The sequence below is a fragment of the Pituophis catenifer genome, unplaced genomic scaffold, assembly GCF_029215685.1.
Source record: "Pituophis catenifer annectens isolate HBS135680 unplaced genomic scaffold, rPitCat1.0.hap2 SCAF_4, whole genome shotgun sequence".
Taxonomy (NCBI): Eukaryota; Metazoa; Chordata; class Lepidosauria; order Squamata; family Colubridae; genus Pituophis; species Pituophis catenifer.
In genome coordinates, this window is record NW_027256884.1 from 121,742,961 (window position 1) to 121,887,139 (window position 144,179).

At 42.7% G+C, this 144,179-nt stretch overlaps 1 protein-coding gene across 2 annotated transcripts; it reads right to left on the bottom strand.

Moving 5' to 3' along the window:
- Positions 1–14,825: 14,825 nt before the first annotated feature.
- On the bottom strand, positions 14,826–53,514 carry LOC139317087 (glutamate carboxypeptidase 2-like). Of its 2 annotated transcripts, XM_070944013.1 has the most exons (19): positions 53,393–53,514; positions 50,672–50,783; positions 49,339–49,525; positions 46,682–46,783; positions 45,270–45,395; positions 44,264–44,450; positions 41,462–41,555; positions 40,441–40,539; positions 38,141–38,226; positions 35,423–35,542; positions 33,458–33,540; positions 32,067–32,130; positions 30,485–30,552; positions 26,220–26,311; positions 23,896–23,986; positions 19,736–20,000; positions 17,457–17,538; positions 16,647–16,739; positions 14,826–15,237 (listed from the first exon to the last, which is right to left on the bottom strand). In XM_070944013.1, exons 2-19 carry the CDS (start codon positions 50,725–50,727, stop codon positions 15,048–15,050), a joined length of 2,085 nt encoding a protein of 694 aa, XP_070800114.1. In that variant the 5' UTR covers positions 50,728–50,783; positions 53,393–53,514; the 3' UTR covers positions 14,826–15,047. The 2 variants fall into 2 exon arrangements, with proteins under 2 accessions (XP_070800114.1, XP_070800115.1); XM_070944014.1 differs by lacking the exons at positions 40,441–40,539; positions 53,393–53,514 and having other exon boundaries at positions 50,672–50,738.
- Between the last annotated feature and the right edge of the window lie 90,665 nt (positions 53,515–144,179).

The window sequence follows — 144,179 nt, forward strand, 5'->3', positions numbered from 1 at the left end:
ATAAGGTAGGGTAGGGTAGGGTAGGGTAGGGTAGGGTAGGGTAGGGTAGGGTAGAGTAGAGTAGAGTAGAGTAGAGTAGAGTAGAGTAGAGTAGAGTAGAGTAGAGTAGAGTAGAATTCTTTATTGGCCAAGTGTGACTGGACACACACAAGGAATTTGTCTCCAATGCATAAGCTCTCAGGTATACATGCAAGCAACAAGTTGATGTGATGATCATACTCACAAAATACAATCATCGTAAATCATAAGATACAGCACTCAGCGACAGTCATAAGATTAGTATGTTCCTTTAACAGAGAATTTGGGGAAAAGCCACTTTGTTCTAGTGGTTGAAGCATCAGGCTAGAAAGAGGGTGAATTCTAGTCCCACCTTAACCATGAAAGCCAGGTGGGTGACTTTGCACCTGTCACCAGGAGATAGTGAGTTCTAGTCCTACCATAGGCATGAAAGCTGCCTTTGACCCAGTCTCTCTCTCTCTCTCAGCCCAACCCACCTCCCAGGGTTGTTGTTGTGGAGAAAATAGGAGGAGGAAGGAGTATTAGGTATGTTCCATGCCTTGGGTTATTTCCAATGGTGGGCTGCTGCCGGTTCGGACCAGTTCAGGCGAACTGGTAGTTTCAACAATCAGCTGGCCCCGCCTACCTCCACCCACCCTATCCTGTCCTATATTTCCTTCTTTCTGGCTCAGCTGATTCGCGCAGCACAGCTGATTTCTGCGCCTCTACTGTTCTACTTCCCGGGCCTGCCTTACAAGGTAAGCAGCTGAGCTTCAAATTGCTATATTTTGAACGCATGCTCACAAGTGCATTAGGTGCGAGCGCGCACAAAGCCAGCACTCACAGAACTGGTTGTTAAACCGTTTGCAGCCCACCACTTGTTATTTGTCACAACAATAAGGACAGGATACAAACAAATAAACAAATTTTATGAGAAGAATCCTCCATTCCTCTAACCGCAATAAAATACCTTATGCCACCAGACTTCAAATTTTGGGCTTAGACAAGTTAGAACTACACCGACTTCAGTCTGTCCCAAGCATAGTACATAAAATTATCTGCCACAATGTCCTTCCTGTCAATGACTACTTCAGCTTCAACCACGACAATACACGAACAAATAATAGATACAAACTCAAGGTAAACCGCTCCAAACTCGATTGCAGAAAATATGACTTCAGCAACAGAGTGGTCAATGCCTGGAATGAACTACCTGACTCTGTGGTTTCTTCCCCAAACCCCCAAAACTTTAACCTTAAGACTGTCTACTGTTGATCTCACCCCCTTCCTAAGAGGTCTGTAAGGAGCGTGCATAAGTGCACCAGCGTGCCTACCGTCCCTGTCCTAATATTCCTTTTTTACTTACTCTTTTCATGTATTCAAATTATGTTTATACTTTTACCTGTTAATCTTATATATGCTTGACAAATAAACTTATGATTATGAAAAAAATAACACGCAAATGCAAATTGCATTGCATTTCTATCATCAGGATGGCAACAGATCTTTTTCCATTTCTGTCCTGTCAGGACTGCAAAAGATATTATTCCACTCACGTGCCTACCTGGGCAAAATTGCATCAAAGAAATAATTGCATAGCTGCTCCTTTGTTTTGCTACTGGAGTCTAGCCAGGGCGAAGTGAGTAACAGCATTGTAGGGCAGTTTTTTTTTTAATGAAGGAGTAAAGTTTCTCTTGATTAGATTGCAACATCTGGAGAATTTATTAGTTGGGGAAGAAGGACAAGGAAGTGGCACCTCCAAGAATTATTGCAGGAGGGAAAGGAAACCGGTTAAGACTTAATCTTGACGTTTGTTTTGGCTTATTTCGGTCAGCGAGTTCAGGGGGGATTAAAAAGGGCAACGAAAGTTTACACTGGCAGGAAAGAACACCCTTTGCAAACTCGTTGGAGAAACTGCATTGTTTACTCTTTGCCCATCTCAGCTCTAACTCAAGCAGATTATTTGTTGACAGCTTTTTCTCTTTCCCTCCTTTCCTTGTTTATACAGCAAGGAAGCGATAGGGACCTGCAAAAAAAGCCCTACTTTACGTCAAGAAGATTGCTGCTGACCCCTTTAAATGGGGCTGGGAAAATCCCTGCCGGAATCTTTTTGAGAAAAAGGATCAAACCTTTAATACAGCTAATCCTCGATTTATGGCTGTTTGCTTAGTGACTTAGTTCAAAATTATATGGACCTCCTCCGGGATACTTACAACCTGTTTCTGCAGTTCTGACAGTTGCCCTCCCCCATGGTCATGTGACCACATTTATGGCTGTTTGAAGTTACCCACAGTCATGTGATGGCATTTTGCTTCCAGTTTTCAGAAAAACTGCCCCATAGTGAACCTTTGGTTCATTTAACGACCGTGGTGTTTCCTTAACAACCACAGCATTTGCTTAATAACCATCAGACAGAAAGGTCATAACATTGGGTCAATCTTGTGGGTTGACTTACAAATGCGACTGTAAAATTACAGTCATATGTCAATACTTTAAGTATTAAGTTTGCCTCATGTTTTACTGTTAGATAATGATATTCAACATGGCCTCAGAAACAAAACCAATTTCTTTTTTTCTTTATTATTCTTTAAGAATAAAACATCTGAACTACTTTGGTCAATAATAACTGGGCTATTAGAAATAATTCCAGTGGTCCCATTACAAGGAGACTTAAAACCTCACTAAAAGAGGAAAGAGTAGGATCAAATGTTCCTGAGGCAGTGAGTTCCACCGTGCAGACTAGTGTTTTCAAAATTGGCAACTTTAAGCTGTCTGGACTTCAACTCCCAGAATGCTGTCTGGGCGCGGCTTGGTGGGCATGGCAGGGAAAGGATACTGCAAAATCTCCATTCCCACCCCACTCCTGGAGGAAGGATATTGCAAAATCTCCATTCCCACCCCACTCCTGGAGGAAGGATACTGCAAAATCCCCTTTTCCTCCCCACTCCTGGGGGGAGGATATTGCAAAATCTCCATTCCCACCCCACTCCAGGGGAAGGATACTGCAAAATCCCCTTTTTCTCCCCACTCCTGGGGGGAGGATATTGCGAAATCTCCATTCCCACCCCACTCCTGGGGGAAGGATATTGCAAAATCTCCATTCCCACCCACTCCTGGGGGAAGGATATTGCAAAATCCCCATTCCCTCCCCACTCCTGGGGGAAGGATATTGCAATATCTCCATTCCCACCCCACTCCTGGGGGAAGGATATTGCAAAATCTCCATTCCCACCCCACTCTGGGGTCAGCCAGAGGTGGTATTTGCCGGTTCGCCAAACTACTCAAAATTTCCGCTACCGGTGGTCCAGAACCTGTCAGAACCTGCTGAATTTCACTCCTAAATCAAACCAACATATTTTAGCTGTGCAAAATTTGCCTGATTTGGTTAGTTTATTATTCAGCATATCATAGGAACACCCAACACGATATTGAAAACGGAATTGACGATGTTGATAATTTGTGCACAGAAGGAAAAAACAAGTGGTTCCATCCAGCTTTGATTCCATCATTATGACTGCCAATTTGATTTTTTTTACCATAACCTGCAGAACAAGCCCTTCAGAAAATGCCAGTCAGGCATCATTTGTCTTCAGTGAAGAGGTTGTAAAAAAATGGTTTCAAAAGGCTCTGACGGTCCCAGCTGAGTGGCCTGATCGGCAGAGGCTTTTTTAAAAAGCCTCTGCCATCAGGCAACTCAGCTCGGATTGTCAGAGGCATTTAAAAGGAAAAAAGAGTTTTTTTCTTTTAAAAGCCTTTGATGATCCCAGCTGAGCCGCACGATCATCAGAGGCTTTTTTTTTTACTTTTAAAAGCATTTTTTTGACCGAAGAGGTTGTAGAAAAAATGTTTTTAAAAGTAAAATAAAAGCCTCTGATGATTGTGCAGCTCAGCTGGGCATGGGAGGGGGGGGCAGGTATTTTTGCTACCAGTTCTCCGAACCACCTGCCTCCATCGCTACCGGATCTAGCGATCCGGTCCAAACTGGGAGCATTTCACCCCTGGAATGGAGATTTTACAGTATTCTTCCCCTAGAGTGGGGTGGGAATGGAGATTTTATAGTATCCTTCCCCTGCCATGCCCACCAAGCCACGCCCACCAAGCCATGCCATTCCCACCAAGCCACGGCCACAGAACCGATAGTAAAAAAAAATATTTTTTGCACCACTGATGTGCAGTAAAAAAATGGCAATAAAGTTATATCTTATCTTATCTATATCTTTTCAGATAAATGGTGTTTTTGTTTTGTTTTGTTTTTTAATTTGATTTATATGCCGCCCTTCTCCGGAGACTCAGGGCGGCTTACAGTGCGTTAAGCAATAGCCTTCATACTTTTGTCTATTTATAAAAAGTCAGCTTATTGCCCCCACAAACTGGGTCCTCAATTTACCTACCTTAGAAAGGATGGAAGGCTGAGTCAACCTTGAGCCTGGTGAGAATTGAACTCGCAGTAATTGCAGACAGCTGGTGTTAATCACAATGCTATTAGTCTGCTGAGCCACCAGGCCCTTATTGAGAGTGGTTGTCCACTCTCATCTTAAAAACCTCCAGTGATGAAGCACCCACAACTTGTTCCACTGAATAATTGTTCTAACAGTCCAGAAATTTCTCCTTAGTTCTAAGTTGCTTCTCTCCTTGATTAGCTTCCATCCATTGCTTCGTGCCCTGCCTTCAGGTGCTTTGGAGAATAGGTTGACCCCCTCTTCCTTGTTGAACCCCTCAAATATTGGAACACTGCTTTCATGTCACCTTCCTAGTCCTTCTTTTCGTTACAGTAGATATACCCAGTTCCTTCAGTTGTGTTCCTTCAGAAATTGAGCGTGACCAACTGGACCTCAACTCCTCACCATCTCACCAATCACAAGCTCTAGGAGACTGGTGGTCCGTGGGCCATTGGTGGTCCGTGAGAAAATTTGGGTGGTCCGCAGAAAAATTATTTGCATTTTTTATATTGCACTAAATACTGTTAATCTTTATTTAAAAAAATTCATACTAGTGGTCCGCGGGATTTAAAATGATGAATTTAGTGGTCCCTGAGGTCCGAAAGGTTGGTGACCTCTGCTCTAGGATGCAGTTTCTCAAACTTGGCAACTTTCAAATCTTGCGACAGAATCTAGTAAGGAGCTGGACACCCAGGAGGGATGGGGTGCACGCCAGAGGAGTAAAAGGCAGCTCAGTTTGGATATGACGTTTGAGAGGCAAAACGTCCCAGCCAGCTCCTGACAAGCAAAGTCAATGGGGGAAGCTGGATTCACTTAACAACTAGTGATTCACTTAACAACCATGTCAAAAAAGGTTGTAAAAATCACATGTGACTCACTTAGCAACAGAAATTCTAGTCTCAGTTACCATCATATTTGTTGGAAGAAATATCCATCTGGTCCAGTTCCAAGCCAGGAGATAAGCACTGGAGACAAAATGGAGGTCGGAGGCTGATTGGAAAGAGGGTCCATTTATTGACGAAGCAGAACCACATGGGTTTGAGGTCCTGGGCAGAAGACCACATGGAGTTGAGAGTGAGGGGTATTTATACCTGCTCTTGGGCTTTGAACTTGAGTTTCCTGTTCCTGTGCCAGAACATGTATTCTATTGGCTCTTGTAGGGATCATAGCTGGTTCTGTAGGTTGTCTGAGCCACGCTGGGTTGAAGCTTGGTCTGCTGATGCAATGAAGGGGCTTGTTGGGCAATTCCTATTGTGGCTGAGGGCTAACCCTACCTTTGTTCAGACCTTTCTGCAGGGAATTTGCTTATGAATAGAGCTAGCTATCTCTTTATCTCTTAAGTGCTGACATCTGCTGAGAGCTATTAAGAAAAGCGGGGGCTGCTTTCCAAGAGTATGTTTCTCCATTTGTCATCCAGGGAAATATAATATTCTGCCTTTTTAATATTTCTCAAAATATTTCATTCTTCTAAGAGAGGGGTGGGTGCTAACTTTCTACATAAGTTTGTTGGTCATAAATTTGTCCTGCAAAAAGGGGATATGAGAAAAACCCCTAACAGTTACATGGATAGCTCATCAGATATACACACAGTATTAGGACATCCTCAGGGATGGGTTCTAAATTTTTTTACTACCGGTTCTGTGGGTGTGGCTTATTTTGTGGGCATGGCTCGATGGTCATGTGACAGTGGGCGTGGCTTGATGGTCATGTGAATGGGTGGGCGTGGCCAACTCAATGTCACTCACATCAAGGGGTGCCTCCCCTGGCCCCTCCCCTCCCAGCTATTCCTTGTCACACCCAGCCTCAACGTATCTATAGTTCTGTAAAAATGTTGTTTACTTTTTTTCAACTTTATTATCTACATACTATAGATTTATTTATTTATTTATTTATTTATTGAATTTCTATACTGCCCTTCTCCCGAAGGACTCAGGGGGTGAACAGATTAAGATTTCATATAAATATAATATTTTTTTATATATAAACAGTAAATAATAAATTGAGTCAACTTGGTGTATCTGCTAAGACCTTGGCATAGAATTTAGATGTTTATGCTAGCCCTGCTTGTTGAAACAGAAAGATGCACTTTCATGGATCACGGAAAGGAGGAAATGGCTCACGTGCTTTGCCCAAGAGTGTGATAGGCAACAGGCTTTTAAGGAGCTGCCAGAAAGAAGGGGGGAGGGCAAATCCTGCTACTTGGGTCCTCCCACCCCAATTTGTACAGCATCTGCAGTCCCCAAACTCCTTGGGACAGCCGTTCTACAGCACTGCTATGTGAATGAACAGAAAGTTACACAAAACCTTGAAAAAGAGCCAGAGCAATTTAAATTGTGCCTGGAAAGAAAAATAAAAAAATAAGGATGATTGATTCAGAGAACTGGCATAACAGGATGTCTCTGTCCCACTTGCTAAAGGAATAAAAGTTGCCATCTTTTATTGCCTCACTTACACAGTGTGCAAGCATTCTTTGTGCTCTGAAATTCATTGTTATTTTGGGTGCCCCAGAAGGGTTACATAACATTCAGCCTAAGCAAAGCTTGTAAGTCCCTGCTACATTTTTCCACATCCCACCCCGTCCCCCCACATGGGTGGGTGGGTGAGAAGGAGGAGGAAAGGAATCATGGAGTTCATCAAGGTTATCATGCCCTCAACAGGAGCAAGTATAGGAAATTTTAAATTTGATTACGTTCCCTTTTGGAAGGATTAACAGGCTTTGCAAACCCTGGCTTGTTTGAGTTGACGGCAGCTGGGAAAGAAAAATGGGAAATCAGAATAAAAACCGAACGTTCTGCTTGGATTGAAAAGTTAGTTTGTTATCGTTCTAGGAAGAAATTCAGATTAATTACACTGAAACATTTTGGTCATGAGGGAAAGGCATACATTTTTTTTAAAAAAAAAACAAAACCCAACAACAACAGCTCTTTCTCTGAGTTTTTCTTCACGGTAACCAACTCTTAAAAAGAACATTCCGGCGCAAAATCTCGGAACCAAGCCACGGGTGTGGATTACAAGAAGCCATCCAGATTTGAGTTAAGTTAAGAGCGGATCATCAGATAAAAAACCATTAGCCTTACATGACAGGAAACTGGGAGAGCTGAAACAATGAAGAGATCTTGTTACATATTGTTCAACAAGTTTGCCCAGAATTTATCATATGGAACTCATTGATGCCATAATTTCATGAAGGGGAAGAGGAAGAAGTTCTGGGCGGGAGGGGGGGCGGGGAAATAGCTGTAAAATTCCTGTGTTGTGCGGATTTGCATTTGAAGACTATGTAATATCTGCCAGAAGTTGAAGCAAGACCCAGAATCTGTTCAAGATGCCTGGCCTGAGCTTTAGGGAAAGTGCGCAAGCGAGCATGTGAAAAGGGCCTCTGAGCTTATAGACTTCCTTCTTAAAACTTGGAGGCTCAAATTGTGCTGCCATCCTGCCTTGTAAGGACACTTAATGGCTGTGGGAGATAACAGAATCACAAAAGTGGGAAGGGACCTTAGAGGTCATTTAGTCCAACCCCCTGCTCAAGCAGGAGACCCCCCCTACACTATTTAGTTGTCCAATTTAATTGTTTGTCCAATTTCTTCTTCAAATCCTTCAGCATCAACTCTGGTGATGGACGATTCTGGGGAATAAATTAGGCTGAAGAAAAGCAACCTAGTTCTTCTGGTAGAGTGGGGACTTTGAACCTAAAACATACGATGAACGGTTGCAGGAACTGGGCATGGCTAGTCTAGTGAAGAGAAGGACCAGGGGAGACATGAGAGCAGTCTTCCAATATTTGAGGGGCTGCCACAGAGAGGAAGGGGGTCAAGCTATTCCTCAAAGCACCTTTGGCCAGACAAGGAATAAAGGATGGAAACTGATCAAGGAAGATATTCAACATAAAAATAAGGAGAAATTTTCTGACAGTGAGAGCAATCCACCAATGGAACAGAAGTTGCCTTCGGAAGTTGTGGGAGCTTCAAGAATATCTTCAAGAACAGACTGGACTGCATAGAAATGGTGTAGGGTCTCCTGCGGGGGGTTGGACTAGATGACCTACAAGGTCCCTTCCAACTCTGTCAATCTGTAGCATCTGTAGGTTACATACCCGCTGACATACTTCAAAGCAGAAAAGAGATGAGCGTTTTTGTTACTAAAGATGCTACTGGTTAAGATGCATTAGGCTTTGGTTTAAAACACACACACTCTATTTCTTCTTAGCCAGTTTGTGAGTTTTCCTAGTGTTAATACTACTACTGTGGCATGAGAAATACAGAATATACTATTAACACTAAATAGAGACATAGGAGCAAAATATGGTATTATCCCTAGGATTGTTTATTTATTTATTAGTCCAATTTATATGCTGCCCTTCTCTGTAGACTTAGGGCGGCTTACAATGCATTATAGCAATAGCCTGCATACTTTTTTGTATATACCTGCTTAGTAGGGCTTTCCCTCCCCCCCCCAAAGTGGTGTTGTTCTATACAAAGTCGGCTTATTGCCCCCACAATCCGGGTCCTCAATTTACCTACCTCGAAAGGATGGAAGGCTGAGTCAACCTTCGTATTCAACTGGAATACGTATAATCCCAGATCTTCGCACTTTCTGACATGCCCTGAAGACCTTTCTGTTTCAACAAGCAGGGCTAGCATAAACATCTAAATTCTATGCCAAGGTCTTAGCATATACACCGAATTGTTCACAGCCCTGAGTCCTTCGGGAGAAGGGCGGTATAGAAATTCAATAAATAGATAGATAGATAGATAGATAGATAGATAGATAGATAGATAGATAGATAGATAGATAGATAGATAGATGGATAAATAAATAAATAAATAAATAAATAAATAAATAAATAAATAAATAAATAAATAAATAAATAAACCTTGAGCCTGGTGAGATTCCGACTTGCACTAATTGCAGGCAGCTGGCAACTAAGTGCTAGCACTTAACAGCACTTTAGTCCGCTGCACCACCGAGACTCTTTTGGTGGGTAATGTGGTGGTGGGGGGGGAGGGTTAGACTAGATGACCTAAAAGGTCCCTTCCAACTCTCGTTACAGAATTCAAATCTGTAAAAACCTGGGTTTCTGCAAGAAACACCAACGCACGCACCCCCCCACTCCACCCCCATCACCCCCGATCCTATTCTTTTCCACCAAGCTGGACAGCCCGTTGGGGGGGGGAAGGGGGGTGTCAGCCGGGCAAAGGGCCGGTGGAAATCCACCCTAGGTAGGGTGACGCCTCCACGCCGAAGTCAGAGCTCCTATACGGTGCGCGAAGCGTCCGGGATCGCTCCGATCCAAGACCCTGCGCTCCCGCCGGTCCTCGCCACCCGCGTCCCCAAAGCGCCGGTGGAAGCAAAAGTTCGCGCTTACCCGCTAAGAACCCCAGCAGGAACAGCGCCACGAGCGCCGCGATGCCCAGCCAGCTGCAAAGCACCACTTTCCACCTGCCCATCTTTCGCTTTCCCAGACCAAGGACGGCTGGCGCGGGACGAGGGACGGGAAAAGTTCCCGTCCCGGCTGGGAAGCCCCCACCCATCTCTCCGCCCACTGGCAATTTTCTTTCCCCCGCGCACACTCCGAAAGCCAGCTGGGACGATGAACTGGGATTGCGGGTGGGGCGGAGTGGGGGAAAAGAGTCCCACTCGGGACATAGGTCACCTACTTCCAGCAGCTCCCTCTAAAACACGCATAGTACACGGCATAACACAACACACTGCGCCCCCCCCCCCTCTATGAATAAAGTGCCGGGAAGCTGGAAAGGAAGAAACACCACGCGGTAAAGCAAAATGACAGGAGAGTTGGAAAGGGACCTTTGGAGGTCTTCTAGTCTAACCCCCTGCTCAGGCAGGAAAGCCTATGCCATTTCAGACAAATGGCTGTCCGGATCTCTTCTTCTTCTTCTTCTTCTTCTTTTTTTTAATTTGATTTATATGCCACCCTTCTCCGAAGACTCAGGGCGGCTTACAGTGCGTTAAGCAATAGCCTTCATCCTTTTGTATATTTATACAAAGTCAGCTTATTGCCTCCACAAACTGGGTCCTCAATTTACCTACCTTAGAAAGGATGGAAGGCTGAGTCAACCTTGAGCCTTGGCGAGATTCGAACCCTGCAGTAATTGCAGGCAGCTGGTCTTAATAACCAGCTTAATAACAGGGTGCCTTAAACCCCTGTACTACCAAGGCTCTCAAGATATTTTTTAATATCTTTATTAAATATTTACAGTAAAATTAACACACAATAATGATTGGAAAGCAATATAAGAAGTGAAATATAGAAACACATAAACACAAGACTAAAACGAAACAACAAACATGACTAACCGAGAGTTAAGCTCACTCTCCAATTAATATCTCTCTTCTTGAAAACGTCCCACTGTTGGGAGTTTTCACAACTTCTGAATCTGGAGGCAAGCCGTCCCACTGCTGAATTTGTTCTCCCTGTCTTTGGTCTAGGACTGTAATAAATCGAATTGATTGATTGTTCTCACCGTCAGGCAATTTCTCCTTTAGTTCTCGGTTGCTTCTCTCCTTGATTTGTTTCCGTCCATTGCTTCTTGTCCTGCCCTTCAGGTGCTTTGGAGAATAGGTTTGACTCCCTCTTCTTTATGGCAACCCCCTAAATATTGGAATGCTGCTATCATGTCAAGATTGCGTTCATTCCACATCCTGAACTCTTTGAAGTTCATCCTGAACTCTTTGAACCAAAACCCTGTTTGGGGTTTTGCCTGGTGGTGAATCAATCAGCACTCAGGAAGCACCATGACCGAGAACTAAGTTTAACACTCATCAGAATTTTATTTTATTTTATTTTATTTTATTTTATTTTATTTTATTTTATTTTATTTTATTTTATTTTATTATTTTATTGCAGGTAAACATGTGCAACTGATTCCTACACAGAGCTGGTGGCTTTTTCCGGAGGTCAAGGCTTACCTGTCCGAAAAGATGGACTTTGGGAAGAGCTGCCTTACCTGTGTTGCAATTCACTAATCAACCAGTAGAGGCAGCAAAACTAGTTCTCTGTAACCTTTTTGCTATAGTACCCTCAAACGACCCTCTAGAACAGGGGTCTCCAACCAGAGATGGGTTTCAGCAAGTTCTGACCAGTTCTGGAGAACCGGTAGTGGAAATTTTGAGTAGGTCGTAGGTAGTAAAAATTCTGACTGGCCCCGCCCCCATCTATTCTCTGCCTCCCAAGTCCCAGCTGATTGGAAGGAAATGGGGATTTTGCAGTAACCTTCCCCTGAGTGGGGTAGGAATGGAGATTTTACAGTATCCTTCCCCTGCCACACCCACCAAGCCACGCCCACCAAGCCATGCCATGCCCACAGAACCGGTAGTAAAAAAATTTGAAACCCACCACTGTCTCCAACCTTGGCAACTCTAAGACTTGTGGACTTTAACTCCCAGAGTCCCTCAGTCAGCAGAATTCTGGGAGTTGAAGTCCACAAGTCTTAAAGTTGCCAAGGTTGGAGACCCTTGTTCTAGACAGATACCCCCAAAACTCTGAATTCCAAGAATTTAAAAAAAAAAAAAAACCACACACACAACATCAACTGCTCACTCCACCTCGTGAGTTCACTTTTCCACAGAGAAGGAACAATGAACCTTGCTCCATGGACCTTGTACATATTCTCCCTGCCATTCCAAAACATCCAGAACCATTATGCTTAACTAGAAATTCATTGGTTTGTTTTACAAGGCTGTTTACCATTACAGTTAGTGCCCTATCTCCTTGATTAGATTATTGGTTAGCAATCTAATGAGGGCCAGTTAATATTTCATTAAGGAAAAACTAATTCTTGATTCCTGATGAGTTGTGCGTTTGGATGAGATTGAAATATCCTTATCTGAGTAGTCACATACCTAACCTTGGACACCTCATCTTTTAGATCTATTGACCCATCTGGAAAAAGGACATGTCTGTATATATATTCATTTATTAATCTCGTTATCCAGCAACTCTTAAATTCTTTAATAAGAATTGTTCAATTTCTGTAATTTTAAAATTGCTTTACTATTTAAAGTAGAAATTTTGTTACATTTTTATTGTATTGTAAGCTGCCCAAAGTCACTTTGGATAAGAATAGAAGGGAAGGGAAGGGAAGGGAAGGGAAGAGATGTTGCAGACAACATCTAACATGTGTGAATTCTGTCTTTCTTTTTTCCCAACTGATGTTTTTCCCAACAGCTGAAGAACCAGCTCTCTTCTCAGCCTGAAGCAATAAGGTGATTCAAAGCCAGGCAGAGTTGAAGGGTGAGGCAGTTTGTTCGTACAGCCTGATAAGAGTAGCCCAAATGTAAATTTCTGGGCCTTGTTTGTCTTTTTGCCAATTGCCGGAGTCTGTTCTGATGTAGGCTTCACAAAAGCACGAAGCAGACTCCTTGTCCCCTCATTTTTATTAAGCTAATGTAAATTCCTCTCATTCACATCCAGCAAACTCCCAGCAAACAGTCTTTCAAGGGTGAATTTACAACCACAGACCTTATCAGGCTTGGAGAGTTGCCAGGCTGATATCTTCCAAACACAATGCTGTACAAGCAAATATTTGGCAAGGAGTCTCTGAGAGTCACGAACAGATCTTCACACTAATGAACTGAACTAATTGTCTCCTGCAAACTCCACTCCCCTTTCGCTCCTCTTTATTCCTATGGGAGGGGCCATTCACCATCCACTTGTGCCTTTACTCCTGAGTCGACCCTTGTTCCTTAGCTGTTCCCTTCTCCTGGCAGCTCTGCGCATACACACATCGGGAACAGGCTTCACCTGTTCATCAGCCCCACTTATCTCCGACTCCGAAGGTAGCTGATAACTGTTGGATGGCCCTGGCCCCATCTCTGCCTCTGATGCAGAGCACTCATCAGAGCCTTCCCCAGACGCCAGGACTGGTCCATGTTCCCCTCCAACCTCCTCAGTGTCTGAGTCTGCCACCAGCTCCGCTGGCCGTTGGGGAGGCCACAACAACTCTGCCCACACCCTGGAGTTTGAACCTGATGAGGCTCCAGGTTGACTCAGCTTTCTATCCTTCCAAGGTCGGCAAAATGAGGACCCAGATTGTTGGGGGCCATATGCAAATAATGCTACTACATTGTAAATCACCCAGAGAGTTCTGGAAAGTGTTTTGGGGCAGTATATAAGTCTAAATGCTATTGCTCATATGAAGAGAGCATTGCTTTCTTGCTCTGGCCCCAACTGAGATAGTAAGTCAAGGTCTATCTCTATAGGCATTGATTGAATTCATGCAAGGGTCATCTTGTATTTAATTGATACATTATAGAACAGGTCCCCTCTGTGGTTGGGTTGGGAAAAAAAAATCCAGATGGCAGCTGTGATCATGCAATTGAAGTCCCACTCCTTTTTTTGCATGCATTGTGCATGCAACTTATGCAACCATAAGCACGAGTCAAAAAGAGGGCTGTGAAAATATCTACAGACCCTTCACATCCTGGACATAAACTGTTTCAACTGCTACCCTCAAAACGACGCTATAGAGCACTGCACACCAGAACAACTAGACACAAGGACAGTTTTCCCCAAATGCCATCACTCTGCTAAACCACTAATTCCTACAACACTGTCAAATAATTTACTAAGACTGTATTACTATTATTCTTCTCTTCCTTACTAGTAACTATCTCTTTCCACTTATGACTATAACCATGTTGCTTGTATCTTTCAATTATATTGTTTTTACTTGTTTCCTAGTATGATTTGATAGCTTATTAGTAAACTTGACTATCACTAAGTGTTGTATCTTTTTATTCTTGATGAATTTATTTTATTCTCCTTATGTACACTGAGAGCATATGCACCGAAGACAAATTCCTTGTGTGTCCAATCACACTTGGGCAATAAACAATTCTATCTATCTATCTATCTATCTATCTATCTATCTATCTATCTATCTATCTATCTACCATGGGATGTTACATGTTCAATGCATTAAAAAAAGATAATGGAGCTTCAACCCCATAGACACTCTCATTCCACCATATGTCAATTAAATCCAGGAAGACTCCAGCATGGTACAAAATAAAGTGATGAAAAATAAAATAATATAGGGTTTTAATTGGGTGTTAAAGGGGAGTTATTAGGTTTGTTATTGAACTCTATATTTTGTTTCCTGGTTGTATTTTACTTATATGGATCTTTTAGCCAGAATATACTAATGTCCTTTAATATTTCATCCACTAGAAGACAACATATACCAAGTTAATCATGATCTCACAAAACTGCATCCAGTTTTGGTCACCACCACACTATAAAAAAGACGTTGAGACTCTAGAAAAAGTGCAGAGGAGAGCAACCAGGATGATTAGGGGACTGGAGGCTAAAACATATGATGAATGGCTGCAGGAACTGGGCATGGCTAGTCTAGTGAAGAGAAGGACCAGGGGAGACATAATAACAGTGTTCCAGTATTTGAGGGGCTGCCACAGAGAAGAAGGGCTCAAGCTATTTTCCAAAGCACCTGAAGACTGGTGTAGAGTCTCCTGCTTGGGCAGTGGGTTGGACTACATGACCTATAAGGTCCCTTTCAACTCTGTTAATGTAATCTAATTTAATCCAATTGAAGTAGCGTTGACCAGAGAACTATTCAATCATGGTGTCTTAGCAAATCATGGTGTTTCTTTGAGAGTCCCAGCTGCAGCTGTCACGGTGAAAGCCGCAACGAAGATCTGCTTCTTGACTTTTTCCCAGGCTTTCTCTTGGTCTTCTTTGTGGTCAATGTCAAACAGGGCATCATAGATCCCAGGGAAGGACACTCCAGCGTACTTGTTGTGACTGTTCGGAGCGAAGACGATGTGTCTAGAAAAAGGTAGTAAGGTCAGTTGGCCACTGGAATCACGTTATTTAGAACAGAAGTTCTCGAGGCTTGAAACAAATCCTCATCCTCTAACCTTACTGCCTTCAAAAACATTAAGAAGAACTTCACTGAATCAGCCCTGGTCTACATTCAATGTCACATTATCAACAATCGGATGCATTCTGGAAGCCAACAAGATTAGACTGGTAGGCGAAAGATCTCTTTTGAAGAAGATCTTAAGATTTGGTTTTAAGAAGCAGTTGAAAGATTAGGAGACCTTAAGCCCTCTCCTCCATTGTCTCATCTCCGTATTGTTAGGGTTCTGATGGATGCCCTAATTAAATCATGAGCCTCAAGCCAAGCTTCAAAAGAAATCCAGTTAGTTATTAGGAGCTTCATGTCAGCATGTTCCCAAGTGAAGCCAGCTCTAACCCCACGTAACTTACACCCCAATCATGACCCTGTTTCCCCCAGGGTGTGTCATCAATCGCATTCACCAACTGAGCAATTTTGTGGGTTGTAGAGACTACTCCCCTCTGGCCGCTGTGGGTAACTCTGGGAGACAACCTTGAGAGAGATAAGTCTGGAATGTGCATCTGACCTTGGCTGCCATGCTGTTTCATCGGTTTCCCATCTCCCCTTGCCTATGGCAACTCAAGAGCAGGCCAGGGATGCTTTACGAGTTGACACATATCTTAACTGACCATCTTTATACCTGATAGAATGACCTCCATGGTTTATTTAGACTTCATTACCTTTCCGGCAAATATCTGGAAGTTTTTTCCAAACAAACCCATCATGACATGATGGACAAGGCAATTTATTGTTAAAAACTTTCACCTGGGAGACCAGTGGGCTGCTTTAAGCCATTGGTTGGTCACTATGAGAACACATTATGAACTAGATGGGCCAGAAGTCTAGTCCAAAAGGTGACTGCTTATGTTCTTATAATATATGTGTCAACTTGCAAAGCTTTCAAGTTGCCATGAGCAGGAGGGAGGGAGAACTGATAGAGCTGATTGATTTCCCTAACTGAAGTGCATTCCATACATTCTTCCTGACCGCAATCAGAAGGAGGGTGTTGGATTTCACAGCCAGCCAAAGTGGGTAATTGGAGAATGTGATTTATGACATGGCCAGGGAGGAGGGGAGAGACAGGGTCATAGGGGAACGTAAATCTACGTGGGATTAGTTCTAACTGCATCCGAATATTGCCGAAATGGTGCTCCTAATAAATGACTGTATTTCTTTTGAAGTTCGGCTCATGGCTCATGAATTAATTAGGGCATCTTTCGGAAACTTCACAATATGATTTTTAAGACTGGGAGAATGGAAAGATGATTGACAAACTCACTGGGTTGAGTTTGGTGGTTATAGAAATAGAAGAAATATATATATATATTCTCCTTACCTATAAAATGGTCTGCCGGGCAATCCAAGAGGATCGATAAATGCTCTTTCCAAGAACATCAATTGATCATTCCAAGATCTTACTTCAATTGGGCTGGAAATTTAGACAATTGAAATAACAATGTTAAAGGAAACATGACTTCTGATCAGGATGCACAAACTTTTGACAACCAAGCAAAGTTGAGAGAGGAATATCTTAACTGGACTTTCTAAGGCTAGAGTTTGCAAGGATCCCTTAAAATTCAATTACCATACTTTTCGGAGTATAAGACACACTTTCCCCACCCCCCAAAAGAGGGTGAAAATTTGGGTACATCTTATACACTGAATGTAGCCCTGCCCACCCACTGGCCCCCATCCTTTGGCCATTTTTGGCCTCCATGCATCGCGTTTTCAGCCTCCGAACACTCCATTTTAGACCTGTTTCAGATCGCCACAGCATATCGCCTGGAATGGGTCTAAAATGGAGCATTCAGAGGCCAAAAATGCGAGGCATGGAGGTAGCAATGGTCTATGGCAATCCCTGAAGCCTGGAACAGCTGATTGGGGGTATTCCAGGAGGCTGCCCGCCAATCAGCTGCTCGTGCTGAATTAGGCTGAGATAATGTGCTGAAGCTGACCAGGCTGTTTGCTGTTTGCTGCAAGGAGGCTAGCCAGATGAATACCGATGGATGCTGGGAGGCAGAGGCAGATTTTTTTTTCTTGTTTTCCTCCCCAAAAACTAATGTGCATCTTATACTCCGAAAAATACAGTAATATCAGAAGAATGGAAGATATCTTATCTGAACAGCCAGAAAATTAGGAGACTTACTTATGGATGTCCACTAATTCAAGTCTGTGGTGAAAGTCACTAGCAGCGTCTGAAAATGCCTTTACGGAATCCCGAAGCAAAACTGGAATAATGCAGAAGAGAAAATGCTAAATTATGAGACTCTTACTGTTTGCATAAAATTAGCTCAAGTGTAGAGAACCTGTGACTCTCCAGAGGTTGAATGACAGCTCTCACATCCCTTATTACCCACTCAGTTTAGAGATATGAGAATTGCAATTCAGAATTTTCCATCATGGCCCAGCGAGCTGGAATTCTGAGACAGTGCCGGAACTGAGGAAGTAATTGTATTATGGCAGGAAGCCTATTTAAACAAATAGTAGGAAGAGGTCAACAATGATTTACTCTAAGGTAGTCTTTGTTCACAGCAGTTAACTGAAAAAACAAAGGATTATCTGCTTTGACAAACCAAGGTGACAAGATCAGCAGATGCTGATGAGATAGAAAAAGACGAAAACTGCATGACACGATCTTTTCAGGACCTGTTAGTTAATCTCCTGAAGGCCAGACAAGGAATAATGGATGGAAATTGAACAAGGAGAGAGATTCAACCTGGAAATAAGGAGAAATTTTCTGACAGTGAGAACAATCAACCCATGGAACAGAAGTTGCCTTCGGAAGTTGTGGGACCTTCATCACTGGAGGCTTTCAAGAAGAGACTGGACTGCCATCTGTCAGAAATGGTGAAGAGTCTCCTGCTGGGGGGGGGAATGGACTAGATGACCTACAAGGTCCCTTCCAACTCCGTTAATCTGTTAAATCTCTTTCCTTTGGGTGCAGTGGCTGCACTTGAAATATGAGTTATCTGCAGCTTTGTTCATATTTATATACCCTGTTTCCCCTAAAATAAGACATCCCCTGATAATAAGCCCAATCGGGCTTTTGAGTGCATGTGCTAAAATAAGCCCCCCCCAAAAAATAAGCCCTCCCCGAAAATATTTAAATGCATGCGCAGCTCGTCCCCGCCATTTCCTCTGGTTAGGGTTAGGGAGACAGAGTTGGAAATCAGGTAAGACGGCAAGAGGAACCCCATCTGGCTCCATGCGCCCCAAAGTAATAAGACATCCCCGAAAATAAGGCCAAGTGCTTATTTCGGGGTTCAAAAAATATAAAACAGGGTCTTATTTTGAGGAAAACATAATACATGGAATTGGAAAGAGAGATGGAGGTACCATTTTGTTAGAAGCAGCACATATGGCTGTCTATGTTTGTAAGGATAATACAGGTAGTCCTCGACTTATGACCGCAACTGAGCCCAAAATTTTTCTTGTTAAGTGAAATGTTTGTTAAGTGAGTTTTACCCTATTTTACGACCTTTCATGCCACAGTCGCTAAATGAATCACTGCAGCCAATAAGTTAGTCTTCACGGTTGTTAAGTTAATCTGGCTTCCCCATTGACTTCGCTTGTCAGAAGGTCGCAAAAGGAGATCACAGGACCTTGGGACACAGCAATGGTCATAAGTACGAGTCCTTTGCCAAGCCTCTGAATTTTGATCAGGTGACCATGGGGATGCTACAAAGGTTGTAAGTGTGAGAAAGGGTCATAAGTCACTTTTTCCAGTGCAGCTGTAGTTTTGAATGGTCACTAAATGAACTGTTGTACGTTGAGGACTACCTTCACTCCTGGTGATGATATATCCCCATGATGGCGAACCTATGGCACGCGTGCCACAGGTGGCACACGGAGCCATGTCGCCTGGCACACCAGCTCAGCTCTCAGCCTCTCCAAGAGTCTCTGGAGGCTGGGGACAGCAAAAAAGTCACTTCCTGTCCAACCGAAACTTGGAAAATGGGCCGTTTTGGGCTTCTGGAGGGCTTCTGAGGGGTGGGGAAGGCTGTTTTTGCCCTCCCCACATGCATAGAAAGGATCTGGAGCCAGGTGAGATAGAAAAATGGACCTACTGGGCCACCGCGTGCCAGGAATGGGGAGAGGGGGGGTCGCATGCACAGAGCGCATAGAATTATGGGTGCAGGCACGCGTACACGCGAACCTCCCCCACCCCCCCTTTCCTGGCACGCGATGGCAAAAAGGTTAGCCATCACTGATATATCCTATGTATTAGCCATTTATAGTTGCAATCTTGTTGTGGCCTTCACATCTTGTGGGATTCGTTTCATGAAATAAATTCATTTGTGGGTTTTTTGTTTTTTACTGGCTGCCTGAGAACTCACTTTCACAACAAGTAGATCAAAGGAATCGGGGAGGAATGCTGGGTGTTATTGAAGATCCTACCTTGATGTTGGAGATTTGTCCGCTTACCTAATGATACGTTGTGTGCTTCCATTGCCGCCTGATGTTTCATGGTTGTGTTGTAAATGATATCAACATAGCTATTAAGCGCCTTGGCATAATCTCTGCAGTCGAATGGGAGGAGGGCTGCATCAACCAGCTCAAACACCAGCCCGCCTCGCACTTGGGCTACAGCCAGGTGATTCTTGAAAGTTGGGTCATAAAACTTTTCCACAATCTCGTACGTCTCATAGACACTGTGATAAACAGGATAGCTGCTGAACTTGTCCACTTTCTGAAGAAAAAAAGGTATCCGCCTATGTGGGCTTCATTTTGGTTAATTGAACAACATTCGTACACAAAATAGTGAGGTTTGCACAACATATCCAACACTTAGCAAAATAGAATTGCTATGTTCACAGATCTGTCCTAAGAGTTAATAATACATTGTAGCTGAACTTGATGGTCCGGATTGCAAATGCACTAAAATGGACGATCAGAGGTGTTATCAGATGCACTATAATTTCAATTTATATTTCACTTGCATTGCATTAATTATTTCCCAGGGTTTTCCCCACAGGTGTTTATTTTTCAGGGGGCAACTGGACTTTCTTGTTTTTTCTTTTGAAGACGTTTCGCTTCTCATCCAAGAAGCTTCTTCAGCTCTGACAGAATAGTGGGGAATGAAAGGATTTATATTCCTTGCAGACAGCTGGTCATTTGCATCCTTTTAGAGGGTCGCTGAAGCACTTGGGAGGTTAATCTGTGTCCTCAGGGGCACCTTTGCTGTGCTCCTATTTCTTTCTTTATTTTATTTATTTGTTGAGTACGTATTAGATAATATATATAAGTATAAGCGTGAATTTTTAAATTTTTAATCGTTAAATTTTTAATTAGATAATATATATCTTTATTTAGATAATTTTTAATTATATTTTTATTTAGATAATTTTTAATTAGATAATATATATAAGTATAAGCATGAATTTTTAAATTTTTAATCGTTAACTTTTAACTTTTAAATGTCCAAAACGGGTAGTTTTATTTTAATTAGATATGGGCCAAATTATTTAATATTTCTTAAATTGTTTTTTAAATTTTATATCTGTGTGTTTTATTTTGGCTGTACACTGCCCTGAGTCCTTCTGGGAGAAGGGCGGTATATAAATTAAATAAATAAATAAATAAATAAATAAATAAATAAATAAATAAATAAATAAATAAATAAATACATACATACATACATACATACATACATACATACATACATAAATACATAAATACATAAATACATAAATACATAAATACATAAATACATAAATTAAATACATAAAATGAATATAATTAAAAGAAACATTAGGACAGGGACGGTAGGCACGCTGGTGTGCTTATACACACCCCTTACAGACCTCTTAGGAATGGGGTGAGGTCAACAGTAGACAGTCTTAGGTTAAAATTTTGGGGGTTTTGGGATGAAACCACGGAGTGAGGTAGTGCATTCCATGCATTGACCACTCTGTTGCTGAAGTCGTATTTTCTGCAATCGAGTTTGGAGCGGTTCACTTTAAATTTGTATCTATTGTGTGCTGGTGTATTGTTGTGGTTGAAGCTGAAATAGTCATTGACAGGTAGGACATTGTAGCAGATGATTTTATGAGCTATGCTTAGGTCATACCGAAGGCGGCGTAGTTCTAAATTTTCTAAGCCCAGAATTTCAAGTCTGGTGGCATAGGGTATTTTGTTGCGAGCAGAGGAGTGGAGGACTCTTCTTGTGAAATATTTCTGGACAGGCTCAATTGTATTAATGTCCGATATGCAGTGCGGGTTCCAGACAGATGAGCTGTTTTCGAGAATTGGTCTAGCAAATGTTTTGTATGCTCTGGTTAGTAGTGTGATATTACCAAAGAAGAAGCTACGCAAGATTAGGTTTATAACCCTTAATGCCTTTTAGGTGATATTGTTACAGTGGGCTTTGGCACTTAGATCATTTGAAATGAGTACTCCAAGGTCCTTGACAGAGTGAGGGTCATCTACGAGGTCGTGTCCACTCAGCTTGTACTTAATGTTCTGATTCTTTTTGCCAATGTGTAAAAATCCTGGTTCCTGGGGCTTTCAATTTTTTCCTCAGGAAATCCATTCCTACTCCCACACCATTCAAAGGGTGTTCATCCCAAATTGTAAAGCTAAAAGTCCTACAGAGCTGAAGAAGCTTCTTGGATGATAAGCAAAACATCTTCAAAAGGAAAAAAACAAGGAAGTCCAGTTCCCTCCTGAAAAAAAAGCACCTGGATGACTGACAATCTCTACCGACTTTCCCAGAGTTTGATCATTTGCTCCTTGCAAATGATAAATGGCTGCTGATTTGAATACGAGTCCTTTTTTAAATATTTTTTTTAACCCCGTCTTTATTATTTTTATAAGTAACTCAAGGCGGTGAACCAAACGAATGCTCCTTCTTGCTCTATTTTTCTCGCAACAAGATCCTTCTGAGGTAAGTTGGACTGACAGGGAGTGACTGGCCCAAAGTCACCCAACTGGCTTTCATGGCTAAGGCAGGACTCGAACTTACAGCCTTGCCACCAGGGGTATTCTGGGAGTTGAAGTCCACACATCTCAAAGCTGCCAAATTTGAGAAACACTAGGGCTATATCAGGAGAGGGCTGCTGGGGGTTCGCAGGGTTCGGGAGAACCTCTAGCTAAGATTCTGTGCAGTTCGGAGAACCCCCAAATCCATTCCTGGCTGGCCCTGCCCCCCCTGCCCCTCCCCTCCCAGGAGTCCCCACACAGCCCGTTTTGGATGCAGGTGAGTGCAGGGCTTGCGTGGAGGCTTGGGAAGGGCAAAAACTGGGCCCATTGGAAGTTCAGGAAGGCTGGAAATGGGCTCGTTTCCTGCCTCCAGAGGGCCTCCGGAGCCTGGGGAGGCCACTTTCGCCCTCCCGGAAGCTCGAGGAAAGCCTACAGAGCCCAGGGAGGGCAAACACACACACACACACACACACACACACACACACACACACACACACACACGGTGCAGGAGACCGACTAGGCCACCCCCACCATGGACACACTCACCCAGCAGCACACTCACCCAAGGGGCAGAGAACCCCTTGCTAAAATTTTTGAAGCCCACTCTTGTGTTATATAAGCTAGGTCATTTTCTCCAATCTTCCTTTCTTATGTTGCTTCTTTTACTCTGTATTATATTGTCACGTTCAAGTATTTAATTTATTTTGTTTGTTATTTCTTTCCTTATTGTTGGGCCTTTGACTGCAAAACAATAAAGTAAACAAGAAAAGTGATTTAATAAGCAGCTTTGAAGATCTTTAATATCTCCTGTTATAGCTAGATGGCATAAGGTGAGGCCCAAATTATATTTACTTAGTACGGTATTGCCTTGGGCTTTTCAGTCAGATTCGTGCAATTGTACAACTCGACACGGGAAAGGCCATCTGTTTCCACTGGAATTAAATTCTTAGATAATTTACATCTTCTGAACTATTGGGAAATACTTGAGATTAGAAAAATGGACGTTCACAGGTAATTCTTATCTTTGAAGTGGAAAGATTTCAGATTCTCCAGATGGAACGCTTGCAGCTTTTTCTGTTTGGGCATTTTACAGATGTTATGTTTGTTATGTTTATTATATTTGTATTCTGCCCTTCTCCCGAAGGACTCGGGGCGGTGAACAGCCAACAGATAAAATACAAAAAATACAAAATTTAAAACAATATTAAAATCCAATTAAATTAATTTGGCCCACAGTTAAAACACCCGTATATTAAAACCCATAATTTAACAATTTAAAATTAAAACAATTTTAAAAAGTTAGGTCCTTTTTGTCCTGAACTGCAGTTCCTACAATCCACAGCCAACATCTGGAAAGTTTTAAGTTGCAGAAGGCAGTTTCAATTAGATTTCTTCACGCTATTCTTGGAAGAGAGAGCAGGATTTGGTGGTTAAGGAACCAGACTAGAAATCAGGAGGCCATTAATTCTAGTCCTGTTTTGCGTACAAAGCCAGCAGGGAAACCTTGAGCCAGTCGCTCTTTGTCATCCCTAAGAAGGAGGCAATGGCAAACCACTTCCAAAATCTTCCCAAGAAATCTGCAGGGATTGGTCCAGGCAGGCACCAGGTGTCAACAGTGACATGAAGGCACCACCCTCCCCAAAACATTATTTGAACAGACTTACAAAGTTTTTAGTGTAACGGGCTCTACCAGAAGCAATTCCCAACCTTTGGAAAAAGACTTCAAAATCATTGCCAGAACCCAGCTTGTTTATCCTGTTGGAAAGAAAATAGGTAAGGGAAGGAGAACAAGTGATGTAAGAAATTATAAATTATTTTAATGTGGGGTACTAGAGATCTCAAAAAGTTTCTGAACAATGCAGAAACTCTTCTGTACCTCTTTCCTTCTTTCTTTATAAAGCTGATTTTATTATTTACAGAAGAAAGAGGGGAAGAAACTGGGTAGATCAGAGAGAAAGGGGAAGTTAGATGCATATCTGCGTATGTTCTGAAACTTAGATGTGGAGGGAGAGTTATTCCCCAGCCAAATTGAGTAACTTGACCTGAGCAATGGATCTACACAATTTTTCTATTATGAGCATCATATAGGACAGTGATGGCTAACCTTCTTGTTGTCGCGGAGCCATAATGCAATGCGCAAGCAATCCCCACTGCATGCCCCCTGCGCATGTGCGCGTGCCCCCCCGTGCTCCCCTGTGCCCCGTTTTGGGCCTAGTAGGCCTCCCTGCAGCCTTCTTGGAGCAAAAATGGGCCGCAGGGGATCCGCGCCGCACCTTCCCGTGCCCCGTTTTGGGCCTAGTACGCCTCCCTGCACTTATAACCCATAATGCAATGCGTGCATGCTCCCCATGCACCCCGCCGATCTGTGTATGTGCACGCAACCCCCCCCCGTGCTCCCCCACCAACCCCCACATATGCGTGCGCATCTTCAGCATGTGCCCCGCCCCCCCGCGCATGCGTGGCAGAGACCCAAAAATCAGCTGGCCATCCGGAGGTGCGCGCGCATGCACAGTGGAGCTGAGCTGGGGTGACGGCTTGTGTGCCCGCAGAGAGGGTTCTGAGTGCCACCTGTGGCAGGTGTGCCATAGGTTCGCCATCACGGATATAGGAGAATATTCACTTCACTTATTTTATGTATTTATTAGATTTTTATCCTGCCTGTCAGGTTTCGATGTCATCTCAAATAAAATAAATTGCATTTCCAAACAAATAGTCTTTGACGAAATCTTTCATTTTATTAAGCATGACAATCTGTCCCCAATCGTGGCGTAGCCAACACTGACTTCCTGACCCCAAACCTTCCCTTTCCGTTCCCCAATTCTCTGCGTCTCATTGGCCATCTTCCAAATCACTCTCCCCATATCTACTATTTCAGCTCCCAGGAATGTCCCCCCTCCCATCTCATCTCCTAGGGGATATTATCTTCAGGGAAAATAAGTAGGTGAGAAGTCAAGCGTCCTCTTGCCAGCTGCCCTCCCTTCTCCTTCTTATGTCAGCACTAGAGTAAATGCAGGTTGAACTGCTGACACTGCCTTTATTACTTTATAAGTATAACTCAAGGCAGCAAACATACATAATAGTTCTTCTTCCTCCTCCTGCTGTTTCTCCCACAGCAACCCTATGAGGTGGGATGGTCTAATAGAGGGTGATTGGGCCAAAGTCACCCAGTCAGCTTTTTTGTCTAAGGTAAAATTAGAACTCACAGGCTTCTGGTAATTGGCTGGCTTTAATGCCTAAGGCCCGGGTGTCAAACTCGATCGCGTCATGTGACGTATTGTGATGTATCACAATGTTTTTTTTTGCCTTTGTGGAGCCGGGGTGGGCATGTGATGCATCCAGCCCATGGGCCGCCAGTTTGACAGGCCTGGCCTAAGGTGAAACTAGATGTCAGCGTTCCAAGTAATACACCCATAGCAAACAGAAGTCCGAGGCAGGTAGATTCCTCAAAGAACAGTTTTATTTGGAGATATCATATTGGCACAGACCGGTGAAAACCAACTCTGAGAGTTCCCGCAGTTTTCATCTAATTAAAAACTGAAAGTTTCCCTTTCCCCCAAACAATAAGTTACATTGTCCAATCTAGGTGCTAGCCGGTTGCCTGGTTACTTCTCTCCTCCTCCTCTCTCCAACCAGCTGTTGGAATGACCTTGGTTCCCAGGAGAAACCATTTCGTTTTGGCTACAAAAGCCCAGCTATCTCTACTCCCCCCTCCCTATCCCTCAGCTGCCGTGTGGCAACACTGAAGCTTGAAAAATAGCCTCGGTGAGACCAGCTTCAGGGTTGACACTAGAACTCACGGTCTCCTGGTTTCTAGGCCAGCACCTTAACCATTACACCAAACTGGCTGCTTTCTGTCTTCCAGAATAGACTCCCAGTTTATTTGGGCTTTCACTTTTGTATTTGCATCTCAGCTGCTACCAAAAATCCGCTCCATTCTCTGCAAGGCAACTCCGCCTCTGATTTCTACCTTTCCCATTTTGGCATTTACCTTGGGAAGCCTTTCTGTTCCCTTGATGGGTTTTTCTCATACCAGCTTTCAAAAAGAGATCTGCCTTCAAATCCGTCGTCAGGGCTTGGTATCTACGAAGACAGGTGTTGTGTTAATGGAACGATAAAAGAAAGGGAAGACATACCATTATTATCACAGAGTGGTTAAAATGCGGTATTGCAGGCTAACTCTGCTGACTGATAGCAGTTCGATCCTGACCGGCTCATGGTTGATTCAGCCTTCTATCCTTCCGAGGTCGGTAAAATGAGGACCCAGATTGTTGGGGGAAATATGCAATATGCTGATTCTGTAAACCACTTAGAGAGGGCTGTAAAGCACTGTGAAAAGGTATATAAGTCAGGGGCTGCTGGGGATTCACAGGGGTTCAGGAGAACCTCTAGCTAAGATTCTGTGCAGTTTGGAGAACCCCCAAATCCCATTCCTGGCTGGCCCTGCCCCGCCCCTCCCAGTAGTCCCCACACAGCCCATTTTGGATGCAGGTAAGTGCAGGGCACACATGGCTCGGGGAGGGTGAAATATGGGCCTACCGGAAGTTCGGGAAGGCCAGAAACGGGCCTGTTTCTGGCCTCCAGAGGGCCTCCAGAGCCTGAGGAGGCAGTTTTTGTCCTCCCGGCGGCTCAAGGTAAGCCTCTAGAACTCAGGGAGGGCAAAAACGTCCCCCTGCCGTGGTGCAGGAGGTCGACTAGGCCATGCCCTCCATGGCCATACCCACCCAGCAACCGGGCAGAGAACCCCTTGCTAAAAATTTTGAAGCCCACCCTTGATATAAATCTAAGTGCTATTGCTATTGCTAATAGAATAGAATAGAATAGAATAGAATAGAATAGAATAGAATAGAATAGAATAGAATAGAATAGAATAGAATAGAATAGAATAGAATAGAATAGAATTTTTATTGGCCAAGTGTGATTGGACACACAAGGAATTTGTCTTCGGTGCATACAGTCTCAGTGTACATAAAAGACAAGATACGTTCATCAAGAATCATAAGGTACAACACTTAATGATAGTCATAGGTCACAAATAAGCAATCAGGAAACAATATCAACATAAATCGTAAGGATACCAGCAACAAGGTTACAGTCATACAGTCATAAGTGGGAGGAGATGGGTAATCTTTTTCAAGAGGAAAATTCACAGCTTCATGTCAATATATACAATATAGCACCTGTCTGGAACCATGTGATCCCGGGAAAAAGTGCTGTTGCTTTAAGAGGTTACAAAAACAGGTGCTCTGTTTGCATTTCTGTGTGCTCCAAACAACCTTTGGAGATAGAATCTGAAGTGCTGTGTGTATTCAATGTTGCAATGGTGTAAATGGGAAATATGTAATATAACCTTTCTCAACTGCTTTTCTCCAGTTATATTATACAACTCTCACAATGCCCGGGTGTGTTATTTTGGAATTTGACACATCTGGACAACACCACACTGAAAGAGGCTGGCGTCTGACACAACCTGCTTTTGTAAAATCATAGATTGTGGGTTACAAGCTATCTTACCTACTTAATCATGAGGGCAACCTTATACGAAATTAGACTTGCTGATACTGGCAATCCTAAACTAAGCTTCGGTGCACTGTCATTATTCAAACCACATGATCCTTATTTTTTCAAGGTACCGTACTATTTACATACCTAATAGAAAAGTGGCTGGTTTTAATTATTGTTATTCTGGAAGGCCTTCGTTTCTCAGACAAAGTATGAGCTCAATGGAAAATCACACTCAACCGCACAATATTGTCCAGTCGAGAAGGACATTCTGTCCAGTCCAGTGTTTTTCAACCTCAGCAAGTTTTAAGAAGTGTGGACTTCCGCTGCCAGAATTTCCCAGTCAGCATGTTGAAGTCCATGCGTCTTACATTTGCTGAGGTTGAAATACTCTGTTCTAGACCAACCAAGCTGCAGATATCAATTTTGCCCTTTGAGTCTTTAATCTTCCCAGATTGATCCAAAGCAATGGTGAAATGTAAAATTTGTTACTACCGGTTCTGTAGGCGTGGCTTGGTGGGGGGGTAATGTGAGTGGGTGGGCGTGGCCAACTTTTTTTTTTACTTTTAAAACTATTTTTGCTTTTCAGCAGAAGAGGTTGTCAAAAAAATGCTTTCAAAAGCCTCTGACGATCCCAGCTGAGTTGCCTGATCGTCAGAGGCTTTCTTTTCTTTTAAAAACATTTTTTCTACAACCTCTTCGGCCGAAGATGTTGTAGAAAAAAATGCTTTTAAAAGCCTCTGATGATCCCAGCTGAGCCGCATGATCATCAGAGGCTTTTTTTTTTTTTACTTTTAAAAGCATTTTTTCGGCCAAAGAGGTTGTATAAAAATGCTTTTAAAAAAATAAAAAAAAAGCCTCTGATGATCACACGACTCAGCTGGGCATTGGGGGGGACAGGGATTTTTGCTACCAGTTCTCCGAACCACCCACCGCCATCGCTACCGGATCAGGTGATCTGGTCCGAACCAGAAGCATTTCACCCCTGATCCAAAGGTGCTTTTTTTCAAGAGGCAACTGGGCTTTCTCTGTTTTTCCTGGAAGACAGTTCACTTCTCATCCAAGAACTGAAGAAGCTTCTTGGATGAGAAGCGAAACGTCTTCAAGGAAAAACAAAGAACGTCTGTTGGCCTTTCGGAAAAAAAAGCACATTTGGGACAACCATGATGTGGAGGACTGAGAATCTCCATAGATTTTGAGATTTCAAGATTAAAATTGTACAGAGAAGGCAAATAGATCCTCACAATTCAAAACTCAGTGCCTTCAACACGGCAAGTTCCAGGACTGAAATGGCAGGACAGTATCTCATGTCCTGCGTTGGACCAGGTATAGCCTCTGAACTTGATCACCCTCAAACAGTGATAGAGTGGATGTCTTGCATTCATAGAATTTATGGTTGTTTAATTTGCTAGATTTCTAGCCTGAATTCTCTAAGATGACTTCCAAGGGGAAGTCCCTTTGTTTTTATCTCTCAACAGTAACAATCTGTGAGGTGCATTGAGCTGAAAGAGAGAGTGACTAGATTTCTGGCCCTAAATAAGTGGTGGGCTGCTGCCGGTTCAGACTAGTTCAGGCGAACCAGTAGTTCCGATGATCAGCTGGCCCCGCCTACCCACCCTTGCTCTATCCTGTCCTATATTTCCTTCTTTCTGGCTCAGCTGATTCACGCGGCACAGCTGATTTCCGTGCCTCCGCTGTTCTACTTACCAGGGCTGCCTTAGAAGGTAAGCAGCTGAGCTTCAAATTGCTGTATTTTGAATGCTGCGTGCAAGCGCATTAACCATACATGTGTGCGAAGCGGTGCGAAGTGGTGCGAAGCGGTGCGAAGCGGTGCGAAGCGGTGCGAAGCGGTGCGAAGCGGTGCGAAGCGGTGCTCACAGAACCAGTTGTTAAACTGGTTGCAGCCCACCACTGAGTAAACCATTTCCATAGATGGTGATCTTTTCCAAGATGAAAATATTTGAGAGCTGTATGCAATGTAATTTCATTTTAATGTATGCCGATTAGTGTTCAATCAAAGTGACAATAAAGTTATTCTAAGTTCTAACAGATGCTCGAATACCATGCTAGATTGTACTGAAAAGGGAAATAACAAGAGAGAGGAAGGGAGAAGAGAGGAGAAGAGAGGGAGAGGAAGAAGAAAGGGAAAAGGAGAGTAAGAAAAGGGAAGGGAAAGAGAAGGAGTAGAGAAGGTTAGAAGGGGGGGAAGAAGAGACAAGTGGGGGAAAGGAAGGGGAAGTAGGAAAGAGAGGGAGAGGAAGAATGAAGAAAGTAGGAGGAGATAGAGGGAGGAAGAGAAGGGGAGGAGAAGAAGAAAGGTGGCAAAATAAAGAAAGGTAAATAGTAAAAGAGCAGCCCCGAATAAGTAAAAATTAAAAATGAAAGTTAAAAGATAAGATGAATGAAAAATGGCGAATAAATGACTGTACATGTAAATATGTTTATGAGAAATAAAAATAAAAACTTTTTTGAAAAAAAAAAGTTTTTAAGCCCCATCCTCTGGATATCTCTAGTTGTAGTGATTATGGCATTATCTAGGGCAGTGGTGGGCTGCAGCCGGTTTAACCAGTTCTGTGAGCACGTGCTTCGCGCATTTCCGTAGGCTTCGTGCGCATATGCCTAACGCGCTTGCACACAGCATTCAAAATACAGGAATTTGAAGCTCAGCTGCTTACCTTCTAAGGCAGCCCAAGTAAGTAGAATAGTGGAGGCGTGGAAATAAGCTGTATACAAATACATCTGTTCATATTTTACCTCTTTAGTTAGATTGTATACCAGGCTATGCATCGACGGGGTACAGTCGACTCGAAGAGTGTAGTTACCTGAAAGAAAAGGATAGTATCTTTACTATAGTTAGGAGGAATCTTTTTAGATAAATAAATTTTATTTGGGGGAAACCCCACCAACATACTTTAAATGTGGATTTCTAATGTTCTTATGCTTCTGATTTTTTAAAAATGTTTTTTTTTTATTTTAACAGAATAATAAGAGTTGGAAGGGACCTTGGGGGTCTTCTAGTCCAACCCCCTTCCCAAGCAGGAGATCCTATAGCATTTCAGAGAAATGACTGTATAATTTCTTCTTAAAACACTCAAGTGTTGCAGTACCCACAATTTCTGGAGGCAAGCTGTTCTAGTTATTAATGGTTCTCACTGTCAGGAAGTTTCTCCTTAGCTCCAAGTTGCTTCTCTCTTTGTTCAATTTTCATCCCGGTTCGGCCGAGCCGGTAGCGGTGATGATATGACGTCACCGAACTGGTTCTCTTTGTTCAGGAGCTGGGGCCTACTGCCCCCTCCCCGCATTATTCTTACCTTTTATTTGGCCCCGCCCCCAATCTATTGCTGCCTCCCGAGTCCCAGCTGATCGGCTGGAAGGAAAAAAACTGTTTAAACTCTTGCCGCGGGGCTTCAAAGGGCCGTCCTACAGCTGATCAGTGTTTAAAGGCAGTGTGGTGGTAGAGCAGTGCCTCCAAACACAAATGGGTAGACTGGTGCCTCCAAAAACAAATGAGTAAACTGGTGCCTCCAAGAACAAATGGGTAGATTGGTATAGCTCTGCAAACAGTTAAAAGCCTGGTAGATCAGTACCTCTGCTAAATCCTAAAGAATTGTCACATGACCATCAAGCCATGCCCACAAAATAAGCCACGCCCACAGAACCGGTAGTAAAAAAATTTAGAACCCACCCCTGATCCACTGCTTCTTGTTTTCCCTTCTAATGCTTTGGAGAATAGGTTGACCCCCCTCTTCTTTGTGGCAGCCCCTCAAAATATTGGAAGACTTCTATCATGTAACGCTTCTCAATCCTTAATCCTTCTTAATCCTTCTCTTTATTAGACTAGGTATACCTAGTTCCTGAAACTCAAATACTTTGGCCACCTAATGAGAAGGAAGGACTCACTGGAGAAGAGCCTAATGCTGGGAACGATGGAGGGCAAAAGAAGAAGGGGACGGCAGAGAATGAGGTGACTGGATGGAGTCACTGAAGCAGTTGGCGTGAGCTTAAATGGACTCCAGAGGATGGTAGAGGACAGGAAGGCCTGGAGGAACATTGTCCATGGGGTCACAATGGGTTGGACACAATTTTGCAACTAACAACAACCCAGTTCTCACAACCATTCATCGTATGGTTCTAACTGTTCTAATGGGAAATTTCTTCTTGGACAACCATTTGTCTGAAATTGTACTGTTTCCTACTGGAGCAAGGAATTGGACTAGAAAATCTCTAAAGTCCCTTCTATCTTTGTTATTTAGTTATTCAAGTTAGTTTACAGAGTTAGTTTATCAATTGTTTATCCAATGCAGTTCAGAAATGACCAAGCACAAGTGTGTTTTACCTTCTATAGAGGAATCAGCATTGATGTAGGCCACAGCCCTCTCTTGTAGTATTTTGACGTTTTCCTACAATGGAAAGGAGGAATTGAAAACTAGTTCAGATTAGGGACACAAATATTTCTTTATGGACTACCGTGCTTTTCACATACAGGTTATCCTTAACTAACAACAGTTCTTTTAGTAAAATTACGATGGCACTGAAAAAGTGATCGATAACCATTTTTCACACTTACAACCATTGCATCATCCCCATGGTCGTGTGATCAAAATTCAGCCGCTTGGCAACTGGCTCGTATTTATGACGGTTGCAGTGTCATATGTTCACCTTTTGCAACCTTCTGACAAGCAAAAGCAATAGGGAAGCCAGATTCACTTCACAACCATGTTACTAAATTAACAACTGCAGATTCACTTAACAACGGTGGCAAGAAAAGTCGAACAGCAGGGCAAAACTCACTTAACAACAGTTCCACTTAGCAACAGAAATTTTGGGCTCGATTGTAAATTGAATGACTATCTGTATAGCTTTGCTATTTTTTTATTTTTTTATTTTTAAACAAACATACATAAAAACATAAAAATATCTTCAATTACACACAGTGTGTCGGTTGGTTACAAGTATTTTGTGCATCTTCACCATATTCATAGCTTACAGTTTACCTAAATTCTTAGATTATCGATCTAATATATATCTATGTATTATTGTCCTCATTGATCATTTATTTGACTATAGCTATTCTTCCCTCTTTTTGTACAAAATATTCTAAGATTTGAGTTAACTTATATTATAACATTCATTTCATCACTAAATCGATCCAATAATAATGCATCTTTATGTTATATTTTATATAATTCTACAATTCTTGTATTATAAAAATCTCTATCTTCTTTCATTTCCATACTTTTTTATCTAACCATTGTTAAAATAAGTCCCATATCTTATAATATTGTTTATCTTCTTGTTCTCTAATTTCAAATGTCAATTTGCTCATTTCAGCACATTCCATTATCTTCTTCATAACTTCATCTTGCGTTGGTATTTTCTCAATTTTCCAATTTTTAGCAAACACAATTCTAGCTGTTTAGCTTTGCTATTTTAAATGATCCATCACAAACCTAACTCCACAGGTGACACTCAATTTATACTAGCCTCCATTATTATCCTGAATCTTAAAGTTTGATTCCCCCCCTCATTTTTATTAATTATAAATCATTTTTATAATTTTTATTAGTTACAACACTCTCAGGGGTCCTCAAAATCAAAATTACTTGCAAGATATTGAAGATATTTGCCAAAATTTAAAGCAACGACACTAGTTTAAAAGAAAGTACAGGATTTTTTTCCATTAAAAATAATTAATGTTAATGTACATAATCAACTTTGTTGACTTACCTCTGCCCATTCTGTTGACCCTATTAAGCCAAACTCCTCAGCATCCCAACTAGCAAAAATTACCGTCCTCCTGGGTCGCCAACCTATATTTATAATATTTAGAATGTTGGTTTAATAGTGAAAGTGAAACCAACCCAAATAACAATATCTGTACCCTGCTTCCTCGGTTTTAAATTCTCATTTAAATTCTTTAAATTGTTTTTCAGCAGTTTATGAACAAGAAGCAGGCACTTAGAAGTGGGATATAAAGGGGTAGTTCCAGTTGACACCATGCTAAAACAAAATTAAAAAAAAAATCAAATCTATTAACTGTGCCCAAGAAACTAACCTCATGACCCCACCAATACCAGCAGGGCAAGCTACTGTATGTAAACAGGGAGCAAAACAGAGATGGGGTTCAGCAGGTTCTGACCAGTTCTGGAGAACCGGTAGCGGAAATTTTGAGTAGTTCGGAGAACCGGTAGTAAAAATTCTGACTGGCCCCGTCCCCATCTATTCTCTGCCTCCTAAATCCCAGCTGATCGGGAGGAAATGGGGATTTTGCAGTAACCTTCCCTGGAGTAGGGTGGGAATGGAGACTTTACAGTATCCTTCCCCTGCCATGCCCCCCAAGCCACGCCCCCCAAGCCATGCCTTGCCCACCAATCCACACCCACAGAACCGGTAGTAAAAAATTTTGAAACCCACCACTGGAGCAAACCCCACACTCACTAGCACTGATGATGTTATCTAACTGGGTAATGCAATGTCTGCCAATAAACAACCAAGCTCACACAGCACAAAAGACTCCATAGTTCAATCCTGAGTAGAGCTACATAGAATCTCTTCCATTGGAACCAGGAAAGTATGCTATAAAACTCAATGGGACTAATTTTTACATTGATGTTTATAGGATTGATTTCATTTCCGCCCCCCCCCCCCTTTTTTGTCTTTGCTTTCTTAGGTTACTGTTTCTGCATAATGCATTCTAGAACAGTTATTCTGCATGTGTCTCTTGGTATAGAATTTTTGCTTCCAGAAGCTGTGAAGGTATATTTTGACCAACTACATATGGCAATGAAGGCAGTTGAGAAACTTTGCATCGGACTGATAATAGTAATGTTGATGATACAAACCATTCTAATATCTTATATTTTCTGTACCGGAGTTGCACCCCCAAAAAACTACTCTTAGCTTTGTTTAGATTCCTGTTTTAAATTGTTGCATAGTTGCATTATTTAGCAATAGCACTTAGACCAGGGGTGGGTTCTAAAATTTTTTACTACCGGTTTTGTGGGCGTGGCTTATTTTGTGGGCGTGGCTTGGTGGGGTGGGTAATGTGACTGGGTAGGCGTAGCCAACTCTTTTTTTTTTACTTTTAAAAGCATTATTTCTACAACCTTAAGAGGTTGCAGGAAAAAATGCTTTTAGAAGCTTCTGACGATCAGGCAAATCTGCTGGGATCACCAGAAGCTTTTAAAGGGATTTTTTTTCCTATAATCTCTTCGGCTGAAGAGGTTGCAGAAAAAATGTTTTCAGAAGCCTCTGAAGATCCCAGCTGAGCCATGTGATCATCAGAAGCTTTTTTTTTTTTACTTTTAAAAACATTTTTTCAGCCGAAGAGGTTGTAGAAAAAATGCTTTTAAAAGTTAAAAAAAAAAGCCTCTGATGAGGTGAGTGGGGTAAGCAAGCGGCGACCGGGCTGGGGACCTAAATTTTTTTACTACCGGTTCTTGTGAACCGGTGCGAACCGGGAGCAACCCACCACTGACTTAGACTTATATAAGGAGCGGCCTAGAGGTAGAGTTCTTGCCTCACAATCAGGAGGCTGTGGGTTCGATCCTAGGTAGAGGTAGATATTTCTCTCTCTGGGCACAATGAGAATATATCTGCTGAACAAAACTCCACATTGTGCGACACACAAAGCCTTCCCGCTTTTCTCTCGGTATTTCTCAATTTCAGCAGCTTCAAGTTGTTTGGCCTTACCTTCCTGTTTCAGCTTCCCAAAACTTCGGATGATCTCATGAACAACGGCAGCCCCACTCTGCGGATCAATCCCGCCAAACACCCATGAATCACGATGGCCACCCAGAATGACGTATCTATCTGGATCAAAAGGGATGAAAAAGCTTTACGTTATGATAATGAAGTTGGTAAAAGTTCACCAAAAGTGGCCTGGAAAAAGATGAATCCTGTCTTTTATTATTTTAAAAATTAGACTTAAATGAGAAATTGATACCCCTGAGTAGGATTGTCTTAATTTACACGAACACTTCTGGAGTCCAGTTCTGTTCCCATGCATGTCCTGAAGGCATCCATCAGCAGGGACTAAGCTATGAATGATATCCATGCTAAGGAAGAGTTGAGGGTGCCCTACAGATGATCTTAGAACACAGAACATAGAATAATAGGACTGGAAGAGAATTTAGCGTCTTCTAGTCCAATCCTCTGCTCAAGCAGGAAACCCTATATCCGTGATGGCGAACCTGTGGCACGCATGCCAGAGGTGGCATGCAGAGCCCTCTCTGTGGGCACATGCATTGGCCATCTGCTCTTCATGGGCGCCAGAAAACAGCCAAAAAAACCAGCCAAAAAACAGGCATATGCACGCCAGTCAGCTGGTCTTTGGGTTTCCGGTGCTCCAGCGTGTGCGAAGACCAGCTGGCCAGTACACATGCGCATGCTGGAAACCTGAAACTAGCTGACTGGCACACACATGCACACCGTCCAGCTGGTCTTCAGATTTCCGGCGCTCCGGTGCACGCATATGCACCAGGGGTGGGTTCTAAATTGTTTTACTACCGGTTCTGTGGGTGTGGCTTACTTTGTGGGTGTGGCTTGGAGGTCATGTGACTAGGTGGGCGTGGCTAGCTGGTCAGAGTCATTTCTGGAAGGTCCTCGCACTTACAACCAGTCCTCGCACTTACGACCTGACTCATTTGTTTGCTTTTAACACTGATCAGCTGTAGGACGGCCCTTTGAAGCCCCACGGCAAGAGTTTAAACAGTTTTTTTCCAACTAGTCATCAGCTGGGACTCAGGAGGCAGCAATAGATTGGGGGTGGGACCAAATAAAAGGTAAGAATAACGTGGGGGGTGGGGGGGTGGGAGGGCGGGGGGGAGAACCGGTTCGGTGACGTCATATCGTCACCGCTACCAGCTTGGCCAAACCGGACCGAACCGGGAGGAACCCACCACTGATATGCACACACATGCATGCGTATTCCAGTTTGGGCACTCAGTGCCGAAAAGGTTTGCCATCACTGCCCTATATCATTCCAGATAAGGATAAGGATAAGGATAAGGATAAGGATAAGGATAAGGATAAGGATAAGGATAAGGATAAGGATAAGGATAAGGATAAGGATAAGGATAATTTTATTTCTATACCGCCCCTCTCCCGAGGGACTCGGGAGGTAGGTAAAACACAATACAAATATCACAAATATCACAATTTAAATTTAAAAATTCTCAAAGGTATTACATTTAAGGCCAAAATTAGCTTAAAAATCCCAAAAAATTTAAGAACTCTGAATTTAAAACTCAATTATGAAGCTAGCCCTGCCTGTCGGAAGAGCAGGGTCTTAAGAGCACAGCGGAAAACTCGGAGGTCAGAGATCTTGCGTATGTCCGGGGGCAGTTCATTCCAAAGAGCAGAGGCTCCCACAGAGAAGGCTCTCCCCCTGGGTGTCACCAGTCGACATAATTTGGCCGACGGCACCCTGAGGAGTCCCTCTCTGTGGGAGCGAACTGGTCGGTGGGAGGCTATCGGTGGCAGAAGGCGGTCTCGTAAGTACCCAGGTCCTGAGCCATGGAGCGCTTTAAAGATGGTAACCAACCCCTTGAATCGCACCCGAAAGACCACTGGGAGCCAGTGGTGTTATATGGGCGCAACGAGTTGCACCCATAATTACCCGCGCGGCCGCATCCTGGACCAGTTGGAGCCTCTGAGTGCTCTTCAAGGGGAGTCCCATGTAGAGAGCATTACAGTAGTCCAGCTGTATGGCTTGTCCAGTCTCTTCTTGAAACCCTCCAGTCATGGAGCAGCCACAACTTCCGGAGGTAAGCTGTTCCACTGACTAATTGTTCTCATTAAGAAATTTCTCCTTAGTTCTAGGTTGGTTCTTTCCTTGATTAGTTTCCATCTATTGCTTCTTGTCCTGCCCTCAGGTCAGGGGTGAAATCCAGGAGGTTCTGACAGGTTCTGGAGAACCGGTAGCGGAAATTTTGAGTAGTTCGGAAAACCGACAAATGCCACTTCTGGCTGGGCCCACAGTGGGGTGGGAATGGAGATTTTGCAATATGCTTCCCCCAGGAGTGGGGAGGGAATGAGGATTTTGCAATTCCTTCCCCCAGGAGTGGGGATGGAATGGGGATTTTGCAATATCCTTCCTCCAGGAGTGGGGTGGGAATGGAGATTTTGCAGTATCCTTTCCCTGCCACGCCCACCAAGCCACGCCCACCAAGCCACACCACGCCCACCAAGCCACGCCCACAGAACTGGTAGTAAAAAAAAATTGGATTTCACCACTGCCTCAGGTGCTGTGGAGAATAGGTTGACCTCCTCTTCTCCCTGACAGCTTCTCAAATACTGGAAGACCACTATCATGTCGCCCCTTAGGTCCTTCTCTTTATTTGATTAGACAAATCCGTTCCTGGAAACCATTCTTTGAAAATGTGTTATAACGCAAAACAAAACCTTTACCTGGCTCTGTTGCTCCTCGGAGAATTCCAATCACATTGTAAATCCGTCTCACTTGCTTGAAGCTGTAGATGTGCATTCTCACTTTTCTAGTGCAATTAAAAGGGAAAAAATCAGTGTTATCCTCAGGCTAAACATCCTTAAAAGTGAAACAGCTGGATTCCGAAAAAGAGCAGGGCTTGTATTCTACACTACACTCGGTGGTGGGATTCAAATAATTTAACAACCAGTTCTCTGCCCTAATGACTGGCTGGGTGGGTGTGGCCAGGGTGTGTGACAGGCAGCACGAGGCTTCCTGCAACCCCCTAGGAGCAAAAATGGACCACGGGGGGGGGGCACCACCCCCGTGCCCCATTTTGGGCCTAGTAGGCCTCCCTGCAGCCTCCTGGGAGCAAAAACGGGCCACAGCGGGACCATGCCACATACACCCCACACCCCGTTTTGGGTGTAGTAGGCCTCCCTGCACTTATTTGGGAGCCAAAACGGGGTGCGTGGGGACTCCCCCAGGAGGAGAGCCTTCTCTGTGGGGGCACCTACTATCTGGAACGAGCTCCCCCTGGAGATACGGAGGATCCCGGATCTGCGTACCTTCCGTTGCGCGCTCAAGACCTTCCTATTTCATCAAGCCGGCCTGACCTAAGTCTTTCCCCTTTTTATATGGAAATTTTAAATCTGGTTTTAAAACTATTGGGTTTTAAATTTGTTCAGCCAAATTATTTAATTTGTTTTAATCTATTTTAAATTTTGTATTTATATGTTTTATTCCATGGCTGTTCACCGCCCTGAGTCCTTCGGGAGTAGGGCAGTATACAAATTAAAATAAATTTTTCCTTGTGCTAATCAAGCTATGCTGAAAACAAAAATGAAAGTAAAGCAGGCTGTTTGCTGTTTGCTGCAACAAGACAAAATTGCTCAGAGGCAGAGGCAGAGGAAGATTTCTTTTTCTTCTTTTCCTCACCAAAAAAGGTAGGTGCATCTTATACTCCAAAAAATACAGTACTTCTCTTATCATTTTTTTCTGGTATCATCCCTAATAAAAATAGTTACAGCTGCTGGTTTTTGGGGGTTTTTTCTGAGAGAGGAAGATTGCCAGTAAAAACCAGGCCATTCAGTGTCAGAGTTTTTTGCAGAAATCACATCCAGAAAGCACACACAGATAAGTGATTCAGCAGGATTCATTAACTTCTCTTTATATACATAATAACACATACAATACCAACAGCAGATTCTTCCAGGGGGTAGAGAGTTACAGGCAAAAAACACAGGCAGGAGGAGACAACAGTAGAGATGAGTTTCAGTTTCAATTCAGCAGACAGACTACGGTATTTTTCAGAGTATAAGACGCACCTTAGTTTTTGGGGAGGAAAATAAGAAAAAAGCTGATTGGCAGGTGGATCGGCCTCCCGGAATACCCACAATCAGCTGTTCCCAGAGGTGAATTTTAGCAACAGGTTCCTTGGTTGTGAGCTCTGTGCCTTGCCTTTTTTTTTTTTTTTGCTTTTTTTTCTGTCTCTGAAACTTCTGAAACTCCATTTCAGAAAAAAAACTTTTTTTCCTGCCTCTGAAAGCCTCTGAATCAGAGCTTCAGAAAAAAAGCCTCCGAAGCTCTGTTTGGGCTTCTTTTCTGAAGCTCTGTTTGGGGGCTTTTTTTTTTTTAAGTTCTGTTTGAGGGCTTCTTTTCTGAAGCGTCTTTTCTGATGCTTTTTTCAACCTCTGAAACCTCCGTTTGAGAAGCTGGGTGGGGCTACATTCGGAGTATAAGACGCACCCAGATTTTCACCCTCTTTTTTGGGGGAAAAAGGTGCATCTTATACTTTGAAAAATACGGTAGTTTGCAGCTCAGAGCTTAATACAGACAAAGAGAACCTCCTCTATATAGGGCAGTTAAACTAAGCCTAAGCCACGCCCAGGCTCCTAGCTGTCTCCAGCAAATACTGTTTCAGTTTCCAAACAGTCCCCATTGGCTGTCCCAGTTGCTATGCCTATTCATTGGCTGACCTTGTTACCATGTCTCTGCCAGTCATGAATTCTCTGACATAAACTTTCATTTCATACAAAATTTTGGGGCTGGGGGAGGTCATAATTCAAATGGACACTAAGCAAGGATTACCTGAATTACTCCATTAGCTGCTTCACTTCATTTCATGAGAGAGAGGGTTTGTCAACTAGCAGTCATCAGTTATCTCTTGACCTATCCCATTCTAAAAGAGAATGTGTGTTTTTTTCTCCTCACCCTTTTGTTTTATTTATTATTTATTTCTTAAAACAGGTTTTACCAAAGTTTCCGTGAAATTTGTCCTCACCTTTTTGAAGAAGTTCCTGTAAAGCCAGGTCCCACGTTATAAGGCACAGAAAGCTGCCCCTTCCAACTGTCATCGGGTGCAGGAGCCCCTCCCATTTCTCTGTTGGAAGTAAGAAAAGTTACAACCCTCTTACTTCAGGAAATAGGTTGACTTGGAATTTAAAAGAAAAAGTATTCTTCCATTTTCCAAGAAAAGAAAATATATTCTTGCTGACACTGAATGGGGAGGGGATTTTGAAATCCCCTTAATGCTTCAGATAGATAGATAGATAGATAGATAGATAGATAGATAGATAGATAGATAGATAGATAGATAGATAGATAGGCAGGCAGGCAGGCAGGCAGGCAGGCAGATAGAGAGACAGAGACAGAGACAGAGACAGAGACAGAGACAGAGACAGAGACAGAGACAGAGACAGAGACAGAGATAGACAGACAGACAGACAGACAGACAGACAGATGATAGATAGATATTGTAGATATAGATTGATTGAAAGATAGATAGATAGATAGATAGATAGATAGATAGATAGAAAGATAGACAGATAGATAGAAGTGTAACATTGCTTAGAAGAATTGCAATAATAAGGTAGGAGAATGAATGAATGAATGAATGAATGAATGAATGAATGAATGAATGAACGAATGAATGAACCAGTCAATCAATCAGTCAGTCAATCAGTCAGTGAATCAATCAATCAATATATTCATTTATATACTGCCGACATATATAAACAAGGATAAGGGATAAAGCTGAAGAAAACCAACTCCTCGTACAGCGTGTTCTTCTGAATATTCATTTCTCTCTTTTATAAGCAGGTGTTGCAAAATTAAGGTTCAGTACAATGCAGAGAGTTTTCTTCAAAAAACGATCTACTACTGCCTTCCATCCTCTTCTCTCTACATCCTACATCCTACAGCAGTTCAAGTCGCACCCCGACTGATGGCTGGTTGCATCGTGACAGTTTGAATTGATAACCGACTTCCCCAGCCCACTGACCAAGAGTGATATAAGGACTTACTTTAGCAGCTTCTCAGCATCATGATAACCAATGGGGTGGACAGGAATATTTAAGTTTGCTGCACTTTGAGCTTCCTTCAAACGATAGGCATATTCTAGAGTAAGAAAGGCACCAATTACTGTAGTGTATACTGAGGACAATTCAGGAGGCTGATTGTCCCCTTTGAAACCGTACTTGGTTGAAGGCCTGGAAAACTGCAAGGTCATCTTTTGTCTGTCTCCCAATAGGTTGCAGTGGGGTGGACTTGCCCCATATCTCGTGGTGGTAGACCGGTGCCTCCAAAAACAAATGAGTAGACTGTGCCTCCAAAAATGAATGAGTAGACCGGTGCCTCCAGAAACAAATGAGTAGACCAGTGCCTCCAAAAATGAATGAGTAGACCGGTGCCTCCAGAAACAAATGGGTAGACCGGTGCCTCCAAAAACAAATGAGTAGACCGGTGCCTCCAAAAACAAATGAGTAGACTGTGCCTCCAAAAATGAATGAGTAGACCGATGCCTCCAGAAACAAATGGGTAGACCGGTGCCTCCAAAAACAAATGAGTAGACCAGTACAGCTCTGCAAGCAGTTAAAACCCTGGTAGACTAGTACCTCTGCTAAATCCTAAAGAATTGTCACATGACCATCAAGCCACGCCCACAAAATAAGCCATGCCCACAGAACCGGTAGTAAAAAAATTTAGAACCCACCCCACGGGTGGGACCAGTCAGAATTTTTACTACCAGTTCTCTGAAGTACTCAAAATTTCCGCTACCGGTTCTCCATAACTGGTCGGAACCTGCTGAAACCCACCTCTGGACTGAGGTATGCAGGAACTTCAGAAACATAACTTAAAAGAGCAGTTCAGATCAGTGGTGAAATCCAAATTTTTTTACTACTAGTTCTGTGGCCGTGGCTTGGTGGGTGTGACAGGAAAAGGATACTGCAAAATCTCCATTTCCATCCCACTCTGGGGCCAGCCAGAGGTGGTATTTGCCGGTTCTTTGAACTACTAAAAATTTCCACTACCGGTTCTCCAGAACTTGTCAGAACCTGCTGAATTTCACCCCTGGTTCAGATGCTTAAGACCTCTACCAACAATGGAACTGAAAAGCCACATTTCTGAAGTTTCTGAAGCAAAATGGCAATCTTTGAGACAGGGGATTTGGCGACAGTGACTACATGGACAAATCCACATGGTGTTCTGAACAACACAACATGACACAATTTGCCCTTATCTTCCTCTAGGAGAGAGTTCCCCAATCTTTTTGGGTTGGCAGCCCGGAGCTGGGGGAGGGGAAAAGAGGAAATGATTTTGTGGTGGGGCAGGCACATGTGGGACTGTAAGCAGCCACAACAAGGCTCGTGTGAGTGGGACCACAATTGCCCATGATGACACTTGTGCAAATGGAGCCGCAAGCACTGCAACAATGATCTCATGAGTGGGGCTGCGACCATCCAGCATAACCTAAATATGTGAATTGGTTCATGCACACACTCTTATCCTTAACCATTACTCTTCATATTAAAGGTAACGGTAAAGGTTCCTCTCGCACATATGTGCTAATCATTCCTGACTCTAGGGGGCGGTGCTCATCTCCGTTTCAAAGCCAAAGAGAACCAGCACTGTCCGAAGACGTCTCCGTGGTCATGTGGCTGGCATGACTAAATGCCAAAGGTGCACGGAACGCTGTTACCTTCCTACCAAAGGTGGTCCCTATTTTTCTACTTGCAGTTTTTACGTGCTTTCGAACTGCTAGGTTGGCAGAAGCTGGGACAAGTAACCGGAGCTTACTCTGTTATGCAGCACTAGGGATTCGAACCACTGAACTGCCGACCTTTTGATCGACAAGCTCAGTGTCTTACTGCCTCAGCCATCTCACCACAGCCATCTCTCCACAGTCAACCCGTCATGGCCATCCTGCCACAGTCAACTCATCATGGGACAGCTCGCCATGGCCCACGTGGTGGGGGACAACTCACCATGGGACAATTCCATGTGGGATAATGCTACACAATAAATGTTATCCATCACTGTTTTGGTAACATTATTTCTGTTTTGGCAATGGAAATAATGTCGAAGAAACAGAGGTGGATAACATTTATTGGTTGACTTATCCCAACTCAACGCAATAAATATGGCATTGTCCAACAGCTAGTTGGCCCCGGCAAGATGTCTGCAGCTAGTTGTCCAATTCCTGTCTCAATTATATCTATTCAACAAATAAAAAACACAATCAAATGCTATTTTCTTAGGACACTGTTCTCACAAGTATCTGAACCTCAAGTTGTGCCTCTTTTAGAATGCATCCAGTGGTGGGATTCATCCGGTTCGGACCGGTTCGGGTGAACCACTAGTTAAATTGTTTGCTGGCCCCATCCCTTCCCATCCCACCCCTTCCAGCATCCCCACACACCCCATTTTGGCTCCCAGGTAACTGCAGGGAGGCCTCCTAGGCCCAAAATGGGGCGCAGGAAGGCAGTGTGTCCCCCTGCAGCTCGGTTTTGCTCTCAGAAGGCTTCAGGGAGGTTTCCTAGGCCCATTTTCGTTACCAGGAGGCTTCAGGGAGGCTTCCTAGGCCCATTTTTGCTCCCAGGGGGCTGCTGGGAGGCCTATTAAGCCCAAAACGGGGCACAGGGGGGCGCGTTCCACCCATGGCCCATTTTCGCTCCTAGGGGGGTGCAGGAGGCTTAGTGCTGCCTGTCATACCCCCTGGCCATGCCCACCATGGCCATGCCCACCATAAGGGCAGAGAACCGGTTGTTAAATTATTTGAATCCCACCACTGGATGCATCCCCTAGAAGGTCTCTTCTCTGGTCACCTTTAGCTGGATATCCTGGAGTGAGAGGATCCCCAGCACCATCCAGAAGGAGGATGTTGCCACGTTGGGCTCCACCTCCTGGCAGATTCCAGCCATCTGGGTAAGACTGAACTCCAGGAGCACAAGAATCAGCAGGGTCCGAGTATAAAATGATGCCTTTGGCTCCAGCCAGGTAAGCATTCTTAACCTAGAGATAAACAGGATTGTTGAACTATATAATTTTATTCACATAGCTTAAAAAAAAAAAATCCATGGTTTGACTAGTAGAATAGCAATAGCATTAGCACTTAGACTTACAGTATATACTGCTTTACAGTGCTTTTACAGCCCTCTCTAAGCGTTTTACAAACTCAGCCTATTTCCCCTAACAATCTGGGTCCTCATTTTATCCACCTCGGAAGGATGGAAGGTTGAATCAACCTTGAGCCTGGTGAGATTCGAACTGCCAAACTGCAGGCAGCCAGCAGGCAGCAGAAGTAGCCTGCAGTACTGCACTCTCACCACTGCGCTATTGTGGCTCTGATGTCATACAATAGAACAGAATAAAAGAGTTGGAAGGGACCTTGGAGGTCTTCTAGTCCAACCCCCTGCTCAGGCAGGAGACCATATACCATTCCAGACAGATGGTTGTCCAATCTCTTTTTAAAAACTTCCAGTGTTGGAGCATTCACAACTTCTGGAGGCAAGCTGTTCCATTGATTAATTGTTCTAACTGTCAGGAAATTTCTCCTTAGTTCTAAGTTGCTTCTCTTTTTGATTAGTTTCCACCCATTGCTTCTTGTCCTGCCCTCAGGTGCTTTGGAGAATAGCTTGACTCCCTCTTCTTTGTGGCAGCCCCTGAGATATCGGAACACTGCTATCATGTCTCCCCTAGTCCTTCTTTTTATCAAATTAGATTTAACTAATTCTTGCAACCGTTTTTCATATGTTTTAGCCTCCCACCCCCTCATCGTTTTTCGGTTTCTCATAAGCATCCCCCTGAAAAGCAAACCTCATAACCTCTTACCTTATTTCCTCTGAAGATCTTCCCATATCTTACAATGACAATTTTCCCGGAACAATTCATTCCCATCTCTCGCTCTAATCTGTGGAAATCCTCTATCCTGCCATAGTTCACATACACCAAATCTCCCTGGAATACAAAAGGTATGTTAACAACACATAAAGATGGAAGTGGGGAAGTTCCAAAGTGCACTCACTCAGCCATGCTTTCCTTCATTTGTTTGTCCGTTTCAAATTTCAGTAAAAAATGTATACGTTTTAGCCATTACGCATTCATCATTTGAACACAATTCCATTTCAAAATTTGGTCTTGCAATGTTCAAAACCACAAACCCCTTTTATCTGCTTTAAAACTTTCTAATAACTGCAAATAAGAAAATCATTGTTAACTCTATCCATTTGCCACTCAGAAGCTAAGTAGTGCTGAGTTTGGTTAATTTCGAATTAGAGACCACTTACTGTCTCAGTGCTGAACCTGGTTAATACTTGGATGAGACATTATTAGTCCATGATGGCAAACCTATGGCATACATGCCAGAGGTGGCACCCAGCACTCTCTCCGATGGCACACGAGTCATCGCCCCAATTCAGCTCCATCCCAAGCCTGGGTTTTACTTACCTTTACCACCAATTTGCCCCCAGCGTGCACGCTTCCTTCACACATGCACATACGCTGTCTGCAGATGCACCCAGCCTCAAAAATGTGCCTAAATAGCTCGACATGGAGCCGAGGTGGGCGGGGTGGGGGCAGGCCCACCCACGATCACCGCTACCAATTCGCCCAAACCGGTCCGAACCAGCTGAATACTACCTCTCGTCTGGATCAGTGGTGAAATGTAAAATTTGTTACTACCGGTTCTGTGGACGTGGCTTGGTGGTGGTGGTGGTGGGATAATGTGCCTGGGTGGGCGTGGCCAACTTTTTTTTTTTTTACCTTTTAAAACCATTTTTTCTACAACCTCTTCGGCCGAAGAGACTGTAAAAAAAATGCTTTTAAAAGTCTCTGACGATCAGGCAACTCAACTGGGATCGTCAGAGGCTTTTAAAAGCATTTTTTCTACAACCTATGCTTTTAAAAGCCTCTGACGATCCCAGCTGAGCCGCGCGATCATCAGAGGCTTTTTTTTTTTACTTTTAAAAGCATTTTTTCGGCTGAAGAGGTTGCAGAAAAAATGCTTTTAAAAATATAAAAAAAGCTTCTGATGATTGCGTGGCTCAGCTGGGCATGGGGGTGGGGTGGGCAGTGATTTTTGCTACTGGTTCTCCGAACCACCCGCTGCCATCGCTACCGGATCGGGTGATCCAGTCCGAACCGGGAGCATTTCACCCCTGGTCTGGATAATTGAGAATCTCCACAGACATATAACTTAAAACTTTGCAGATCTAAATGCAGCCCCAATGCCTTTTAATCCTTACCTCTGGCTCACCCTGGGCTGAGAAAGCACTATAGGGTGGAACAATGTCTTCAACAGTCTCATATCCTGCAGGAACGGGCTCAGATAGAGATGTGTTGAAAATCTAGATAGTAAAGAAGTCACAAGAGGGGGGAAAATGGCACATAAAAGCAACATCTGATTTATCCAACTTGGGTGTGGGTTGAGGGAGGGGATGGAAATTCATTTAAGAAACAAAGCGGGCATTTGCCAAGGGTCCACCAAATTGAAGCCAATTTAACTAAACTCTAAAAACAATGGCTGTGTTTGTCTAGCATACAATGCTCAAATAATCTCTGTGTGATGGCTTCATGTAATGATTAAGGCAAAAGTCTCCAAACATCGCCATTTTAAGACTTGTGGACTTCAACTCCCAGAATTCTTCAGCCAGCACGGCTGCATTACCCTGCATTAAGGCAATGGAATGATTTGCACAACATAATTAATTTTGAACTACAGGTAGTTCTCAACTTATGACCATTCATTGAAGATCAGAGTTACCATGGTGCTGAAAAAAATTTACTTACAACCCGTCTTTGCATTTATAATTGTCACAACACCCCTACAGTCACCTGATTGTAATTTGGGCACTTAGCAACTGGCTCCCATTTACAATATTTGCAGCATCCTTAAGTCACATGATCATAAGTTGAGACCTTCCCAGCCATCTTCTGATGAGCAAAGTGGAGGAAGACAAATTGATTTAAGGAGCACATGATTTACTTAGAAACTGCATGACTCGCTTAATGTCTGTGGTGATTTGCTCAACGGCCATGATAAAAACAGTTGCAAAGTTGGGTCCGGTCACGTGATCACTTATTTAATGTCCACATCACTTAGCAATGGAATTCCTAGTCCCAATTATGGTCAAAGAATTGTGCTATACCAGTGACCCTCAACCTTTCGGGCATCAGGGACTGATTCTGTGGAGAAAGGGTTTTATTCTGCCCCACTATGGACCCCAAAAGAACGCAGCACACACAAAGTCCGTTCAAACCTTAGTTTACTAAATAAACCAGTCTTTTACAACAATGGCTGTTAATTACTTGCATTAACAGCCACCAAGAATTCAAAGAATAATAACTGAAAGCTTACTATGGTTGGCAGAATGCCCAGAAGCAATTTGCAAGAAGCTGATAAGATAAGCAAGACAAGACACGAAGGTATGTGAACGAAGTTGTTCCCTGCAAATTGCTTCAGTCGGCGTTCCTCCTTAAATAGGCTAAGGGAGTGGCCAATTAGCCCCAAGCCTTACTCTCGAAGAGACCTCCTCCTGAGGAGCCACTCCTGCCTTTTGGCAGCTCTGCGCGCCCATGCATCGAGAAGAGGCTCTGCCTCTTCGTCCTCTTCACTTAAGGGAGCTTCTGGAGGTTCTGAAGGCCCTGGCTGAATCCCCGCCTCTGGCACCACATCTTCTCCAGCCTCCTCATTGTCCAACTCAAGTGCCAGCTGCACAGGCTGCTGGCGCAGCACCACACCAGCCTCCTCGCTATCTGAATCAGCTACTAGCTGCACAGGCCGCGTACGGGCCACAACAGGTTTTCTGTGGACCGGAGGGGGCGTGGCTTCATGTGCTGCCTGCTTCCTGCAAATGGGGCTTCACTTGTTTGCACAGCCTGGTTTCTGGCATGCCGTGGCCCAGTACTGGTCCACCTATCGGGGGTTGGGGACCTCTGCTCTCTACAACTCCATGTTAGCTTAGCGCAGGGGTATCAAACACAAGACCCACAGGCCAGATACAGCCTGCGATGTGGTTGGATCTGACCCGCAGGGCTGTCCTGGAAAGTGTAAGGGGCTAGCCCATGTCGCTTCAGTCTGGTCTACCGAGTGCAAAGAGGAAACATCAGGCCCGCATGGCTTCAGCCCGGTCTACCCAACACAAAGAGGAAACATGCCCGCAGTTTGGGGAGTGGCACTCAGTTGGCCATGCCCATCCAGTCGATCACACCTGCCCCCCCCGATCAACCACAACTCTGATGCGGCCATCAATGAAATTGAGTTTGACACTCCTGGCCTAGTGTATCAGGTTGTGAAATCTACTCTGTTGTTGTGGCCCGCCGGTGGCCGGCAGATCCAGCAGCAGAGTCAGACAGTGAAGAGGTTGGGGAGGAACTTGGATCAGTCCTGGGGGCTGGGGAAAGCTTAGACAAGGGCTCTGTGTCGGAGGCAGAGAGGGAGCTAGACAGCAGCAAGGCAGAGGAAGAGCTGGAGCCCATTCCCGGTGTGCTTATGCACAGAGCTGCCAGAAGACAAGAACAATTAAGAAAGCAGGGTTGACTCGGGAGTAAAACCACAACATAGAGATAATTGGCCCATCCTATAAGAAATAAAAGAGGAGCAAACAGGGAGTGGGCTTTTGCAGGAAACCATTCATTCATTCCGTGACTCAGAGAGACTCTGTTCCAAGTTTGGCCTTGTACTGCGGTTGGAAACAAATTACGTGGCAGCTTGCCAAACGAGATAAGATATGTTGAGAAATATTCCTTTGAAAAACTGTTTGGACAAACCTTGTTGACTGTGAATGAATGTAATTCACAGTCGTGTAAATAAAAGAGGTTTTGCCAGTTATTTCTGCCTCCTGCTTGTTAAGGGAGCCTAAATCAGAACATCTGTATACATAATCCACCCCTTCTCCTTTACCTCTTGGCCACGCTCATCAATGAGTGAGATATAATTAGGACTCGTCTCATTGGGGTAGGAAAGCAGAACATCATAAGGAACCAGTTGGACCGAGTCTAGGCCAAATGCCTTCCAATTCGCTTGTATCTGTTCAGCTAGGTGCAGATTCTCCTGTGTGCCTGCCAAGTGAGGCTGCTGGGTGAAATTGCTAGAAGAAAGGAGATGGCATTATTGACTTGATAGTAGAAAACAAACTTTTCTTTATATTTGCATAGACCAGTGATGGCTAACCTTTTCCGGACTGAGTGCCCAAAGTGCACATGTGCATGTGTGAATGCGTGTGTGCCCAAACCCCCAAAATGCAATGTGCACACAGCCCTTGTGCATGCATCCTGCCCCCGTGCATGCAGGCTGCCCCCTGCGCCCACCCCCCACGCATGCGTGTGTGGACCCCGCAGGCGCCCCTATGCATGCATGCATGCCCCACCCCCACACATGCATGCGTGGCCCCCTGCACACACCCCACCGGGGCAGAGACCCAATGACCAGCTGGTTGGCGAAAGGTGCACACATGTGTGGCTGAGCTGAACTGGGGCAACAGCTTGCATGCCCACAGAGAAAGCACTGCATGCCACCTGCTTTTTTTGGTCTGATTTTGAGGCTTTTTTCAGCCCGTATTTGAGACTTTTTGTGGCCCATCTTGGGGGCTTTTTCAGTCCATTTTTGAGGATTTTTAAATCCCATTTTCAAGGCTTTTTTGGCCCATTTTTGGGGCTTTTTGGCCAGTTTTTGAGGCTTTTTTTAGCCCATTTTTTCTGAAAAAATGAAGGAAGGGAGGGAGGGAGGGAGGGAGGGAGGGAGGAAGGAAGGAAGGAAGGAAGGAAGGAAGGAAGGAAGGAAGGAAGGAAGGAAGGAAGGAAGGAAGGAGGGCTTGGGATGGAGCAATTTGCACAATCAAATTCTGAATTTGGGAAATTAAGTCTCATACATTGGTTTCCAGCTTGCTCCCTTCCAGATGTGTTTTCAAATCTAGAGCCTCCTATCATCCCAGTACAAAGCTGAGGAAGATGTGTGCTACTGTGTGTGTTTGTGTGTGTGTGTTTGTTTGTGTACGTTAAGAGCCTGAGTGGCGTAGGAGGCTAATGCCTCCTACTAAGGCAGCATTTAACATCCGGTTTGTGGGGGCAATAAGCTGACTTTGTATAAAATATACAAAAATATGAAGGCTATTGCTTAACGCATTGTAAGCCGCCCTGAGTCTCTCTTATATATAAAAATCGCTATTTCTCTATCTCATTGCTATCTATTTCCAAAACCTTTGCAAAGGCTGCCATATGGTCCCCATTTAGCTTACTAAAGAAATTGCTTGATGCTTTCTGCTTTCATTTCCTTCATGAAGGCCTCCATCATCTTCTCGTGGACATCTGTCCTCGGCAACTGATGGGCATGTTTATTCGCCAGCCAACCTGAAAAGTAAGATCAAACCGATTTCTTATGACATGAAGAGCCAAGAGATAAATTTTCACATGCCCCAAACTTTGCAATTCTTCAGACAAGGGTCACCTCCTCACTTGCAAAGGTACCCCAGTTGCGTTAACGCAATTAATCTGGGTGTAGAATTAGCTCACACCCTTCACTTTTTTCATGAACCATAAACTGCAGTACAGCTAGTCCTCAACTTAGGACCACCATTGAGCCTCAAATTTCTGTTGCTAAGTGACACGGTTAAATGAGCGTTGCCTTATTTTATGACTTTTCTTGCTACAGTTGTTTGGTGAATCCGTGCAGTTCTTAAGTTAATAACACGGATCTTAAGTGAATCTGTTTTCTCCGTTGACTTTGCTTGCCAGAAGGCCGCCAAAAGTGATGGCATGACCCCGAGACACTGCAACCATCATAAATATGAGTCAGTTGCCAAGCGTCTGAATTTGGATCATGCGACTGTTGTTGCTGCAAGGATTGTAAATGTGAAAAATGGTCAAAAGTTACATTTTTTTCAGTGCCGCTGTAACTTTGAGGGCTAAAACAAAATGTTGTAAGTCAAGGACTACCTATAATCAATTGGTATGATTGTACACAACAGACTAAGCCAGCGGTGTCAAACTAGATTTCATTGCATGGCCGGGCGGGGGTGGTATGTGGCCAGGGAGCGTGGCCAGCTTGACGTCATTCATGTTGGGGGCATCTGTGTTGTTGTTTTTTTTTAATTTGATTGATATGCTGCCCTTCTCCGGAGACTCAGGGCAGCTTACAGTGCGTTAAGCAATAGCCTTCATACTTTCGTATATTTATACAAAGTCAGCTTATTGCCCCACAAACTGGGTCCTCATTTCACCTACCTTAGAAAGGATGGAAGGCTGAGTCAACCTTGAGCCTGGTGAGAATTGAACTCGCAGTAATTGCAGGCAGCTGGATGTTAAATGCTGCCTTAGGAGGCATTAGCCTCCTACACCACTCAGGCTCGAATTTGTGTTGGCCAAGTGCTAACACAAATTCCCTCAGACCCTCCCTCACTCTCATTATAATCTCCTTCCTTCCTTCCTTCCTTCCTTCCTTCCTTCCTTCCTTCCTTCCTTCCTTCCACCCTTCTTTCCTTCCTTCCTTCCTTCCACCCTTCCTTCCTTCCTTTTCTTCTTTTTCTCTCCCTCTTCATTCTTCTTTCTTCTTCCTTTCCCTCTCCTTCTTTTTCCATCCTTGCTCTCTTCCCATTTTCCCTTCTTTTTCTTTGTCTTTCCTCTTTCCTTTTCCCCTTTCCTGGCCCTTCTTGCCTGCTCAAATGCAAAACGGGAAACATTTCTCCTTTTGTTTTGTTTTTAGTTTCTTTTGCTAGCCCTCTGCCAGCAAAACTGAGCTCCATTTTCTCTGGCAGAGAACTGTGGGCCGGGTCCTTTGCTATTTCCAGGGCACTCTGGGTGACTAACGATTAAAAAAAAAAAATTACAAATAAGACATTTTAAAACAGTAAAAAAAACAATACAAACAGCCAAAATAAATATAGATAGCAGCCTAGACACTGTATAATTTTTGGTAATTCTTTGTCTAGTTCCTATATATTTCTGCATTAATTGTTCTTTCTTTCTTTCTTTCTTTCTTTCTTTCTTTCTTTCTTTCTTTCTTTCTTTCTCCTTCTTTCTCTCTCTCTTTCTCTTTCTTTTCTTCCTTCCTTCCTTCTTTCCATTCATTAATTTGTATTTATTAAATTTCTATGCTGCCCATGTCCCCTAAAGATAATACAGTCTTTTTGATTTTGGGTTATTATACTGGCTGCAAACTAGTTTGAAAGAGTTTCATTTATTTAATTGCAGAATGCAGGTCATCCTCAATTTACAACCCTTCATTTAGTGACCCTACAAAGTTATAACAGCACTTTAAAAGCTGACTTATAAATGTCCCTCCCACTTATGACCGTGGCAGCATCCAAAGAGTAACTCTATCAAAATTTAAGCATTTGGCAACCGCTTTACGATGTTTGCTGCACAATGGAGTTGTGTGACTGTCATTATAACAATTCCCAGGGCTGTTTCAGACAAGCAAAGTCAAGGGAGAAGCTGGATTCGCATAACGACTGCATGATTCACTTAACAACTACAGCCGAAGCCCCCCAAAAAAATGGTCATAAAAACCAGGCGTGACTCATTTAACAACTGACATCCTTAGCGTCAAGAATTCTGCTCCCAGTTCTGATCTTAAGTCGAAGTCTACCTATAATGCTTCAGCAGCCTGATCTATGATCTTTCTTTCTTTCCTTCTTTCTCCCCTCCCCCACCCTCTCTCTTTCTTTCTTAAAATGTTATCCAGCGGGATCATTAATGATTGCACAAAGGATTCCCAAACTTTCCCAAATACTGTCACTTCCTAAACACGAATACTTCTGTTTTTCAGAGAAACTGAAAGTAATTTGGATCCTTTCCAACCCACTCCTAACAAGCTGTGGAAACATTTGCAATTTCCCTTTCCGTAATGAGTGACAGATAAGAGAGAGAGAGGGAGGGAGGGAGAGAGAGAATGGTTTTTCTACAAGTCCTTTTCTCATCTGGAGCAGGAGAACGACAATATTGTGCAGCCTCAGTCCTACCGATTAAAAATCCCAGAAGAAACAAGATGACAGCTATTCCCACTGCCAGCACCCAGAATCGGATCCGGGGCCCACAGCCTCTGTCCCTTCGGTAGGTGGGTTCGATGCTTGTTCTCAGACTGGTCCACATTCTTTCCAGAGCTGTCGATTTGGCTAATGTTTTCCAGGCTTCTTGCAAACAGCCACACAGGCTCACAGGCTATTATGGAAGGGCCGAGGACAAAGTCTACTCTGCTTTCTTTCCCCAGATCTTGGCTCCTCCTGCAGGCTCCTTTAAAGAGAAATCAACCTCCAGAAGGAAAAAAAGTTCCAGGCTGGACACCAGTCTTGATCCGCAGCCAAAGTTGTCGGCCTGACTCCGTCACTGCTTCATTTCAGAAGAGCTTCTTTTAGAGCGATGCAAAGAGTGACTCTTTGGGTCTCCGTATTTTACCACTTGCAACTCCCCAAAATGGCTTTTTTTCCCCTAAAGCACATTATTTTTCAAGTAATCCAATACTTCCCTCAGTAGTAAAATAATGTTTCTCAAGGAGGAATTGGGGGGGGGCATGGCAAAAAAAGACAGACACACAGACAGACGGACCGAGGGAGGGAGGAAGGGAGGGAAGGAAGGAAAAGGAGGAGGAGGAAGGGAGGGAGGGAGGGAGGGAGGGGAGGGAGGGAGGGAGAAAGAAAGAAAGAGAAAGAAAGAAAGAAAGAAAGAAAGAAAGAAGAAGAAAGAAAGAAAGAAAGAAAGAAAGAAAGAGGGAGGGAGGGAGGGAAGGAAGGAAGGAAGGAAGGAAGGAAGGAAAAGGAGCAGGAAGAGGAAGGAAGCAAGGGAGAGAGAGAGAGAAAGAAAGAGAAAGAAAGAAAGAAAGAAAGAAAGAAAGAAAGAAAGAAAGAAAGAAAGAAAGAAAGAAAGAAAGAAAGGAAGGAAGGGAGGGAGGGAGGTAAGAAAGGAAGGAAAGAAAGAAAGAAGGAAGGAAGGACAGAAGGAAAAGGAGCAGGAAGAGGAAGGAAGGAAGGAAGGGAGAGAGAGAGAAAGAAAGAAAGAGAAAAAAGAAAGAGGGAGGGAGGGAGGGAAGCAAGGAAGGAAGGAACTGGGTATTCTATTCTATTCTATTCTATTCTATTCTATTCTATTCTATTCTATTCTATTCTATTCTATTCTATTCTATTCTATTCCCATTCCCTTCTTATAGTAAACAGCAATATTTTCACTTTTGTACAATATCGCAATTTACCAGTAGATGGCAGGGATGTACCATATAAACAGCATAGCAGGAGATCCCTTAATCTGATAAATTTAAGGAGTCTGGCAGTGCATTTTCTGACAAATTTTAATTAAATAATAATTAGAAATATATTAAAATGGCATTGGAATTTGTTAATGGAAAAAGGTGAGATCAGACCCCTTTTGATTTTGCTACCATAAATGGCAGGAGCAACAGGGTAGCTTCAAAAACAAATTGCTGTGGTACATCTGTGTGACACATCTCCAAACAGAAGAACGAGACTTTCCCCAAATCTTGCTAAAAATTCTGATCCAGATTGCACTATTCTCCTGTCTGAATATTTTTCAAAGAAGGGAGATGTACAGTGGAAAATCGCCCCTCCTTAAATGTTTCATCGAGTTTTCTTTTCAGGTGCTATTTCTCTGCTTGCCTGCTTGCTTGCTTCTCGCAGTTAAGATTTGTGGTTCAGATCTACTTGTAAATCAGCTAGCGATGTGAACATGTGAGTTGAGAATAAAAATGCAGACCTGTTTGTACTTGATAGGGAATAGCCAACAAGCCAGTCTAGACGAGAGGAATGTTTCATATTTTGTATTCTGCCGTGTTTCCCCCAAAATAAGTTTGAATCTTGGAGTGCCTTAAAGGTGGTAACCAAAACCTTGAAGCGCACCTGGAAGACCACCGGGAGCCAGTGCAGCTCGCGCAGGACGGGGGTCACATGGGAGCGCCCCGTCCCTCCCATAACCACCTGCGCGGCTGCATTCTGGACCAGCTGGAGCCTCCGGGTGCTCCTCAAGGGGAGCCCCATGTAGAGAGTATTGCAGTAGTCCAGGCGGGAAGTGACGAGGGCATGAGTGACTGTATTTAACGAATCCCGATCCAGAAAGGGACGCAACTGGCGAAATCAGGCGAACCTGATAAAACGCCCTCCCTTCACTAACGAGGCCTTGTGCCAGAGAATATTTGTACATTCTGAGATGATATCATGACATATCTAAAGCATGAGATGCTGGGAAAGAGCTAGCATGAAAAAGTAACTCCTAAGGCCGTGATGGCGAACCTATGGCATGGGTGCCACAGGTGGCACACCAAGCCATATCAGTGGGCACACAAGCATTGCTGTAGCTCAGCTCCAGCATGCATGCATGCGCTGGCCAGCTGATTTCTGGGCCTTCTGGTCCCACCAGAAGTTGGGAAATGGGCTGTTTCCGGCCTTCGGAGGGCCTCGGGAGGGGGGGCAGAGAAGGCCGTTTTTGCCCTCCCCAGGCTCCTAGAAAGCCTCTGGAGCCTGGGGAGGGTAAAAAACAGACCTACTGGGCCCACCGTGCCATCACGTGCTAAAAATGGGGGGGCATGCGCGTTGGTGGGGCGCATTGAATTATGGGTGTGGGTATGCACATGGGCGACCTCCCTGTGCTCCCCCCACTTTTGGCACACGATGGCAAAAAGGTTAGCCATCACTGTCCTAAGGGATTTCATGGACAACTCATGGAGGTCCTTCACAGACAACCTCAAGGAGGTCCTTCACAGACAACCTCAAGGAGGTTCTTCACAGACAACCTCAAGGAGGTCCTTCACAGACAACTTCATGGAAGTCCATTACAGACAATCTCATGGAGGTCCATTACAGACAACCTCATGGATGTCCTTCACGGACAAACTCATGGAGGTCCTTCAGGGACAACCTCATGGGTGTCCTTCGCAGACAACTTTGTGGCTCTCTATCCATCATACTCTCTTTGGGTGAGTCCCAACCACGTCTTCCTTCCTTTAGAATGAACATCAACCACTGTGTGACAGGTGTCTCATGAAGTCATATCCAGAGAATATTAGCCAAGTTTTGAGAGAATCTTTCTCTACACGCATGCTTTTATATGCTTGAATTCGGTTCCACTCATCTTTGCAGGTCTTTCCATGGGGCAGAAACGAGTGAAATTTGGGTTTATATGCTAGCTCTCTGCACTTACCCTGCTATTTAGATCAGCTTTCATCTTAAAAACACCCCCTTCTTTGGAGAATGGATCTAGCTATTTCTTTTCTGATTTTATCTCTACTAGTCATTCCAGAAGCTTTTTGCAAACATCTCATTTTCATGGTGACTTAACTTTCGTTTACAGTTTATCATAAGTGTTCACGTCCACTCTATGTTATTCTAGGTTTTTAAATTTGGTTTAGCATTTTATTCTTTTGATGTTTAATTTTCTTTTAAAAAAAATTGGATTTCAGCAGTTAATTTACAGAACCTTGTGGCATCCTTTTTGTGCCTCTAAGAATTCCAGTGGAGAAGAAAATCCCTACCCTGACTTGGTTGTTTTAAAAGGCTGCAGTGGACACCTTCAATATCTGCAAGGATTTGGGTTCTCCCTCTTTCTTTAGCATTTAGAGCAGAGGTGGGTTTCAGCAGGTTCTGACCAGTTATGGAGAACCGGTAGCGGAAATTTTGAGTAGTTCGGAGAACCGGTAGTACAAATTCTGACTGGCTCCGCCCCCATCTATTCTCTGCCTCCCAAGTCCCAGCTGATTGGGAGGAAATGGGGATTTTGCAGTAACCTTCCCCCAGAGTGCGGTGGGAATGGAGATTTTACAGTATCCTTCCCCTGCCACGCCCACCAAGGCATGCCACACCCACCAAGGCATGCCACGCCCACCAAGCCACACCCACAGAACCCATCGTAAAATATTTTGAAACCCACCACTAATTTAGAGAGCAATGTTTATCGGGTGTCTTTTCAGTTTGGTCAGAAGACCAGGGCTGATAAACTGTGAATTTGAACTCACAACCGTGGCAGCCTTCCGTGATCATTCCACACACCCTTTTTTTTTCTTTTCTCTTCCCGCTTTCCCAAATTCGTAATAAAAGAGAGCATATTTCTCCAACTATCTGGTGCAGCCGGTAATAAAAATTAAGTGCCAGGCTTCTGCTGGAGATTTACTGGGTTAGCAGAAAATGTCTCCCTTCTCTCATTGCACCATTTCCTTTCTCTGCAATAATAATCTCATTAGGATGGGCTACGGGCTTTCCTGAGTGTATTCCATCTGCTACCTCCCACCTTCCTTTGCACCAATTTCTCTCCTTTTGTGGATCTCTCTCTGTTTGTGGATCTCTCTCCACAAAACTGCTGGATTGTCCATGACTCTTTTGATGGAGGACCTATTCTCTCTCTCTTTTAAAAAAAATATTTTTATTGTACATTTCCTTTCATTTTACATCACAATTTCAATTTTGCAACAGCGATATACTGGTTGTATCAGCAGCTTTTTAAATATACATGATGGTTATACATCCTAATTACGACCATTTTTCTGTTATTCATACAGTATAGTCCGTAGGCAAAAAAAAAAAGAAACTTGATATTATATAACCTACTTATATCTATTGTTTCCATAGTTGTAACATAATTCTCTATACATTTATCACTCTATATATTTTCATTTGTAGTTATGTACAGTCTAATAATAATATTGCTTGCAATACAGAGCCTTGGTAGTACAGTGGTCTAAAGCACCCTGTTATTAAGAACAGCTGCCTGCAATTACTGCAGGTTCGAATCTCGCCAAGGCTCAAGGTTGACTCAGCCTTCCATCCTTTCTAAGGTAGGTAAATTGAGGACCCAGTTGTGGGGGCAATAAGCTGACTTTGTATAAATAAATATACAAAAGGATGAAGGCTATTGCTTAGCGCATTGTAAGCTGCCCTGAGTCTCCGGAGAAGGGCGGCATATAAATCAAATTTTAAAAAAAATGCGTATTCTTCTATATAGCTTTATACCTGTATTTGTTTCTAGTTTGTTGATCATCTTTCATCATTAATTTTCTAACCTTTGCATCTATTATCTAGCCAACTGTACCATATTAAGTCATACTCTGTTTCTCCTTTGTCTTTATTTATTTATTTATTTATTTATTTATTTATTTAAAATTGTTTTTATTCAACGTTTACATCTTTAAATCTTAGTTACACTTTTGCAGCTTTCCAATACCGCCATTTTTAGTAATATCCAATTTGTCTTTCAGCCAACTAGAAACATATACATTTTGTTTGTTACATATTCATATAATCAATACATTTTATATACATGCCTACTGCACATTAAATATCAATTTACCATAGGTCCCATATTAAGTCATACTCTGTTTCTCCTTTGTCTTTAATTTCCATCATTAACCTATCCATTTCGGCACATTCTAATATTTTCTTTATTACCGTTTCCTCTGTAGGTATTTCCGTTTTTTCCAATTTTGTACATACGTAATTCTAGCCGCTGTTATGTTAATGTTATGTAACATTAAATATTGAATTCTTTTATTGTATTTCCCCATTAGTATGCCTAATAAAAATAGTTCTGGTTTTAGGTCTATTTGTTGCAGTATTATCTCCTCCAAACAGTGGTGGGTTGCTCCCGGTTCAGTCCGGTTCTATAGAACCGGTAATAAAACTGGCAGGAGGCTCTGCCCCCCCACCACGACATCATCACGGATGATCTGCGCACGAGCAGAAGTGTGCATGCGTGCTCCCACTGCGAATCGATAGTAAAGTGAAATCCACGCCTGCCTCCAACCACTCTTTTATCTTTGCCCAATATTTTTTCGCCAATGGACGAGTGATGGTGGACCTATTCTCCCTGGCAGGCTCCACTGAAATTAGAAGAAGGCTGTGGGGTTTTTTTTTTGTACAGCTACCAGTGCACCAGTTCACCCTAATGTTCTGGTAAGGTACAATTTCAAACCGAAATACTCCACCCTCCCCTCCAATGGAAGCTTGTTAAAGAGACTACAAGTACTCCTCGACTTAACAACAGTTTGTTCAGTGACCATTGGACGTTATTTACGATGGTTGCCGTGCCCTGAGGTCATGTGATCACCCTTTGCTACGTTTTCGCTGGAAAGGGACTATCAAAACAAATTTAAAAAAACAAAACAAAAGGAGAAATGTTTCCCCTTTTGCATTTGAAAGGAGAAAGGAAAAGAGGAAAGACAAAGGAAAAGAAGGAAAGATAGGAAGAGAGCAAGGAAGGAAAAATAAGAAAAGAGGGGAAGGAAGAAGAAAGGAGGAAAAAGGGGGAGGGAGGGAGGGAGGGAGGGAGGAAGGAAGGAAGGAAGGAAGGAAGGAAGGAAGGAAGGAAGGAAGGAAGGAAGGAAGGAAAGAAAGAAAGAAGGAAGGAGATTATTATGAGAGTGAGGGAATGTCTCAAGGAAGTCCTGCCTTAGCACTTGGCCATCACGGGGGGCCCCCGACATGAGTCCCATGTCACGCCCACCATGGCCATGTTCTCCCCCCCAAGTTGTGTTTTGAGGTCAAATACAACCAAGATGCGGCCCTCAATGAAATCGAGTTTCACACCCCTGGTTTAGATAGTCACTTATCTGAAGTGGTATAGGTTCTCCTGCTTCAGCAGAGGGCTGGACTAGACAACTTCCAAGGTCTGTTCTATTCTATTCTATTCTATTCTATTCTATTCTATTCTATTCTATTCTATTCTATTCTATTCTATTCTATTCTATTCTATTCTGTATTTTTTCTGCATTCTATCCTATCCTATCCTATCCTATCCTATCCTATCCTACCCTACCCTACCCTACCCTACATTCTATTCTATTCTATTCTATTCTATTCTATTCTATTCTATTCTATTCTATTCTATTCTATTCTATTCTATTCTATTCTATCCTATCCTACCCTACCCTACCCTACCCTACCCTACCCTACCCTACCCTACATTCTATTCTATTCTATTCTATTCTATTCTATTCTATTCTATTCTATTCTATTCTATTCTATTCTATTCTATTCTGTTCTGTATTTTTTCTGCATTCTATCCTATCCTTTCCTACCCTACCCTACCCTACCCTACCCTACCCTACCCTACCCTACCCTACCCTACCCTACCTTCTATTCTATTCTATTCTATTCTATTCTATTCTATTCTATTCTATTCTATTCTATTCTAAATTCTATTCTGCATTTTTCTGAAATTCTATTCTATTCTGTATTTTTTCTGCATTCTATTCTATTCTATTCTATTCTGTATTTTTTCTGCATTCTACCCTACCCTACCCTACCCTCCATTCCATTCTATTCCATTCCATTCCATTCTATTCTCCAAGGAAGAAACAGTCCAAGAACTTATCTACGGAGATTCTCCGTCCTCCAGGTCCTTCCATTCCCCACCATCCAGTCAGAACTGAAGAAACATCTTGGATGAGAAGCGAAACGTCTTCAAAGAAAAACCAAAAAGTCCAGTTGCAACTTGGGAAAGAAAAAACAAAACAAAACCACCACTTTTGGGACGTTCCAAGAATGTTGATTCATTGATTTTGCAGAGATAACCAATGTGTTTCTAGCTTCTACAAGATCTCAACCCTGGGCTGCAGTGGGCAGCGCTTTGGATCTGAAGAGAGAAATGTGATCTGGAGCACACGGAGGGTGGGTGGGTGGGGAGAATGGATTTAACACCTGTTAGAAACCACAAAAGAACAGCATTTCTCTTTCCCCCCCGGACTTGTGCAATTCTGAGAAAACGAAGGTTTGGTTTGTTTTCTAACAGGTGCAGGTGCACACCCACACACATACTGCGAATCACATTTTTCCCTTCAAAACATGGCCCTAAAATTTAGACCTGAAATTAGGGAAAGAACATTATAATGAGGAAATAGGAGCGGTGGAGAAGGAGGGAGGGAGGGAAAAGGGAGGGAGGCAGAAAGCGAAACTATCAGTCGGTGATTTTATTTTATTTTATTTGTACTGAATGTTGCTGAGTTTTATCAGCAGAGTAACTGTACAGCCAAGGTGCTGCATTTTCCAGCTATTATCACACATGTAACAAATTCAGGTTAAAGTGGTACAGTGTCGCTTTCGAATGCTTTTTCTCGTTTGGCGGGCGGGTTGCCTAACGCCATTATTTAAATTGAATAATTTGTACAACAAGAGACTATGATTAATGACCCAAATCAAAATGGTGAGGAAATTGTGTATGGTGAAAAACTGATTAGGGTTCCCAAAGCCACCTTGTCTTTTTTTAAAATAAGGTTATTGGAAAAACAAAATATCTCTCATATCAGGTTTTTTAAAAATACACCTACGTACACTGGACTCTGGGTGTTTTTACAGGACTTTCATAATCTCTCTCTCCGTGTCTCTGCCTTTCTCTTATTCTCCCTCTCTCTCTCTCTCTCTCTCTCTCTCTCTCTCTCTCTCTCTCTTTCTTTCTTTCCCTCTTTCTTTCTCTCTCTTTTCCTCTTTCTTTCTCTTTTTATCTTTTATCTTTATCTTTATTTGATTTATATACCGCCCTACTCCCGAAGGACTCAGGGCGGTGAACAGCCAAACGATAAAATACATAAATACAAAATTTAAAAACAGAATAAAACCGAATTAAACAATTTGGCCCAGACAGATTTTCTTTCTTTCTCTTTCTCTGTTTCCCCCCGCCCCTCTCTCTCTGTCTTTGTCTTTTTCTTTCTTTCTCTTTCTTTCTCTTTCTTTCTCTCTCTTTCTATTTCTCTCTTTTTCTCTTTCTTTCTCTTTGTCTTTCTCTCTCTCTCTCTCTCTCTCTCTCTCTCTCTCTCTCTGTATGAGAGACAGAGGGGGGAGAGGGAGGGAGGGAGGGAGAGAGAAAGAGAATTATTTCAGATTATCATGAATGATGCCATCCTATGAGGGAGCACAAATAATATTCATTCTTCTCTGAGAGGAATTAGCTTGCGCACATGTAGTTCTACCTTCAAATCTAGTGATGGAACGGCCTGATTGAAAGATTTGTTTCTCACCCAGAGGGAGCCATTTTATCTGACCTTGGAAATACCTTGCTGCATGCTCACAAACAAAGATTTATGACCTGGTGGTGTTCCACTTAAAAGAAAAGCTTCCTCGGCTCCATTGGGCAGACCTTCCTATCCAGATATTCCATAGGCCAATTAAGCTTTTGTTCTCTACCATTATGTCCACCAGTACCTCTTAGCTGTTTGGAGAGTGGGGGCTGGTTGACAGATCAGGAGGCTCTGTTCATGGGTCACTCATTCCCTGGTAACTTCCTAGAGTTACCAGGGAAGGCAAGAGTGCAGAGAAGAGCAACAAAGATGATTAGGGGACTGGAGGCTGAAACATATGAAGAATGGTTGCAGGAACTGGGTATGTCTACTTTGATGAAAAGAAGGACTAGGGGAAACATGATAGCAGTGTGCCAATATCTCAGGGGCTGCCCCAAAGAAGAGGGAGTCAAGCTATTCTCCAAAGCACCTGAAGGCAGGACAAGAAGCAAAGGGTGGAAACGAATCAAGGAGAGAAGCAACCTAGAACTAAGGAGAAATTTCCTGACATTGAGAACAATTGACCAGTGGAACAACTTCCCTCCAGAAGTTGTGAATGCTCCAACACTGGAAGTTTTTAAGAAGACGTTGGATAACCATTTGTCTGAAGTGGTGTAGGGTTTCCTGTCTAAGCAGGGGGTTGGACTAGAAGACCTCCAAGGTCCCTTCCAACTCTGTTATTCTATTCTATTCTATTCTATTCTATTCTATTCTATTCTATTCTATTCTATTCTATTCTATTCTATTCTATTCTATTCTATTCTCCTTGGGAAGGATACGATAGGCAGAAAAAATATCAAATCCAGTTTTGATATCTGGCTGACTGTGCAACAGCCATGATCATTTATCCATCTCAGCCAGATCTTCAATTTCACCAACTTTCCTCCATAGTGAGTAATGTGAAACCTTCCCATTACGAGTTTTTTGCTGAATCCAAGTCCAGCCCAAGATAGAAATGTCTAAACTAATCCAGATAAATGAAGTGATGGAGCAGGCTGTTGCATTGCTTATTAGCTTTCATGGCAAGGAAATGCTTCAGTTTGGGTTCTCTTTCTTTAAAAGGCTTATCCTGGTGGTTTTCATCCCATCCCCAGACACTAGGAAGAATAAATCCACTCCTTGGTCCCTACGACAGTCCTTCAAACGTTGAGAGACTGCCAGCGTGTTGTCCCTTGGTTATCTCTAGACTAAACATACCCAGTCATTTCAAATATAACATTCTTGAGTCTCTAATCCAGGGGTTTCCAACCTTGGCAACTTTAAGACTTGTGGACTTCAACTCCCAGAATTCCTCAGCCAGCTTTGGGAGTTGAACTCCACAAGTCTTAAAGTTGCCAAGGTTGGAGACCCCTGCTCTAAGCCACTTATCATCTTTGTTGCTCCTTTTAAGTGACAAGAGAAAAAAAGAGAGAGAGAAAACTCTAGGTCTTCCAATAAAAATGGATTGGTATTATCCTTTTGAGATCCGCAGCCACACTTCCATAACCAGTTGGACCAAGGTCCCTTTCAACTCTGTTATTCTGTTGTGTGGACCACTTTTTGACCTTCTTCTCAGCCTAATTAGAATTATAAATACTAATATTGTATTGCAATGTAATGTTTATTACATCCAATTCAAAATAGCACGATGTCTTTCCAGCAGGGTGGATCAAGGTATGTCTAGTTTATGAAAGAGAAGGATTGGGGGAGGACACACATGATAACTGTCTTCTAATACTTGAGGAGATTAGCTTGTTCTCCAAAGCACCAGAAGCAGGGGTGGGTTCTACTTACCTTTACTACCGGTTCGCAACGGGATCCCTTCTGCGCATGCGCAAATCGCCGATGATGACATCCGGAGCGGTGGGCAGGGCCTCCCACCGGTTTTATTTACCGGTTCTAGTGAACCGGTACGAACCGGGGACAACCCACACTGACCTGAAGGCAGGACAAGAAGGAATGGATGGAAGCTAATCAAGGAGAGAAGTAAGGAGAAATTTTCTGTCACTGAGAATAATCAACCAATGAAACAGCTTGGCTCCAGGATTTGTGGGTGCTCCATCACTGGAGGTTTTCAAAAATAGAGTGGACAACCATTTAACTGGGATGGTATAAGATCGCCTGTCTTGAGCAAGATTTTGGGATACAAGACCTCCGAGGTCTCTTCCATTCAATATGCTAATGTACTAGTCGGGAAGATAGTTTGAATGTGTCAAATAATGATTGACAAATCAGGAATTTTACTGTGTGTAATATAACTTTTACACATGTGTGTTTGTGTGTGTACACACACACACACACACACATACCCATGTTTCCCCGCAAATAAGAACAGGTCTTATATCTTAACGGGGGTTTATTTGGGAGTTGGGCTTATATTACGAGCATCCTGAAAAATCATGCTAGGACTTATTTTCTGGTTGGGTCTTATTTTTGGGAAAACAGGATGTGTGTGTGTGTACTTTATATATATACGTACTGGATATATATGTGTGTGTAAGTGTGTTTGTGTATATATATGTGTGTTTGTGTGTATACAGACACACACACACACACACACCTGGCACACGCTTATTGTTTGGTATAATCTGAATGCATATTCTGCAGAATTTAGAGGTACTAATTTTATTTTTAGAAACTGTGTGCCATATGAAGCAATTATTTAGTCAGAATTTTGGCAGATTAATTTTGACTCCCCCCCCAAAAAAAATGAGATAATAAACTTTGTGCCAAAAAAGCAGATTGCGTAGTTGTCAAGTTGTTAAGGGCTGAAACAGCTCCAGTTCCATTAATTGCTGGGAATTATATATACATACATACATACATACATACATATATACATATATATATATATATATATATATATATATATATATATATATATATATATATATATCCATGAAGTGCTAGGAAAACATCCATTACCCACTTTTAAACTGGACTCATTATCTTGTTTGTTCTAGCCAGTTTTTCTTAATAAACAATAAAAAATAGACAATTATTATTCTAATACAAAACAAACCCATGCATTTTCATCCACTTTTTTAATGTGTAAACAATTTCAATAAATTAAATAAGACTATTTTTGTCAACGTTTCAGAGTGATTGATTGACTAATTAGGTCTCATCAAGTTGGTGTCAACTATTAGCAAACCATATAGACAAGTCTGCAGAAAAATAAAATAAAATACAAATACTCCTCAACTTATTTCCATAACTGAGCCCAAAATTTCTGTGGCTCAGTGAGACATTTGTTAAATGAGTTTTGCCCCCTTTTATGACTTCCTTGCCACAGCTGTTAAGTGTATCACCACAGTTGATAAGTTAGTAATACAGTTGTTAAGTGAATCTGGTTTCCCCGTTGACTTTGCTTGCCAGAAGATCTCAAAAGGGGATCACATGACCCAGGGACCCTGCAACCGTCATAAATATGAGTCAGGTGTCAAGCTGAATCTTGACCATGTGAATGTTGCAATGGTCATAAGTGTGAAAAGATAGTCACAAGTCACTTTTTTCAGAGCCATTGTAACTTTGACTGATCACTAAATGAACAATTGTAAGTCAAAGACCACCTGTATATATCACCCATCCCACTGTCCGATATATGATAAGAGTGGAAGCTTCAACAGTTGTGAATGCTCCATCACTGGAAATTTTTAAGAAGAGATTAGACAACCATTTGTCTGAAGTGGTATAGGCATGGTGGGATTCAACCGGTTTGCACCACTTCGGCCAAACCAGTTGTTAAATTGCTGGCTGGCCCTGCCCTTCTCCAATCCGCCCCTTCCAAAAGTCCCCATGTGCCCTGTTTTTGCTCCCAGGATGAGCGTGGGTGGGTAAGGCGCCCCCCCGCCCCCCAGTGGCTTGTTTTTGCCCCAGGGAGCTGCAGGGAGGTCTACTAGGCCCAAAATGGGGCATGGCAAAGTCCCTTCCAACTCTGTTATTCTATTCTAAGATTATTATTTTTTGCACAGTCGGCACCTGCTCAGAGTTAGATCAGGTTCAACAGGACCTGGGTGGGGGGTGGGTTTAGTTGTCTTGTGGCTACATAGAGATTCTAGGCTGCTCCCCCTTTCCATTCCACCCCCAGATTGTGCCATCCCTTCTCCTACAATATAGAAGGCAACCACAGGTGGGTTTCAGCAGGTTCTGACCAGTTCTGGAGAATCAGTAGCAGAAAGTTTGGAGAACCAGTAGTAAAAATTCTGACTGGCCCTGCCCCCATCTATTCTCTGCCTCCCAAGTCCCAGCTGATCAGGAAGAAATGGGGATTTTGCAGTATCCTTCCCCTGCCACACCCACCAAGCCACGCCACGCTCACCAAGCCACGCCCACAGAACCGGTAGTAAAAAATTTTAAAACCTACCACTGAATGCAACTAGAAGTTACTCCTCCAAGTTTTCAACATCTTCATTGTTAAGACAACAAAATAATACTTTCTTCCCATTTTAAGAAACAATTTAAAATCTTGAGTTTTTTTTTTAAAGTAATCCATTAAATCATTATTGGTTTTTATCCCCACTGCTTGGACTTCATCCAGCAATTATTTGCAATAAGAATTCCAGGAAGCTGGAAAGAAAACATCAGCAAATTATAAAGACATTTCTCTCCTCCTGCTGTAGGCTCCAGGAATTGGTGAGAGCAGCTGTTTTAAGGGATTATCTTTGCTGAGGTTTCCCAGGTAAAAATAAAGCGGGATTAGCAAGCTTCTTGGGGTGAAAATGTGGGAGATACTTCATTGGGGGCTATCTCAGGACTTTTGCAGCCTGTTCTTCCAGGAATCAAAGCAGTACATCATCTTCCTGGATTATGGCTGGAGAGAAATCCAGGTTTTGCACTGCTATGAAGTTCTTCCCGTGTGTTGTGCCAAATATTTTCCTGGAAATGAAAGGAAATTGAGGAGGATTTGTGGGAAAGTCCTCCTTTGTGGGCTTCACAGCCATAAGGATTATTAAACCTTAAATTGGAACCCAGCAGAGATTTTTTAATATATACATTAGATAGAAGCTTCACACAGGTATGGGGAAAGGGCAAAACTAGATGGAGAAAGAAGGAAGGAAGGAAGGAAGGAAGGAAGGAAGGAAGGAAGGAAGGAAGGAAGGAAGGAAGGAGGAAGGAAGGAAGGAAGGAAGGAAGGAAGGAAGGAAGGAAGGAAAGAAAGAAAGAAAGAAAGAAAGAAAGAAAGAAAGAAAGAAAGAAAGAAAGAAAGAAAGAAAGAAAGAAAGAAAGAGAAGAGGGACGGGGAGGAAGGAAGGAAGGGAGGGAGGGAGGGAGAGAGGGAGCCAGTTTGCTCTAGTGGTTAAGGCACCAGGCTAGAAAGCAAGAGACTATGAGTTCAAGTCCTGCCTTAGCCTTGAAAGGCAGCTGGGTGATTTTGGGCCAGTCTCTCTCTTCAGCCTAACCCACCTCACAGGGTTCTTGTGGGGAAAATAAAAGGAGGAAGGTGTGTTGGATATGTTTGCTGCCTTGAGCTAGTTGTGAAAATAATCAAGGTGGAATATAAATAAATAAAAAGAGAGGGAGAGAAGGAGGAGGGGGGAGATTCAGATTTCCAGAGTTTGCATTATTTATTCCCAATAGTCCTCAGGAGGCCGCTTTGCTTTGAAAATGGCTTTCTAACCCTATTATTCATTACCATGGATATGTTGTAGTTGATGATGATCAGTTTTCATAACCGGTCTTGCTTGGTAACCTTAGCTATATCTAGAAGATGCTTGGATCCCATGAGATTATGTTTGACCAAGGCCTGATCTTGCCTTTGTTTCAGATAATCCTTCAGACTTTTCCAAACATCTTTGATGGAAGTGATTTGCAAGAAGTAGTAAAATAAGAATACCTATTTAATGCAGTCTTTGCCAACCTGACTGTACCCAACGAGAATCTTGGCCCAACAATTCTGCAGGCCAGAGAAGACAGTGCTTAATTTCTCTCTCTACCTTCCTAGAAGCTTATTATTATTAAATTTAGAGGTGATTTACACCACGTTTCACAAGAATCTCCCTTAAATTACGGGGAAGTATCAAGATGGCCAGAAGGAGAGAGGAAGCATCACTAGGTCATATTTCAATAGAAGTGAGACTTGGAGCTAAAGACAGAAGCAATAATATGTTGTTTTTTTTAAATCAAGTCACTGAGTGGCCCTCACTGCTAAACAAACACCCAAAGAGAAAGATCTACATTTAAAACAGGCCTCAGGTGTTTCTTGCACGTTCTAATATTAAAAGGGGGAAAAATGTTCTGTCATGTTTTCAAGAGGTAATTATTTGCTAAAATGGCAATAGATTTCCCAGTACAGTATTGGCTCTATTTGCCTTTGGGAAAGTGGACTGTTTGTGTCATTCACCCAAATCTTGTGAATGTCATGGGTTGAGAACCTTTAGACTCGAAAGCCAGAGAACAACTGCACCATTATTATTACATCATGGCTTAGGCTGGATTTAGCATTCAGGTGGTTCTCGACCTACGGCCACAGCTGAGCTCCAAATCCCCATTGCTAAGTTTTGCCCAATTTTCTTGCCGTCGTTGTTAAGCGAATCACTGCTGTTGGGAAATGAATTATGCGGTTGTTAAGTGAATCTGGCTTTCTCCGTTGACTTTGGTTGTCAGAAACTGGCTGGGAGGGTTATGAATGAAGATCACGGGACCCCGGGACAGTGCAACTCAGTGATGAAATCCAATTTTTTTTACTATCGATTCTGTTGGCATGGCTTGGTGGGCATGGTGTGGCTTGGTGGGCATGGAAGGAGAAGGATACTGCAAAATCCCCATTCCCTCCCCACTCCTGGGGGAAGGATATTGCAAAATCCTCATTCCCTCCTCATTCTGTGGCCAGCCAGAGGTGGTATTTGCCAGTTCTCCGAACTTCTCAAAATTTTTGCTACCGGTTCTCCGAACTGCTCAAAATTCCCGCTACTGGTTCTCCGGAACCTATCAGAACCTGCTGGATTTCACTCCTGGTGCAACTGTCATAAATACATGCCAGTTGCCAAGTGCCTGAATTTTGATCACATGACAAGAGGAGGCAGCCTTAAATCACATGATCTAAGGGGCTGCCACAAAGAAGAGTGGGGACAAGCTATTCTCCAAAGCACTTGAAGGCAGGACAAGAAGCAACGGATGGAAACTAATCAAGGAGAGAAGCAACCTAAAACTAAAGAGAAATTTCCAGACAGAACGATTAATCAACAGAATGACTTGCCTCCAGAGGTTGTGGGTGCTCCAACGCTGGAGTTATTTAAGAAGAGATTGGACAACCATTTGTCTGAAAAGGTATAGACTTTCCTGCATGAGGAGGAAGTTGGATTGGAAGACCTAATCTGAATGCTGCATCCAGTTTTGGTCACCACCCAAAAAAGATGTTGAGACTCTAGAAAGAGTGCAGAGAAGAGCAATAAAGATGATAAGGGGACCAGAGGCTGAAACATATGAAGAACGATTGCAGGAAGTAGTCTAGTGAAGAGAAGGACCAGGGGAGACATGATAGCAGTCTTCCAATATTTTGAGGGGCTGCCACAGAGAGAAAACATGTTTTCCAAAGCACCTGAAGGCCAGACAAGGAATAATGGATGGAAACTGATCAAGGAGAGATTCAACCTGGAAATAAGGAGAAATTTTGTGACAGTGAGAACAATTCGCCAATGGAACAGCTTTTGCCTTCGGAGGTTATGGGAGCTTCATCACTGGAAGCGTTCAAGAAGAGACTGGACTGCCATCTTTCAGAAATGGTGGAGGGTCTCCTGCTTGGGCAGGGAGTTGGACTAGATGACTTACAAGGTCCCTTCCAACTCTGTTAATCCATGGGTGCTATAATGTGAGTCATCAGCGGACATCAGATCACGTACATCAAATGATGTAATAAAACCAAGCCAACACCCAAGCTCACCAAGGATTCCATATTTTGTATGGTTTTTGGAAGTAAGGGTTTTTTTTAAGCCTTTAAACTGGAGACCGTTTAGCAATTCTGCTGTGCCATTTTCAAGCCCTTCTGCTCAGATGGTCTCCAGATGGTCTCCAGTGCTTCTAGTATTCCCAGCTCCAATTGGCTGCAATGCTTGGCGTGTTTCTCTCCCTTCCAACATAAGGTCTCAATCCTGTCCAACCATTCATCCAGGGTTGCCAAGCTCCTAGTTCTCTGCATGGTTTAATCGTTGATCTAATTATGGCCGGTTAAGTCAATGAACTGTCCTCCCTCACCCCTAGATGTTTGTGTCCCATTCAATTCTTACATTTCCCAGTGGGCTAGCTTTGGATTGCTGCTCAGCCGGAATGAAGTGTGTGTTTGTTTTCCCACCTGCTGTACCCATTACTGCAAAACTCTCTTCCCCTTTTTAGCAAAAATATTTCATAATTTGCAACCAAACAACAGTGCTGCGTGGTTTTTTTAATGAAGCGAAACCATCCATTCTTCCTTCTCAGTGGTGGTGTCAGCGCTCCAAACTACATTCGTTCCAGTGCTGACATAAGGAGGAGAAGAGGGGGCAGCTGGCAAGAGGATGCTTGACTTTTCACCTACTTATTTTCCCTGAAGATAATATCCCCTAGGAGATGGGGTGGGAGGGGGGATATTCCTGGGAGCTGAAGTAGTAGATATGGGGAGAGTGATTTGGAAGATGGCCAATGAGATGCAGAGAATTGGGGAAAGGAAAGGGAAGGTTTGGGGTCGGGAACTCGGTGTTGACTACGATATAATCGGGGACAGATTGTCGTGCTTAATAAATGAAAGATTTCATCAAAGACTATTTGTTTGGAAATGCAATTTTATTTGAGACAACACTGAAACCTGACAGGTGGGTTTTATCCGGGATGACAATGAAGATGCTTATAAGGAAGAGATGAAAGCTCTGGTGGACTGGTGCAATAAAAGTAACCTGGTTCTAACCCTCAAAACATTCCTATTCCAGCAGGCCAGCCTGGCCTAACCTCTTTTTAAACTGTTTTTAAATTTTTTAAATTTTAAATTTGTCTTATAAATTTGGGGTGTTTTAAATTTTGTTTTCTGGGCCAAATTATTTAATTGTATTTTAATGGTTTTTTAACATTTGTATTATATATATTTTATCTTTTGGCTGTTCACTGCCCTGAGTCCTTCGGGCGTAGGGCGGTATACAAATTCAAATAATAATAATAATAATAATAATAATAATAATAATAATAATAATAATAATAATAATAATAATAATAATAATAATAATAAATTATTCTAAGTTCTAAAGGAAAGCAGACACACTAGGTTTCTTTTGGCTATTTTAGACAAACCAATCATGAAATGCATTACAGACAAAACAATATGCTCATTCTCACTTGTGACTACAGATAGTCCTTGACTTACAACAAATTCATTTAGTGAACGTTTGAAGTTACGACAGCACTGAAAAAAGTGACAGGATCATTTTTCGCACTCACGACCATTGTAGCATCCCCATGGTCATGTGGTCAACATTCAGACGCTTGGAAACTGACACCTATTTATGACCGTTATAATGTCCTGCAGTCCTGTGATCATCTTTTGTGACCCTCTGACAAGCAAAGTCCATAGGGAAGTCAGATTGACTTTACAACCTTAAAAACTGCAGTGATTCTCTTAAAAACAGTGCCAAGAAAAGTCCTGAAATGGGGCAAAACTCACATAACAAATGTCTCGCTCAACAACAGAAATTTTGGGCTCAATCGTGGCTGGTTTTTTTTAACAGTTTATTTATACATTTTCTTATATGTATTTATACATTTTCATTTAACGTACATAACTGCTTTGTGAACAGTGTATTGTCTGGGTCAATTTGCTTACATAATAATACTTTTCCAGCTCCTAATTTCTACTTCTATTATCCAACCATTTATAAAACAAGTCCCATGTTCAAAAATACTCTGTATCTTCTTTTTCTTTATCTTCAATGTCAGTCTGTCCATTTCTGCACAATCAGAGGTGGAATTCAGCCGGTTTGGACCGGTTCGAGCGAACCGATTGTGGCAACCTGCAGGTGGGCCCAAACACCTGCCTTGGCGCAATCCCATCCTATATCGCTGTATTTTTGAAATCGCACGCATGTGCGGATGGCACACGTGAGCGAATTGCTGTGTTTTGTGATGCCGCACGCACGCACGCTCTCACATTTCTGGTGCTAGTGAACCGGTTGCTACAGTATGTGAAACCCAACTCTGTGCACAATCTAATATGTTTTTAATTATATCTTCTTCTCTCGGTGTTTCCACATTTCTCCAGTACTGTGCAAATACAATTCTTGCTGCTGCCGTGGCCGTAAATTGAGGACCACCTGAACAGCTACTATGCATTAAAGGAAGGGTGATTATTTGGGGAGAGTAGGATAACCTTAAAAAAAACCTGATTTCCTGGCTGAAATCCTGAAAGAAACATTTTTCTCTGCAGAGCCAACTTGGCTAATGTTATCTTAACATAGAGCTGAATTCAGCTCAGTCCTATCTTCAGACAGCCAGTTTCTCTGATATGCCCAGGGCTGCTTAAAAACAGCATCCACCAGGATATTCCTGGCAGAACTAATTTAACATTGGCTGATCTCTCTGATTCTCTGTTTCCAAGCATACACAAAGACATTCAATGCATTTTATACAAACAGAGACACATCTGCCAGGCCGGTAATAAAGGCTCAGAAATTTCAGTGTCTCTCAACGTGCATAGTTTTAAAATGATATTTGCAAGGTCGATGGAAATAGCTAACTTGACAGGACAGCTTCTAAATACCTGATTGCCAGATGTTTGCACCGAGCTCAATTATTTGCCCGATGATGCTTGAAAACAAAACATTTTTCTTCTTCTTTTTTGTAATGATGCAGACCGAAGAAGGAAATCTAAAATATCAAAAGAATATTGGAGAACTCCAATGAATGGTTATCTTATAATGCTAGAAACGTTGTTAAATATTAAACGTTGACTGATGATGGTAATTTTGTTGCTTGTATCCTTACGATTTATGTTGATATTGTTTCCTGATTTCTTACTTGTACCCTATGACTATTATTAAGTGTTGTACCTTATGATTCTTGATGATTCTTTTCTTTTATGTACACTGAGAGCCTATGCACCAAAGACAAATTCCTTGTGTTTCCATTCACACTTGGCCAATAAAAAAATCTATTCTATTCCATTCCATTCCATTCCATTCCTTTCCTAATTTCTCTTCTCTTCTCTTCTCTTCTCTTCTCTTCTCTTCTCTTCTCTTCTCTTCTCTTCTCTTCTCTTCTCTTCTCTTCTCTTCTCTTCTCTTCTCTCCTCTCCTCTCCTCTCCTCTCCTATCCTATCCTATCCTATCCTATCCTATCCTATCCTATCCTATCCTATTCTTTTTCTTCCCTTCTTTCTTTTTTCCCTGTTCTTCTTTGTAAACTCTGGCACAATTCATGTAACAACCGTCTTGCTTAGCAATGGAAATTCTGGTTCCAACTGTGGGTGTAAGTCGAGGATCGGGTTGTCCTCGGCTTATAACAGTTCATTTAGTGACCATTCGAAGTTGCAACAGCACTGAAAAAAGTGACTTACGATTCTTTTTTACACTTAAAACCATTGCAGCATCCCACTTGTCACCAGTGGTGGGTTGCCCCCGCTTCGGACAGGTTCTATAGAACCAGTAGTAAAATCGGCGGGAGGCTCCGCCCACTGACCCCAATGTCATCAGAACACTTCTGCGCGACCCCGTTGCGAACCGGTAGTAAAAGTAAGTAGAACCCACCCCTGCTGGTCACATGATCAAAAATCAAACACTTGGTGACTGATTCATGTTTATGACAATTGCAGTGTTCCAGGGGTGTGTGTGGGAGGGTTCATATGATCACCTTTTGCGACCTTCTGACAATGGGGAAGCCAGATTCACTTAACAATCACATTAGTAACTTAACAACTGCAGTGATTCACTTAACGACTGGCAAAAAAAAGTCGTAAAATGGGGCAAAACTCACTTAACCAATGTCTTGCTTAGCAACAGAAATTTTGGGCTCAATTGTGGTTATAAGTTGAGGACTACCTGCATCTGTGTCCATCAAAGCTGAAGGAAGGATCTGTCTCCGAAGAACTGGACTTCTGGAATAGAAACAAATCGCTGCTTATGTCACTTGTTCTTATTTTCTTATTGTGTTTCACTGTACGGAGAAAGGCTTGTGAGATTTTCTGCTCTGTGGGTTGCTTTCTGTTGTTCCACATTTACCTTATTTAGGCTTGTGTTGCATATGGAGTGCATCCAGCCATTGTATAGAATCATAGAATAACAGAGTTGGAAGGGACCTTGGAGGTTATCTAGTCCAGCACCTTGCTCGAGCAGGAGAATCTATACCATGTCAGAAAAATGGCTGTCCAGTCTCTTCTTGAAAGCCGCCAGTGATGGAGCACCCACAACTTCTGGAGGCAAGACATTCCACTGGTTGATTGCCTTCACTGTTGGGAAGTTTCTCCTTAATTCTCCTTGATTAGTTTTCATCCGTCGTTTCTTGTCTTGACCTCTGGTGCTATGGAAAGTAATGTTGTGACCAAGGCCCAAGTAGCGATTACCAAACACAATTCAGTCCTCAACAAACTTATTTTATTAAAACAGCTGAGAATTAATTCATTCTCAGCTTAGTCCAAAACAAAATTCTTCATAACCAGTCCATCGGCCTTATCATCAACCTTTGATGTCTTTGGCAACCTGCCAAAGGCTTTTCTTGGCAAAACCCCCACAAAGTTCAAGAGACGCTGACAAGAAGCACTGGAATCAACGTTGCTTTTCTACAAAGAACCCAACGGCTCGTTGCTGCTCTTTTAAGCCTTATGGGAGTGGCCAATCATCTTCTGGCCTTACTCCCGAGTTGTCCTTTTTGCTTCAGCTGCTCTTGCCTTCTGGCAGCTCTTCACATGGGTGCCCTAGGAACAGGTTCCTCCTGTTCCTCTGCCACTCTGCTGTCAGCCTCTAGAGGCTCCGGAGTCCGTGCATCGCTCCCAGATGGCCCTGGCTCCATCTTTGCCTTCGATGCAGAGCCCTCATCTGGGCCTTCCCCTGACTCCAGGACTTGCCCATTGTCCTCCCCAGCCTCCTCACTGTCTGACTCCGCTGCCAGGTCCGCAGGCTGCTGGCAGACCACAACAAATAAGTTGACCCATCCCCCTCTTTGTGGCAGCCTCTCAAATATTGGAACACAGCTATCATGTCACCCCTAGTCCTTCTTTTCCCTAGACCAGACCTACCCAATTCCTGCAATCGTTCTTCATATGTTTTAGCCTCCATCCACCTAATCATCTTTGTGGCTCTTCTCTGCACTCTTTCCAGAATCTCAACATCTTCTTTGTATTGTGGTGACCAAAACTGAATGCAGCATTCCAAGTGTGGCAGGGATGTCAACCCTTATTGGCCATAGAACACATTGATTCAATTAAAGCTTTGAACCCCTTGGAGTTATTGTGGAAAGATTCTTTTTGCAAGCTTTGGAGACCTGGTATTTCAAGCTTTGGAGATCTAGAACGAGGTTCTGTTATTCTTGGATGTTTTGCATGATCCAGTCTTGTTCTTTCAGGTGTCCAATATTTTTATGTTCTTAAGTTTTTAATTAATGGGTTGTTGATATTATAAGATTTCCAGGGTCAATCAAGTTGGGCATCTCTATATGTTTAATTAATGAATGAATGGACAGTCTATAAAGACGTTATTCATCATCGTCAACATAAACATCATCATTGCCATCTGTTCATGCAATAAATATCAGACTGGATATTTAATGAATTCAGTTAATTAAAGTGGGTAGTCTATAAAAACTTGATCATCATCATCTATGAATTCAATAAATACCAGACTGGGTATTTAATGAATTTAAGTAATGTATTGGATGGGATGGGATGGGATGAGATGGATTGGATTGGATTGGATTGGATTGGAATGGAATGGATTGGAATGGATTGGATTGGATTGGATTGGATCGGATTGGATTGGATCAGATTTGTACAGCCGCCCATCTCAGCACAAGTGACTAAGGTTGGTGAACAACCACAAAACAAATTACCATCAAAAAGCAATAATTAAAATACACACAGCAGCCAAATGCTTGGTAGTTAGAATCATAGAAATGTAGCACTGGAAGGGACCTTGGAGGTCTTCTAGTCCAACTCTCTGCCCAAGGCAGAAGTCTTTATACCATTAACACTAGGTTAAAATGGGCAGTCTATAAAGACTTGATTATATCATCATCTGTTCATCCAACAAATATCAAGCTGGGTATTTAATTAATTTAATTATTAATTAATATATACAGAGGGCAGTGCAATGGCTTAGCAGTTAAGATGCTGGAAAGATGATAGTCTGGGTTTGAGATCCAAACAGTGCATGATAGGGTGAGCTCCACTTCTTGTCTCAGCTCCTGCCAACCTAGCTTGACAATGCGAGTAGATAAATAGGTACCACTTCGACAGGAAAAGGTTACTATGTTCTGTATTTTCATGCTGGCCACATCAGAGGTGGGTTTCAGCAGGTTCTGACCAGTTCTGGAGAACCGGTAGCAGAAATTTTGAGTAGTTCAGAGAACCAGTAGTAAAAATTCTGACTGGCCCCGCCCCCATCTATTCTCTGCCTCCCAAGTCCCAGCTGATCAGGAAGAAATGGGGATTTTGCAGTAACCTTCCCCTGGATTGGGGAGGGAATGGAGATTTTACAGTATCCTTCCCCTGCCACACCCATCAAGCCACGCCCACCAAGCCACGCCCACAGAACCGGTAGTAAAAAAAAAATTGAAACCCACCACTGGGCCACATGATAATGAAAGCATGTCTCAGACAATGCAGGTTCCCTCGGCTGTGATTTGTAGATGAGCACTGGCCCCTTAAGTTGGTCACAACTGAACAGGGAAAACTTTTAAATATTTTTTTAAACATATACAATAATATGTATACCAGAGATGGACAGTTGGCATGCAAGAGTTGATCATCAACATCTGTTGATCCAGCAAATATAAGACTGGATATTTCTTTATGATTTTTTTTTCTTTTCAGAGCTGAAATAGCAATAGCACTTAGATTTCTATACCACTTCACAATGCTTTACAAAGCTGTCTAAGCGGTTTGCAGAATCAGCATATTGCCCCCCAACAATCTGGGTCCTCATTTTACCAACCTCAGAAGGATGAAAGGAAGGAAGGAAAAAAATATAATATCTCCATCAACTTCCTTTTAAACAAAAAGCAAAAAAAAAAACAGAAAGGGATGGATTGCCCAGGAAATACATAACATATAGTTGAGCCATCAATAATACTTTTAATTTTGAATAATATATTGTTTGAAACATACATCGTTTACCGAAATCCGGGTCTTCTTGTTTGATTTAATACTTATTTCACATCTTTTCTCTTCGCTATTTTTCTGTGCCTGCTATTTTATCTTTCCTGTTCACAACGCCACAAAATCAATGATTTCAGGACACGGCTTTTATATCATAATGAGTCTTTGCATTTTTACTTGAACATCTGTACTTCTAAAAAAAAAAAAAAGATCGGTAAGGATCTTTTGAATACTAATTTGTTATTTCCTTGTGCCTATATATTTAAACAGTTCTAGACAGACAGTTACCATATACTGGAAAATTATCCCTGTCTTTCGCTCTTCGAAAGTTCGGTTGAATTATTGCCATTCTATTTTGTTCTCATTGAATGCGGAAGAAATTCCGTCTGTCAGCATTTCACAATTTCTCTGAGATACATTTTAATTCTACTCACTTTTTGGTCTCAATGCACCCGTTCCTAACTGCACCCACTTTTGGAATACATATTATGACTGATGCAGGGAATAATATTCCCCAAATAGGGGTGTTGTGGCCTGCTGGCTGCCAGCCCCTCCAGCAGCCAAATCAGAGGAGGAGAAGGAGGCGTGGGAGTCAGGGGGAAGAGGGAATGGAACTGGCAGAGAGAGAGAGAGAGAGAGAGAGAGAGAGAGAGAGAGAGAGAGAGAGAGAGAAGGAGGGAGCAGGGAGAGAGACAGAGGCGGAGCCTGGACCATCTGTCAGCCCTCAGATGGAGAGTCAACAGCCCCCAGGGCAGGAGGTGGCTGATGAGGAAGAGGAGGAACAGCTGGGTCCAGTGCCTGATGCATGGATGCACAGAAGGCAGAGGAGAGGAGAGCAGTGGAAATCTATGGGCTGATCCTTGGGACGGAAGAGCTACCGCTGCTACAAAGCCCCACCCTAGCTCTGGGGATAAAAGGCAGCGGGCGGAGAGGAATAGGTGTGGCAGACAACTATTCATCTCCCCTGCTGGACAGACTTGTTAGCCTGAGGTGAAAGAGAAACTTTTTTCCAAGGCTACTGGCGTTCCTAATAAAGGAATCATTGCTTCAGCTACAGAGGGTTTGTCATGTTTGGGGAGCTGGGTCAGAACAAGGGGTGTTGCAAGGGGAATCCCCCGAAACCAAGATGGTGGATGTGACTGCATAGTTAAACCCTGTTTTCTTTTTCTTTTTAACCTAAACGCCTATGCACGAGATAACCCTGCCTTGAAGTAACAAGAAAAAAACGTAGCTTTGTCTTAAGCTCACCAATCAACCGCAGCTCATTTCTAAATTACATCTCAGATGTGAAGAGAAGAAAGGCCTTTGAAGAGCAAGAAAATATTTCGACAGTGCATCGTTTAGGCGAGTGATTTTCAAGACGGTAAAAATAAGACTGCAGCCGAAACTGTTAAAAGCTTCTGTCTAGTGAACATGTAGGTTGCAGTCCATCCATAACACAGCCAGCCTGCCTACTTGCCTGCCTGCCTGCCTCTGAGTTAGAATCTACATTTCCACCTGGGAGAGGTGTCCTTTTTTGTCATGTAAGACATAACCCCTCTCTCTCAGCTAAAGACAGAAATGTTGGCCTCTTTAAAAGGAAAAGGAAAAATCAGGGAGCAAGTGGGAAGGAGGAAGAGAAGGTGTGTATTGCCACAGCTAGGAGGGATTTTCTCCATCCTCTGATTGAAGAAGACCTTCAAGCAAGGAAGAATTTCCAGGTAAAATAAAAAAGAAGTAACGGCTGCTTTATGTGTTCAGCGTGCCTAACTAGAAACTAAACTCATTTTTTTTCCTCTTGTGTTGCTAAATACTCCTATTTTTATGCACAAGTATAACTCGATGCTTAATGCCAGCTTTTATTCTTCCATATTCCAGATTGGGGAAAGGGAAGGGGAAGGGGAAGGGGAAGGAAAGGAAAGGAAAGGAAAGGAAAGGAAAGGGGAAGGAAAGGAGAAGGAAAAAAGGAAAGGGGAGGGGAGGGGAAGGGAAGGGAAGGGAAGGGAAGGAAAGGAAAGAGGAAGGAAAAAAGGAAAGGGGAGGGGAAGGGAAGGGAAGGGAAGGGAAGGAAAGGAAAGAGGAAGGAAAAAAGGAAAGGGGAGGGGAGGGGAAGGGAAGGGAAGGAAAGGAAAGGGGGAGGAAAAAAGGAAAGGGGAGGGGAGGGGAAGGGAAGGGAAGGGAAGGAAAGGAAAGGGGAAGGAGAAAAGGAAAGGAGAGGAGAGGGGAAGGGAAGGGAAGGAAAGGAAAGGGGAAGGAAAAAAGGAAAGGGGAGGGGAGGGAAAGGAAAGGAAAGGAAAGGAAAGGGGAAGGAAAGGGGAAGGAGAAAAGGAAAGGAGAGGAGAGGGGAAGGGAAGGGAAGGAAAGGGGAAGGAAAAAAGGAAAGGGGAGGGGAGGGGAAGGGAAGGGAAGGAAAGGAAAGGAGAAGGAAAAAAGGAAAGGAGAGGGGAGGGGAAGAGAGGAGAGGGGAAGGGAGGGGAGGGGAGGGGAACGAAAGGGAAGGGAAGGAAAGGCTCCTTCAGGCACTTCCTCCTTTGTTTTTAAGAGGTAGAATATAGAACACAGAATAACAGAGTTGACAGAGACCTTGGAGGTCTTCTAGTCCAACCCACTGCTCAAGCGGGAGACCCTACACCATTCCAGACAAATGACTTCTTAAAAACCTCCAACGATGGAGCACCCACAACTTCTGGGGCAAGCCTTTCCACTGATTAATTGTTCTTGCTGACAGGGAATTTCTCCTTAATTCTCAAGTGAGTGCGTTGATATTTTGTGTGACTTAAGAAGATTCCCACTCAGCTTGAAGGCTTCCATCATTATAATTGTACTTCAGTGAGCAAGAAAGGGGTAGTTCTATAATATGATCATCTCGTAACCCTTGAGCTGCAGAAGATCATCCCATAACTTCAGTTAGAGGCTGTTTGGGCCAGGTATGTTAATGCTGGATGGATCTAACCCAATAACTCACAGGAGACAATGGTATCTCTTCATTGATTCTTTATTCTAGGCCTGGAGTCCTCCTAGGCCCAATTCAGGGTAAAGGTCACTGACCTCTGTCTTGTCTTTGCAGGCACACATCTGGAACTGCTGGATGCCCACGTGTAGGACCCTTTTATACACCAGGGGAGGCGTCTGAGGTAAGGAGGTATGATGGGATATGGGGAGGTGCCAGCCCCTGCCTGGGAGAATTAGACATTTACCCTGACAAGGTACATGCACTGCAGAGACGTTAAGTCCGGGGGTGGGCTTCAAAAATTTTAACAAGGGGTTCTTTGCCCAGTTGCTGGGTGGGCGTGGCCATGGTGGGCGTGGCCTAGTCGGCCTCCTGCACTGCAGTGGCGGGGGGCGTTTTTTCCCTCCCCGGGTTCCGGAGGCTTTCCTCGAGCTTCCGGGACGGTGAAAATGGCCTCCCCAGGCTCCGGAGGCCCTCTGGAGGCTGGAAATGGACTTGTTTCCAGCCTTCCCAAACTTCTGATAGGCCCATTTTTTGCGCTCCCTGAGCCTCAGCTCGTGCCCTGCACTTACCTGCATCCAAAACAGGCCACATGGGGACTCCTGGGAGGGGAGGGGCGGGGTGGGGGCAGGGCCAGCCAGGAGTGGGATTTGGGGATTCTCCAAACTGTACAGAATCTTAGCTAGAGGTTCTCCCAAACCCGTGCGAACCCTCAGTAGCCCACCTCTGCGTAAGTCTCAATATCCCAGCTACATATGTATCCCAAAGTCATATTCCTTGCTTACACTGAAAGTTATATTATATTATAAAAAGTTATATTATAAAGGAAGATGACCTTGAATGTAAGATGATAATGCCAGTCCAAAAAGTAGGAAGATCTGCTTTGTATACTATTCCCAACAAATCTGAAACAATCTTTCTATCTTAAAGATAAATTCTTTAAGGGGAAAAACATAGTTTTTTCTTTCTGGTAAATACAAGATATTTGCTACCTATCGCACACAATGTCATTATATAACCAAGTGAGTCACTTCAAAAACCAAAATTGTTGATCCATTTATCTTTCTACTTATCTTTTTTCTTTCTTTTCTGTACCTTTTCTGCTTCTTTTTTCAATTTGCATTGTGTTTTCTTCCCCTTGTAATTAGAATCTTTAATGAAACGTAAATGAAAAGAGCTCTTCTAATCTAAATAAAAGGAAAGGAATCCTTTGTTTCTTTGCAATTTCACAGAAAGTACAACTGCGGCAAGTTTAACTTTCATGTTTGCTTCGTGCCCACAGAGACTCCGTCATTCTTTTATATTTGAAAGGTAAGTTTACCTTCTAGATCCTGAATCAAAATTGCAGGCAAATAGAAGATACTTTCTCTCTCCAAACTTCTCAAGGATAAAGGTGTTTTGGGGTTACAAACAGTGTTGGGATTCAAACAATTTAACAACTGGTTCTCTGCCCTAATGACTAGCTGTGTGGACGTGGCCATGGTGGGCGTGGCCAGGAGGGCGTGACAGGCAGCACTTGGCCTCCTGCACCCCCCTCCGGAGCAAAAACGGGACGTGGGGGGATGCACCACCCCCGGGCCTCTTTTTGGGCCTATTGGCCTCCCTGCAGCCTCCTGGGAGCGAAAATGGGCCGAGGGGGGACCACGCCACACCCCGCATGGCCCGTCTTGGGCCTAGCCTAGAAGGCCTCTCTGCAGCCTCCTGGGAGTGAAAAAAATCTGTGGGAGGCCGTGCCGCACCCCCCGTACCCTGTTTTGGGCCTAGGAGGCCTTCCTGAAGCCTCCTGGGAGCGAAAATGGGGCACAGGGGGGTGCTGCACCCCCCGCGCCCCATTTTGGGCTTAATAGGCCTCTCTGCACTTACCTGGGAACTAAAATGGGGCACGTGGGGATTCCTGGAAGGGGCAGGGTGGGAAGGGATGGAGCCAGTCAGCAATTTAACTACCAGTTCACCCGAACTGGTCTGAACCGGCTGACTCCCACCACTGATTACAAAATGTTAGTTGACCTTTTGGAGGTGAGATATGGAATAGAATATCCCAGGTATGGTAGAAAGTCAGCACACACCCACCCTCCTAGAGAATGAAATATTTTGGAGAATATTAAAAAGGCCGGATAGACTATTTCCCCTAAAGGAAAAATGGGGGGAAATCTTAAGGGAGGCAGAAACCAGCCCCAGTTTCCCTGCCCCAAGCAAAAACTGAGGAGGCCAGCTTTTAGAAATGCAGATTTGGTGATCCATTCAGAAAGACTGGGTCAGACAGAAACTCCAGATAAGCAATTAGGCAAGACAAAATTAGCTCAGACAGACACCTTAGGATCCTGGTGGCGATTCTATGGCAGACGCCGTTCCTCATATGTTTTAGCCTTCAGTCCCCTGATTATCTTTGTTGCTAATGGCTTAGGACAATGTGTAAACTCAGCAAATGTTGGGAGAATGTAGTTTAAGGCTTAGTATCTTATGTGAGACCAACCAAATGTTGTTTCGTCTATAAATTATGATTAAGCAACCTTTGGTACACTGAGATGGCTGAGCCAATTGACCATATCCTGCAAATATGCCGGTATTCATGTTTTAATTGTCTAAAAAATGTTTTCTTTTCTCCTAGCCCTTCTTTCTTTTTGAAAGTGTGTCTACTGGAATGCAATTCATTATTTTAAAAGCATTGGCAGGAAATGGTGCCATTAAATGGTCAAATAAAAGAGTTTACAGAAAATAATGTTAAGCTTGATTTTCTGCCCAAATTACAGTATTCATCCAATTTTAACCCTGGTTTAAAATTTCAGGTCATACATTACATTCAGCTATTGCAGTTCAGTCAGGGAGGACAGAAAAGAAAATCCTTCAATGACCACATACATTTGCATCAATTGTGTTTTGATCTCAGGATGTCAATGGTAGACAATAGATTAGGGGTGTCAAACTCAAGGCCCGTGGGACCCATCCAGCCTGCAGGGTGCTTGGGTTGCCTCCGGTTTGCACTAGTTCTATAGAACCAGTAGTAAAACCGGCAGGAGGCTCCGCCCACTGACCCCAACGTCATCAGAATGCTTCTGCGCATGTGCAGAAGCTTCTGCGCGAGCGGCCCCGTTGCAAACCGGTAGTAAAGGTAAGTAGAACCTACCCCTGACCTGAATGGCGACACTCTGTTGGCCAAAACGGGGCACGGGGTGTGCATGAGGCCCCCACACCCCAATTTGGGGCCTGGATGGCCTCCTGCAGCACTCTATCGGCCAACATGGGGCACAGGGGGGGCCATGCGAGGTGGTGCAGGAGTCCGTCCAGGCCGAAAATGTGGCAAGGGGGCCCCAAGCACCCCCTGATGCACTGTTTTGGCCGGCAGGAGGCATCTGTCCCATCTCCCCACTCCCCGCTGCCGGCCCAAAGAGGAGATCTACAATGCTGATCCAGCCCTCAAAGAAATCCAGTTTGACACCCCTGCTGTCAGCACTTCAAGCTGCATTTATTCTAGTGCTGACATAAGAAGGAGAAGGGAGGCGTCTGGAAAGAGACGTTTGACTTTTCACCTACTTATTTTCCCTGGAGATAATATCCCCTAAGAGATGGGATGGGAGGGGGAAATTTCTTTGAGCTGGAGCAGTAGATTAGGGATAGAATGACTTGGAAGATGGCCAATGAGTGCAGGGGAGTGGGGAATGGAAAGGGAGGGTTTTGGGTCTGGAAGTCAGTGTTGGCTTCGATGGAGTCGGATTTTAGAATGTCGTGCTTAATAAATAGGAGTTTTCCTTCAAAGACTTTGTTTGAAATGCAATTTATTTGAGACGAACTCGAAACCTGACACCTGCAATAGATACTTTATGTCATTTGTTCAATGACATCATGCCATGTGTAATATCACCACCTCTTTTTCAGCTCCTGGGATGCTGCCTATATTAAAACAGCCTGTACAGATAGTCTTTGACTTACAACCGTTCGCTTAGGGACCATTCAAAGGTATAAGGGCAATGAAAAAAGTAATTTATGACCATTTTTCACACTTACGACCGTTGCATGCAGCATTCCCTTGTTGCATGATTTATATTCGGATGCTTGACAAGTGACTCACATTTATGACGATTGCAGTGTCCTGGGTCCTGTAATCCCCTTTTGTAACCTTATGACTTGCTGCTAAATGGGCAGGAGATAGTCCTATAAATATTATCTCTTTTTTTCCCTTTCACTGTCTCCTGTTTTTATTTGTTGGAGAGGCAAGTTGTGATGTGTCTCTCATATTCACTGGGATTAGAAGGAATAGTCAAGGCGACGTGCTCCTTAGAAGACAAGTTTTGACAGTCAAACCTATCATGTTACTACTCCAAGGGAAAGAGGAAGGACCAGGTATGAAGACCCAGAGAATATCTGGAAGAGGGCCTTTGAAACATCCTGTTTTCCATGTTATGGAAACAGTCAAGCTGCTACAGTTTACAGCAGCGGTCACCAACTAGTGGTCCGTGGACCACTGGTGGTCCACGAGAAAATTTTGGTGGTCCACAGAAAAATTATTTGTATTTTTTATATTGCACTAAATCAAGGGTTCTCAAACTAAGGCCTCTTGGCCGGATACATGCAATTAACAATTGTGTTGCTGCAGAAAGTCTCCCCATTTGCAGTCTTTTTGTGTGGGTCGGAGGGGGGCAAAAATTCCAACTTTGGGTCTGCTTCAGCCTCCTGGTGCGGGGCTTTGGGTGAAGGCTGGAGGGAAGTGCCGCTGGTGGCAAAGAGCCGGAGGGCCTTGTTCCAGTAGGACTGCCTGGAACTGGCTGACCATCTCAGCCCGCTGAGCCTCCAGGTGCCAGTACCTGGCCTTGCACTCCCGCAGGTCTTCCCTCTGCTTGGAAAGCCTATGCTCCTATAGTCCTCAGTGAGGTGCTTCTGCTGAGCCTCATTCTCGCTCAGATCCAATTTGAACTGAGCTGTTTTGCCAACTCTTTCTCATGGTGGCTGTTTGCTCCAACAACTGCTTCCCGTTGGGGCACTAAGGAGCCTGGGCATGCAGGTGGAGAGGGGCTGGGAGGGGAGGGGCGAGTAAAGGCCGGCGAGGCGCCCCTCAACGTGAGTGACATCGAGTTGACCATGCCCACCCAATCACATGACCACCTAGCCACGCCCACCCAGCCGGTCATTAGGCAGATCATATTAGTGGTCCGTGGGATTTAAAATTATGAATTTAGTGGTCCCTGAGGTCCGGAAGGTTGGTGACCCCTGGTTTACAGGACAATTTTGGTGTACAAGTAGACCTTGAGTTACCACACTTCATTTAGTGATCGTTGGAAGTTACAACATTGAACAAGTTGATTAATGTCTGTTTTTCACACTTATGATCATTACAGCATTCCCTTGATCATGTGATGCTTCTGGAGACTAGTCATTCCAATGATTAATTGTTCTCTCAGCCAGGAAATTTCTCCTTAGTTCTAGATTGCTTCTGTCCTTGATTAGTTTTCCACCCATTGCTTCTTGTCCTACCCTCAGGTGCTTTGGAGAATAGTTTGACTCCCTCTTCTTTGCGGCAGCCCCTTAGATCAGTGAGGGCTAACCTTTTCCGGACTGAGTGCCCAAAGTGTGTACCCAAACCTCCAAAATGCAATGCGTGTGTGACCGCCCCGCATGTGCCCCGCCTCTGCATGCGCAGCAGAGACCCGAAGACCAGCTGGTTGGCAGGAGGTGCATGTGCATGTGCAGCGGACCTGAACTGGGGCGACGGCTCGCATGTCATCAGAGAGGGCCATAAGTTTGCCATCATGGCCTTAGATATTTGAAAACTGCTATCATGTCACTCCTAGTCCTTCTTTTCATTAAATTAGACATATCCTATTCCTGCAACCGTTCTCCATATGTGTCATGGAGGCTAAATCAATGTACCGTAAAACCTTATCTCTATAACAATCTACTATAACAAATGAGACTTACTAGCAGTTCACAGTAAACTGTTTTTATTTACATAATAATAAAAACAATATCTATTCAAATACTAAATAGTATGTCATTCCTTTTCTTAAATATCCTGTCAGATACATATATGTAATCACTCTATTTGATTATAGTTCTGGCTGTTCTTCCTCAGAAGAAGGAGTCTTTTAATACATCAGATCTACCTCTGATCCCTAATCAGAAATCTCCTAACTGCCAACTTACTGATGACTAACTGTCTTCAAAACTGCCTTTCAACTGCATACTGACTGCAGAACTGCCCTTTAGAACTGCCCTCTAACTGCCCTCTAACTGACATTAGAACTGCAGAACTGCCCTCTAACTGACAACTAACTGACTACTAACTAACTTTCTGTCAGGAATCTCCTTTTATACTGTCCCAGTGACAGTTAGGGGAGGGAACATAAAAGCCCTGGAGATTCAAACCCATCAGCTGCCTTCTGATTGGCTCACCCACTTGTCCATTTCAAAAGTCATTAATAGGCACAGCAATTGAGAAATAACTTTTCTCTAACAATATGTTTTAGCTTCAGTCCCCTAAACTTCTTTGTTGCTGTTCACTGCACTCTTTCCAGAGCCTCAACATCTTTTTTATATCATGGCAACCAAAACTGGATGCAATATTCCAGTTTCATAGATACTCTAGATAAGATAAGTATTCTATCTCTGTGAGACAAGCTGGCATCTGGCTTATTTCTAGTTGAATTAAACCAATGATTGAAAACAATCTAGGGTCTCCTGCTTGATCAGGGGGTAGGAGTCAGAAGACATCCAAAGTCCCTTCCAACTTGTAATTCTGTTATTTTCTGTATCTCTGACCTCCATTGGAGATAAGGTGTAAAGAATAGATCGCGTTCCAAACATAAACTCATTTTCATATCGTCAGCACTTTTCTATGGGTTGTGCCCAACAACTTTCTTCAAGAAGCATCTCTAGACTTGCCTACACTCAACACACACACACAAACACACACACACAAATAAACAAGTGTGTGGTCAGACTCAGCCTGACATCTGCTTTTATATCTCTGAAGTAGTACCGGTAGTTCTGAAATTCACTGGTGTAGCTAGTATTTATTACTACAGAATTGATTATAGAAAGTCATTTATCCTAATTGATTAAGTCTTTTGCTGAAATACTCAAAGCAATAAAGAAATAACAGTTGCTCATACAATTTATCAACAAAGTGTGGGCCCAACTCTATCATCATTCCATCTGAGGCAGAAGTCTAAGATAAATGAATTTTTCCCCAGACGTTTCCAAAGCCCTCTTAAAACTATCAGAACCTGGTAAATTATTGAAAGCTCGAATGAGGTACATTCCTTGCAGCAGAGTTCTTGCACAGAAACTCTCAGTCAGTTGTATATATGTTTATTTTACAGAAACCCTTTTAATTGAACGTATGACCTTCCTCCTGATCCTCAAATGAAAATTCCTCATTTTGTTTTTTAAGTAAGAATGTAAATATGGCCTACAGATACTTCAGCCCTTGGAAGCAAATTAACTGCAAATTGTGTCGGATTTTCTCCTTATCTTGTTATGTCAAACATGTGGGCACATTTTGAACTACAAAAATATGCTGAGGCCACAATCAATTTCAGTAGCCCTTACCTTTCTTTAGTTCTAGGTTGCTTCTCTCCTTGATTATTTTCAATCCATTGCTTCTTCTCCTGCCTTCTAGTGCATTGGAAAATAAGTTGATCCCCTCTTCTTTTTTGGTAGCCCCTCAAATATTGGAACATTGCTATTATGTCATCCCTGGTCCTTCTTTTCATTAAATAAGTCATACCTATTCCAGCAATTGTTCTTGATATGCTTTAGGCTCCAGTCCCCTAATCATCTTTGTTGCAATTTTCTACACTCTTTCTAGAGTCTCCACATCTTTTTTTAATACCGTGGTGACCAAAACTGGATGCAGTATTCCAAGTGCGGTCTTACCAAGGCATTATAAAATGGTGTTCAGTTGACCCAGGGTGAAATCCATCAGGTTCTGACAGGTTCTGGAGAACTGGTAGCGGAAATTTTGAGTAGTTCAGAGAACCGGCAAATACCACCTCTGGCTGGCCCCAGAGTGGGGTGGAAATGGAGATTTTGCAATATCCTTCCCCTGGAGTGGGGAGGGAATGGAGATTTTGCAGTATCCTTCCCCTGCCACACCCACCAAGCCACGCCCACCAAGCCCCACTATGCCACGCCCACAGAACCGGTAGTAAAAAAAAATTGAATTTCACCAAAAATATGGATTTCACCCATCCATGATCAACCCTGGCTATTGTGTGTGTGTACATAAATATGACAAATAAATAAAAATATTCTGAGAAGTCCATTTTGCAATGTTGGTCGAAGAATGTTTGAGATGCATCTTTAGATGAAAGAGTTTATGTGCCAGGTTTCCAAGTGATGAAACCCATTCAAAAAAAGAATGAGCAAAGTCCATCTTCCAAAACAAAATTCTTTTATTTAGGCAGGCATCAAATTGCCAAAGTCTATTGTAATTCCGGATCTGACACAAACCGGAATTACCCCACATAATATTGTAAATTAGAAACAACCCTCAAAAGTCACATTCTCCAATAAACATCAATCCTCATTTCCCAGTGTCTTCAAACTCCACTTTCCATTCTCACCAGGAGCAGCCTCTGTTCCCACAGGAAAGAAACATTACATATACATTCGCATCCTTCTGTCTCAAGAGACTATGGTATCGTGCTCTGGAAAAAGATCCTAAAACAGCATCTAGTGTGACTAAAAAGGCCAATTCGAGAGTGGCAATCCCTTCCACACTGAGGGCAGATACATTCTGCCCCCTGCCCAGCCCCCAGATTTCACTGGTTCCGGGACTGCCTCTTTGCCTCAGCCTGCCGAACAAGTGTCTCTTCGAATTGGAGAAGACCATGCCACGTCTTTAGCCTCCAAGCTGAATGATCGGAGGTCAAGGTTTCCCAGTTGTTAATGCCCAGTTGTTAATAAAAGAAAGTCACCTAGCCAAAACAATCCTCACTATCTATTTGCTCCTTCTTCCCCCCATCTTAAGAATGTGGCGAGCCCGGAAACTCCCTTTATTAGTAAAGAGAAAGAAAAGGAATAAATGAGTATAATAGAGAGCTAAATAAAATGGCTACACGTATGTCAAATTTGGGCTCGACATTAAACTTGGTCTGTAAAATTCAGGGCTCTTTTGTTGCTATTTTTATTCAACTTAAGATGGCTGCACTATTCAACGAGGATCACTTTAGTGTTTATACATGGATGATAATATTTAATATCAAACAGTTTGAGCCAAATCTTTATCATCGTCCTAGACCAGGATAAGTGTTTCTCAAAGATGGCGGCTTAGAGAAAAGTTCACTTCAAGACTTTCTTGCTTCAAAACGATGCAGTTTGAGGAACTTGGCTAACTTCAAGTTTGTAGAGTTAAAAAATTCCTTAAATGAGAGTTGACAGTATTATCTAAGGACATTCCTAGATATCAGTTCTGCTGATTTTTTTTACTCTCCTGCCTCTGTGGTTTGGCAAAGAATAGCTCTGTTTATGATGTTAACCCCCTGTAAGGCACTGATGAAATTAACAAAGCTTAGAAGGCTGTTCCCAGAAATGATGGGAAAAAAAACCCTTGAGAGTAAAAACTTGAATGATCTCAGACTCCTGGAAAATCATCAAGCAGATAATACTGAAGTTTTCTACGAGCAACAAAAAGCAAGGTAATAATGATAACAGTTAAAAATTAATATAAACAGGAAGGACATCATATCTTCTTTTGGTATTTAAGAAAAGTCATGCCGGTAAGAAATATTCACCCACATTTTTGTACCAACTCTCATTCAAACGGATGCATTTGCTTTCAAGTTTCTTTCAAAAACGGCAATAGCAATAGCACTTAGACTTATATACCGCTTTACGGTGCTTTTACAGCCCTCTCTAAGCAGTTTACAGAGTCAGCATATTGCCCCAAACAATCTGGGTCCTCATTTTACTCACCTCGGAAGGATGGAAGGCTGAGTCAACTTTGAGCCTGGTGAGATTCGATCTGCCAAACTTCTGGCAGCCAGTAGTAGCCTGCAATACTGCACCCTAACCACTGCGCCACCAAGGCTCTTGAAGGAGATACATTTCATGATCTTCCTAGGGGTCAAGTGTAATGCTTCTGTAATTAATTCCATATCTTGTCTGTCACAGCATAATCACTCTCCAGGAGTTGGCTCCTTTCTATCAAAAGTCAAGGGAAGACATTGGCAAGACATTGTAATCAGCTGTGAGAATAACCCTTTGGAAACAGGAGGAAGGGCTACAACCAGGGTAGAGAAGAGATGTCTCAGCCCACAGAAGTAATAAGGTGGAGGAAGCATCTCAGCCAATTCTCTGTGTAGGCAAGGGAGGGGAGACATTCTCTTCAACTTGCAAGATGTTGGAAACTGCTGGAAATAGCAAATTGTTAACGACTAGCAGATGAGGAAGAAGAGGAGGCACAAGAAAGGGAGGAGGGGAGGGAGAGGGAGGAGGGGGAGGAGGGGGAGGGGAGGAGGAAGAGGAAGAAGAAGGGGAGCGGGAGGAGAAGGAGAAGAGCTTACTTTGAATTGTAAAAGATACTATAAATTGCAGCTCTGCCATATTCTGGAGGAGGAGGAGGAAGGGGAAGGAGAAGGAGAAGGAGAAGAGGAGGAGGAGGAGGAGGAGGAGCGGGAAGAGAAGGAGAAGGAGAAGAGCCAAGTCCAAAGCACTTACTTTGAATTTTAAAAGATACTATAAATTGCAGCTCTGCGATATTCTGGAGGAGGAGGAGGAGGAGGAAGAGGAGGAGAAGGAGATGATTATGAAAGGGTATTTTTTGCCATTCCAATCATTTGGACTCTAACTGGCTCATAAATAGCAACATAAATATATTATAATACTATAATATAATATAATAATATAAATATATTATAATAAGCAAAATAAGAAAATATGTCAAATGGTAAAAATAGTCCATCAATATTATTATTATTATTATTATTATTATTATTATTATTATTATTATTATTATTATTATTATTATTAAATCTTTAGTGGGACTCACAGCCTTTGAGGCTGGTTAATAGCTCAGCAGCTCGAGTCCTAACCAAGGACCTAGGAACTGTTAAGGTATCGTCGGAGGATGTAAGCTGTTCCGAGTAAGGTGGTTTTTTGTAGAGTCAAAATGTTCAAGTCTGGCAAATTTAGAATTTCTAAATAGCGGGGTAGCCCTTTGGGTATTGCTCCGAGGGCTCCAATTACAATCGGGACAACACACGATTTCTTTTTCCACAGTCGCTCAACTTCAATTTGCAAGTCCCGGTACTTTGTGATTTTTTCTTGCTGCTTATCTTCAATCCATGCATCACCAGGTATTGCAATGTCATCATCATCATCATTATTATTATTATTATTATTATTATTATTATTATTATTATTATTATTATTATTATTATTATTATTATTACCAAGGATATCCATTGGGAAGGAGGGTAGAGATATTCTACCAAGGGTTGGTATGTCTACCAGCCAATCATCCAGTTGATAAATAGGGATAAGCAGAAGCTCAGCTGTGATGGGCTGAGCGGAGAATAAATCATGCAGATACAACCTCATTTTGTTCTCATCTTTAAGCAGCCCAAGAATGTCAGCTTGTTTGAATAAGGAGGATTTGGAGAGAATGGAATGTACTTGTGAGGAATGTGATGGGCAGTTTTTTCTAGCATTATCTGAAGCCATTCCTAAATTATTGTTTTTGCAATGGCCTTTGATGATTAGCATCCTTGAAAAATTAAGAATCCCCAAAACATCCCAAATCCAAAGACAGATTTGTGATTCTAGACGACTTGGCCTTCAAAGAAACAAAAATCTTCATCACTTTCTACCCACTTCTGCACCCCAAACTCTGCAAGTTTACATTCTGAGTGCATTTTGGTTTAGAGATTGAGAATAATCACATAAATACAATACTTTATTGGCGTTTGATGTTGTCAGATGTAAATGCCTTATTCTCTAATGTGTAAATAGTATATGAATGGGGTATCAGGGGTTAACTTATTCTTCACTTCTTAATGTATTCATAATTCACCACTCCCACTTATAGCTCCACCCATTGTATATATAAGGAGCCACCTACACCCTTTTCCTTGCTTCTATCTGTGAATATTCAGTGAATATAGAATGCCTATTGTAAATAAAAGGAAGTATATTTAAACCTTTAACTCTCACTAATATTATTGAGTCTGATCCTGAAAACATTGCAACAAGCTGGTAGCAGAGGATGGTTAATTGACTCAATAAAAACTTAAAAATGTCTAAGAAAGATAGGCCCAACACCAGGGCCTACAGCAAAGAAATGGAAACAGAACAAGAAATAATCAACGAATCCACAAACGCAATTTCGAGAGAATCCGAAGAATACACCACTGAAGACGAAGAAATAATAGACGAAAATGATGACCAGGAGAAAATCTGGTTCACTGAATGGATTAAATAAACAAGACAACACTAAAATACAGCAAAATGAGAACAATAATTGGCTTATTGATTCTGGAGCAACTAATCACACCACTAATAACAAAAATATATTGTCTTCATTTACAGAAGATAAATTTGTAATAAAAGTAGCTAACCAAGAAAAGGTTCAAGTATTAGGCAGAGGAAATGTAACCTTGCCTGGTCTAGGAAAAATAGAGGGGGTATTGTTAATACCTGAAATACCTCATAACATACTAAGTGCCATAAAACTAAGTAGAGATTCTGACATTAATATAGTTTTCTCAAAGGGAAAAGCGACTTTGGAGAAGAATAAAATAAATATAGGCACTGTGATGATTAAAGGAGGCCTACCTTATCTGATAACAAAGGAAAAATGGTTGCATAACATTGATTCAAATATGGAAGATTGTATTGAAGCAGATGATGAAAATATTAGCAACAGTGACAATGATGAATGTGAAATATCTCATGATCACGCAGATGCACACAATGAAAAAAAACCAAAAATAGGTAAACCAATTCATGATGAGTGTGCTCACATCTTACATAGGAAGTTAGGACACGCCAGTTTTCCTGTAGTACAAAAAATGACTGAACACGCAGAAGGTGTCAAAATAAAAAATTGTGAAAACTATTTGGAATGCTCAGTATGTGAATCTACAAAACTAAAAACTAGTCCCAGACCAAGAAAATCTACTAGATCAACTAACAAAATTTTTGACTTAGTACACATGGACTTAGTTGGCCCATTAACTCCATCAATCACCTATAGAAAACGTTACTTCCTGACAATAGTAGACGATTATAGCCGTTATGGGTTTGTTTATACATTAAAACACAAAGATGAAACCTTTCAAAAATTTAAGGAATTTTACAAACGCATAGAAACACAACACAATATCAGAATAAAACAAATTATGACAGATAGGGGATGTGAATTCATGTCTAAAGAATTCTCCCAATGGTTAAAGGATAGAGGAATGCTACATTACACGTCTAGTCCATTTTCTGCGTTTCAGAACGGGATTGCAGAGAGGAAGAATTCCACATTACAAACCATGATTAGGTGCACATTGGAGGATGCTGGCTTAAGCAAACAATTTTGGTCAGAAGCCTTACATTATTCAAATTACACACAAAATAGAACCTGGTCCAGTATTGTAAATAAGACACCATATGAAGTAATGTATAATAGGAAACCAAAATTAGCACACATGCACATATTTGGAGTCACTGCAGACGTACACATACCTAAACAGTTGAGAAGAAAGGGAGAAAACGTATCCAGAAGACTCAGATTTATGGGATATGAAACTGGCACCAAAGGGTACAGATTCATTGATAATAATAACAAATTTATAGTTTCCAGAACAGCTGTGTTCCATGAACAGGCCAACTGGTCTAAATTACATCTTAATGAAATATTTCCAAATAAATGTAAAGATACAAAATCTCATGAGAAAGGGACCATAGAAAAACAGAATATCAACAAATATAAAAGCAAAACCAAAACTTGGACAAATAGCCAACACAAAATAAAGACAGACACACTAACAAAAAAAGAAGCAAGATATTTGCATGATAACAATAGCAAACCTGAAAGAGTCATTAGAAACAACAGAAATCAAATGCCAAATAAATACAGAGATTACATAATGCATATGGATGGTGAGCCAATAACGCCTAATACTTATGAGGAAGTGTTAAAACTCCCTCGTGAAGAAAAAGAAAAATGGGAATTAGCTATGAAAAAAGAGATGGAAAGTTTACAAGGATTAAATGTATTTACACCTGCAATTGCACCTAAAGATAAAACAATTATTGGTACCAGGTGGATATATAAAATTAAGAACTTAGAAGGAGGCAATACTCTATATAAAGCTAGATTAGTTGCACAAGGTTACGCACAGAAATATCCGGAGGACTATACTGACACGTATTCCCCCACTGTAAGAACAGAGAGTGTCAAAACAGCTCTAGTGGTAGCATCAGCACTCAATCTTGATGTATTTCAATATGACATACAGACTGCGTATCTACACGCAAAACTAGATAAGGAAATATACGTAAGAGCACCTCACAGTCAATACACCAACAAAAATGAAATTTGGCTGTTGAACAAGAGTTTATACGGATTAAAACAATCTGGTAAAAGATGGTATGATTGTTTAGTAAAAGTACTTAAGACCATGGATTTCAACGCTACCACTGCTGATAACTGTTTCTTTGTCAAAAAGGGTGATGATTACACTGAATTTGTGTTGATTTATGTAGATGACATTTTATATATAGGAAAACACAAAGAGAGAAGAGAAACTTTTGTAAATAAGTTAAATGAACATTTCTCGTTGAAATCTCTAGGTAAAGTGAACAAATATCTTGGTGTTCAAATTAATAAGACTAGAAGGGGATTCAAACTTACTCAGAGAGATAAGATTATAGAACTTTTAAATAAATGCAATTTAAACAATGCCAAACCCTGTGATACTCCTATGCAAACTGATTTTCTTAGAAATACTGATGAATCTTCACCTGAATTCAAGGATAACACGTTTTATAGATCAATCATAGGTTCACTTCTTTATATATCTAATTGGACTAGACCAGATATCGCCTTACCACTCAATTTATTATCCAGACACGTCAGCAAACCAACAATGTATCACTGGGAAGCTGTTAAAAGAATTTTAAGATATCTGAAAAGTACACTGGATTTTTGCTTAGTATTAGAACCTAGTGATAATAAAGAACCAAAGCTTGCATGTTATGCAGATGCGGACTGGGCTGGAGACACATCATGCAGAAAAAGTACATCTGGTTATATTTTTCTCTTAAATGACTGTCCAGTTTACTGGTATACTGGTAAACAAGAACTAGTAGCCACTTCAACGACAGAAGCGGAATATGTTTGTTTATCCAAAGCTGCAAATAACCTTGTATGGTTTAATGATTTAATTTCAGATGTTTGGAAAAAACCTGCTTTGCCTTTTGTTATGCATGAAGACAATAAAGCAGCCATTGAAATATCTAGATCTGATGCCATTGGACAAAGGTCCAGGCATATAGATATAAAATTTAAACATGTGAGACAATTATCTCAGGATGGATTTATTAAAGCAGTGCATTGTGATACTTCAGAACAATTAGCTGACATATTGACAAAGCCTTTACCTTCTAAGCAACACAAATATTTAACATCTAAATTGTATGTCTTGTATTGTCCTGAATCTGAATGTAATTGGTGTTGTATAACGAATCGGCATTTAGAGGGGGATTTGTCAGATGTAAATGCCTTATTCTCTAATGTGTAAATAGTATATGAATGGGGTATCAGGGGTTAACTTATTCTTCACTTCTTAATGTATTCATAATTCACCACTCCCACTTATAGCTCCACCCATTGTATATATAAGGAGCCACCTACACCCTTTTCCTTGCTTCTATCTGTGAATATTCAGTGAATATAGAATGCCTATTGTAAATAAAAGGAAGTATATTTAAACCTTTAACTCTCACTAATATTATTGAGTCTGATCCTGAAAACATTGCAACAGATGTTTCCTAAGACATTCCATATACACACTCAGGGGTGGGCTGCTGGGAGTTCGCAGGGGTTCGGGAGAACCTCTAGCTAAGATTCTGTGCAGTTCGGAGAACCCCCAAATCCCACTTCTGCCTGGCCCTGCCCACCTCGCCCCTCCCCTCCCAGGAGTCCCCACGCGGCCCATTTTAGATGCAGGTAAGTGCAGGGCGCGCTCCGAGTCTCAGGGACAGTGAAAAACAGGCCTACTGGAAGTTCGGGAAGGCTGGAAACAGACCCATTTCCGGCCTCCAAAGGGCCTCTGGAATCTGGGGAGGCTGTTTTCGCCCTCCCCAAGGCTCGAGGAAAGCCTCCGGAGCCCGGGGAGGGCAAAAACACCCCTCCCACCATGCAGGAGGAGGCTGACTAGGCCACGCCCACCATGGCCATGCCCACCCAGCAACCGGGCAGAGAACCCCTTGCTAAAATTTTTGAAGCCAACCCTGTACACTTCTTGTGGTCTTTATAATTTTGTAGAACAGTATTAGACATTTTTGCTGCTTACTACATTGTTGGCTTATAGAAAGGACAGAGACCAAGAAATGGTTCCTTGCACACACTTGTGGCATGGACAGAGTCTTTAGTCTTTAGACTTTGTATTTTTATCTCAACCCTCCTACACACCAAAATGGGCTAGATCAGTGTTCCTCAGCCTTGGCAATTTTAAACTGTGTGGACTTCAACTCCCAGAATTCCCCCAGCCAGCCTGCTAGGAAGTCTGGGAGTTGAAGTCTACACCTCTTACAAGTTTCCACCATTGAGAAACACTAGGTTAGAATATATGGGCCCTCTAGGATAAAATGACTGTTGCAGTCTCTGTACGCAAACACACACGCACACGCACACGCGCGCGCGCGCACACACACACACACACATCTGTGCTTCTTTTTTAGAACATGCTCAAGGTCATTTCCTTTCTCAATGCTGTCTTCGATTTATTCCAGAATTACATGCTGGCAACAGAAATTATTCTTCCAGGACTGAGCTCTGGCTAAAATTCAACTTTGGGATTACTGAATGATGAAATAAACTTAATCAACAACAGATTATGAAGAGAGAAACAGTCATACCAAGAGGCCAAGGTAATGGAGAAATGAAAGTTATTTTTCTCCATGCTGGATTACAGGGCATCATAACAACTTTGCCATACAAGCACGAACAACAAAATAGGAATTAAATTCTGGACAGAAGATGCTCTCTTCCCAGCTTCGGTCAAATTCTGTACCTCTACCTCCAATGAAACGAAGACTGAAATCCAGTTTAGACTTTATGCAGTTGGGAAAAAGCTTCCCTCAATTTTGGGGAAGTCCAGGAAGAAGTTGGGGTTCTGAATAGTATTACAAGCTGGCATGTCTACACAGGTAGTTCTCAATTTATGACCGCAGCTGGGCCCAACATTTCTGTTGCTAGCAGTGTTTTCCCAAAAATAAGTCTGGGTCTTATATTAATTTTTGCTCCAAAAGGCACATTAGGGCTTATTTTCTGGTTATGTCTTATTTTGAGGGAAAATACGGTACTAAATGTACCCATCTGGCTGACAATCTTAACTGGGGCTTATTTTGGAGGTAGGGCTTATATTACGAGCATTCTGAAAAATCATGTTAGGACTTATTTTCCGGTTGGCTCTTATTTTTGGGGAAACAGGGTAAGTGACTTTACAAACGTCTCATTTAACAACAGAAATGTTGGGCTCAATTGTGGTCGTAAAGTACAGAGTACAGAGGTGAAATTCAATTTTTTTTTACTACCGGTTCTGTGGGCGTGGCTTGGTGGGCTTGGTGTGGCTTGGTGGGCGTGGCTTGGTGGGCATGGCAGGGAAAGGATACTGCAAAATCTCAATTTCCACCCCACTCTAGGGGAAGTATACTGAAAAATCCCCATTCCCTCCCCATCCCAGGGGGAAGGATATTGCAAAATCTCCATTCCCACCCCATCCCAGGGGGAAGGATATTGCAAAATCTCCATTCCCACCCCACTCTGGGGCCAGCCAGAGGTGGTATTTGCCAGTTCTCTGAACTACTCAAAATTTCCGCTACCGGTTTTCCAGAACTTTTCAGAAGCTGCTGGATTTCACCCCTGCACCTGTATATATAAAAGTGTCATGGGTTCAAGTCTTTCTTCCTCCCCAGACTTCAGAAATCTACTAAAGTTTAGTACAAAATGATATCTAAGTGGGGGGGGGAGGAATGTGTATCAATCAAAATTCAGTATAAATCTACCTTTGGCTATCTCCAATTAATGTTCTCTCTGTGTGTAAACATGCAAAGAGAGAGAAGACAGCAGAAGGATCTTCTCTTTGTTCTGCTCTGGGGTGGGGGGAATATTTTTATGTGATGTGGAAAAGGACCTGTCATCTTAAAAGATTAACCAAGCATTGTAATTTCCCCATGGGAATTAGCTCAGCCATACAATACTGACTGCACCTGGCAAGGCTCAGGCAGTGGTGTCACCCATCCACAGCTGGAAGATCTATTTCTTTTTCAGTTTGCTTCGGCTGCAGGGGAACTCAAGCCTACAACATACATTTTGCTTGCAGGGATGCCCCTTGGCATCAAAAGTTTAAGGAGGCAACCTAAATTTTCTCTAGGTTTATTGGACTCACACTTATCAGACTCTGCTGGTGTGGCCAACATTGGGAGCGATCTGGAGGACTCCAGGTCAGGGGTGAAATCCAGCAGGTTCTGACAGGTTCTGGAGAACCGGTAGCAGAAATTTTGAGCAGTTCTGAGAACTGGCAAATACCACCTCTGGCTGGCCCCAGGGTGGGGTGGGAATGGAGATTTTGCTGTATCCTTCCCCTGACACGCCAACCAAGCCATGCCCACTAAGCCACGCCTAGAGAACCAGTAGTAAAAAAAAATTGCATTTTACCACTGTTCCGGGTGGTCTACCTCTGTCCTAAAGAATGATGCTGTTGCAAGTGACAGCATTGTTAGCAGCATATAACTTTTGGGCTGGGAAGCCAGACTCCATTTCTTTTAGCATTTGGAGAAGGCAGAAGCCCAAAGAAGAACCCATCATAATCTGTGGCACATGGTCATCCAAGGACAAACCCACATCCCACACACAGAGCATCGCTGATGAGATTTAAATTGCTTGTATTGATTAATTCCTATGTCCAGCAGTAACGCAATACTGCCTATCTTGTATTTGGTTCTCATTGTATGTATCCCTATTTTCCCCCGTTTCACCATATCCTGTTCTTTCAATAAAGCATCCAGATCTACGCACACGGTCTGTTGTATTGGCGGATAGGTGGGTTTAGTTGGAGGCAAGTTGTCCCACTGGTTAATTGTTCTAACTGTCGAGTAAATTTCTCTTTAGTTCTAGATTGGTTCTGTCCTTGATTGGTTTCCACCCATTGCTTCTTGTCCTGCCTTCAGGTGCTTTGGAGAATAGCTTGACTCCCTCTTCTTTGTGGCAACCCCTGAGATATTGGAACACTGCTATCATGTCTCCCCTAGTCCTTCTTTTCATCAGACTAGACATACCCAGTTCCTGCAACCGTTCTTTATATGTTTTAGCCTCCAGTCCCCTAATCATCTTCATTGCTCTTCTCTGCACTTTCTAGAGACTCAACAAAATCTTCTGGATTGTCACCAGAAGCTTTCAGTGGCAGGCTTGTGGCAAAACCCTCCCCAGACATCTGCAAAGAATGCTTTACAAGCTCCTTGCTCTTTTAATTATTCTCCTTTCATTGTACACAGTGACCTCATCCCAAATCAAGAAGAATTTCTGTCTTAGTCATCAGATAGCTGGACAACTTGATTTCCTTTCAATTGTTCCTTGCAGCTTGCTGTCTATGTGTGTGTTTTTATACTCAAGTGCTAATCACCCATCCATCCATCTACCCAGCCACCCACTCACAAACACACATTCCATGTCTTTGTGTTTGCACTTCCATCTCTGTGCTGTGCCTGGTTGCTCCTGGCTCACTCGACTCCCAACTTCAAGGAAGAATGTGTGGGAGAGGTTATATGGGGACGTGATTTGGGGAGGGGGTGGGACATATTCTGAATAGAGTTTAGAGGAAGGAAATGGGGTTGCATGCTTCAGAGAAGAAGGGCTATTAACAGGAGAGAGATGAACTCCAGGGGGCTGCATTTGAATCCGTTCCTGTTACTGAATTTAGAAGGGATGCAGTGGCTCAGTGGCTAAGATGCTGAGTTTGTCGATCGAAAAGTCAGCAGTTCAGCGGTTTGAATCCCTAGTGTTCTGTAATGGGGTGAGCTCCCATTACTTGTCCCAGCTTCTGCCAACCTAGCAGTTCGAAAGCACGTAAAAAATGCAAGTGGAAAAATAGGGACCACCTTTGGTGGGAAGGTAACAGCGTTCCGTGTGCCTTTGGCATTTAGTCATGCCAGCCACATGACCACGGAGACGTCTTCGGACACCGCTGGCTCTTCGGTTTTGAAACAGAGATGAGCACCGTCCCCTAGAGTTGGGAACGACTAGCACATATGTGCGAGGGAAACCTTTACCTTTACTGAATTTAGAGCCTATGAAATTGGCATGAGACGCTTCGCAGCACAAGAACTCGGAGGTTACTTCAACTCAGAAGGAACATACGCCTGCCTTAAAATTTCTCCAAAGTCTCACTGCCCCCATAAAACAGATCTGAACTTATTCTCAGGGGGCTTTCCTTCAAAGACCAAACTGGAATACTGCATCTAGTTTTGGTCACCCCGGTAAGAAAAAGATGCTGAGACTTTGCAAAAAGTGCAAAGATGATTAAAGGCCTGGAGACTAAAATGTAAGAAGAACAGTGGCAGGATTTGGGGATGGCTAGTCTAGAGAAAAGAAGGACTTGGGGGGACCTAATGTATGTATGTATGTATGTATGTATGTATGTATGTATGTATGTATGTATGTATTTATTTATTTATTTATTTATTTATTTATTTATTTATTTATTTATTTATTTATTTTCTATACCGCCCTTCTCCCGAAGGACTCAGGGCGGTGTACAGCCTGATTAAAAGCACAAAGACAGACAAAATTTAAAAATAATTAAAATTATTAAATAATTGGCTCAATTATAAAACCTCCAAATTTAAAATCCCATATTTAAAACCAATTAAAATCTTTACATTGATAGCCCGGCCTGGCGGAACAACAAGGTTTTGAGGGCACAGCGAAATACACGGAGATCGGAGATCTTATGCATTTCTGGGGGCAGCTCATTCCAAAGGGCATTTGAGGGGCTGCCACAAAGAAGAGGGGGTCAACTTATTTTCCAAAGCACCTGAAGGCAAGACAAGAAACAATGGATGGAAACTAATCAAGGAGAGAAGCAACCTGGAATTAAGAGAAACTTCCTAACAGAGAGGACAATCAATCAAGGGAACAGCTTCCCTTCATAAACTGTGGGTGCTTCATCACTAGAGGTTTTTAAGAACAGCCACTTGTCTGAAATGATATAGGGCTGTCATGGCGAACCTATGGCATGCATGCCACAGGTGGTACACGGAGCCATATCGGTGGGCACGTGAGCTCAGCTCCGGCGGGCATGGGTGTGCCAGTCAGCTGATTTTCGGGCCTTCTGGGCCCACCAGAAGTAGGGAAACAAACTGTTTCCGGCCTCCGAGCAGGTGGGAAAGGCCGTTTTTGCCCTCCCCAGGTTCCTAGAGAGGCTTTGGAGCCTCGGGAGAGCAAAAAAAGAGCCTACCACGGCCACTGTGCCATCGTGTGCCAGAAGCAGGGGGAGCACGGGTGGGGGCACGCGCGCATGTGTGGGGGACAGGGCGCATATAAGTATGGCTGTGGGCACACGCACGCCCCCCCCGTGCTCCCCTGCTTTTGGCACGTGATGGCAAAAAGGTTAGCCATCACTGATATAGGGTCTCCTGCTTGAGTAGGGGGCTGGATTAGAAGACCTCCAAGGTCCCTTCCAGCTCTACTCTTGATTTAATCTTTTTCATAGTTGGTATATAGGTAGTCCTCAACACACGGCCACAATTGAGCCCAACATTTCTGTTGATAAGCAAGACGGTTGTTAACTGAGTTCTGCCCCATTTTACGACCTTTCTCGCCACAGTTGTTAAGTGAATCACTGCAGCTGTTAAGTTAGCAACGCGGTTGTTAAGTGAAACTGGCTTCCCCAGTGACTTGGCTTGTCAGGAGGTCGCCAAAGGGGAATCACGTGATTCCCTAAGGGACACTGCAACCGTCATAAATGTGAACCGCTTGCCAAGCGTCTGAATTTTGATCATGTGACCGTGGGGAGGCTGCGATGGTCATAAGTGTGAGAAACGGTCGTTAAATCACTTTTTTCAGTGCCATTGTAACTTTGATCACTAATCAAACTTTTTGTAAATTGAGTACTACCTGTATCTTAGAGGATGCTATTGTTGAATGTGGCAATGCTACTATTGATGTTAACGACAATGATTTATCCTGCCTGTCAACCAGTGGTGAAATGTAAAATTTGTTACTACCGGTTCTGTGGGCGTGGCTTGGTTGGGGGGTTAATGTGACTGGGTGGGCGTGGCCAACATTTTTTTTTTTACTTTTAAAAGCATTTTTTCTACAACCTTAAGAGGTTGCAGAAAAAAATGCTATTAAAAGGCTCTGACGATCCCAGCTGAGCTGCCTGATCATCAGAGGCTTTTTTTTCTTTTAAAAGCAAAAAAAAAAAAATGCTTTTAAAAGAAAAAAAAAGCCTCTGACGATCAGGCAACTCAACTGGGATCGTCAGAGCCTTTTAAAAGCATTTTTTCGAGGTTGTTAAAAAATGCTTTTAAAAGGTTCTGATAATCCCAGTTGAGCCACGCGATCATCAGAGGCTTTTTTTTTACTTTTAAAAGCATTTTTTCAGCCAAAGAAAAAATGCTTTTAAAAGTAAAAAAAAAACAGCCTCTGATGATCGCGTGGCTCAGCTAGGCATGGAGGGGGGGGGGGGCAGGGATTTTTACTACTGGTTCTCCGAACCACCCACCGCCATCGCTACTGGATCAGGCGATCCGGTCCAAACCGGGAGCATTTCACCCCTGCTATCAACACACTGAATCCTCTTGGGCTGCTCTCATGAAGTCATCCCTCATGATTTCATTGGAAGGATGGAAAGCCAATAAGAGGGCAGCCAAAAGTAGAGCATGGCTGGCTTCTGGGAGTTGAAGTCCACATGCCTTAAAAATCGCTGAGTTCCTGTCTAAGGTAAGACTAGAACTCAGAGCCTCCTGGTTTCCAGGCCAACACCTCCACCATCACACCAAACTGGCTATGTATGGCATGGTACAATTCTATGCAAAACGTTTCTATCGAACTGTCTGTTTGAATAAATCTTTCAGAGAACTGAAGCTGGCATAATCTCCACATAGTACAAAATTAAGCATTTTCCTAGAAATTGATACATACTAATTACGTGCAGTTGTTTACTGAATCACAATAAGTCCACGGTGCCTGTGGCAGGCGGTGCAGAAGTCTGAAAACCTTTTCAAGGATTACTTTATAACACTTTCTTTGGTAGAAGTAATCTAGAATAGAATAGAATATTCTTTATTGGCCAAGTGTGATTGGACACACAAGGAATTTGTCTTAGGTGCATATGCTCTCAGTGTACATAAGGAGAATAAAATACCTTCATCAAGAATAAAAAGATACAACACTTAGTGATAGTCAAGGTTACTAATAAGGATACTAAAGTACTAAAAATACTTTATTTTGATACTACTATCAAAATAAAAAAAATGGAATGGAATGGAATGGAATGGAATGGAATAGAATAGAATAGAATAGAATTCTTTATTGGCCAAGTGTGATTGGACACACAAGGAATTTGTCTTAGGTGCATAGGCTCTCAGTGTACATAAGGAGAATAAAATACATTCATCAAGAATAAAAAGATACAACACTTAGTGATAGTCAAGGTTACTAATAAGCTATCAAATCATACTAGGAAACAAATAAAAATAATATAATTGAAAGATACAAGCAACATGGTTATAGTAATAAGTGGGAAGAGATAGATACTAGTAAGGAAGAGAAGAATAATAGTAATACAGTCTTAGTAAATTATTTGACAGTGTTGTGGGAATCAGTTGTTCAGCAGAGTGATGGCATTTGGGAAAAAACTGTCCTTGTGTTCAGTTGTTTTGGTGTGCAATGCTCTATAGCGTCTTTCTGAGGGTAGAAGTTGAAACAATTTATGTCCAGGATGTGAGGGGTCTGTAGCAGGGGTGGGTTCTACTTACCTTTACTATTGGTTCGCAATGGGGCTGTGTGGGGAGGCTTATTTTCGGAGGGAGGCTTATTTTTGTGCATGCACTCAAAAGCCCAATTTGGCTTATTATCAGAGGATGTCTTATTTTTGGGAAAACGGGGTATAAAGAACGGTTGCTGGAATTGGGTATGTCTAGTCTGATGAAAAGAAGGTCTAGGGGAGACATGATAGCAATCTTCCAAAATCTCAGGGGTTGCCACAAAGAAAAGGAGTCAAGCTATTCTCCAAAGCACCTGAGGGCAGGACAAGAAGCAATGGGTGGAAACCAATCAAGGAGAGAAGCAACCTAGAACTAAGGAGAAATTTCCTGACAGTGAGAACAATTAACCAGTGGAACAACTTCCCTCCAGAAGTTGTGAATGCTCCAACACTGGAAGTTTTTAAGAAGACATTGGATAACCATTTGTCTGCAGTGGTGTAGGGTTTCCTGCCTAAGCAGGGGGTTGGACTAGAAGACCTCCAAGGTCCCTTCCAACTCTGTTATTCTATTCTATTCTATTCTATTCTATTCTATTCTATTCTATTCTATTCTATTCTATTCTATTCTCCTTGGGAAGGATACGATAGGCAGAAAAAATATCAAATCCAGTTTTGACATCTGGCTGACTGTGCAACAACCATGATCATTTATCCATCTCAGCCAGATCTTCAATTTCACCAACCTTTCCTCCGTAGTGAGTAATGTGAAACCTTCCCATTATGAGTTTTTTTCTGAATCCAAGTCCAGCCCAAGATAGAAATGTCTAAACTAATCCAGATAAATGAAGTGATGAAGCAGGCTGTTGCATTGCTTATTAGCTTTCATGGTAAGGAAATGCTTCAGTTTGGGTTCTCTTTCTTTAAAAGGCTTATCCTGGTGGTTTTCATCCCATCCCCAGACACTAGGAAGAATAAATCCACACCTTGGTCCCTATGACAGTCCTTCAAACGTTGAGAGACTGCCAGCGTGTTGTCCCTTGGTTATCTCTAGACTAAACATACCCAGTCATTTCAAATATAACATTCTTGAGTCTCTAATCCAGGGGTTTCCAACCTTGGCAACTTTAAGACTTGTGGACTTCAACTCCCAGAATTCCTCAGCCAGCTTTGGGAGTTGAACTCCACAAGTCTTAAAGTTGCCAAGGTTGGAGACCCCTGCTCTAAGCCACTTATCATCTTTGTTGCTCCTTTTAAGTGACAAGAGAAAAAAAGAGAGAGAGAAAACTCTAGGTCTTCCAATAAAAATGGATTGGTATTATCCTTTTGAGATCCGCAGCCACACTTCCATAACCAGTTGGACCAAGGTCCCTTTCAACTCTGTTATTCTGTTGTGTGGACCACTTTTTGACCTTCTTCTCAGCCTAATTAGAATTATAAATACTAATATTGTATTGCAATGTAATGTTTATTACATCCAATTCAAAATAGCACGATGTCTTTCCAGCAGGGTGGATCAAGGTATGTCTAGTTTATGAAAGAGAAGGATTGGGGGAGGACACACATGATAACTGTCTTCTAATACTTGAGGAGATTAGCTTGTTCTCCAAAGCACCAGAAGCAGGGGTGGGTTCTACTTACCTTTACTACCGGTTCGCAACGGGATCCCTTCTGCGCATGCGCAAATCGCCGATGATGACATCCGGAGCGGTGGGCAGGGCCTCCCACCGGTTTTATTTACCGGTTCTAGTGAACCGGTACGAACCGGGGACAACCCACACTGACCTGAAGGCAGGACAAGAAGGAATGGATGGAAGCTAATCAAGGAGAGAAGTAAGGAGAAATTTTCTGTCACTGAGAATAATCAACCAATGAAACAGCTTGGCTCCAGGATTTGTGGGTGCTCCATCACTGGAGGTTTTCAAAAATAGAGTGGACAACCATTTAACTGGGATGGTATAAGATCGCCTGTCTTGAGCAAGATTTTGGGATACAAGACCTCCGAGGTCTCTTCCATTCAATATGCTAATGTACTAGTCGGGAAGATAGTTTGAATGTGTCAAATAATGATTGACAAATCAGGAATTTTACTGTGTGTAATATAACTTTTACACATGTGTGTTTGTGTGTGTACACACACACACACACACACATACCCATGTTTCCCCGCAAATAAGAACAGGTCTTATATCTTAACGGGGGTTTATTTGGGAGTTGGGCTTATATTACGAGCATCCTGAAAAATCATGCTAGGACTTATTTTCTGGTTGGGTCTTATTTTTGGGAAAACAGGATGTGTGTGTGTGTACTTTATATATATACGTACTGGATATATATGTGTGTGTAAGTGTGTTTGTGTATATATATGTGTGTTTGTGTGTATACAGACACACACACACACACACACCTGGCACACGCTTATTGTTTGGTATAATCTGAATGCATATTCTGCAGAATTTAGAGGTACTAATTTTATTTTTAGAAACTGTGTGCCATATGAAGCAATTATTTAGTCAGAATTTTGGCAGATTAATTTTGACTCCCCCCCCCAAAAAAATGAGATAATAAACTTTGTGCCAAAAAAGCAGATTGCGTAGTTGTCAAGTTGTTAAGGGCTGAAACAGCTCCAGTTCCATTAATTGCTGGGAATTATATATACATACATACATACATACATACATACATACATACATACATACATATATATATATATATATATATATATATATATATATATATATATCCATGAAGTGCTAGGAAAACATCCATTACCCACTTTTAAACTGGACTCATTATCTTGTTTGTTCTAGCCAGTTTTTCTTAATAAACAATAAAAAATAGACAATTATTATTCTAATACAAAACAAACCCATGCATTTTCATCCACTTTTTTAATGTGTAAACAATTTCAATAAATTAAATAAGACTATTTTTGTCAACGTTTCAGAGTGATTGATTGACTAATTAGGTCTCATCAAGTTGGTGTCAACTATTAGCAAACCATATAGACAAGTCTGCAGAAAAATAAAATAAAATACAAATACTCCTCAACTTATTTCCATAACTGAGCCCAAAATTTCTGTGGCTCAGTGAGACATTTGTTAAATGAGTTTTGCCCCCTTTTATGACTTCCTTGCCACAGCTGTTAAGTGTATCACCACAGTTGATAAGTTAGTAATACAGTTGTTAAGTGAATCTGGTTTCCCCGTTGACTTTGCTTGCCAGAAGATCTCAAAAGGGGATCACATGACCCAGGGACCCTGCAACCGTCATAAATATGAGTCAGGTGTCAAGCTGAATCTTGACCATGTGAATGTTGCAATGGTCATAAGTGTGAAAAGATAGTCACAAGTCACTTTTTTCAGAGCCATTGTAACTTTGACTGATCACTAAATGAACAATTGTAAGTCAAAGACCACCTGTATATATCACCCATCCCACTGTCCGATATATGATAAGAGTGGAAGCTTCAACAGTTGTGAATGCTCCATCACTGGAAATTTTTAAGAAGAGATTAGACAACCATTTGTCTGAAGTGGTATAGGCATGGTGGGATTCAACCGGTTTGCACCACTTCGGCCAAACCAGTTGTTAAATTGCTGGCTGGCCCTGCCCTTCTCCAATCCGCCCCTTCCAAAAGTCCCCATGTGCCCTGTTTTTGCTCCCAGGATGAGCGTGGGTGGGTAAGGCGCCCCCCCGCCCCCCAGTGGCTTGTTTTTGCCCCAGGGAGCTGCAGGGAGGTCTACTAGGCCCAAAATGGGGCATGGCAAAGTCCCTTCCAACTCTGTTATTCTATTCTAAGATTATTATTTTTTGCACAGTCGGCACCTGCTCAGAGTTAGATCAGGTTCAACAGGACCTGGGTGGGGGGTGGGTTTAGTTGTCTTGTGGCTACATAGAGATTCTAGGCTGCTCCCCCTTTCCATTCCACCCCCAGATTGTGCCATCCCTTCTCCTACAATATAGAAGGCAACCACAGGTGGGTTTCAGCAGGTTCTGACCAGTTCTGGAGAATCAGTAGCAGAAAGTTTGGAGAACCAGTAGTAAAAATTCTGACTGGCCCTGCCCCCATCTATTCTCTGCCTCCCAAGTCCCAGCTGATCAGGAAGAAATGGGGATTTTGCAGTATCCTTCCCCTGCCACACCCACCAAGCCACGCCACGCTCACCAAGCCACGCCCACAGAACCGGTAGTAAAAAATTTTAAAACCTACCACTGAATGCAACTAGAAGTTACTCCTCCAAGTTTTCAACATCTTCATTGTTAAGACAACAAAATAATACTTTCTTCCCATTTTAAGAAACAATTTAAAATCTTGAGTTTTTTTTTTAAAGTAATCCATTAAATCATTATTGGTTTTTATCCCCACTGCTTGGACTTCATCCAGCAATTATTTGCAATAAGAATTCCAGGAAGCTGGAAAGAAAACATCAGCAAATTATAAAGACATTTCTCTCCTCCTGCTGTAGGCTCCAGGAATTGGTGAGAGCAGCTGTTTTAAGGGATTATCTTTGCTGAGGTTTCCCAGGTAAAAATAAAGCGGGATTAGCAAGCTTCTTGGGGTGAAAATGTGGGAGATACTTCATTGGGGGCTATCTCAGGACTTTTGCAGCCTGTTCTTCCAGGAATCAAAGCAGTACATCATCTTCCTGGATTATGGCTGGAGAGAAATCCAGGTTTTGCACTGCTATGAAGTTCTTCCCGTGTGTTGTGCCAAATATTTTCCTGGAAATGAAAGGAAATTGAGGAGGATTTGTGGGAAAGTCCTCCTTTGTGGGCTTCACAGCCATAAGGATTATTAAACCTTAAATTGGAACCCAGCAGAGATTTTTTAATATATACATTAGATAGAAGCTTCACACAGGTATGGGGAAAGGGCAAAACTAGATGGAGAAAGAAGGAAGGAAGGAAGGAAGGAAGGAAGGAAGGAAGGAAGGAAGGAAGGAAGGAAGGAAGGAAGGAGGAAGGAAGGAAGGAAGGAAGGAAGGAAGGAAGGAAGGAAAGAAAGAAAAAGAAAGAAAGAAAGAAAGAAAGAAAGAAAGAAAGAAAGAAAGAAAGAAAGAAAGAAAGAAAGAAAGAAAGAGAAGAGGGACGGGGAGGAAGGAAGGAAGGGAGGGAGGGAGGGAGAGAGGGAGCCAGTTTGCTCTAGTGGTTAAGGCACCAGGCTAGAAAGCAAGAGACTATGAGTTCAAGTCCTGCCTTAGCCTTGAAAGGCAGCTGGGTGATTTTGGGCCAGTCTCTCTCTTCAGCCTAACCCACCTCACAGGGTTCTTGTGGGGAAAATAAAAGGAGGAAGGTGTGTTGGATATGTTTGCTGCCTTGAGCTAGTTGTGAAAATAATCAAGGTGGAATATAAATAAATAAAAAGAGAGGGAGAGAAGGAGGAGGGGGGAGATTCAGATTTCCAGAGTTTGCATTATTTATTCCCAATAGTCCTCAGGAGGCCGCTTTGCTTTGAAAATGGCTTTCTAACCCTATTATTCATTACCATGGATATGTTGTAGTTGATGATGATCAGTTTTCATAACCGGTCTTGCTTGGTAACCTTAGCTATATCTAGAAGATGCTTGGATCCCATGAGATTATGTTTGACCAAGGCCTGATCTTGCCTTTGTTTCAGATAATCCTTCAGACTTTTCCAAACATCTTTGATGGAAGTGATTTGCAAGAAGTAGTAAAATAAGAATACCTATTTAATGCAGTCTTTGCCAACCTGACTGTACCCAACGAGAATCTTGGCCCAACAATTCTGAAGGCCAGAGAAGACAGTGCTTAATTTCTCTCTCTACCTTCCTAGAAGCTTATTATTATTAAATTTAGAGGTGATTTACACCACGTTTCACAAGAATCTCCCTTAAATTACGGGGAAGTATCAAGATGGCCAGAAGGAGAGAGGAAGCATCACTAGGTCATATTTCAATAGAAGTGAGACTTGGAGCTAAAGACAGAAGCAATAATATGTTGTTTTTTTTAAATCAAGTCACTGAGTGGCCCTCACTGCTAAACAAACACCCAAAGAGAAAGATCTACATTTAAAACAGGCCTCAGGTGTTTCTTGCACGTTCTAATATTAAAAGGGGGAAAAATGTTCTGTCATGTTTTCAAGAGGTAATTATTTGCTAAAATGGCAATAGATTTCCCAGTACAGTATTGGCTCTATTTGCCTTTGGGAAAGTGGACTGTTTGTGTCATTCACCCAAATCTTGTGAATGTCATGGGTTGAGAACCTTTAGACTCGAAAGCCAGAGAACAACTGCACCATTATTATTACATCATGGCTTAGGCTGGATTTAGCATTCAGGTGGTTCTCGACCTACGGCCACAGCTGAGCTCCAAATCCCCATTGCTAAGTTTTGCCCAATTTTCTTGCCGTCGTTGTTAAGCGAATCACTGCTGTTGGGAAATGAATTATGCGGTTGTTAAGTGAATCTGGCTTTCTCCGTTGACTTTGGTTGTCAGAAACTGGCTGGGAGGGTTATGAATGAAGATCACGGGACCCCGGGACAGTGCAACTCAGTGATGAAATCCAATTTTTTTTACTATCGATTCTGTTGGCATGGCTTGGTGGGCATGGTGTGGCTTGGTGGGCATGGAAGGAGAAGGATACTGCAAAATCCCCATTCCCTCCCCACTCCTGGGGGAAGGATATTGCAAAATCCTCATTCCCTCCTCATTCTGTGGCCAGCCAGAGGTGGTATTTGCCAGTTCTCCGAACTTCTCAAAATTTTTGCTACCGGTTCTCCGAACTGCTCAAAATTCCCGCTACTGGTTCTCCGGAACCTATCAGAACCTGCTGGATTTCACTCCTGGTGCAACTGTCATAAATACATGCCAGTTGCCAAGTGCCTGAATTTTGATCACATGACAAGAGGAGGCAGCCTTAAATCACATGATCTAAGGGGCTGCCACAAAGAAGAGTGGGGACAAGCTATTCTCCAAAGCACTTGAAGGCAGGACAAGAAGCAACGGATGGAAACTAATCAAGGAGAGAAGCAACCTAAAACTAAAGAGAAATTTCCAGACAGAACGATTAATCAACAGAATGACTTGCCTCCAGAGGTTGTGGGTGCTCCAACGCTGGAGTTATTTAAGAAGAGATTGGACAACCATTTGTCTGAAAAGGTATAGACTTTCCTGCATGAGGAGGAAGTTGGATTGGAAGACCTAATCTGAATGCTGCATCCAGTTTTGGTCACCACCCAAAAAAGATGTTGAGACTCTAGAAAGAGTGCAGAGAAGAGCAATAAAGATGATAAGGGGACCAGAGGCTGAAACATATGAAGAACGATTGCAGGAAGTAGTCTAGTGAAGAGAAGGACCAGGGGAGACATGATAGCAGTCTTCCAATATTTTGAGGGGCTGCCACAGAGAGAAAACATGTTTTCCAAAGCACCTGAAGGCCAGACAAGGAATAATGGATGGAAACTGATCAAGGAGAGATTCAACCTGGAAATAAGGAGAAATTTTGTGACAGTGAGAACAATTCGCCAATGGAACAGCTTTTGCCTTCGGAGGTTATGGGAGCTTCATCACTGGAAGCGTTCAAGAAGAGACTGGACTGCCATCTTTCAGAAATGGTGGAGGGTCTCCTGCTTGGGCAGGGAGTTGGACTAGATGACTTACAAGGTCCCTTCCAACTCTGTTAATCCATGGGTGCTATAATGTGAGTCATCAGCGGACATCAGATCACGTACATCAAATGATGTAATAAAACCAAGCCAACACCCAAGCTCACCAAGGATTCCATATTTTGTATGGTTTTTGGAAGTAAGGGTTTTTTTTAAGCCTTTAAACTGGAGACCGTTTAGCAATTCTGCTGTGCCATTTTCAAGCCCTTCTGCTCAGATGGTCTCCAGATGGTCTCCAGTGCTTCTAGTATTCCCAGCTCCAATTGGCTGCAATGCTTGGCGTGTTTCTCTCCCTTCCAACATAAGGTCTCAATCCTGTCCAACCATTCATCCAGGGTTGCCAAGCTCCTAGTTCTCTGCATGGTTTAATCGTTGATCTAATTATGGCCGGTTAAGTCAATGAACTGTCCTCCCTCACCCCTAGATGTTTGTGTCCCATTCAATTCTTACATTTCCCAGTGGGCTAGCTTTGGATTGCTGCTCAGCCGGAATGAAGTGTGTGTTTGTTTTCCCACCTGCTGTACCCATTACTGCAAAACTCTCTTCCCCTTTTTAGCAAAAATATTTCATAATTTGCAACCAAACAACAGTGCTGCGTGGTTTTTTTAATGAAGCGAAACCATCCATTCTTCCTTCTCAGTGGTGGTGTCAGCGCTCCAAACTACATTCGTTCCAGTGCTGACATAAGGAGGAGAAGAGGGGGCAGCTGGCAAGAGGATGCTTGACTTTTCACCTACTTATTTTCCCTGAAGATAATATCCCCTAGGAGATGGGGTGGGAGGGGGGATATTCCTGGGAGCTGAAGTAGTAGATATGGGGAGAGTGATTTGGAAGATGGCCAATGAGATGCAGAGAATTGGGGAAAGGAAAGGGAAGGTTTGGGGTCGGGAACTCGGTGTTGACTACGATATAATCGGGGACAGATTGTCGTGCTTAATAAATGAAAGATTTCATCAAAGACTATTTGTTTGGAAATGCAATTTTATTTGAGACAACACTGAAACCTGACAGGTGGGTTTTATCCGGGATGACAATGAAGATGCTTATAAGGAAGAGATGAAAGCTCTGGTGGACTGGTGCAATAAAAGTAACCTGGTTCTAACCCTCAAAACATTCCTATTCCAGCAGGCCAGCCTGGCCTAACCTCTTTTTAAACTGTTTTTAAATTTTTTAAATTTTAAATTTGTCTTATAAATTTGGGGTGTTTTAAATTTTGTTTTCTGGGCCAAATTATTTAATTGTATTTTAATGGTTTTTTAACATTTGTATTATATATATTTTATCTTTTGGCTGTTCACTGCCCTGAGTCCTTCGGGCGTAGGGCGGTATACAAATTCAAATAATAATAATAATAATAATAATAATAATAATAATAATAATAATAATAATAATAATAATAATAATAATAAATTATTCTAAGTTCTAAAGGAAAGCAGACACACTAGGTTTCTTTTGGCTATTTTAGACAAACCAATCATGAAATGCATTACAGACAAAACAATATGCTCATTCTCACTTGTGACTACAGATAGTCCTTGACTTACAACAAATTCATTTAGTGAACGTTTGAAGTTACGACAGCACTGAAAAAAGTGACAGGATCATTTTTCGCACTCACGACCATTGTAGCATCCCCATGGTCATGTGGTCAACATTCAGACGCTTGGAAACTGACACCTATTTATGACCGTTATAATGTCCTGCAGTCCTGTGATCATCTTTTGTGACCCTCTGACAAGCAAAGTCCATAGGGAAGTCAGATTGACTTTACAACCTTAAAAACTGCAGTGATTCTCTTAAAAACAGTGCCAAGAAAAGTCCTGAAATGGGGCAAAACTCACATAACAAATGTCTCGCTCAACAACAGAAATTTTGGGCTCAATCGTGGCCGGGGTTTTTTTTAACAGTTTATTTATACATTTTCATTTAACGTACATAACTGCTTTGTGAACAGTGTATTGTCTGGGTCAATTTGCTTACATAATAATACTTTTCCAGCTCCTAATTTCTACTTCTATTATCCAACTATTTATAAAACAAGTCCCATGTTCGAAAATACTCTGTATCTTCTTTTTCTTTATCTTCAATGTCAGTCTGTCCATTTCTGCACAATCAGAGGTGGAATTCAGCCGGTTCAGACCGGTTCGAGCGAACCGATTGTGGCAACCTGCAGGTGGGCCCAAACACCCGCCTTGGCGCAATCCCATCCTATATCGCTGTATTTTTGAAATCGCACGCATGTGCGGATGGCACGCGTGAATGAATTGCTGTGTTTTGTGATGCCGCACGCACGCACGCTCTCACATTTCTGGTGCTAGTGAACCGGTTGCTACAGTATGTGAAACCCAACTCTGTGCACAATCTAATATGTTTTTAATTACATCTTCTTCTCTCAGTGTTTCCACATTTTTCCAGTACTGTGCAAATACAATTCTTGCTGCTGCCGTGGCCGTAACTTGAGGACCACCTGAACAGCTACTATGCATTAAAGGAAGGGTGATTATTTGGGGAGAGTAGGATAACCTTAAAAAAAACCTGATTTCCTGGCTGAAATCCTGAAAGAAACATTTTTCTCTGCAGAGCCAACTTGGCTAACGTTATCTTAACATAGAGCTGAATTCAGCTCAGTCCTATCTTCAGACAGCCAGTTTCTCTGATATGCCCAGGGCTGCTTAAAAACAGCATCCACCAGGATATTCCTGGCAGAACTAATTTAACATTGGCTGATCTCTCTGATTCTCTGTTTCCAAGCATACACAAAGACATTCAATGCATTTTATACAAACAGAGACACATCTGCCAGGCCGGTAATAAAGGCTCAGAAATTTCAGTGTCTCTCAACGTGCATAGTTTTAAAATGATATTTGCAAGGTCGATGGAAATAGCTAACTTGACAGGACAGCTTCTAAATACCTGATTGCCAGATGTTTGCACCGAGCTCAATTATTTGCCCGATGATGCTTGAAAACAAAACATTTTTTTTCTCCTTTTTTGTAATGATGCAGACCGAAGAAGGAAATCTAAAATATCAAAAGAATATTGGAGAACTCCAATGAATGGTTATCTTATAATGCTAGAAACGTTGTTAAACGTTAAACGTTGACTGTATGATGGTAATTTTGTTGCTTGTATCCTTACGATTTATGTTGATATTGTTTCTTGATTTCTTACTTGTACCCTATGACTATTATTAAGTGTTGTACCTTATGATTCTTGATGAACATATCTTTTCTTTTATGTACACTGAGAGCCTATGCACCAAAGACAAATTCCTTGTGTGTCCATTCACACTTGGCCAATAAAAAAATCTATTCTATTCTATTCCATTCCATTCCATTCCATTCCATTCCATTCCATTCCATTCCATTCCATTCCATTCCATTCCATTCCATTCCTTTCCTAATTTCTCTTCTCTTCTCTTCTCTTCTCTTCTCTTCTCTTCTCTTCTCTTCTCTTCTCTTCTCTTCTCTTCTCTCCTCTCCTCTCCTCTCCTCTCCTCTCCTATCCTATCCTATCCTATCCTATCCTATCCTATCCTATCCTATCCTATCCTATCCTATCCTATCCTATTCTTTTTCTTCCCTTCTTTCTTTTTCCCCTGTTCTTCTTTGTAAACTCTGGCACAATTCATGTAACAACCGTCTTGCTTAGCAATGGAAATTCTGGTTCCAACTGTGGGTGTAAGTCGAGGATCGGGTTGTCCTCGGCTTATAACAGTTCATTTAGTGACCATTCGAAGTTGCAACAGCACTGAAAAAAGTGACTTACGATTCTTTTTTACACTTAAAACCATTGCAGCATCCCACTGGTCACCAGTGGTGGGTTGCCCCCGCTTCGGACAGGTTCTATAGAACCAGTAGTAAAATCGGCGGGAGGCTCCGCCCACTGATCCCAACGTCATCAGAACACTTCTGCGCGACCCCGTTGCAAACTGTACGGAGAAAGGCTTGTGAGATTTTCTGCTCTGTGGGTTGCTTTCTGTTGTTCCACATTTACCTTATTTAGGCTTGTGTTGCATATGGAGTGCATCCAGCCATTGTATAGAATCATAGAATAACAGAGTTGGAAGGGACCTTGGAGGTTATCTAGTCCAGCGCCTTGCTCGAGCAGGAGAATCTATACCATGTCAGAAAAATGGCTGTCCAGTCTCTTCTTGAAAGCCGCCAGTGATGGAGCACCCACAACTTCTGGAGGCAAGACATTCCACTGGTTGATTGCCTTCACTGTTGGGAAGTTTCTCCTTAATTCTCCTTGATTAGTTTCCATCCGTTGTTTCTTGTCTTGACCTCTGGTGCTTTGGAAAATAATGTTGTGACCAAGGCCCAAGTAGTGATTTCCAAACACAATTCAGTCCTCAACAAACTTATTTTATTAAAACAGCTGAGAATTAATTCATTCTCAGCTTAGTCCAAAACAAAATTCTTCATAACCAGTCCATCGGCCTTATCATCAACCTTTGATGTCTTTGGCAACCTGCCAAAGGCTTTTCTTGGCAAAACCCCCACAAAGTTCAAGAGACGCTGACAAGAAGCACTGGAATCAACGTTGCTTTTCTACAAAGGACACAATGGCTTGTTGCTGCTCTTTTAAGCCTTATGGGAGTGGCCAATCATCTTCTGGCCTTACTCCCGAGTTGTCCTTTTTGCTTCAGCTGCTCTTGCCTTCTGGCAGCTCTTCACATGCATGCACTAGGAATAGGCTCTTCCTGTTCCCTTGCCTCTCTCTTGTTTGCCTCTGGAAGCTCCAGAGTCCGCGCATCACTCCCAGATGGCCCTGGCTCCATCTCTGCCTTCGATGCAGAGCCCTCATCTGGGCCTTCCCCTGACTCCAGGACTGGCCCATTGTCCTCCCCAGCCTCCTCACTGTCTGACTCCGCTGCCAGGTCCGCAGGCTGCTGGCAGACCACAACAAATAAGTTGACCCATCCCCCTCTTTGTGGCAGCCTCTCAAATATTGGAACACAGCTATCATGTCACCCCTAGTCCTTCTTTTCCCTAGACCAGACATACCCAATTCCTGCAATCGTTCTTCATATGTTTTAGCCTCCATCCACCTAATCATCTTTGTGGCTCTTCTCTGCACTCTTCCCAGAATCTCAACATCTTCTTTGTATTGTGGTGTCCAAAACTGAATGCAGTATTCCAAGTGTGGCAAGGATGTCAGCCCTTATTGGCCATAGAACACATTGATTCAGTTAAAGCTTTGAACCTCTTGGAGTTATTGTGGAAGGATTCTTTTTGCAAGCTTTGGAGACCTGGTATTTCAAGCTTTGGAGATCTAGAATGAGGTTCTGTTATTCTTGGATGTTTTGCATGATCCAGTCTTGTTCTTTCTGGTGTCCAATATTTTTATGTTCTTAAGCTTTTAATGAATGGGTTGTTGATATTATAAGATTTCCAGGGTCAATGAAGTTGGGCATCTCTATATGTTTAATTAATTAATTAATGGACAGTCTATAAAGACGTTATTCATCATCGTCAACATAAACATCATCATTGCCATCTGTTCATGCAATAAATATCAGACTGGGTATTTAATGCATTCAGTTAATTTAAGTGGGTAGTCTATAAAAACTTCATCATCATCATCTATGAATTCAATAAATACCAGACTGGGTATTTAATGAATTTAAGTAATGTATTGGATGGGATGGGATGGGATGGGATGGGATGGGATGGGATGGGATGGATTGGATCGGATCGGATCAGATTGGATTGGATCAGATTTGTACAGCCGCCCATCTCAGCACAAGTGACTATGGTTGGTGAACAACCACAAAACAAATTACCATCAAAAAGCAATAATTAAAATACACACAGCAGCCAAATGCTTAATAGTTAGAATCATAGAAATGTAGCACTGGAAGGGACCTTGGAGGTCTTCTAGTCCAACTCCCTGCCCAAGGCAGAAGTCTTTATACTATTAACACTAGGTTAAAATGGGCAGTCTATAAAGACTTGATTATATCATCATCTGTTCATCCAACAAATATCAAGCTGGGTATTTAATTAATTTAATTATTAATTAATATATACAGAGGGCAGTGCAATGGCTTAGCAGTTAAGATGCTGGAAAGATGATAGTCTGGGTTTGAGATCCAAACAGTGCATGATAGGGTGAGCTCTGCTTCTTGCCCAGCTCCTGCCAACCTAGCTTGACAATGCGAGTAGATAAATAGGTACCACTTCGACAAGAAAAGGTTACTATGTTCTGTATTTTCATGCTGGCCACATCAGAGGTGGGTTTCAGCAGGTTCTGACCAGTTCTGGAGAACCGGTAGCGGAAATTTTGAGTAGTTCAGAGAACCAGTAGTAAAAATTCTGACTGGCCCCGCCCCCATCTATTCTCTGCCTCCCAAGTCCCAGCTGATCAGGAAGAAATGGGGACTTCCCCTGGATTGGGGAGGGAATGGAGATTTTACAGTATCCTTCCCCTGCCACACCCATCAAGCCACGCCCACCAAGCCACGCCCACAGAACCGGTAGTAAAAAAAAATTGAAACCCACCACTGTGCCACGTGATAATGAAAGCATGTCTCAGACAATGCAGGTTCCCTCGGCTGTGATTTGTAAAGGAGCACTGGCCCCTTAAGTTGGTCACAACTGAACAGGGAAAACTTTTAAATATTTTTTTAAACATACACAATAATATGTATACCAGAGATGGACAGTTGGCATGCAAGAGTTGATCATCAACATCTGTTGATCCAGCAAATATAAGACTGGATATTTCTTTATGATTTTTTTTCTTTTCAGAGCTGAAATAGCAATAGCACTTAGATTTCTATACCACTTCACAATGCTTTACAAAGCTGTCTAAGTGGTTTGCAGAGTCAGCATATTGCCCCCCAACAATCTGGGTCCTCATTTTACTGACCTCAGAAGGATGAAAGGAAGGAAGGAAAAAAAATGTAATACCTCCATCAACTTCCTTTTAAACAAAAAGCAAAGAAACAGAAAGGGATGGATTGCCCAGGAAATACATAACATATAGTTGAGCCATCAGTAATCCTTTTAATTTTGAATAATATATTGTTTGAAACATACATCGTTTACCGAAATCCGGGTCTTCCTTGTTTGATTTAATACTTATTTCACATCTTTTCTCTTTGCTAGTTTTCTGTGCCTGCTATTTTATCTTTCCTGTTCACAATGCCACAAAATCAATGATTTCAGGACATGGCCTTTGTATCATAATGAGTCTTTGCATTTTTACTTGAACATCTGTACTTCTAAAAAAAAAAAAAGATCGGTAAGGATCTTTTGAATACTAATTTGTTATTTCCTTGTGCCTATATATTTAAACAGTTCTAGACAGACAGTTACCATATACTGGAAAATTATCCCTGTCTTTCGCTCTTCTAAAGTTCGGTTGAATTATTGCCATTCTATTTTGTTCTTATTGAATGCGGAAGAAATTCTGTCTGTCAGCATTTCACAATTTCTCTGAGATACATTTTAATTCTACTCGCTTTTTGGTTTCAATGCACCCGTTCCTAACTGCACCCACTTTTGGAATACATATTATGACTGATGCAGGGAATAATATTCTCCAAATAGGGGTGTTGTGGCCTGCTGGCTGCCAGCCCCTCCAGCAGCCAAATCAGAGGAGGAGAAGGAGGCGTGGGAGTCAGGGGGAAGAGGGAATGGAACTGGGAGAGAGAGAGAGAGAGAGAGAGAGAGAGAGAGAGAGAGAGAGAGAGAGAGAGAGAGAGAGAGGCGGAGCCTGGACCATCAATCAGCCCTCAGATGGAGAGTCAACAGCCCCCAGGGCAGGAGTTGGCTGATGAGGAAGAGGAGGAACAGCTGGGTCCAGTGCCTGATGCATGGATGCACAGAAGGCAGAGGAGAGGAGAGCAGTGGAAATCTATGGGCTGATCCTTGGGACGGAAGAGCTACCGCTGCTACAAAGCCCCACCCTAGCTCTGGGGATAAAAGGCAGCGGGCGGAGAGGAATAGGTGTGGCAGACAACTATTCATCTCCCCTGCTGGACAGACTTGTTAGCCTGAGGTGAAAGAGAAACTTTTTTCCAAGGCTACTGGCGTTCCTAATAAAGGAATCATTGCTTCAGCTACAGAGGGTTTGTCGTGTTTGGGGAACTGGGTCAGAACAAGGGGTGTTGCAAGGGGAATCCCCCGAAACCAAGATGGTGGATGTGACTGCATAGTTAAACCCTGTTTTCTTTTTCTTTTTAACCTAAATGCCTATGCACGAGATAACCCTGCCTTGAAGTAACAAGAAAAAAACGTAGCTTTGTCTTAAGCTCACCAATCAACTGCAGCTCATTTCTAAATTATATCTCAGATGTGAAGAGAAGAAAGGCCTTTGAAGAGCAAGAAAATATTTCGACAGTGCATCGTTTAGGCGAGCGATTTTCAAGACGGTAAAAATAAGACTGCAGCCGAAACTGTTAAAAGCTTCTGTCTAGTGAACATGTAGGTTGCAGCCCATCCATAACACAGCCAGCCTGCCTACTTGCCTGCCTGCCTCTGAGTTAGAATCTACATTTCCACCTGGGAGAGGTGTCCTTTTTTGTCATGTAAGACATAACCCCTCTCTCTCAGCTAAAGACAGAAATGTTGGCCTCTTTAAAAGGAAAAGGAAAAATCAGGGAGCAAGTGGGAAGGAGGAGGAGAAGGTGTGTATTGCCACAGCTAGGAGGGATTTTCTACATCCTCTGATTGAAGAAGACCTTCAAGCAAGGAAGAATTTCCAGGTGAAATAAAAAAGAAGTAACGGCTGCTTTATGTGTTCAGCGTGCCTAACTAGAAACTAAACTCATTTTTTTCCCCTCTTGTGTTGCTAAATACTACTATTTTTATGCACAAATATAACTCGATGCTTAATGCCAGCTTTTATTCTTCCATATTCCAGATTGGGGAAAGGGAAGGGGAAGGGAAAGGGGAAGGGGAAGGAAAGGAAAGGAAAGGAAAGGAAAGGAAAGGAAAGGAAAGGAAAGGAAAGGAAAGGAAAGGAAAGGAAAGGAAAGGGGAAGGAAAGGAGAAGGAAAAAAGGAAAGGGGAGCGGAGGGGAAGGGAAGGAAAGGAAAGGGGAAGGAAAAAAGGAAAGGGGAGGGGAAGGGAAGGAAAGGAAAGGGGAAGGAAAAAAGGAAAGGGGAGGGGAGGGGAAGAGAGGAGAGGGGAGGGGAAGGGAGGGGAGGGGAGGGGAGTGGAAGGAAAGGAAAGGAAAGGAAAGGGAAGGGAAGGGAAGGGAAGGGAAGGGAAGGGAAGGGGAAGGAAAGGGGAAGGAAAAAAGGAAAGGGGAGGGGAGGGGAAGAGAGGGGAGGGGAGGGGAGGGGAGGGGAGGGGAGGGGAAGGAAAGGAAAGGAAAGGAAAGGAAAGGGAAGGGAAGGGAAGGGGAGGGGAAGGAAAGGGGAAGGAAAAAAGGAAAGGGGAGGGGAGGGGAAGAGAGGAGAGGGGAGGGGAGGGGAAGGGAGGGGAGGGGAAGGAAAGGGAAGGGAAGGGAAGGGAAGGGGAAGGAAAAAAGGAAAGGAGAGGAGAGGGGAGGGGAAGGAAAGGGAAGGAAAGGCTCCTTCAGGCACTTCCTCCTTTGTTTTTAAGAGGTAGAATATAGAACACAGAATAGCAGAGTTGAAAGAGACCTTGGAGGTCTTCTAGTCCAACCCACTGCTCAAGCAGGAGACCCTACACCATTCCAGACAAATGACTGTCCAGTCTCTTCTTAAAAACCTCCAACGATGGAGCACCCACAACTTCTGGGGCAAGCCTTTCCACTGATTAATTGTTCTTGCTGACAGGAAATTTCTCCTTAATTCTCAAGTGAGTGCGTTGATATTTTGTGTGATTTAAGAAGATTCCCACTCAGCTTGAAGGCTTCCATCATTATAATTATACTTCAGTGAGCAAGAAAGGGGTAGTTCTATAATATGATCATCTCGTAACCCTTGAGCTGCAGAAGATCATCCCATAACTTCAGTTAGAGGCTGTTTGGGCCAGGTATGTTAATGCTGGATGGATCTAACCCAATAACTCACAGGAGACAATGGTATCTCTTCATTGATTCTTTATTCTAGGCCTGGAGTCCTCCTAGGCCCAATTCAGGGTAAAGGTCACTGACCTCTGTCTTGTCTTTGCAGGCACACATCTGGAACTGCTGGATGCCCACGTGTAGGACCCTTTTATACACCAGGGGAGGCGTCTGAGGTAAGGAGGTATGATGGGATATGGGGATGGTGCCAGCCCCTGCCTGGGAGAATTAGACATTTACCCTGACAAGGTACATGCACTGCAGAGACGTTAAGTCCGGGGGTGGGCTTCAAAAATTTTAACAAGGGGTTCTTTGCCCAGTTGCTGGGTGGCGCGTGGCCATGGTGGGCGTGGCCTAGTCGGCCTCCTGCACTGCAGTGGCGGGGGGGCGTTTTTTCCCTCCCCGGGTTCCGGAGGCTTTCCTCGAGCTTCCGGGACGGTGAAAATGGCCTCCCCAGGCTCCGGAGGCCCTCTGGAGGCTGGAAATGGACTTGTTTCCAGCCTTCCCAAACTTCTGATAGGCCCATTTTTTGCGCTCCCTGAGCCTCAGCTCGTGCCCTGCACTTACCTGCATCCAAAACAGGCCACATGGGGACTCCTGGGAGGGGAGGGGCGGGGTGGGGGCAGGGCCAGCCAGGAGTGGGATTTGGGGATTCTCCAAACTGTACAGAATCTTAGCTAGAGGTTCTCCCAAACCCGTGCGAACCCTCAGTAGCCCACCTCTGCGTAAGTCTCAATATCCCAGCTACATATGTATCCCAAAGTCATATTCCTTGCTTACACTGAAAGTTATATTATATTATAAAAAGTTATATTATAAAGGAAGATGACCTTGAATGTAAGATGATAATGCCAGTCCAAAAAGTAGGAAGATCTGCTTTGTATACTATTCCCAACAAATCTGAAACAATCTTTCTATCTTAAAGATAAATTCTTTAAGGGGAAAAACATAGTTTTTTCTTTCTGGTAAATACAAGATATTTGCTACCTATCGCACACAATGTCATTATATAACCAAGTGAGTCACTTCAAAAACCAAAATTGTTGATCCATTTATCTTTCTACTTATCTTTTTTCTTTCTTTTCTGTACCTTTTCTGCTTCTTTTTTCAATTTGCATTGTGTTTTCTTCCCCTTGTAATTAGAATCTTTAATGAAACGTAAATGAAAAGAGCTCTTCTAATCTAAATAAAAGGAAAGGAATCCTTTGTTTCTTTGCAATTTCACAGAAAGTACAACTGCGGCAAGTTTAACTTTCATGTTTGCTTCGTGCCCACAGAGACTCCGTCATTCTTTTATATTTGAAAGGTAAGTTTACCTTCTAGATCCTGAATCAAAATTGCAGGCAAATAGAAGATACTTTCTCTCTCCAAATTTCTCAAGGATAAAGGTGTTTTGGGGTTACAAACAGTGTTGGGATTCAAACAATTTAACAATTGGTTCTCTGCCCTAATGACTAGCTGTGTGGACGTGGCCATGGTGGGCGTGGCCAGGAGGGCGTGACAGGCAGCACTTGGCCTCCTGCACCCCCCTCCGGAGCAAAAACGGGACGTGGGGGGATGCACCACCCCCGGGCCTCTTTTTGGGCCTATTGGCCTCCCTGCAGCCTCCTGGGAGCGAAAATGGGCCGAGGGGGGGACCACGCCACACCCCGCATGGCCCGTCTTGGGCCTAGCCTAGAAGGCCTCTCTGCAGCCTCCTGGGAGTGAAAAAAAGCCGTGGGAGGCCGTGTCGCACCCCCCGTACCCTGTTTTGGGCCTAGGAGGCCTTCCTGAAGCCTCCTGGGAGCGAAAATGGGGCACAGGGGGGTGCCGCACCCCCCGCACCCTATTTTGGGCCTAATAGGCCTCTCTGCACTTACCTGGGAGCCAAAATGGGGCACGTGGGGATTCCTGGAAGGGGCAGGGTGGGAAGGGGTGGGGCCAGTCAGCAATTTAACTACCAGTTCACCCGAACTGGTCTGAACCGGCTAACTCCCACTGCTGATTACAAAATGTTAGTTGACCTTTTGGAGGTGGGATATGGAATAGAATATCCCAGGTATGGTAGAAAGTCAGCACACACCCACCCTCCTAGAGAATGAAATATTTTGGAGAATATTAAAAAGGCTGGATAGACTATTTCCCCTAAAGGAAAAATGGGGGGAAATCTTAAGGGAGGCAGAAACCAGCCCCAGTTTCCCTGCCCCAAGCAAAAACTGAGGAGGCCAGCTTTTAGAAATGCAGATTTGGTGATCCATTCAGAAAGACTGGGTCAGACAGAAACTCCAGATAAGCAATTAGGCAAGATAAAATTAGCTCAGACAGACACCTTAGGATCCTGGTGGTGATTCTATGGCAGACACCGTTCCTCATATGTTTTAGCCTTCAATCCCCTGATTATCTTTGTTGCTAATGGCTTAGGACAATGTGTAAACTCAGCAAATGTTGGGAGAATGTAGTTTAAGGCTTAGTATCTTATGTGAGACCAACCAAATGTTGTTTAGTCTATAAATTATGATTAAGCAACCTTTGGTATACTGAGATGGCTGAGCCAATTGACCATATCCTGCAAATATGCCGGTATTCATGTTTTAATTGACTAAAAAATGTTTTCTTTTCTCCTAGCCCTTCTTTCTTTTTGAAAGTGTGTCTACTGGAATGCAATTCATTATTTTAAAAGCATTGGCAGGAAATGGTGCCATTAAATGGTCAAATAAAAGAGTTTACAGAAAGCTTGATTTTCTGCCCAAATTACAGTATTCATCCAATTTTAACCCTGGTTTAAAATTTCAGGTCATACATTACATTCAGCTATTGCAGTTCAATCAGGGAGGACAGAAAAGAAAATCCTTCAATGACCACATACATTTGCATCAATTGTGTTTTGATCTCAGGATGTCAATGGTAGACAATAGATTAGGGGTGTCAAACTCAAGGCCCGTGGGACCCATCCAGCCTGCGGGGTGCTTAAATCTGGCCCATGGAGCTGGCCGGGAAATAGCAAAGAACTGGCCCATGGTGCCTCTGGTGCGTAGCCCCCTATGCCCCACTTTTGGCCTGGATCAGTGATGGGTTGCCTCCGGTTTGCACTGGTTCTATAGAACCAGTAGTAAAACCGGTGGGAGGCTCCGCCCACTGACCCCGACGTCATCAGAACGCTTCTGCGCATGTGCAGAAGCTTCTGCGCGAGTGGCCCCGTTGCAAACCAGTAGTAAAGGTAAGTAGAACCTACCCCTGCCCTGAATGGCGACACTCTGTTGGCCAAAACGGGGCACGGGGGTGTGCATGAGGCCCCCACGCCCCAATTTGGGGCCTGGATGGCCTCCTGCAGCACTCTATTGGCCAAAATGGGGCACAGGGGGGGGCCATGCGAGGTGGTGCAGGAGTCCGTCCAGGCCGAAAATGTGGCAAGGGGGTCCCAAGCACCCCCTGATGCACTGTTTTGGCTGGCAGGAGGCATCTGTCCCATCTCCCCACTCCCCCCTGCCGGCCCACAGAGGAGATCTACAATGCTGATCCGGCCCTCAAAGAAATCCAGTTTGACACCCCTGCAATAGATACTTCATGTCAGTTGTTCAATGACATCATGTCATGTGTAATATCACCACCTCTTTTTCAGCTCCTGGGATGCTGCCTATATTAAAACAGCCTGTACAGATAATCTTTGACTTACAACCGTTCCCTTAGGGACCATTCAAAGGTATAAGGGCAATGAAAAAAGTAACTTATGACCATTTTTCACACTTACGACCGTTGCATGCAGCATTCCCTTGTTGCATGATTTATATTCGGATGCTTGACAAGTGACTCACATTTATGACGATTGCAATGTCCCGGGGTCCTGTAATCCCCTTTTGTAACCTTATGACTTGCTGCTAAATGGGCAGGAGATAGTCCTATAAATATTATCTCTTTTTTTCCCCTTTCACTGTCTCCTGTTTTTATTTGTTGGAGAGGCAAGTTGTGATGTGTCTCTCATATTCACTGGGATTAGAAGGAATAGTCAAGGCAACGTGCTCCTTAGAAGACAAGTTTTGACAGTCAAACCTATCATGTTACTACTCCAAGGGAAAGAGGAAGGACCAGGTATGAAGACCCAGAGAATATCTGGAAGAGGGCCTTTGAAACATCCTGTTTTCCATCTTATGGAAACAGTCAAGCTGCTACAGTTTACAGCAGCGGTCACCAACTAGTGGTCCGTGGACCACTGGTGGTCCACGAGAAAATTTTGGTGGTCCACAGAAAAATTATTTGCATTTTTTATATTGCACTAAATCAAGGGTCCTCAAACTAAGGCCTCTCGGCCGGATACATGCAATTAACAATTGTGTTGCTGCAGAAAGTCTCCCCCTTTGCAGTCTTTTTGTGTGGGTCGGAGGGGGGCAAAAATTCCAACTTTGGGTCTGCTTCAGCCTCCTGGTGCGGGGCTTTGGGTGAAGGCTGGAGGGAAGTGCCGCTGGTGGCAAAGAGCCGGAGGGCCTTGTTCCAGTAGGACTGCCTGGAACTGGCTGACCATCTCAGCCCGCTGAGCCTCCAGGTGCCAGTACCTGGCCTTGCACTCCCGCAGGTCTTCCCTCTGCTTGGAAAGCCTATGCTCCTATAGTCCTCAGTGAGGTGCTTCTGCTGAGCCTCATTCTCGCTCAGATCCAATTTGAACTGAGCTGTTTTGCCAACTCTTTCTCATGGTGGCTGTTTGCTCCAACAACTGCTTCCTGTTGGGGCACTAAGGAGCCTGGGCATGCAGGCGGAGAGGGGCTGGGAGGGGAGGGGCGAGTAAAGGCCGGCGAGGCGCCCCTCAACGTGAGTGACATCGAGTTGACCATGCCCACCCAATCACATGACCACCTAGCCATGCCCACCCAGCCGGTCATTAGGCAGATCATATTGGTGGTCCGTGGGATTTAAAATTATGAATTTAGTGGTCCCTGAGGTCCAGAAGGTTGGTGACCCCTGGTTTACAGGACAATTTTGGTGTACAAGTAGACCTTGACTTACCACACTTCATTTAGTGATCGTTGGAAGTTACAACATTGAACAAGTTGATTAATGTCTGTTTTTCACACTTATGATCATTACAGCATTCCCTTGATCATGTGATGCTTCTGGAGACTAGTCATTCCAATGATTAATTGTTCTCTCAGCCAGGAAATTTCTCCTTAGTTCTAGATTGCTTCTGTCCTTGATTAGTTTTCCACCCATTGCTTCTTGTCCTACCCTCAGGTGCTTTGGAGAATAGTTTGACTCCCTCTTCTTTGCGGCAGCCCCTTAGATCAGTGAGGGCTAACCTTTTCCGGACTGAGTGCCCAAAGTGTGTACCCAAACCTCCAAAATGCAATGCGTGTGTGACCGCCCTGCATGTGCCTCGCCCCTGCATGCGCAGCAGAGACCCGAAGACCAGCTGGTTGGCAGGAGGTGCATGTGCATGTGCAGCGGACCTGAACTGGGGCGACGGCTCGCATGTCATCAGAGAGGGCCATAAGTTTGCCATCATGGCCTTAGATATTTGAAAACTGCTATCATGTCACTCCTAGTCCTTCTTTTCATTAAATTAGACATATCCTATTCCTGCAACCGTTCTCCATATGTGTCATGGAGGCTAAATCAATGTACCGTAAAACCTTATCTCTATAACAATCTACTATAACAAATGAGACTTACTAGCAGTTCACAGTAAACTGTTTTTATTTACATAATAATAAAAACAATATCTATTCAAATACTAAATAGTATGTCATTCCTTTTCTTAAATATCCTGTCAGATACATATATGTAATCACTCTATTTGATTATAGTTCTGGCTGTTCTTCCTCAGAAGGAGTCTTTTAATACATCAGATCTACCTCTGGTCCCTAATCAGAAATCTCCTAACTGCCAACTTACTGATGACTAACTGTCTTCAAAACTGCCTTTCAACTGCATACTGACTGCAGAACTGCCCTTTAGAACTGCCCTCTAACTGCCCTCTAACTGACATTAGAACTGCAGAACTGCCCTCTAACTGACAACTAACTGACTACTAACTAACTTTCTGTCAGGAATCTCCTTTTATACTGTCCCAGTGACAGTTAGGGGAGGGAACATAAAAGCCCTGGAGATTCAAACCCATCAGCTGCCTTCTGATTGGCTCACCCACTTGTCCATTTCAAAAGTCATTAATAGGCACAGCAATTGAGAAATAACTTTTCTCTAACAATATGTTTTAGCTTCAGTCCCCTAAACTTCTTTGTTGCTGTTCACTGCACTCTTTCTAGAGCCTCAACATCTTTTTTATATCATGGCAACCAAAACTGGATGTAATATTCCAGTTTCATAGATACTCTAGATAAGATAAGTATTCTATCTCTGTGAGACAAGCTGGCATCTGGCTTATTTCTAGTTGAATTAAACCAATGATTGAAAATGATCTAGGGTCTCCTGCTTGATCAGGGGGTAGGAGTCAGAAGACATCCAAAGTCCCTTCCAACTTGTAATTCTGTTATTTTCTGTATCTCTGACCTCCATTGGAGATAAGGTGTAAAGAATAGATCGCGTTCCAAACATAAACTCATTTTCATATCGTCAGCACTTTTCTATGGGTTGTGCCCAACAACTTTCTTCAAGAAGCATCTCTAGACTTGCCTACACTCAACACACACACACAAACACACACACACAAATAAACAAGTGTGTGGTCAGACTCAGCCTGACATCTGCTTTTATATCTCTGAGGTAGTACCGGTAGTTCTGAAATTCACTGGTGTAGCTAGTATTTATTACTACAGAATTGATTATAGAAAGTCATTTATCCTAATTGATTAAGTCTTTTGCTGAAATACTCAAAGCAATAAAGAAATAACAGTTGCTCATACAATTTATCAACAAAGTGTGGGCCCAACTCTATCATCATTCCATCTGAGGCAGAAGTCTAAGATAAATGAATTTTTCCCCAGACGTTTCCAAAGCCCTCTTAAAACTATCAGAACCTGGTAAATTATTGAAAGCTCGAATGAGGTACATTCCTTGCAGCAGAGTTCTTGCACAGAAACTCTCAGTCAGTTGTATATATGTTTATTCTACAGAAACCCTTTTAATTGTACGTATGACCTTCCTCCTGATCCTCAAATGAAAATTCCTCATTTTGTTTTTTAAGTAAGAATGTAAATATGGCCTACAGATACTTCAGTCCTTGGAAGCAAAGCTCATTAACTGCAAATTGTGTTGGATTTTCTCCTTATCTTGTTATGTCAAACATGTGGGCACATTTTGAACTACAAAAATATGCTGAGGCCACAATCAATTTCAGTAGCCCTTACCTTTCTTTGGTTCTAGGTTGTTTCTCTCCTTGATTATTTTCAATCCATTGCTTCTTCTCCTGCCTTCTGGTGCATTGGAAAATAAGTTGATCCCCTCTTCTATTTTGGTAGCCCCTCAAATATTGGAACATTGCTATTATGTCATCCCTAGTCCTTCTTTTCATTAAATTAGTCATACCTATTCCAGCAATTGTTCTTGATATGCTTTAGGCTCCAGTCCCCTAATCATGTTTGTTGCAATTTTCTACACTCTTTCTAGAGTCTCCACATCTTTTTTTAATATCGTGGTGACCAAAACTGGATGCAGTATTCCAAGTGCGGTCTTACCAAGGCATTATAAAATGGTGTTCAGTTGACCCGGGGTGAAATCCATCAGGTTCTGACAGGTTCTGGAGAACTGGTAGCGGAAATTTTGAGTAGTTCAGAGAACCGGCAAATACCACCTCTGGCTGGCCCCAGAGTGGGGTGGAAATGGAGATTTTGCAATATCCTTCCCCTGGAGTGGGGAGGGAATGGAGATTTTGCAGTATCCTTCCCCTGCCACACCCACCAAGCCACGCCCACCAAGCCCCACTATGCCCACTAGGCCACGCCCACAGAACCGGTAGTAAAAAAAAATTGAATTTCACCAAAAATATGGATTTCACCCATCCATGATCAACCCTGGCTATTGTGTGTGTGTACATAAATATGACAAATAAATAAAAATATTCTGAGAAGTCCATTTTGCAATGTTGGTCGAAGAATGTTTGAGATGCATCTTTAGATGAAAGAGTTTATGTGCCAGGTTTCCAAGTGATGAAACCCATTCAAAAAAAGAATGAGCAAAGTCCATCTTCCAAAACAAAATTCTTTTATTTAGGCAGGCATCAAATTGCCAAAGTCTATTGTAATTCCGGATCTGACACAAACCGGAATTACCACACATAATATTGTAAATTAGAAACAACCCTCAAAAGTCACATTCTCCAATAAACACTCAATCCACATTTCCCAGTGTCTTCAAACTCCACTTTCCATTCTCACCAGGAGCAGCCTCTGTTCCCACAGGAAAGAAACATTACATACACATTCGCATCCTTCTGTCTCAAGAGACTATGGTATCGTGCTCTGGAAAAAGGTCCTAAAACAGCATCTAGTGTGACTAAAAAGGCCAATTCGAGAGTGGCCATCCCTTCCACACTGAGGGCAGATACATTCTGTCCCCTGCCCAGCCCCCAGATTTCGCTGGTCCCGGGACTGCCTCTTTGCCTCAGCCTGCCGAACAAGTGTCTCTTCGAATTGGAGAAGGCCATGCCACGTCTTTAGCCTCCAAGCTGAATGATCGGAGGTCAAGGTTTCCCAGTTGTTAATGCCCAGTTGTTAATGAAAGAAAGTCACCTAGCCAAAACAATCCTCACTATCTATTTGCTCCTTCTTCCCCCCATCTTAAGAATGTGGCGAGCCCGGAAACTCCCTTTATTAGTAAAGAGAAAGAAAAGGAATAAATGAGTATAATAGAGAGCTAAATAAAATGGCTACACGTATGTCAAATTTGGGCTCGACATTAAGCTTGGTCTGTAAAATTCAGGGCTCTTTTGTTGCTATTTTTATTCAACTTAAGATGGCTGCACTATTCAATGAGGATCACTTTAGTGTTTATACATGGATGATTATATATATATATATATATATATATATATATATATATATATATATATATATATATATATATATAATTTGATTTATATGCCGCCCTTCTCCGGAGACTCAGGGCGGCTTACAATGTGTTAAGCAATAGCCTTCATTCTTTTGTATATTTTTTTATACAAAGTCAGCTTATTGCCCCCACAAACTGGGTCCTCATTTCACCTACCTTAGAAAGGATGGAAGGCTGAGTCAACCTTGAGCCTTGGAGAGATTCGAACCAGCAGAAATTGCAGGCAGCTGTGTTAATAACAGGGTGCATTAACCACTGTACCATCAAGGCTCTTGATATTTAATATCAAACAGTTTGAGCCAAATCTTTATCATCGTCCTAGACCAGGATAAGTGTTTCTCAAAGATGGCGGCTTAGAGAAAAGTTCACTCCAAGACTTTCTTGCTTCAGAACGATGCAGTTTGAGGAACTTGGCGAACTTCAAGTTTGTAGAGTTAAAAAATTCCTTAAATGAAAGAGTTGACAGTATTATCTAAGGACATTCCTAGATATCAGTTCTGCTGATTTTTTTTACTCTCCTGCCTCTGTGGTTTGGCAAAGAATAGCTCTGTTTATGATGTTAACCCCCTGTAAGGCACTGATGAAATTAACAAAGCTTAGAAGGCTGTTCCCAGAAATGATGGGAAAAAAAACCCTTGAGAGTAAAAACTTGAATGATCTCAGACTCCTGGAAAATCATCAAGCAGATAATACTGAAGTTTTCTACGAGCAACAAAAAGCAAGGTAATAATGATAACAGTTAAAAATTAATATAAACAGGAAGGACATCGTATCTTCTTTTGGTATTTAAGAAAAGTCATGCCGGCAAGAAATATTCACCCACATTTTTGTACCAACTCTCATTCAAACGGATGCATTTGCTTTCAAGTTTCTTTCAAAAACGGCAATAGCACTTAGACTTATATACCGCTTTACGGTGCTTTTACAGCCCTCTCTAAGCAGTTTACAGAGTCAGCATATTGCCCCAAACAATCTGGGTCCTCATTTTACTCACCTCGGAAGGATGGAAGGCTGAGTCAACTTTGAGCCTGGTGAGATTCGATCTGCCAAACTTCTGGCAGCCAGTAGTAGCCTGCAATACTGCACCCTAACCACTGCGCCACCAAGGCTCTTGAAGGAGATACATTTCATGATCTTCCTAGGGGTCAAGTGTAATGCTTCTGTAATTAATTCCATATCTTGTCTGTCACAGCATAATCACTCTCCAGGAGTTGTCTCCTTTCTATCAAAAGTCAAGGGAAGACATTGGCAAGACATTGTAATCAGCTGTGAGAATAACCCTTTGGAAACAGGAGGAAGGGCTACAACCAGGGTAGAGAAGAGATGTCTCAGCCCACAGAAGTAATAAGGTGGAGGAAGCATCTCAGCCAATTCTCTGTGTAGACAAGGGAGGGGAGACATTCTCTTCAACTTGCAAGATGTTGGAAACTGCTGGAAATAGCAAATTGTTAACGACTAGCAGATGAGGAAGAAGAGGAGGCACAAGAAAGGGAGGAGGGGAGGGAGAGGGAGGAGGGGGAGGAGGGGGAGGGGAGGAGGAAGAGGAAGAAGAAGGGGAGCGGGAGGAGAAGGAGAAGAGCTTAATTTGAATTCTAAAAGATACTATAAATTGCAGCTCTGCCATATTCTGGAGGAGGAGGAGGAAGGAGAAGGAGAAGGAGAAGGAGAAGAGGAGGAGGAGGAGGAGCGGGAAGAGAAGGAGAAGGAGAAGAGCCAAGTCCAAAGCACTTACTTTGAATTTTAAAAGATACTATAAGTTGCAGCTCTGCAATATTCTGGAGGAGGAGGAGGAAGAGGAGGAGGAAGAGGAGGAGAAGGAGATGATTATGAAAGGGTATTTTTTGCCATTCCAATCATTTGGACTCTAACTGGCTCATAAATAGCAACATAAATATATTATAATACTATAATATAATATAATAATATAAATATATTATAATAAGCAAAATAAGAAAATATGTCAAATGATAAAAATAGTCCATCAATATTATTATTATTATTATTATTATTATTATTATTATTATTATTATTATTATTATTATTATTATTATTAAATCTTTAGTGGGATTCACAGCCTTTGAGGCTGGTTAATAGCTCAGCAGCTCGAGTCTTAACCAAGGACCTAGGAACTGTTAAGGTATCGTCGGAGGATGTAAGCTGTTCCGAGTAAGGTGGTTTTTTGTAGAGTCAAAATGTTCAAGTCTGGCAAATTTAGAATTTCTAAATAGCGGGGTAGCCCTTTGGGTATTGCTCCAAGGGCTCCAATTTACAATCGGGACAACACACGATTTCTTTTTCCACAGTCGCTCAACTTCAATTTGCAAGTCCCGGTACTTTGTAATTTTTTCTTGCTGCTTATCTTCAATCCGTGCATCACCAGGTATTGCAATGTCGTTGTTGTTGTTGTTGTTGTTGTTGTTGTTGTTATTATTATTATTATTATTATTATTATTATTATTATTATTATTATTATTATTATTATTATTATTACTACCAAGGATATCCATTGGGAAGGAGGGTAGAGATATTCTACCAAGGGTCGGTATGTCTACCAGCCAATCATCCAGTTGATAAATAGGGATAAGCAGAAGCTCAGCTGTGATGGGCTGAGCGGAGAATAAATCATGCAGATACAACCTCATTTTGTTCTCATCTTTAAGCAGCCCAAGAATGTCAGCTTGTTTGAATAAGGAGAATTTGGAGAGAATGGAATGTACTTGTGAGGAATGTGATGGGCAGTTTTTTCTAGCATTATCTGAAGCCATTCCTAAATTATTGTTTTTGCAATGGCCTTTGATGATTAGCATCCTTGAAAAATTAAGAATCCCCAAAACATCCCAAATCCAAAGACAGATTTGTGATTCTAGACGACTTGGCCTTCAAAGAAACAAAAATCTTCATCACTTTCTACCCACTTCTGCACCCCAAACTCTGCAAGTTTACATTCTGAGTGCATTTTGGTTTAGAGATTGAGAATAATCACATAAATACAATACTTTGTTGGTGTTTGATGTTTCCTAAGACATTCCATATACACACTCAGGGGTGGGCTGCTGGGAGTTCGCAGGGGTTCGGGAGAACCTCTAGCTAAGATTCTGTGCAGTTCGGAGAACCCCCAAATCCCACTTCTGCCTGGCCCTGCCCACCTCGCCCCTCCCCTCCCAGGAGTCCCCACGCGGCCCATTTTAGATGCAGGTAAGTGCAGGGCGCGCTCCGAGTCTCAGGGACAGCGAAAAACAGGCCTACTGGAAGTTCGGGAAGGCTGGAAACAGACCCATTTCCGGCCTCCAAAGGGCCTCTGGAATCTGGGGAGGCTGTTTTCGCCCTCCCCAAGGCTCGAGGAAAGCCTCCGGAGCCCGGGGAGGGCAAAAACACTCCTCCCACCATGCAGGAGGAGGCTGACTAGGCCACGCCCACCATGGCCATGCCCACCCAGCAACCGGGCAGAGAACCCCTTGCTAAAATTTTTGAAGCCAACCCTGTACACTTCTTGTGGTCTTTATAATTTTGTAGAACAGTATTAGACATTTTTGCTGCTTACTACATTGTTGGCTTATAGAAAGGACAGAGACCAAGAAATGGGTCCTTGCACACACTTGTGGCATGGACAGAGTCTTTAGTCTTTAGACTTTGTATTTTTATCTCAACCCTCCTACACACCAAAATGGGCTAGATCGGTGTTCCTCAGCCTTGGCAACTTTAAACTATGTGGACTTCAACTCCCAGAATTCCCCCAGCCAGCCTGCTAGGAAGTCTGGGAGTTGAAGTCTACACCTCTTACAAGTTTCCACCATTGAGAAACACTAGGTTAGAATATATGGGCCCTCTAGGATAAAATAACTGTTGCAGTCTCTGTACGCAAACACACACGCACGCACACGCGCGCGCGCGCGCACACACACACACACACATCTGTGCTTCTGTTTTAGAACATGCTCAAGGTCATTTCCTTTCTCAATGCTGTCTTCGATTTATTCCAGAATTACATGCTGGCAACAGAAATTATTCTTCCAGGACTGAGCTCTGGCTAAAATTCAACTTTGGGATTACTGAATGATGAAATAAACTTAATCAACAACAGATTATGAAGAGAAAAACAGTCATACCAAGAGGCCAAGGTAATGGAGAAATGAAAGTTATTTTTCTCCATGCTGGATTACAGGGCATCACAACAACTTTGCCATACAAGCACGAACAACAAAATAGGAATTAAATTCTGGATAGAAGATGCTCTCTTACCAGCTTCGGTCAAATTCTGTACCTCTACCTCCAATGAAACGAAGACTGAAATCCAGTTAGACTTTATGCAGTTGGGAAAAAGCTTCCCTCAATTTTGGGGGAGTCCAGGAAGAAGTTGGGGTTCTGAATAGTATTACAAACTGGCATGTCTACACAGGTAGTTCTCGATTTATGACCGCAGCTGAGCCCAACATTTCTGTTACTACCAGTGTTTTCCCGAAAATAAGACTGGGTCTTATATTAATTTTTGCTCCAAAAGGCACATTAGGGCTTATTTTCTGGTTATGTCTTATTTTGAGGGAAAATACGGTACTAAATGTACCCATCTGGCTGACAATCTTAACTGGGGCTTATTTTGGAGGTAGGGCTTATATTACGAGCATTCTGAAAAATCATGTTAGGACTTATTTTCCGGTTGGCTCTTATTTTTGGGGAAACAGGGTAAGTGACTTTACAAATGTCTCATTTAACAACAGAAATGTTGGGCTCAATTGTGGTCGTAAAGTACAGAATACAGAGGTGAAATTCAATTTTTTTTTACTATCGGTTCTGTGGGCGTGGCTTGGTGGGCTTGGTGTGGCTTGGTGGGCGTGGCTTGGTGGGCATGGCAGGGAAAGGATACTGCAAAATCTCAATTTCCACCCCACTCTAGGGGAAGGATACTGCAAAATCCCCATTCCCACCCCATCCCAGGGGGAAGGATATTGCAAAATCTCCATTCCCACCCCATCCCAGGGGGAAGGATATTGCAAAATCTCCATTCCCACCCCACTCTGGGGCCAGCCAGAGGTGGCATTTGCCGGTTCTCTGAACTACTCAAAATTTCCGCTACCGGTTTTCCCGGTATTTGCTGGATTTCACCCCTGCACCTGTATATATAAAAGTGTCATGGGTTCAAGTCTTTCTTCCTCCCCAGACTTCAGAAATCTACTAAAGTTTAGTACAAAATGATATCTGGGGGGGGGGGGAGGAATGTGTATCAATCAAAATTCAGTATAAATCTACCTCTGGCTATCTCCAATTAATGTTCTCTCTGTGTGTAAACATGCAAAGAGAGAGAAGACAGCAGAAGGATCTTCTCTTTGTTCTGCTCTGGGGTGGGGGGAATATTTTTATGTGATGTGGAAAAGGACCTGTCATCTTAAAAGATTAACCAAGCATTGTAATTTCCCCATGGGAATTAGCTCAGCCATACAATACTGACTGCACCTGGCAAGGCTCAGGCAGTGGTGTCACCCATCCACAGCTGGAAGATCTATTTCCTTTTCAGTTTGCTTCGGCTGCAGGGGAACTCAAGCCTACAACACACATTTTGCTTGCAGGGATGCCCCTTGGCATCAAAAGTTTAAGGAGGCAACCTAAATTTTCTCCAGGTTTATTGGACCCACACTTATCAGACTCTGCTGGTGTAGCCAACATTGGGAGCGATCTGGAGGACTTCAGGTCAGGGGTGAAATCCAGCAGGTTCTAACAGGTTCTGGAGAACCGGTAGCAGAAATTTTGAGCAGATCGGAGAAATGGTAGAGGAAATTTTGAGCAGTTCGGAGAACCGGTAGAGGAAATTTTGAGCAGTTTGGAGAACCGGTAGAGGAAATTTTGAGTAGTTCGGAGAACTGGCAAATACCACCTCTGGCTGGCCCCAGGGTGGGGTGGGAATGGAGATTTTGCAGTATCCTTCCCCTGACATGCCCACCAAGCCATGCCCACTAAGCCACGCCCAGAGAACCAGTAGTAAAAAAAAATTGCATTTCACCACTGCTCCAGGTGGTCTACCTCTGTCCTAAAGAATGATGCTGTTGCAAGTGACAGCATTGTTAGCAGCATATAACTTTTGGGCTGGGAAGCCAGACTCCATTTTTTTTAGCATTTGGAGAAGGCAGCAGCACAAAGAAGAACCCATCATAATCTGTGGCACATGGTCATCCAAGGACAAACCCACATCCCACACACAGAGCATTGCTGATGAGATTTAAATTGCTTGTATTGATTAATTCCTATGTCCAGCAGTAACGCAATACTGCCTATCTTGTATTTGGTTCTCATTGTATGTATCCCTATTTTCCCCAGTTTCACCATATCCTGTTCTTTCAATAAAGCATCCAGATCTACGCACACGGTCTCTTGTATTGGCAGATAGGTGGATTTAGTTGGAGGCAAGTTGTCCCACTGGTTAATTGTTCTAACTGTGGAGTAAATTTCTCTTTAGTTCTAGATTGGTTCTGTCCTTGATTGGTTTCCACCCATTGCTTCTTGTCCTGCCTTCAGGTGCTTTGGAGAACAGCTTGATTCCCTCTTCTTTGTGGCAACCCCTGAGATATTGGAACACTGCTATCATGTCTCCCCTAGTCCTTCTTTTCATCAGACTAGACATACCCAGTTCCTGCAACCGTTCTTTATATGTTTTAGCCTCCAGTCCCCTAATCATCTTCATTGCTCTTCTCTGCACTTTCTAGAGACTCAACAAAATCTTCTGGATTGTCACCAGAAGCTTTCAGTGGCAGGCTTGTGGCAAAACCCTCCCCAGACATCTGCAAAGAATGCTTTACAAGCTCCTTGCTCTTTTAATTATTCTCCTTTCATTGTACACAGTGACCTCATCCCAAATCAAGAAGAATTTCTGTCTTAGTCATCAGATAGCTGGACAACTTGATTTCCTTTCAATTGTTCCTTGCAGCTTGCTGTCTATGTGTGTGTTTTTATACTCAAGTGCTAATCACCCATCCATCCATCTACCCAGCCACCCACTCACAAACACACATTCCATGTCTTTGTGTTTGCACTTCCATCTCTGTGCTGTGCCTGGTTGCTCCTGGCTCATTTGACTCCCAACTTCAAGGAAGAATGTGTGGGAGAGGTTATATGGGGACGTGATTTGGGGAGGGGGTGGGACATATTCTGAATAGAGTTTAGAGGAAGGAAATGGGGTTGCATGCTTCAGAGAAGAAGGGCTATTAACAGGAGAGAGATGAACTCCGGGGGGCTGCATTTGAATCCGTTCCTGTTACTGAATTTAGAAGGGACGCAGTGGCTCAGTGGCTAAGACGCTGAGCTTGTCAATCGAAAGGTCAGCAGTTCAGCAGTTCAAATCCCTAGTGTTGTGTAATGGGGTGAGCTCCCGTTACTTGTCCCAGCTTCTGCCAACCTAGCAGTTCGAAAGCACGTAAAAAATGAAAATTGAAAAATAGGGACCACCTTTGGTGGGAAGGTAACAGCGTTCCGTGTGCCTTCGGCGTTTAGTCATGCCAGCCACATGACCACGGAGACGTCTTCGGACAGCGCTGGCTCTTCGGCTTTGAAACGGAGATGAGCACCGTCCCCTAGAGTTGGGAACGACTAGCACATATGTGCGAGGGAAACCTTTACCTTTACTGAATTTAGAGCCTATGAAATTGGCATGAGACGCTTCGCAGCACAAGAACTCGGAGGTTACTTCAACTCAGAAGGAACATACGCCTGCCTTAAAATTTCTCCAAAGTCTCACTGCCCCCATAAAACAGATCTGAACTTATTCTCAGGGGGCTTTCCTTCAAAGACCAAACTGGAATACTGCATCTAGTTTTGGTCACCCCGGTAAGAAAAAGATGCTGAGACTTTGCAAAAAGTGCAAAGATGATTAAAGGCCTGGAGACTAAAATGTAAGAAGAACAGTGGCAGGATTTGGGGATGGCTAGTCTAGAGAAAAGAAGGACTTGGGGGGACCTAATGTATGTATGTATGTATGTATGTATGTATGTATGTATGTATGTATGTATGTATGTATGTATTTATTTATTTATTTATTTATTTATTTATTTATTTATTTATTTATTTATTTATTTATTTTCTATACCGCCCTTCTCCCGAAGGACTCAGGGCGGTGTACAGCCTGATTAAAAGCACAAAGACAGACAAAATTTAAAAATAATTAAAATTATTAAATAATTGGCTCAATTATAAAACCTCCAAATTTAAAATCCCATATTTAAAACCAATTAAAATCTTTACATTGATAGCCCGGCCTGGCGGAACAACAAGGTTTTGAGGGCACAGCGAAATACACGGAGATCGGAGATCTTATGCATTTCTGGGGGCAGCTCATTCCAAAGGGCATTTGAGGGGCTGCCACAAAGAAGAGGGGGTCAACTTATTTTCCAAAGCACCTGAAGGCAAGACAAGAAACAATGGATGGAAACTAATCAAGGAGAGAAGCAACCTGGAATTAAGAGAAACTTCCTAACAGTGAGGACAATCAACCAGTGGAACAGCTTCCCTTCATAAACTGTGGGTGCTTCATCACTAGAGGTTTTTAAGAACAGCCACTTGTCTGAAATGATATAGGGCTGTCATGGCGAACCTATGGCATGCATGCCACAGGTGGTACACGGAGCCATATCGGTGGGCACGTGAGCTCAGCTCCGGCGGGCATGGGTGTGCCAGTCAGCTGATTTTCGGGCCTTCTGGGCCCACCAGAAGTAGGGAAACAAACTGTTTCCGGCCTCCGAGCAGGTGGGAAAGGCCGTTTTTGCCCTCCCCAGGTTCCTAGAGAGGCTTTGGAGCCTCGGGAGAGCAAAAAAAGAGCCTACCACGGCCACTGTGCCATCGTGTGCCAGAAGCAGGGGGAGCACGGGTGGGGGCACGCGCGCATGTGTGGGGGACAGGGCGCATATAAGTATGGCTGTGGGCACACGCACCCACCCCCCCGGTGCTCCCCCGCTTTTGGCACGTGATAGCAAAAAGGTTAGCCATCACTGATATAGGGTCTCCTGCTTGAGTAGGGGGCTGGACTAGAAGACCTCCAAGGTCCCTTCCAGCTCTACTCTTGATTTAATTTTTTCATAGTTGGTATATAGGTAGTCCTCAACACACGGCCACAATTGAGCCCAACATTTCTGTTGATAAGCAAGACGGTTGTTAACTGAGTTCTGTCCCATGTTACGACCTTTCTCGCCACAGTTGTTAAGTGAATCACTGCAGCTGTTAAGTTAGCAACGCGGTTGTTAAGTGAAACTGGCTTCCCCAGTGACTTGGCTTGTCAGGAGGTCGCCAAAGGGGAATCACATGATTCCCTAAGGGACACTGCAACCGTCATAAATGTGAACCTTCTTTTTCCAACAAGCCGGGCTGGCCTAATTCTTTTTAAGTGTTTTTAATTGTTTTGTTTATCGTTTTAATTAATGGGGCCAAATTTATATATAGTTTTAACTGTATTTTAATATTTGTATTTGATGTTTTTATTTGGCTGTTCACCGCCCTAAGTCCTCAGGGAGAAGGGCGGTATACAAATTCAAAATAAAATAAAAAATAAAAAATAAAACCGCTTGCCAAGCGTCTGAATTTTGATCATGTGACCGTGGGGAGGCTGCGATGGTCGTAAGTGTGAGAAACGGTCGTTAAATCACTTTTTTCAGTGCCGTTGTAACTTTGATCACTAATCGAACTTTTCGTAAATTGTGTACTACCTGTATCTTAGAGGATGCTATTGTTGAATGTGGCAATGCTACTGTTGAGGTTAACAATGATATATCCTGCCTATCAACCAGTGGTGAAATGTAAAATTTGTTACTACCAGTTCTGTGGGCGTGGCTTGGTGGGGGGGTAATGTGACGGTGGGCGTGGCCAACATTTTTTTTTTTTACTTTTAAAAGCATTTTTTTCTACAACCTTAAGAGGTTGCAGAAAAAAATGCTATTAAAAGGCTCTGATGATCCCAGCTGAGTTGCCTGATCATCAGAGGCTTTTTTTTCTTTTAAAAACAAAAGAAAAAAAAAGCCTCTGACGATCAGGCAACTCAGCTGGGATCGTCAGAGCCTTTTAAAAGCATTTTTTTGAGGTTGTAAAAAAAATGCTTTTAAAAGTCTCTGATAATCCCAGTTGAGCCGCGCAATCATCAGAGGCTTTTTTTTTACTTTTAAAAGCATTTTTTCGGCCGAAGAAAAAATGCTTTTAAAAGTAAAAAAAAAACAGCCTCTGATGATCACGTGGCTCAGCTGGGCATGGAGGGGGGGGCAGAGATTTTTACTATTGGTTCTCCGAACCACCCACCACCATCGCTACTGGATCAGGCGATCCGGTCCAAACCGGGAGCATTTCACCCCTGCTATCAACACACTGAATCCTCTTGGGCTGCTCTCATGAAGTCATCCCTCATGATTTCATTGGAAGGATGGAAAGCCAATAAGAGGGCAGCCAAAAGTAGAGCATGGCTGGCCTCTGGGAGTTGAAGTCCACATGCCTTAAAAATCGCTGAGTTCTTGTCTAAGGTAAGACTAGAACTCAGAGCCTCCTGGTTTCCAGGCTAACACCTCCACCATCACACCAAACTGGCTATGTATGGCATGGTACAATTCTATGCAAAACGTTTCTATCAACCTATCTGTTTGAATAAATCTTTCAGAGAACTGAAGCTGGCATAATCTCCACATGGTACAAAATTAAGCATTTTCCTAGAAATTGATACATACTAATTACGTGCAGTTGTTTACTGAATCACAATAAGTCCACGGTGCCTGTGACAGGCGGTGAAGAAGTCTGAAAACCTTTTCAAGGATTACTTTATAACACTTTCTTTGGTAGAAGTAATCTAGAATAGCATAGAATATTCTTTATTGGCCAGGTATGATTGGACACACAAGGAATTTGTCTTAGGTGTATATGCTCTCAGTGTACATAAGGAGAATAAAATACCTTCATCAAGAATAAAAAGATACAACACTTAGTGATAGTCAAGGTTACTAATAAGGGTACTAAAGTACTAAAAATACTTTATTTTGATACTACTATCAAAATAAAAAAAATGGAATGGAATAGAATAGAATAGAATAGAATAGAATAGAATTCTTTATTGGCCAAGTGTGATTGGACACACAAGGAATTTGTCTTCAGTGCATATGCTCTCAGTGTACATAAGGAGAATAAAATACATTCATCAAGAATAAAAAGATACAACACTTAGTGATAGTCAAGGTTACTAATAAGGATACTAAAGTACTAAAAATACTTTATTTTGATACTACTATCAAAATAAAAAAATGGAATAGAATGGAATAGAATAGAATGGAATAGAATAGAATAGAATAGAATAGAATAGAATAGAATAGAATAGAATAGAATAGAAATGAAATGAAATGAAATGAAATGAAATCTTTTTTGGCCAAGTGTGATTGGACACACAAGGAATTTGTCTTTGGTGCATAGGCTCCCAGTGTATATAAGGAGAATAAAATACATTCATCAAGAATAAAAAGATACAACACTTAGTGATAGTCAAGGTTACTAATAAGCTATCAAATCATACTAGGAAACAAATAAAAATAATATAATTGAAAGATACAAGCAACATGGTTATAGTAATAAGTGGAAAGAGATAGATACTAGTAAGGAAGAGAAGAATAATAGTAATACAGTCTTAGTAAATTATTTGACAGTGTTGTGGGAATTAGTTGTTCAGCAGAGTGATGGCATTTGGGAAAAAACTGTCCTTGTGTCTAGTTGTTTTGGTGTGCAGTGCTCTATAGCGTCTTTCTGAGGATAGAAGTTGAAACAATTTATGTCCAGGATGTGAGGGGTCTGTAGCAGGGTTGGGTTCTACCTACCTTTACTACCGGTTCGCAATGGGGCCGTGCGGGGAGGCTTATTTTCGGAGGGAGGCTTATTTTTGTGCATGCACTCAAAAGCCCAATTGGGCTTATTATCAGGGGATGTCTTATTTTTGGGAAAACGGGGTATAAAGAACGGTTGCTGGAATTGGGTATGTCTAGTCTGATGAAAAGAAGGACTAGGGGAGACATGATAGCAGTCTTCCAATATATCAGCGGCTGCCACAAAGAAGAGGGAGTCAAGTTATTCTCCCAAGCACCTGAGGGCAGGACAAGAAGCAATGGGTGGAAACTAATCAAGGAGAGAAGCAACCTAGAACGAAGGAGAAATTTCCTGACAGTTAGAACAATTAATCAGTGGAACAACTTGCCTCCAGAAGTTGTGAATGCTCCAACACTGGAAGTTTTTAAGAACTGATTGAACAACCATTTGTCTGAAGTGGTGTAGGGTTTCCTGCCTGAGCAGGGGGTTGGACTAGAAGATCTCCAAGGTCCCTTCCAACTCTGTTATTCTATTCTATTCTATTCTATTCTATTCTATTCTATTCTATTCTATTCTATTCTATTCTATTCTATTCTTTATTACTATTATTATTATTATTATTAGTTAATCTTTAATGAGATTCATAGTCTTTGAGGCTGATTAATAGCTCAGCAGCTCGAGTCCTAACCAAGGACCTAGGAACTGTTAGGAACAACTACTACTCCTTCTCCTTCTCCTTCTTCTTCATATTTCTATGCCATCCACTCTCCGAGGACTATTCTATTCTATTCTATTCTATTCTATTCTATTCTATTCTATTCTATTCTATTCTATTCTATTCTATTCTATTCTATTCTACTCTACTCTACTCTACTCCATTCTATTTTCTAAATATTGGAAGACTAGAAGAATAGTTCAGCGGTGGGATATGGTTACCTGGTTTGATCTTTTATGCCTGGGGAGCAGCTCTTAAAATATTTTGGGGATGATGTCATAATCTAAGGTAATACAAGTAATACGAGTAAATAGTAAGTCAATGCACGATGTGGATGATGTAAGTTCATTCTTACACGTGCATAACA

What these genes read in the sequence shown, in the direction of transcription:
- LOC139317087 (XM_070944013.1), bottom strand. Translation starts at nt 50,727, where the DNA reads ATGATGGAGGCCTTCATGAAGGAAATGAAAGCAGAAAGCATCAAGCAA. An exon ending in AGATCTTCAGAGGAAATAAG is followed by an intron (nt 44,451 to 45,269) that starts GTAAGAGGTTAT and finishes GTTTATCTCTAG; the next exon opens with GTTAAGAATGCTTACCTGGC. An exon ending in GAACAGAAAGGCTTCCCAAG is followed by an intron (nt 23,987 to 26,219) that starts GTAAATGCCAAA and finishes TCTTTCCAACAG; the next exon opens with GATAAACAAGCTGGGTTCTG.